Source organism: Plodia interpunctella, chromosome 1 (genome assembly GCF_027563975.2).
Source record: "Plodia interpunctella isolate USDA-ARS_2022_Savannah chromosome 1, ilPloInte3.2, whole genome shotgun sequence".
NCBI classification, from domain to species: Eukaryota; Metazoa; Arthropoda; class Insecta; order Lepidoptera; family Pyralidae; genus Plodia; species Plodia interpunctella.
The window spans coordinates 2,764,463-2,892,365 of record NC_071294.1 but is presented as its reverse complement, the minus strand read 5'-3'; the positions used below and the strand labels follow the sequence as shown (position 1 = coordinate 2,892,365).

General features: G+C 34.4%; 2 protein-coding genes across 3 annotated transcripts; both read left to right on the top strand.

Annotated features, from left to right (window-relative positions):
* The first annotated feature begins 34,587 nt into the window (after window positions 1-34,587).
* On the top strand, window positions 34,588-40,053 carry LOC128669560 (homeobox protein aristaless-like). Its single transcript, XM_053744469.1, has 4 exons — window positions 34,588-34,810; window positions 35,167-35,212; window positions 38,843-39,033; window positions 39,212-40,053. The coding sequence occupies exons 1-4, from the start codon at window positions 34,617-34,619 to the stop codon at window positions 39,558-39,560; spliced, it is 780 nt and encodes a 259-aa protein (XP_053600444.1). The 5' UTR covers window positions 34,588-34,616; the 3' UTR covers window positions 39,561-40,053.
* Window positions 40,054-58,997: 18,944 nt separating this feature from the next.
* LOC128671291 (homeobox protein aristaless-like) lies at window positions 58,998-122,596 on the top strand. Of its 2 annotated transcripts, none has more exons than XM_053747645.2 (5): window positions 58,998-59,531; window positions 110,512-110,788; window positions 112,537-112,582; window positions 119,920-120,116; window positions 120,252-122,596. In XM_053747645.2, exons 1-5 carry the CDS (start codon window positions 59,291-59,293, stop codon window positions 120,574-120,576), a joined length of 1,086 nt encoding a protein of 361 aa, XP_053603620.1. In that variant the 5' UTR covers window positions 58,998-59,290; the 3' UTR covers window positions 120,577-122,596. The 2 variants fall into 2 exon arrangements, with proteins under 2 accessions (XP_053603620.1, XP_053603627.1); XM_053747652.2 differs by lacking the exon at window positions 58,998-59,531 and adding an exon at window positions 104,668-104,773.
* The last annotated feature ends 5,307 nt before the right edge of the window (window positions 122,597-127,903 follow it).

Below are 127,903 nucleotides of genomic sequence, written 5' to 3'. Positions count from 1 at the left end.
AAGCGCCACGCCTAGCTATAAGCCTATTATGTGTAACTTTCTACTAAAGGAAACTAATTTGAATAGTCTAAATGATGAACTCTCCAAATTTTGGGAGCTTGAGAGCTTCCCTAAATCCAATTCTCTCACTATAGAAGAGAAACTATGCGAAAAACATTTTGTTTCTAATACGACTCGCACTAGTGAGGGTCGTTTCTGCGTCGCATTACCCCTTCGTGACAGCCCTAGCTTATTAGGCGATTCACGCAGTCTAGCTCTAAAAAGATTCTTCAATCTGGAAGCTCGCTTTAGGAAGCAACCAGCTTTGAAGGCTCTCTATGTCGAATTTATAAATGAGTATAAAAATCTCAATCATCTATCTGAATATTCAGAGCCTAATTCTAAAAATGTTTATTATCTGCCACACCATCCTGTTTTTCGAGAGCAGAGCGAGTCAACAAAACTTCGCGTTGTATTTGATGCTTCCGCACGCTCTTCTTCTGGTGTGTCCGTCAACGACCTACAAATGGTAGGCCCAACAGTCCAAAATCCTCTTTTCAATATTCTAGTTCGTTTCCGACAACATAAGTATGTTCTAACTGGAGACATCGAAAAAATGTTTCGACAGGTTCTAGTCAACGAGTCAGACCGCGATTTGCAACTCATTTTGTGGCGGGATGACGAAAGTAAGCCCATAAGAACATTGAGATTGGACACAGTCACTTATGGCTTTGCAAGCGCTAGTTTTTTGACAACACGTTGTCTCTGGCAGATCGGTGAAGAATGTAGCGATTCTATTGTAAAAACAATCATTCAAAATGATTTGTACTGTGATGATATTCTTACAGGAGCTGATACTCCAGATCAGCTACGTTATATTCGGAACTCGATCTCCAGTGAATTTGCAAAAGGTTGTTTTCGCTTGCGCAAGTATAGGTCTAACTTGCCCGAGTTGTTGTCAGACTCTCTCAGTCAAGAAGAAGGAGAACTTACCATTAGCAATGCCACAAGTACATTAGGTATTGGTTGGCTTCCTTCTACCGATGAGTTTAACTTTCCACACGTACTAGAGCCCGAGGATAATATTACTAAGCGAAAAATATTGTCTTCGACCTTTAAGGTGTTTGACCCTCTTGGGTTACTTTCACATTGGACTATAAAGGCCAAAATTCTACTTCAAGAGTTGTGGAGTCATAAAATTGACTGGGATGAACGTGTACCCCCTGAAATCGAGTCTGCATGGTTAATTTTTGCACAGGGTTCGTCTAAGCTTTCATCTTTATATATCCCCAGGTACGTTTTATTAGATAATCCTACAACTGTTGAAGTGCATTGTTTTTGTGATGCCTCACAGCGCGCCTATGGTTGTTGTATCTATTTGAGATCTTCTAATGCCGAGGGTAAAGTCGTTACAAATCTATTATGCGCTAAATCGCGTGTAGCTCCATTTAAATCCACGACAATACCACGTTTAGAGCTATCCGCCGCAGTACTGGGTTCAGAACTCACCGCTACAATTACTGAGGCTCTACGGTGCTCTATAACCCGTCATGTATATTGGACGGATTCAACCATTGTGTTAGGGTGGTTAAATTGTAAATCTAAACTGAAAACTTTTGTAGCTAATAGAATAGCTACAATTCAAGAACTAACAGATCCCAAATCGTGGCGTTATGTGCCCACCAATCAAAATCCAGCTGATCTTGTGTCTCGTGGAGTAGACTCCGATCGAGTCAATGACCCTATATGGTGGAAGGGTCCATGTTTCCTTAGAGAACTTGAGACAGCCTGGCCTACTTTCGATGATAATGTAGAGACTAATTTGCCTGAGTTAAAGACTCACCCTGTCTTTGTGGGGGAGGCTGCGTCTTCCTCGCAAGATAGCGATATAATTCCATTTAGTAATTTTTCAAGTTTTTTCAAGCTTCAAAGAATCGTAGGGTTCATGCTAAGGTTTATAAATAATTGTAAAACACTTATGCCTAAACTTTCAGGTCCACTTCAAGTTGATGAGTTAAAAAATGCTCACAATTGTCTAATAAAATTAGCACAGAAAGATTCTTTCTCCAAAGAGCTGAACTTAATTAAGAACGGCAAGTCTTTAAAGCCTACTTTTTTGATTTCTCTTGATCCATTCTTGGATGAAGACGGCATCATACGTGTAGGAGGTCGACTTAGCTCATCTATGTATTCCTTTGACAAGAAACACCCCATCGTGTTAAAAGGAGATCACGAGTTAACAAAATTATTATTTCGTCAGGAACACTATCGCCTACTACACGCTGGTCCTCAACTCCTTCTCGCCTCCATGAGAGAGCGTTATTGGCCGATTGGAGGGCGAAATGTTGCCAGACGCACGTCGCGTGAGTGCGTGGTTTGTCGCCGTATAAAAGGCACGACATTAACTAATATTATGGGTAACTTGCCTGTGGAACGAGTACATCCAAATTATCCATTTTGCACCACTGGTACTGACTTTGCCGGTCCGTTCTATATAGCAGACCGTAAGGGCCGGGGAGCAAAAATTGTAAAATGTTATTTATGTATTTTCGTTTGTTTTTGTTTCAAGTGTGTCCATCTTGAGGCAGTAAGTGACCTTACTATGGATGCATTTATATTAACATTGAAGCGATTTATAGCTCGTAGGGGAAAACCTAATATTATTTTTTGCGATAACGGTAGAAATTTTGTCGCAGCATCTAAAGAAATAAATATGTTTTTGAAATCCAAGTCTAATGCTACAGGTCTAGTTGATTTTGCAGCTCGCGAGGGCATCGAATTCCGCATGTCCCCGGCATACGCCCCTAATTTTGGAGGCCTTTTTGAAGCAGGTGTCAAATTGGCCAAATTCCATTTAAATCGTGTCTTAAAAAATACACATCTAACCTTCGAAGAACTATTGTCCCTATTCGCTCAGGTGGAAGCCATCCTAAATTCCAGACCTTTGTGTCCATTGAGCCCCTCACCTAACGATTTCTGTACTCTGACCCCAGGGCACTTTTTAATAGGCAGGCCGCTCACTTCTTTCCCATCGCCATGTCTGGAAGACCGTACTACAAACCTTGATAGATACCAAAGGATAGAGCAGGCTAGACAACATTTTTGGAGACGATGGACTACGGAGTATGTCGGAGAGCTACAACAGCGCACTAAATGGAAAGTGCGTTGCAAGGATCTGTGCCTGAATGACCTCGTCGTAATTAAAGATGACGTTGCGCCACCGCTCTGTTGGAGACTAGGGCGCATTGCCAAGTTATACCCTGGGCCAGATGGAGTTCCAAGAGTCGCTGACATCGCCACCAGCCGGGGCACCGTGAAGAGAGCAATAAACAAGATATGTGTGTTATCCAACTCAGACAACACATAGAACTATGAAGGCAAGCTTCAGCCGGGGAGGATGTCTACGCCAGTACACCACAACACTAGGCACATCCCGCCCGCGACCCCTCGCGCGGCAGCCAATGGCTATCGAACACGACAATTTAAATTTTATTCCTGCGCGCGCACTACAAATCTAGTTTTTTCTATTGTTTTCTTTTCTGTCATTCGATTCGATTTCTGTTTTTCATTATATCAATTTGTAAGAACAAAGAAAAATATAATTATCTAATTCTTAGCTCCAAGTATTTTATTTTAACTACTTATTAGTTCCGTAACGAACACACACAAAGAAAAGGGGTAAAATAATATGAAAGTACTTACATAAAATTATTTAAATATAAATGCCAACCTATTAAGTTACCCAGAAACATTTCAACCTAACCTATGGTTTCCGAGTTAATTACAGGAACATGCAAACCGACAATGAAGCACGAACCGAAACTTAATAAGGACAAATTCAATTTGCATGTATTGCAGCGCCATTACTTGGACTCTCATAATTTTATTCAAAAACACAGATAGTATTGCTAACTTTAAAACAAATAGGTAAGTAGTGTCGTTTTTGACACAAGCTTTTATATTGTCAGAGAGATCTTATCGCATTCAATTCAATGAGTGTAAATAAAATCATGCCGTGAAATAAACCATGGAGGAGTTCCCACATCTGGGGCCGTTCCTGGAGCCACCATCCGGTCATGTTTATCATAATAACTCATTGTCATCACAACTAAATGTGTGTACAAGATTTCAGCTCATTCGGTTGAAGATATTTGTTTCAAAATTGAGTTGCAAGATTCCACAACCTAACGGAGCACAACGTACCTAGTTACAACGTCCTGCCTGTGTCGTCGCAACGCAGCACGACTGAGCAATGGGACATGGGCCTTAGGGTGGGTTGCACCGTCAACTGTGACGTTAACTTTAACGTGCGCAGAAAAACGCAAAGTACGCCATTTTGTATACGTAGCCGCGTATATGTGTATATGTAGCCGCGCTCCGGTCAAAATCAATGTCAAATTTGACGGTGCAACTCACCATAACAGATAGCAGAAATAGAGGAAAACAGAAATAGAGAAAAAGAAACGAGGAGAGAGGGTAAATGGATTGCATCAAGGCTAAATGGAGGGATGTGATTAGAAACAGCCAATTTACATTATCGCTATTTATCCATAAGGAAGGCCAGTGTCCCAGCAGGAGACATATAAAAATTATAATAATAATTTGTAAGTAAACACCAAACAAGCTACTTAACTTAGACTATTTACTTTGTAAGGAGCGCGTAGCATCGCGTGTGGAAAGTTAACTAATAGTTCTCTAACTAAACCTTAACTAATACTCCGCTAACTCAACAAACACGAAACACAATTAGCGATAACGTTTCTTTGTTTCGATTTATAATGGAAACGGAGGTAGTTTGCTATTTGGTCGCCATTTTAGCCAATGAGTACCTATATGAAAAAATATACAGTGCGACAGCTAGGTAGGTATGATTTAACTAATTGAAATGAAGGATTATATGATAATAACATATAAAAACTATAGGCAGACAAACTTATTAAAATTCCGACAGACCTAGTCTCTATCAATGCGAATAGATTTTTGTCAGTCTGTAATGACAAATTATAAACATTGAGCTCACCCACACACTAACACCGATCTGACCGATGAATAGGTATTTCTAGACGATACAGTGGATACCAAGAATTAAACAAAAAGAGATCCAATATGCTTTATTAGACAGATCGAATGGATCCTGTAAATTTCGTTCAGAAATTTTGTTCTTGAACAAAATCTTACTAGAACATTTAATTTTGATATTTATCAAACTAGTACAGAACCTAGAGCTAATCTTGTACATAGATAAGGTAGCATTCAACGTGAACTATCGGAAAGCAATAGTATCGGTTAGCGAAGGTAAATGAGACATCAATAGCAAACGGTCTGAGCTGAGGGTAGGTTTAATGGCGGGCGACACGCAACCGAGCCGCCACAGACGTAAGGTTGCCACCAAAAAGATGATAAAATGCCGTGTTTCCGCCGACTAGTTTTCAAGATATCTTATTTATTTTAGGGCCTCTTATCACAAAAGGAACAACATTGAAAGAAAAAATAGAGGATGGAAACAGAGGATTTATTCGATAAAACACGAATATCTAAACATAAAACTTCAAACAAACTATCTTAAGTAATGTTACAAATGCGAAAGTAAACAAGTGTGTTTGTTACCTCTTCAAGCTATATCTACTCAACCAATCTTCTTAAAATTATGAATACACGAAGCTTGAGAACAATATTAAAGGAACTTAACCTAATTGTGAGAAAAGTAACCACATCATTAAGAGGTGGAACCCAAGGACATAAGGTACCTCACGTAAAAATTACTGGCCTCGTTGAAAATCTATGCGGACGAAAACTAGTATAGTATAAAACAAAGTAACTTCCCGCTGTCTCTCGCTATATATATGCGATAAAGGGCTAAAAGTAAGCAAGTCAAGTAGATAACCAAAATATTTAAATTATTATAAAAATCATGCAGACATCAGGCAGGAACAAATGGGACATCAGAAAATGGAAGAAAGCATCAGTCAGCCCTATTCGCTTAAATACTATATTAGGTACTGGCAGGTAACATAGCTGTTACCGATACAGATACAGTTCCACAAACATAAGTCTAGGTAGATTCGCGTCTATTGCAGTTATCTAGGATATGTCTTAATCGGTAATGTCTGTATGAAAAGAAATAACTGATCGTGTGTTTATAAGTTTATAAGTAATATCTGACCGAATGACGATGTTAGCTGTTTCGTTAGGAATGGAAAATAACTTAAGAACATTCTAAGAATAATTCAAGCAATCTAAATGTTGTTCTGTTGGGAGGGAAAAATAGTTTCAATTGTGGTGGTGTGGTGGTTCAATAGGTGGTCGACTTAGGGTCAGAGTAGAAATCGAAATCAATAAATCTAAGATTTTCAGATATAAGTATCTCACATTCTCGTCTGAAACCGGTTTAATTTTCGATTGTGATAGCAGCCAAAATGTCAAGGCCGTGTCAAAAAAAATCGGCAGTGATTTTATATCGTCGGCCTGCAAAAAGTATTTTAAAACTAAGTCTTACTTACCGCCGACCTCCGAAACGAGATGAAGAAGAAGCGGCATTACAAACTTCAACACAGCCTTTTCTTCAAAGTCGTCTCTCCTAATTAAATATAGTACTCATCTGAGTTGAGCCTTGGGCCCGCTAGGATTTGACATGACTTTAACATGACTTAAGTATGATAATATAACCACATTTAAGTCAACTAATTATCTTTTCAGACAACAGCGTAGCCTTTCTACCCGACTGCAATGAAAAGGTGTTACATAGACCGGTGGCGCCCAATAATAATTAGAAACAGTATTTTTTAACATTTCCCAGGTAACAACTTATGACTAGTTCGACTTGAAAGTTGAAAATTGAAGCCTATTAACACAACTTTCATGCTTTTTTTACCCCAATAATTCTTAAGTTTTTTATTTTCCCATTCAATACATTGCGGCTCGCAAATCATGCTTCCTGCAAACACCATCACTTACTGGGTTATGTAGTAACTACCCATATTCCTTAGAACCATAAATAACAAGCATAAGTACAGTCTACATACACCAATCTACGCAAAATCATCGCAAAATCATCCTTATTATACTGTTATACAGCCCCATGCATAACATAAACTATGTTGTAGACCGTACAGAGAAAAATACCAACAATTATAATTGTTTCAGATTGCAACCGGATCGTTTAGCCCACTTGGTGGCGGATTTAACACTACAATGCCCTGAGCAACATTTCTTACGTGTCTCTTTTCCATCCGGAGACCTTGTTATTGTGACCTAAAAATATTGATCAAAAATTTGTCATTGGTCAATAGTTTGTAAAAATTGTCAAGATTTGACCCACATCAACAAATTAACACATGTAAAAGTGCATTTATATCAAACTAACATAAGAGCATGAGCACTCTTTGAGCATTCTCATTCTTACTTCTTCGTCAAAGCAGCGTTTACACGAAACAAACAAATAGCATTCTTAGAATATTTTTTACAAAAGATGAGTTAGTTGCGATAGAGAAATAATCATTTAATGGCTATATTACTTCAATATCTTTAAACAGTGCGCCAAACCTGGCGGTTTTGGTATACATTGCTTCTTTTTCCTTGTGGTAAATAAAACTCTCATATAAACTATGCAATGTTATTCCAGTATTGTCCTTTTCGCAAAACTGAACGTGCGCCCTTTTGTATTCAGCGCCCTGGGCTCTCGCCCAGCCTCGCCCACGTCTTCCACCGCTGTAGCCGACTTCGCAAAAGCATTATTAAGGCGTGCACTGGCTACTATGACATGTGGCATTTCACGAACCATGTCTTGTCCCGCTACAATTTTTTTATCACAATTGAAAAGGTCGACGTGTCCACTTGAGCAGTAAAAGAAATACATTTTCCCACAAACATTACAACAAACTGCAAAACATTCAACAATCCGTCTTATACTTTAAGCAATAAAGTGTATACGTACAATTTCTGACCGCAAATTTAGCTTTGCCGACAAGTTTACACAGTGCAAAAGATCTTATAATTGCATTAACTTAATTAACACTTACGATTCGTTTGACTGTATCGGCAGATAATTGTTTAGAAAAAGCTCTAGATAAGCTTCTGTATAAATAAGCTCAAGGGTGGTTTGGCCCGATCAACCGTCTCGCGTTGATGAAGTGATAAAGTTTTATAAATAAATTGATAAATCATTTTATCAATGTATATACTTTTTGAAACTTGAAGCTATCTAGATGATATGTAATACTAAACTAATACTAAACTAAACTAATATGAGCTAATACATTTATATCTCGTGGAAATCTTACAAGGCGAGCAAGGGATAAAATCCTGGCTGCAACAGCATATTCATAAACGTTAGGTTGAAGCCGTCATAAAACCAAAGCCGATTCTTCAAAACTTTACCTACAGTTTACTTTTGACGAGTCAGTAACTCATTTAAACAGTTTTGTAATAGGTACTCGAATATTATAATTTGGATTAGTAAAAAAGAAAATCACTAAAAGAATAAAACAAACTTTCTTTATTATTTTGATGCAATATTCACTGTTATTTAGACAATTTATCACCGATGGTTTATAATAAGTGATCAAGTACGAAACAGGGTTTGGGTCGGCTAGTGTCTACACTAGCCGACCCAAACCCTGCTTCTGAATTTTTTCTAAAAAATTCAGCTTCTTTCTCATCGATTGTTATTGATACAGATTTAATTCTAGTCGCCTAAAGGCATTGGACATGACTTTTACGACTACCTACCACCATGTGCAGGTTTGCTCACGATGTTTTCCTTCACCGGAAACAAGTGGGCTATGAAAACTACATACATGAGTTAGGTTGGTGTACAAACTCATATATCAGAAGTGGGATTCAAACCTGGGACCTTTCCATCACAGACGGACGGTCTTAAGCACTAGGCCACCACAGCTCCATTATATTTATCATCATTCAGTTTACCAGTTATAACAAAGTCTAATGTATGAGCTCCTACATGAAAGGTGTACTCCGCCCTTAAGTATATAATTAAGGAATGCTGTTAATAATCAATTATGTCAATTTGTTCTCCTTTTTAGGCTCATTGACATTACTAGCGAAACAAAAAATACGGTCTGGGAATATTAATAACTATGTAATTTTATGATGAATGTAGGGAAAAACTTCGCGTTTCAATTAACGCATTCCATATTTGGTTAACTATTTTGCATGTAACTTGGTCAGTTACATTTTCTTGAGGTAGTTATTACTATTATACTTATGTGTTCAGGAGTGATGAAAATAAATAATACAAGTTTATTTGTTAGACAAATAAAAAAAAACTTTTAATATTCATTTCGCTACAACTTTTGAACGGCTGACCGATTTTCATGAAACATGTAGAGAACACTCGGTATAAAATTATCCGTGACAGAAAAAAACTAAACGAAAATCGGTTAATCCGCTACGATGTCACAGACAGATACACGGACAGACACGTTAAACACTCCTCTTTATGCGTCGGGGGTTAAAAATAAATTAACGGCTCACACTTAGCTTGAGAAATAACTTTGACAACAAACATAATTAGGATCGAACCCAAAACCTCCAGATATTTCCGATGGATGTGACCACTACTCCTCGAAGGTATAATCGAAAGTGTCAATAAAATTAATAAAATAAATGTTAGATAATGCTTTTAGCATTAAGTCCGCCTATTGTATTACGAATTGTATTTATTTTTAATTCAAAATCTTTATTCAATATAGGATGACGTATGATGATTGACGTCAAACCTCGAACAGACGTTTGAATGAAGCGTAAATAAATAAATAAAAACATAAATACTATAAAACTAAGAATAAGATATTTTTATCAAAAAAAAAAATTACAGTCCTGCAATTGCAACATTTATTCTAAGCAATTCAGAAAGTTTTATGTGTAAGGCTGTTAATTTTTAATTGGCGGTGTTTATGAAGGTAAAGGTCGTGGTTATTAGTAAACAACGGGGTAAAAGTTGTTTGTTTTCTTGTCACTGTCAGTGATAAGATAGACTGGCATAAACAAACTCTTACGTCATCCTGATCAGGTCAATTTTGACCTGCGCGCCGCCCGCCGACGTTTAGAAGACTTGGAAAAATATACTTGGCGTTTTCCTGCGCAGGTCAAAGTTTACATCAAAGTTTTTTGTTGTAACGCACCATATGTATTTTATGTAAACTTTTCATATATGCACTCGTATCTTCTTCGATAAATTTGAACTGTATTATCCATGAATCATATGTTAAATAAACAAGGTAATGTCGAGTTAAATAAAACATGGCTGCGTTAACTGTGTCGCCGGTCAATTCGAAAAAACAACGTCGTAATCAGTTTAGTAGGGCTGTGAAAAAAAAAATTAAAAAGAAATAATATTTTTTAATTAATGTGGCGAGTTCATATAAAATAGACATGCAACTGTACTTACTATTGCATAATACTAATTACGAACTAAATATTTATTCGTAATTAGGTTAGTTAGGTTATCATCATCATTATTCTCAACACTATAGGCAATAGCCATCTAATTCTATTCACAATAATACGACCCTTTATGTTGATACGACTTGAAATCATGTTCTGTCGGAGTGACAAACGAAAAAAACGAAAAAAAAAGTAATTTTTATATAACTTTTTCTTTCTGCTTCACTATCATCATAATCTGCGGCCCTCCATGGCCCACGCCATCTTTGTTCATCCATATTCAAGTAACAAGTGTTACTAGCAATTTTCTTTACATCGTCAAAATACATTACTTTTAAGTGTTATGACCAGCCCTGGAAACTCAGTTTGATCGCACAATGGATCGCTAGGTGTGAATCGTAGCTAACGAACAATCCACAGGAACCACGCTCACTTTACGACGCATTACCGACCTCACATCGAGCTCATGACAAATTGATTTCTGTGACGAAATCGTATACGAGTATTAGATAACCATATTGATATATTTGAATGTAATTTATCTGAGAATAAGTATAAATCAATTGGTACGAGAAATTCAGCACAGTCGAATTCAAATCGTCAATTTTCTGCCACTTGGGTGTGAAATATTATGTTGCCATAAGAGATCAAGAATATAATAAAATGATTCCATCTTGTGAGTATAAATTAACTTCTACTTTTCATTGTTTCACAAAACATTTGTTAAGTTTGTCGGACTGGTAGAACTAAAGGCAAAGAAAATATGGACAGAGTGACCGCCTTATTTTACCGAATCTCTATTCGGTAAAATAAGGCGGTGTTTACGCAACCCCAGATCTGTCTACTATAATGTTTAACACCTAAACGCCAATGTGACGATAAAAAAATTAAAAACTTAAATTCCAAAATGTTTCTGTCACAAATAAAATTTCAATTAAAATTTAATGGTATAATAATAATTTGAACCCGTGGTTAGAACGGATGTCACGTATGGCCCGGTCGTTAGGAGCATTAGGATGTAACCCCACTTATTGACGTATTCCAATAAGAGCACCTGAGCGAATATACTTATTTACATTCTTATCGATATCTATTATAATAATAAGAAATCCTCCACTAGGCTTCTGAATCATAAGATTTCTTCGTGAAACAAAATGCAAAAATTAATTTTAGATGGACTAACTAGGTGCTATTCTGCCAGGTGCTCTAAGTGGAATACGTAACACTTATTGACCACGACGATTGTTCAGCGAAGGGTGATAGAATATTGATTGGGTTTTTATCGGTGATCTTTTTATTTATACTTATTTATACACACTTATTTTGTACATTGTATACTTATTTTACCAAGTTGAAACTATTCCGTGAATGTTATTAGATATTGTAATATTTGAATTTCGCATCCCATCAAACTCTTAGGTAAATAAATAATCGAAGCGGTGATATGGTTTAATTGTACAGACGCCCGTCTGTGAACCGAAAGGTCCTAGGTTCGAGTCAAGTGCATTTGTATACCTAACTGATTTAAATAGTATTAATCGACGAAAGAAAACAAAGACGTGAGGAAACCTACACTTTGATTGATAATTTATGACCTATGTGAAATGGAGAAGGTAATGGCAAATTACTTCATTAATATTGCCAAAAGTCGTTGTGTTTCATTCCACTTCTTCTGCGTGTCGATTGCATTTGAAAACGACAACAAGTACAATAATGTCTCACATGAGTAATACGACGAAAAGAGGTAAGAAACAGAGCCGAAATTTTAGTATAAATATACAGAGATTTTATTCAGATGTTATAAAAAGGTTACTTATTATTCATCATGCATCGGGTTCCATTTTGTTTGTACGTCGTGCCTTTGTTTCTTTTAAAGTACCCCCCATACTTTACTCAACCACATTAGAATTTCTAAAGTAGGACAGCATGAGCTTCAGAATATCACCTGGTGTGTAGTGCTTAGTCCTTCAACTCTGGATACGCAGCTCCATAAGGTCCATTTACTTATCAGGCGTGAGTCACATTCATATATGACGTGCCTCATAGACTCTGGTCAGTCAAACACTTATTTATTTCAGTTGTTATATTATATCTCCTTCAGTGAGTAAGCGTTTTACATTAACGTGTAATCAGACGCTCATTCGACGTCAATTAACTTATGATAATCTAAAAAGTAAATTAGTGAACATATTATCAAACAAAAACAAAAAGGCGGTTTCAAAAACTAAACTAATATTCGAAATGAAATTGAATTTTCGTGAAGGAATAAGTGCTGGCTGTCTCGAATTATTTTTTATTACGTACAGCCGCCATTTTATGTCATTTACTTAACCTGTTATCGTCATGAAGCCGCGTCGATCCCAACGAAGTATAAAAACAATCAATACAACTATGAAAATACTTATAACAAAACGTAAGCATCTCTAGTGAAGGGACATAAAGAATATAATCGAGCGATATCGATTTCGACCAAAAAATCGAGATGTGGTTTCCGTTTCACATATCGTAATGCTATTGTAATAACTAATAATCAGGACTATTCGATTCGTTTATCTCATTTTCGTAATGTGTATTTGACTCAAATAATTGCGGGTCTAAACTCATGGTAAATTGCTTTGGTAGTCTCGGTTTAATGTCGTTTTGTGTGCACCATTAACTCATGTCATGACTGGATTATAATCGATAGTTTAGTGAAACTTAGTTTAACTACAAAAAATATAATAACAATGAGGAATAATGATGAATATTTCGTCATATTTTTTAGCTTAATCTGAATTTCAATAGATATATAATTTTGTATCTATCAAATCCAAATTGAACACTTCTAGCAAGACCAAAGATATCAATATCTGCAATTTAAATTGAAAACGAAAATTGCAATACGTACCTGTAATGACAACTCTACGTGCGGCTGTTTAGCGCCAAACGGCGCGAGCGCGAATTGGAAATCAAAACAAGCATTGATGTACAATCAAATCGAATCGAAACTTTAACGTCGTGATCGATAGCATACCATCCGATTATCGAAATCACGATCATTTTGTGTTCTTTGAAAATATAAACTGAGGCGTCAACCATACGCCCATCACTGTAGAGTTCTGTTTCGAAGTCATTCTATTTTCAAATTTGAATCGTGTTCCATGACTTTGAAATTCAGGCGTAACTGTATTTTTGTTCTCTTGTGATTTTGAATATTATTTATGTAGTTTTAAGGTTCACTTTTGATGTTGTATGGTTGTTCGGAAACATTTTGAATGCAGCTATTTCTTTGGATTATATTAAATTATAGCTAGCCGTGAAAATCGTCTCGTAATGTGTTGGTGAGATTGTCCGTGGGACTGAGGAACGGAACGTATCATTTGGCTCGATTCGCTCGATATCTAAGTGCGTGTAATGAGGCGTAATCTTTGAATTAGCCATATCGTGGCCATAACATTGATTTTTATGTATTTTCAACGACATTGTATTTGTTGAATTAAATTATGTGTATAATTTTATGAGGGTATATAGTAAGATTAAGTAATGTTTATTTTATATACTTTATTTCTATTAATTACAATAAAAATTTTGGAGACAGCAAAAGTAAATGATGGCCACTTACTGTACTTATAATTTGCAATACGTATAATTTGCAAGCTTTTTTATTATGTAGGGAACAAATGTCTGGCTATGCCACTTACTGGTCCTGCCAGAAATAAAGCTAAGAAGTGCTGGCTTGATGCCGACAAGGGTTTGAATGCCAATTATCTAACTAAAGATATAAAAGACCATGCGAAATGGACGAGAAAAAGTAGAAGAGAGCTGGGTAGCTAAGGAAAAAAACGGAAAAACGCTTAGATGGGAAAATGAATTAGGAAGATCTGATTATTTCTCAAAATCAAAATCAAAATCAAATCATTTATTCAGAAATTAGGCCTTCACAGGCATTTTTTCACGTCATATTCTAAATTAAATGATGTTTACCAAAGCTACAAACTACTAGCATTTCGGAACGACCACTGCTGAGAAGAAATGCCGAAAGAAACTCATTCAAACAGTGTTGGTCCCTATTATGCCAGAAGGGCTTACCATTTCTTCTTATTGAAGTGTCTCTTCATTATTGAAAATTGGTTGTCAGCGTCGCAAACTCTTCTTTGTCCATCACTAAACGATCCTAAACTCTGTTGCTTCATGTCCACTTTATGTTCCTTAGAAATTATATTTTACGTCTACCTTTATTTGTTGCCTTCCATTTTTTATTTTAACACTCGAAGACAGATAGAGGTGAGGTCGTCAAGGATGATATGCGTGCCAATGGTCTGACAACTAGGGATGCCGACGACCGTGCGAAGTGGAGACGAAAAAGTAGGAAAGAACAACCTGGGCTCCATTGCTCAACGGCTGAGGAAGTTACAAGGAAAACAATCAGATCCGAGAGATAGGAAACCAAACAAAGCCTTAAAAAGTAATAGGCGACAATTTATCTGTGTACAGTTATTGAAACAACCGCCATGTTGAGACACACTCTGTCTCCGCGGAGGGCTGTGATGTGACATTAACATCTGTTAAAACCACATTACTGTGACACGCTCACTTGCGCATGCGATTACGGTCGTTTCAGAGTTATGGATCGAGGGAAAGTTCCGTATGGTTTTGAAGTTCAGTCTGAGGTCCATTTTGTCAACTTTAAAATAAGTTACAATATTCTGTTAAAATACTGCGCCAAGATCATATAGAGTACCTAATTGTAAAGAATTGTTGTTCTATAATTTGTATTTGGTAGAAAATTCTAATGAAGAATTCTGACCACGCTTGTTACGAACGTTAGACAAAAATATTTGCTTTCACTTCAAGTTTATGAGTGAAATGAATTGAACTTGAGATTAGGACCGAAAAAGTTTTTTTATAGATAAAACAGTAATTTTCGAATCAATTGGCCCTGCAGTATATAAATCTAAGGAACCCTAAAAAGCGATTGCAACAGTGTTTATTTATATAGCTAATTAAAAGTCGATTTGGTGCTCTCGATGTGACACCTGATGTAATTAACTAGGTGTGTCCATGATGATAGATGATGCTTTGTGTAATTATAATTAGTTGTATTCTAGGGTGCTCAAATATCCAGGAAAATTAAAAAAAGGTCATTCAGGCCCTTTGTCAAATCTGACACCACAATGTTACTGGCCAGTAATAAATGATGGAAATAAAAAAGAATGTAAACAAAATTCGAATTCAGATTTACTTTAACTTACCCATCGACCTCGATCCCTCTCGAGTCTGTGATTGGTAACAAAATTTGGTCAGAATTAGTTCATTGGAGTTACTAAAAAAATTGTCAAAGTTCACCTAGTTGAATTTAAAACACATCTTAAGTCATACACTAGCGATGGATTGGTATTGTATTGTTAGTAATCAATGTGAATATCGGTAAATAATCATTTGAATAAACAACACTCGTCTTTAATTATGAAACTGCTCCATTTTTATTTGAGCATTAAATTCTGAATTTCCACAGTAATAAGAAAAAAATACATCGTGACTTCATACAGTATACAGTTCACAAACGCACCGTCAAAGGCGCTCATTGGCCTGTGATGTGATGGAGCTGTAAATGTTACTTTATTTTTATTGGTCAATGATCATTGCGACCATAACTTCACATGACCATTATATGTAACTTCATTATAAACTTTGTAGCGCGATTAATTCACAACTCTTTGCTTCTGTAGTATTTTTAGGAAACGAATACTGATATATGTTTTCTATACTTATATTTTACATAGATTTGTATACTTTTTCAGGATTCTCTATCCTAAAGGATACATTTTTTTGTCCATGTATTTATGAGATTATAATAGGACAAACAAATTTTAACCACAAGATATGAACGATCCTTGTGTTGTAATGTAGCTCAAAACTTCTCAAAATTCTATTGTTTATTCTCAACCCGACGTCTTCTTGCGACCCATTTACTCCAGTTAAACCATAATAAAAAAAGCCTATTTTACTCCGGAGGGTTTTGTCTGTCTCTGTGCCAAATTTTATCAAAATAATCCAGTCGTTTTTGAGTTTATTAATTACAAAACCTACTTTATAATATTAGTTTAAAGTATGAATGTAAGCCCGCTTTCTGACAATAAAATTATACAATTTAGTCGTAAAGTACAATATTTATGATTACAACAAAGTAACTTACTTTGACGTAATCTTGATAAGTTTATTTTTTCCACCCGCAACAGGCGTTTGCGACGAACATAGTTGTGGCATTTAGCGTTTTAAAATTCTCATTACGTGTGTCAAGATAAAGTTTGCAACATGTAGTAGTGTGGTCAGTTGCATTGTTATCCTGACAGGTTCTGTGTCCCGATAAAATGGATAAAAATGGTGTTTTGTCCTTTACATGCGGTCTGATATATAATCATTTCATTGTTATTAGAGAATTGAATTAGTTTTACAAAAAATGGCATTTATAAGCACTGAGACTCCATATCCTCCCGTAGATGTCGCACGAAGCAACAAAGGGACACACAGCCTAGGCAGCTGATAGACAACAATAGCATTCCCATGGAGGGTTGACGTCGGGCAGGCGGCTGGTTGTAAAATCGCAGTTGAATGAAATGAAAAAATGAACATCCAAAAATTTATGACACAAGTTTTGATTGTTGTCAGAGAAATCCAGTTGTGATAAAAAATGTGCAATAATCCGTTGAAGTTTGCCCATTTCAACTCTGTTCGTCGAAAGTAGATTTTATTTTGATTTGCAATATTTTAATTTTAAATGGACACGCAAAATTGTTAAATTGTTAATTGTTAAGACATTTTGACGTAACGTAAATAGAAATTAATATAGCACATCATCTTTATTGAAACACTTACTGGTATTAAATTTGGAATAATAAAAAAAATGAGGTGCCGCTTTAAAAAGAGACAAAGTATCTTACCACCAACAAAGTTTTTGACTGACCGAACCCGTGGTATGACCTTATTTCCCACTTGCTTAACTCCCAAAGGCCCGACGTCCTGTCCGGGCAAAAAACTCACGGACGTGCTCTGCAGTGGTAATTTGAAAATGTTGAAAAATAACCTTTTTGGTGCAATGGCGCGACCAATTGATTCCGTTACCGGCGCAACTCAGTTTGTTTAGCTCAGAACCAAAAACGACGAATCGTGGATTGAATCCCTGTACTTCGAATTTCGTAAATTTCAAGACAAATGCTACATCTAAACTTCCACTGATGTTTTAGAAGGAGAAGTCGATGCGTTTTAAAGGTAAAACAGGCAATGTATATTGTTATACGCGAGAAAATTGTTATTTTGAGTATTTTCTGACGGCAAGAGGAGGACCTGAAAAACAGCGTCATCACGAGCAGGCCCGGGAGAAATGGCCGTGGTAATGGTGTTTGTTCGTCCATTTTCTCTGTTTTGCCCTGTAACTCGATTTGCTTTTTGTTGGACATGACAAAAGCAGCTAAATTTTGTTAGTATAGTCGTGGAGGACGACGTCGTGATGGTAGTCCGCCTGCACGACTCGACCGTGCTCAATCAATTATTTGTCATTAAAACAAATATTACGTTAGGATTGGACCTTATTTTTTTGAAGATGCTATTTTCCTTCTTTCTTGTACTTACTTAATTTTAAAGTTGTCACAAAGACAATTCTGAAATTTATCAGTTTATCAAATCAACAACTGTCGTTCCCTCATCGATGACTGATTTCGAGTTTAATTAGGTTTGAGGTTAACAAAGGAAATGGAAATCTTTTTCACTTGAATAATTTTCAATTTCGTTCGAAATGGAAAATTCAATCGACAATAAAGCAAACAGTTTAGTTTCTATTCCATTGACAATACTTTTTACGATTCCTAAAACATTGCGGGAAAGTGCTTGATAGTGACAGTTATTTCTATATTAAATGCCGACAATCAATACAAACCTGCTGGCGTAACTGCGCAATTGTTTAACTTTTTAACACGTGTCCAATCGCATTTCCTTTGACCGCTAATTCTGTAAAAGTCACTGACTCCGTTTCGAATTAACTACGTTTGTTTAAACAAAGAAAACAGTCATTCGTACGTACAAGAAACAGAGTGAACGCACTAAGCAATTTATTTTAAATTAAGTCTCGAAGAAAAGAAAAAAAACGGAAATGGCTGTAGACAAGAAACGACTCGGTTGTCACATCCGGAGATGTGACCGAGGTGACTTCGGTGTAAAATTATACACCTATTGATTCCGGCGACCGCAAATTGACAAGATCTATGAATTATATGAACCTTTATTATGACTGTGTAAGATTGAAAATTGAGTCGGAACGGAGGTGACTAATTTCGCAATATATCTTCATTACTTGTGTAGTCTTTAATATCGGCACATTAAAAGGCAATGAATGTTCGTCACTCTCATAGCCAACGGCTAATTATCGCTATCGCAGTGCGCAAAAGTCCATCGACGGATGTGCGTAATTTTTCTAACGCGTCCGTTTCCTGTCATAACACAAAAAATGTTATTGAATTTGAAAAAAAATTGTATCCCCTAACTGAATTTACGCGAGCCGAGCCACTAACGACAGCAAAATAACAATTATGGTGACACAGATCTTATCTGTGTAATTTCGTTCGTTCAAATTTCGTGCGGCCGACGCTTAATAGCGGCCGGCAGTTTTATTGTGTTATTTACACAAATAAAAACGTTTATTTTTACATTTTCCCAAAATTAAATATGGGCCAATTTGTGAGCGGGAATTACGTTGTTAGCCGTAATTTGTGTGATTTGAAAAACTCTCGAGCAAGGACGATGGGTTATCTGCGCTTGTTTGTATTCACATGTGATTACATGTGTAATTCTGTAATTCGTGTCGTTCTTGTAATTACTGAGAGGAAGTCCTTGTTTCGTAATCAGTACTTAATGCGCAAGTTTCCATGCATGTGTTTGTCTAACATCATTACTGTCATTGTGATTCATTATAAAGCGTTTATTATTTGAATAAACTCACGACACAAAAAGAACATGGACACCAAATTGCATTGAATTAGTGCAATTTAAAACAAATTAAGTAGGCCGGATATGAAAACTTGTTATGAAAACCATGAAAGTTTTATGCGGCCAGGAATATGAAATTTCTAATTCAAGTACCTCCCTTTCATGTAGAATATCCGTCCTATATGATATAGGTATAGGATTTGTATCGAAGGAAAATTGGGTCTAAAAACGAATGCAAAAATTTCAATTCGCAAATCAAAGCTTATTATAATAAATACTCTACTTCGGCATAACAGATTTTTATAATGAAAATGTTCAATAATTACATTAGATTTTTTTTTTATTAAAAATTAGGGTGCGTTTGATCTTAATCTAGTCTGATGGAACGCAAGGATGAGGTTGAATAGAGGATGTTAGACGCAAGTTCAAAAAATTACTTTTCACTCTTGCTTACCTTGAAGATCCCTATATTGTAGGAGTCAGTTTTTGTATGCAATATTGCAAGTTAGTGTAATATGTTTATGCTTTCTAATCATAGCAACAGTTTCAGCGGAATCACATTAACATTATTGTCAAAATAACAATCCGTAAAGCTATTTACTGTTATTACACGCGTCTCGGTCGGCCATGTTGAGATTGCGCGCCAAATGTCATTTTAATAGTTTTAATTACATTGCCAAGTTGGCTAATTACGTTCGCGATGACTGCTATTAAGCCAGACAAAATGGATGTCTCATTTATGTTGTAACTTTGTATTTATGGGTATGGGAAAGTAGTTCGGGTAATAATGGTGAAAAACCTAGGTTCTGTTAGTGGTTCAGTGTATTTGGGTATACAGTTTTATTTACTAAATTAGGTTATAACATAGATTAAATTAAATATTAATAATATTAAGATTAAATTAAATATTAACAATATTACTTTAAAATATATACTTAAATTAACTAAGTCCTACAATCAAATAAATCTATTTTTTTCACTAGCAATATTCCTGTACAATATAGAAGTACCTACTTATTTTAAATCAGTGAAGGTTCAAATTTACCAGTTCTCAGTAAAAAGTTTGACTGACTAAAAAAAGACTGACGTTACTAACGCTTTGTATTAATAACAAAGCGGGATGTAAGTACTAGAACCAATTTTTTGATAAAACATAATCTCAACAAAAACGATACCATACGCGTACTAAAATCACAATCCAGTAATAAAGAACTATAAGTATATAATCCATTAGGATCCATTCGACATAGACACAATGAGAGTAAATCATTAGCCTTAGCTAGGCGGCAGTCTATAAAGACCTTAGCCAACTAATTGGACGCCTAATATGGTTGTATAGCAAGAAGGTGAAATTTATTGCAATAAGCGTTTCTACTCTCTAAATGTTTATGTGGCTCTAATGTTCATAGCGTATCTATAAAATTTCTATATTGATAGTCACAATAAGGTTTGTATACTGCATTTATATAGTACCGCAGAATATACATATACACACGCATTTAGTTAATGTAAAATGCAATGTGCACATCGTTTGAATGGGAGATATAAATAAAGACATCTCATTAGAAACTTATGACATACAATAGTTATTTTTGGAAATTGACCAAATTAAATTGTCAATTTTGTAACTTTAAAGTGTAAAATTATGTTTATGTACAGTTATTTCCTAATGTTTCTCTTCAAAGTTAAAAACAATCTCCACCCATTACTCGTGGAGTTTTATTAAAAATATAATGTAAGTGCTTAAAAGGATAACGTTTGACGTAAGACAATATCTCCTTAGCCCAAATCACCCATTAACCCGTGGCATACTTAATTATGCCGACCACAGTTAGGCTTTTGACGCGTCAGACATACTCATATATCGTTGCTTCGTCCGGCATGTCGGTCTGTTGATAAAGTCAATTAGTGATATCGAAGTAGGGACCCGTATCAAGTGATTGTGGCCCACCCTCGTCCGCATCAGCGGTGTTCCAGCGCTATCATTGGCCGGGCGTGCCCAAGGGGAGTGGCCTAGGCCCGCTATGTTTTTTGTTATGCTTTTTCGAGCGTTGCGTGGGCGAGCGTGCTCTGTCCGTTTATTCCTCAACAGTTGTCGGAAGGCGTTGGTGTGTCACAGTTTATTACTTTGTTGTCGTGTACGTCACGGGTTTTGTTGAGTGTTGTTAGGCGACGACAGTTTGGCGTTACGATTTTATCGTGCGTGGAGGACTTCAGTTGTATAAAGTTTGTCATTTTGGTAAGTGTTTTTTTTTCTCTTAGTTTACCTTTCTGTATTAGGCCATAATAGTTTTGATTTCATTAATTAGGCATGTATTTATGTACGTTTAGTGTATCATCATTTCCATTATTTCCATCTTTTGAGTAAGATAGATGCAAAATTTCATTGGGTAACAATTTTTGACCGTATAAAGGTTATTGCCCAAATATGTAATGTAATGTAAATATGACAATATAATTTTTATTTTACCAACATGAAAAAAAACAGATGATATTTTAAAAATTATAACGATTTTTATTCTTTTTTACATAACAATAAACATTATATAATTTTTCCAGCGACTTCGTTTAAAATATTTTTGTATATTATAATTAATGATCTTCTTATTATTATAATTTTTATATTATTATTTATTATTGTATTTTCAATAGATCTAATACAATAAATTTATAATTTGTGAGAATAATTAATAACACTACCGACATTGTTAATATCAATAGTTGAAATTATAATATTAACAACTTAATAAAACTAGTTAGCTGTTACATTTTCATGAGCTACCTGCACCTCCCGTCGTTCGGCTAATTATATACAACAATTAACATTAAAATAACGATATTATTTTGATAACCTGTATGCCAACTTCATTAATCAAAGCCTACAACCTCATTTGACGGCCCCATCATATTTTTTCCGGTCAAAAAAGGCATAATGCTTGATATTTCAAAGGCATTTGCATAATTAGGTGAATTTTATTGCTTTATTGAATTAGGGCCGATGTCAGGTTCAAAATTGAAACCAGCGGGGGTCCATGTGTTGTTAATTTTGTTTATAGCTTGTATTATGGTCAGTCTTAAATGTTATTTCCATATCTTGAGCTCTATAAAAGTTGTTAGACGCGGTAACGATGGATAACAATAGCGTATTTATGTTATTGATCTGGATTTTATGAGCCTCTTAGAACGGATCGTATTTTATATCTGCTCCATTCTCTAATTTATTTATGGTTTCAATATTCTATTGCATTGTTGCGTCCTCTATAAAGTTAATTGTATCAATTCCCTAATGTAATATTTAAACAAAAATGGTATGTGCAAATATGTTGTATGATTTTATTTCATAGTTATATCCTAAATTACTGTAGTGTTTTATTCATTGTTAGAATCCATATATGACTAATGTTAAACCATTAAGTATAAAGGAAGCAGAAACTAAACCATGTCTACATTTGTATCGTGCTATGAATAATGGATGGAAATGATTAAAACTCACCGACGGCAAACAACAGCCAATCCTTTTGTGAATTATCTCATAATTAGTTTGATGATTTATCGCTGCAATATTTAACGAAAATTAATTAATATATACTCGAATAAGAAGTAGACCTATCAAAAAAAATAACATGTCTTCAAAACAATTTAAATTTTCTCAATTAGTTTTAACAGTCCTAATTAAAATTTTACGACCAGTGAAAGGTATTGAAAAAGATGAATTGATTTCGGAAGCAGTTTTAATAAGTAGTCTAACATATAATATGTTTTATGTTACATAGATCTATACATAAATATTTCCTTCAAGTTTATAAGAACAATTTGTTTCCCGGTCATTATCTAACATTTCCGTCTCTAGAGTGTTTTATAATTACACGAACGTATATATCTTTATTACGCTTTCAGATGATCTCACGTCTATATAACTACAATGTTCACTAAATTAACTTCTCACATCACAATGGGTTCGGAAAAGAGTGAGTTTTAAACTTTTAACCGATTTTTTACTAAAGGGTTTACCGATCTCAATTCGATTAATGCTACCATTTGGAAGAGCTCCTTTGATTATTGCCTCACTTTTAAAATTGGTTTTGTAGGAGCTATGACAGAGAAGGTCAGGGGTCTCTTTAAGTTGGCCGTATTTGAACCCTCGCGATGACTTGCGGATGTTGTGACCATCATTGTTGATTGTATTAGAGTTAATTAGATCTTAATTAACATTCTAGTTTCTCATTACACGCTCCTCGGAGCTACCAGCGGCGATTACAGCTACAATAGAAAAGTTGATCTACATCCATACGACTCTTATCTTGATGACTTTTTGTATGCTGACATTAAATCGATATTTTTTGCTCCTTTTTATTATAGTTATGAAATTGGATTATGTTATAGAGATTTATAATTTTGTAGCTATTTCCAATATACTAGTAATATCATTATTATTGGCGAAGCTTTATTTGTAGGCTTTGGTAACATATGGTCTTGTAAATTAAAGCGGTTGATTAAATGTAAAAACATCAATATTAGAAAAAAGGTAGATTCAAAGAAATTGTAAGAATTTAAACTGACTGTAATTTAAATTAAGTTAAGTGCATAAAATAACAATTAACCGAAGCTCGGTGAGTAATGCTAATCTGGCTAGAACAAAAGAGTAATTAGTCAGACTATCTAGATGCCAACTGGTGTTTTTTTGTCATTTAACTATTAATCTTATTACCATATACTTAAGTTTCAATGTTGGGTACAAGCCAAACAGGCACATTTACATTTGTAATCATGAGATATTTGTCCGATTATCTTAGGGGTATAAACAATTTTAATTTTGCACGTGTTAGTAAAGTCATCCTCTGTAGAATCTTCCAGAGTTATGTATTAATAACTTTAGTTGATATCTTCAGATCAGATCAAAAGACTGCAAAACTCAACAATCCAGTTTTTTGTATGTTATGTTTAAGGCAGGACTATACTTGTGAACCATGATCGTGATCTATCGACGTAAATTGCTTCGTTTTATTATTAGCTTTGGATGAAACAAGAAAAAACTAAGCGATGTTTGTATGATTGCCTACGATCACAGTAGATGTGTTGAGAAGACATTGGAATGGACTGGGTGTTCAATAGTATCTATTGTTGCGCTTTCGTATTGAAGTTTAACACGAACATTACCTACCTGCATCATCTAATTTTATCCTGTCCATCCGAGGGAGCATGGAAATGAAGCCCCGGGGCGTATTTTGTCAGTTCATTAATAAATTATAATTGGTCTCTCAAACATAAAACATACAATTTGTGATTATTACTTTTTAATTTTGAATATGTGTTGAATTTGATCTTTTGATTTCGAGACGCTTTTTAGATTTCGTAAATTACTTCAAAAAGTTTTTTGATTTATCCTTATCTTTCCATATTATAAAACAAAGTCCTCTGCCGCGTCTGTCTGTCTATTCGCGATAAACTCAGAAACGACTGCACGGATTTTTATTCGGTTTTTTACCAATAGATAGTGTGATTCTTAAAGAATGTTTAGGTATATAATATATTATGTGTTTGCCCGAGCGAAGCCAGGACGGGCGGCTATAAACGACGGTGTTTGATATAAACCTCATAATACAGATTGAAGGTCGGTGACGGAGTCGCTACTGTCTTATAAATTTAACAAGAAAATTATACATACTTCTTTCAAATTGTTATTTGAAAGTTTTCGATTTTAATCTCCGAGCCTCTGATCACCGATCCTTGTCGGTAAATGAACATTTGCACATTGACAAAACTATCAAAATAGTATCTAAATAATTACGCATATTAATATAACATTATCAGACTAATTCCAAATCCAAATTCAGAAGATGACGATTCTGGCACTAGAGAATGTCAAGTATGTCAAAAGACTGACCGTATCAGTCAAAGAAAGGATGAGCGGAACACTTACAGCCTTATCTGGGATCCGAAGCCTAATCCGAAACGCCATTAACACTTAACTCCGCATCTAATGGACAAAAACCTTTAATCCCCCAATTCTTAGAGATGCCGATAAAATTCTGTGCGAAATGAAGAATCCCCACGTATTATCCCTAATAATATTTTAATGAGTAAGCGGGTAGACTTATGTGAAATTTAGAACTAATCTAGTTATGTTCTCATTTCAGGCTACTGAATTGTGATTTTAAGTTAGATGCTACATTTTGTTGTGAAAACAAATGTCTTTATAACAAAATAACAAAGTATATAAAATATGGATTTACAGTAACGTAACCCATCTCTGGATTGAAAACTTAGGATATTACACGATATTCTTCTAATTCTAAATGTATATCCATACTAATATTATAAAGAGGAAAGATTTGTATTCTAGTTTTTTGTTTCTAATGAATAAACTCAAAACTACTGGGCCAATTTTGATGAAATTTGGTACAGAGATAGGCGAAACCTTTAGGCGTGAAATAGGCTACTTTTTACTCTGGTTTTACCCGAGCGAAGCCGGGACGGGAGACGCTCGTATATTATATTTTGTTCCTTGGCTCAAGTCGCGAATACAGTCGACCGCATGTCAAGATACCCTCTCTCTCTCATCTCCACAACGGCATACCTGTCGTTAACCCTCCTTGGGAATGCTATTGTTACTTATGATGATTTCTTAGCTTAGTCGCCTCTTACGACATCCGAAGTAGGCTATAGTGGTCCTATTCTAGGCCGGAAACATGTCACATGTTCAAGGATATTAATGACACAATAATAGGAGCGAATTGTAATGAATTTGGTAAGTTTGATGCACTGTTGACTGTACGACTCAATATAGATAGTAATTACCATATTAAAGTAGATTATAAGTCAATATTTTTTGTCGAACAAAGAAACTTTATCATCGTCGTTGTGCAGATTAGTAATAAGGCGTTGATAAATGATGCAATCATTGTATAAATCATGTATGAGTATGATCAATGTGTTTGTTCTATCAATCGCTACTGGCAGTAATTACTACTGTTTTATATAATTTACTATCTACATAAACGAATAAACATTTGAATGATTTCCAATATTGAAATCCGTTGAAATTTTTTGCCCGTTTATCTTTATCGATTACTTTATCCGAGAATTTATTATGAATGTGAAGATCTTGTAAAAATATCCTCGTTTTTATTCCATACAATTACATGCTTAATATTATAAATAGAAAAGATTTGTATTGACATGAAATTTGTCACAGATGTAGACGAAGCGTTCAGGAGTAACAAAGGCTACATTTTTATGGATCGCTGGTTATACATAATTTACTTACACTATAGTCATATTCCATTGCTTATTTATTCATCATCACAATAATTACCAATTTCAATATCAAATAAAATCATAATTTAGGGCCGTGATATATTTCCAACATTAAAACCTAGGATGACAATATTGATAAAATTAATAGAATATTTAGACTGAGTAGGTATTGTCCTAAGCTAATAAATTAAGCAAACTAAAAGGAAAAGTAAAATTTAAAACAGACGATTATAAGTAGCCTAAAAAAACAGATTATGCTCGCGCAGGCGCCATTGCTATCGAGGTTTTAAATCCTATTACAATATTTAATTCCTCCGCCATGCGCGTGAGTCGATAACCGATTCGTGTTATCTAGTCAAAGGAGATTATTATATTATTTCTGGTAAATGCGACAATAACCGGTTTAAATGATTCGTAAATATTGTTATTTATAAAACATACATTTGCATTAATTTTAATCAAATCAAGAATTCTAGTTAACCATTTGTGCTAATGAGGATTGACAAAAAATAAATAAATACACCAGCAAAAGACAAATTACTAAGTATTATATAAAAGCGTGGAACAAACAAAATGTTAAACCACCAATGTACTGCTATTAAAAATTCTAAAATGTGTTTGTTTACTTGTGGTAAAAATAAAGACAGTACAGACCGGGTTCAACCTTTTCTTAAATGTAAAAAATATGCTCAAATTAATACCTTTTAATACCTGTGCATGAGAATAATACCTGAGGCTGACTGTAAAAAGATAGATACGGACGATAAAAAAAGCAAAATTCCTTCTAACATGACAAAAGGGTACTTTTGTATACCGAAATTCAAATGGGAGCGAAGCCCCGGTGCGCGAATTATAAATGCGAAAGTCTGACTGTCTCGCTTTCACGGATAAAATGTTGGACACATTTTGATGAAATCTTGATATAGTTAAAGACCATCATTTAAATATAGAGTTCTGGTTTTTTTAAAATCAACTCCCAAAAAATGATGGGGTACCACCCAAAATGAAATGGGAGGTGAAAATTTGCATGAAACTCATGTCTATTCCGCTTTCGCAGATAAATTCACGCGGGCGAAACCGCGAGCAAAAGCTAGTAGTAAATTAATCGTATAATTTCTGGAAAAATCCGATTTGAAATGTGATTCTTCTGTGCCTTGTTTTTGTACTACATCTTCTTACTGCTCATGGCAGTTCAATAACTTACGCACTAACTTATTGCGATCTTTGTGTTAATTTATCGCTTGGGAATTAATTTAAAAACAGGGCAGTATTCTCCGTAAGAACTAGGGGCTCATTGTGAAAAAATGATTCACTGAATTACGTGGTAAAGTGCTTGCCTCTGAACCGAGAGGTCCCGGGTTCGATCCCCGGTCGGGTCATGATAGGAAATGATCGTTTGGCCCGTGTCTTGGATGTTTATCTATATATGTATATGTTATAAAATATAGTATCGTTGAGTTAGTATCCCATAACACAAGTCTAGAACTTACTTAGGGGCTAGCTGAATCTGTGTGATTTGTCCAAATATATTTATTTATTTATTTAATCACAAACGGGTAGTAGGTTCTCAAAATGCCTACATTGCCACTGAATCAAATACCTATTCCTTACATTAATCTATAAACCGATTAGAATATATCCTAGAGAATATTTATGTACCTACTATTTTTTTTTATTTTCAATTATAATCATAAATATATATTAGTTAAGAAGTTGATAATCTTGTAACAGGGCCCGACAACTGAAGTGATTTATTATTGATGAGCCCAAATAGTTCCCAAGTCCTACCCTATCGCGAAGCGCATGTCTCTTGTCGTAATTGAATAATTAGTTATTCGCTATTGTCTACTGCATTCGCATATTTTTTCAGTTTCTCCGACTTTCTACTTAAAGGTATGTTAATTGTATTGTTCTTGTGTTTCTATCTCATTATGTTTTTTATTGGAACAATACGGTAAATGTAGTACTAATTAGAAGTCTGATTGAATTTGAAATTACCAAACGAATGTTATATTGGTTCTAATGAATGGACAAGGATTTTAGATAAATTTGACACTAATATTACAAAATTTTACGAATTTTAATGTCAAATTTATTTTTATAAGCAGCGACGCCTTCAACATAAGTTTTTACAAATGCGAAACCAACCTAAAAATTTATTTAAAAAGACAATAGACTGACACCAACCTCAATGCACACACGCAGCTAATAAGCTTATTAGCTTATTGAGGTTGGTATCAGTTCAGTTACCTATATAGAAAGCCCATAAACAGTAATGTATTCAAACGGAATCATAATCGATGCAAATAAATACGATTTAAATTAAAGTCTGATAGAATCATGGGTTATGCAAAACGTAGGCAAAGAATCTAACTTTGAGACAAGCGTACTCGATCCCGCTAACTCGACAAAAACTTCGTTTAACAATGTATCGATTACCCGCTCGACAGAACCAATCAATGGCTAATATTCGAATATTCACAGTAAGAGCGCTGATGCGTAAAGCCACTTCTAGTTTTCTTTATTTAATTTGCTCCTTTTTTTGCAATTTGCATAAAGGAAATGGTTTTACGCAGTTTCTAATTTTAAAGCAGTTCAGTTTTTACAAGGTTTTCTCCTATTTCGTTCATTATTGTGCGTTTCACAAATACTTTGACGTAAACATCTCTAGACGATCTCAATAAAATTATAGTCAAGTCTAATATTGCAAAATGACTGCGTTGAAGAAAATTTATAACCAATGTGTTTTGTTTGAACATGACATGGATATAACGTGTTCAAATATATTGATCTCCTTTTAGAATTCAATTAAGTACTGAATATACAAAGGAATTCTTACATTGATAATTAGCAATGCCCATTACTATGCTAATTTTGTTTGTCTAACAGAAAAACGTTCGATTAAACATTATTACATAATAATGGTGTCGTGTTGTGTATTTAAACTATGTGCTAATCAATTAACACGTATATGTTTGGTTTGAATATATAATATATGTTAAATACATATAAGTTAGTAACTAACAATGTATAAAAATACAGTGTTGAGATTATATACGAAATATGTAATTATAATAACAATAGACGATTCTAGAAAGGCGACAAACTTTTAAAGTCTGAATAAATACTTATATATACATAAATGAGAGCCATTATCATACTGCAACCAGGATGACACCGCATCATCAAAACCTATTTAAACGTCCGCGCTGATGCAGCACAGGACTTTTGATACCAATTGAGGAACGGAACGTCAGAAACTCGCATTCAGCCCTTTACAAAACCAGAACTTTTTTTTTCTTATTGTAATGGAGCATAAACTTTTTCATGAGGAGGTTAGGTAGGTTTAATATCTAAACCTACCTAACTCGTACTTCGTAATTCATTAGCTCTTGATTCAGCCAGTCTTATTCAGGTAGCGACCAACTAACGACCAATCGCGCTAATAATTTTCAATCGCAATCCAACCTCTATTTTTTTTTACCGTTCTGGTAGGTACGGCAAAAATGGTTTAACAGCATCTTGGATCAAAACCGACGTTGTCGTTGTCAAAACGAAAACTTGTAACTGAAACGTTAAAAAGACATCAAATTGTAAGCTATATAGTTAATAGTTAAATTCTGGGGCTACAATTGCAAAATATTTCTTGTGGGTTTTTAGCAATTGCCAACTGTAAAAAATATATTTATTTAAGTAGTTCGACAGACTAGTAATTACACCAACAATAAGACATAAACACCTCCTTGTAGTGTAAAGTTACACGTTTTGTGCACTTTACGCCTCAGAATTGGCCTGTCGAATGGGCCATTGAGAGGTAATTAGTAGAAAGTGCGTCCAGCGCGGTTTGCGCAGCAGATGCGCGTGCGCAGGTGTCGTTACGCATGATAGGTGCCTACCGAACATGACGCTCTGCAGCTGAACTTCGGAAATTGTGAATTACTCAATGTAATGTAATTGAGAAGAGTAGAAACTATATATTTGGAGGCATTTGTCTCAATTAAAAATATAAATGAATTATCAGGTTCTGCAGGTCAAAATTTCCAGAACGAAAACGTTGGAAACAAAAACGCACTGGTGGCGGCAGACATATCATTAACCCTTCGAGCCGTTTTCGCAGCACTGGTGCCACGGTGGAACTTGTACTCGTAAATAACGCGATATTTCAAGTTTTCCATTTTGTAAACTGAGTGACGCAAACAGAAAAATCAGAAGAAAACAAATGAATTACGGTTAACGAAACACTAATACATTTATAAATAGCTATATAAATTTGAATTCGGAATTCCTAACCAAAGAGGAGAAATTTGTGATTAAACCACAAAACGCCAATTTCATATGTAAGGACCTAATATTTAAAAATTTTAGAATTTATTGTATCTTATTATTACAGACTTTAAGATAAGCAAATAATATATCTTCCTATATCTTTTTTAATATGAAAAACACCTTGAAAAAACCTAGCCTAAAAAAACAATAGTTGACTTTTTAGTTCACTAGTATACCGCTGCTAGATGGCGGTAGTCGTCTAAGAAATGTCAGACAACTTTTGACAACTTGAATGAAATTGTACACCAGTTTAACCACAGATATAAATCTGTGAGTGTAACCTCGCAAAAAAAGAATGATTTCTCATGTAAAATATAAATGGGTGACACAAAAGGTGGCTTTTGATTTTCTAAAATGTAAGACAAAAAAATGTGTCATATTTATGACCCTCAGGATACAAAAAGTAATTATCTTCATTTGCAACATCCGCTAAACGAACTATTAACATTAAATACATCCACAATAGTTTTATTATGAATAAAACTAATAATAACATTCGTTATTTGTGTCATAAAGAGAAATTAAAGGATTAAAATTTGCGTTAATTACAGTCGTTAAGTCAAAGATAATTTACAATATGCCTTTTGAATTAATCATATAACCGCACAAGTCGTAGCCGCTTGGCGGGCTTTTGTGAATCTATTTATAGTACTTCCGTGGGAATTGTGGGAAAAATACGAGATATATGTCTGATTTTACCAGCAGGGGACTTCTTTTAGATTTCGGGCCTGTAACACAACTTACTGATAAAATCTCAAATTGTAATCTGACAGATAAACTCAATTGTAGACAAATCTGTCTGATGTGATTGGCCAGTCAGCTCTATGCAACACTTGTGAAACTACATTATTGACGCTGTTTGTATGATATTGTATGATTTGTTACACTATTACTAATGCTTTATCAGCGACTAGTGATACAGACTGTTACACTTATAAGACATTTTTATACAAATATGTTTCTTACAAAGCTAGTAAAATTTTAAAGCAGTTGAAATTGATTTTATATGAAAGAATACGGGTCACTCACGTGTGATTATCGACGGAAAAATCGACTATAGTTTCAGTTTTATAGAAAGCCTTTTCCAAAGCGAATGCGAGTCAACCTAAAGAAGAATATATAGCCTATAATTCTGTTGTCTACAGCGATAGAATTTAATGGGATGCATTTCAATGAGCAGTACCTTTTACCAGAAAATTAAGAAAAGCCTGACTTTATAATCTAGTTTTACAGTATAGTTGTGTGACAAAAAAGGACATATGATTTTCGCGGCCAATATTATTAAGAAATATCTTTATTCTTGCGTTCAATAATAATAAAAGCACATTTCGCATTTTTGTTGCAAAACGGTTAATTTTCAAAAAGTTCTCACACTATTGCAAAAGGAACATGCATTTCCTACTTTTATGGCATAAATTAGTACCGTTCGTTTATGACTTTTATAGCACCGGTAGACGGAAGAAAAATCTTAAAATGGTCTTAGAATTAGCATTAAGCTGAATTACATTTATAAAAAAGTTTTATCTATTGCCTCCCGTGGTTTCATTCCCATAGGCAATTAAATTTAACTTTTTCATTAAGTTTAATTATTTCGCTTACATTTCATACGGGATATTAATATCTAATAAAGGAATGAGAATTAAAGTCGTCGTAAAAATAGTGATTTATATATCTTCGCTAAATAATGTTTTAATCGTGAAAGTAGCTCAAAGTATTCAAGATTTTAATTGAAACTAAACTTATCGGTACTTTCATTCGAAAAGTGTGTAAAGTTTTCATTGAATGAAAAGCTTACATGATTTTCCAGTACTTTATACCTATATATAAAGAAAATAAAAACTTCTTAAAATATGCGTGCCGTTTAGCGCACTAACTCGAATGGCATCAATTTGAATTGGTGCGCTAAACGGCATGCCTCGGTCAAAGATTTCTCCGTCTTATGTCTATTTGGCACAGTATTGAGATTTATATCCATATAAAATTTGAAAAAACTTCAAAAAGGAGTATTATGTATGTACTTACCGATTTAATTTTGATGATTGATGATGTTTTTTGTAAGTTGTATACTAGGATATACATAGATCTAAAAAATAAAAATAAACAATATACGCATAAGATCAATATGCTCGTAAGTAAGACGAGTAAAAATATAATTATTCTAACTATAACGAATTTACCCTTTACCTTAGGGCATTTCCCGACTTTATACAATTAGTATACAATGTTAATTATACACGTATAGTATTAGATAAACGTAATGTTTGTTTTCAAACTTAGATTACCTTCAAAGAATTCTACACATTTTTTGCAAGGCAGGTGTAAATAGCTTAGCACCATAACCTTGCATAGCGCATCAATAAAATTACACTAGTTATATTATTCCCGGTGCAGTGTAGTAATTACAATGTAATTTAGATGGACAGCAGTGAAACGATATGGTAAATGCACACATCACTTTTATTGGAAGCAACTGCTGCGGGCAACAGCTAGTGAAGAATATTTTATAAATTATCTAAATGTCAAATTATTAACTCAAATCTGGCCCAGCTGGATAACCGTGAAAGTGCGACAGGAAGACACAAAGACAAACAGACAAACAGACAAACAGACTTTGCATTTATAATATTACTTTGTAGTGAGGAAGCGTTAGATTTTCCGTGCAACGAGTGAGATTATAGTATTTTTTATATATCAAATACATGTATGTGATTTTCGTCATCGAAAAGTCGGGAATCGAATGACAAAACTCCTTTTGTAAAACTAAACCTGATTCTGCAGTAAAACCAAAATATGGTTTTGCGGAACTTATTTTGCTTTAGTTTGCTTATATTGTGTATAATGACACAAATAAATAAATAAACTCGCACTAAAGCTAGAGAGGTCTTTAGTTTAGTTTGTAATTCGATCTGGAATAGCTAAATTGAAAACTTCCAAGTTACTAAGTATAACGTTTAGTACGTAATATATATATATATATATATATATATATATGTATACATTATATATATATATATATATATATATATATATATATATATATATATATATATATATATATATATATATATATATATATATATATATATATATATATATAATGTTTATTAAAGATATGAATAAAAAAATGTTAACGGTTACAAACGGATGATTGGCAAGGGCGTTTCGCAACGTCAATTTTTATTATTTAAACATGTTATTTACTGTTTTATGAGATAGAAAATATTTATAACGATCACTTTATATTCTTTTAGCAACAGTTCATAGTAGTAACGTTTATGATATTTTTAAACATGAAAAAGGTTTGGTTGTTATTTAGAAAAATAAATAATCATTATAAAAACAATGTTATGTATTTATCACTGTATCGAATATTCATATTAATTATTGTAACTTGTAACTTAACTTATTTACGTTATTATGTAACTTTTATATGAGTAACTTAGTTATATTTCGCGGACATTTCAACAGGGCTTACACCGCGGTCACCACATGTTTTGTACAGTTTCTGCGTGTTTGTTACATTATTGACATTGACAAAATTTGTATGGAAACTGAACAGCGTCTGTATTAATTTACCATATTATAAAATTTAACATTGCGTTGACGGTACGATTGCGTTTTCACAAATCAAATTTTCGTTTTAGTCACACTGTTGGAAAAACAAATTATATTTATTTTCCCATTGCTAGACAATGGGAGTTTCGGAGCCTGGTTCGTCTTCCACCCCTGACCTTCCACCCATGGATCCGGAGCATCCCAGCAGTTTAGACGAGGAAGATCTTCCTCGCAGGAAGCAGAGAAGATACCGCACAACCTTCACCAGCTACCAGCTTGATGAACTGGAGAAGTCTTTCGGCAGGACGCATTATCCTGACGTTTTCACCAGGTGCGTAAAAAATATTTTTACAAGCTTTTTTATTTAGTTTCACCTGTCCCGATGTAATCAAATCTTGCAAGTTAAAACTCACCTACTTGTCCTGCTGCGTTGAAATTTTCCATGTAGCTTCAGTTTCTATGACAATGCATTATTATTATCAGCATCTGCAACGAATCAATCTGGTCACGATTAGCATGACCAGATGGTGCGCCCAGGCTCCCAACTAGGGTATTCCACAACGTTTTTCTGGACAGACGAGATTTTTTTAAAATTATTAATATTATATAGTTGCTCTATATATTTTTGTACCTAGAAAATAATAATAAAGAAAATATGCTTGATTTATATATTTTTTTTTGTTACAGAGAAGAATTGGCACTCAAAATTGGATTAACAGAAGCTAGAATACAAGTAAGAGACAATATTTTATACATCATTTATTTGTAACATTTAGCGGTCTGTATCCCATACTTGCTTCTGCTCTTGCGCTGGTTTTGGTACAACCATTATTTTACATTTTTTTAATATTACAAAATAAAGTCCTCTGTCATGTCTGTCTGTTGCAATATTATGCGATTTATAGTACAATTTATTATGTTTTACCCGAGCGAAGCCGGTACGCGCCGCTAGTGTTTTATATATCTGGCTTGATCAATAATGTGAAAAATCAGTAAATTTTATTTCATATCAAATATATCAACAAACTAGCTAATTACAGTGGTCGTATATTAGTATAAGGGAAAATAAAATTTAAAAAAATAAGGCCTAACATACACGCGGTAACAGCGACGTGTCGCGCCAGAGCTAAGGCCCCCCGCAGACGCGCGCTATGACGTCACATCTCACCGCGAACTGCGCTGTGGGTGAAATCGCCCTATTAACACATTCCAACACATCGCTACGGTATATTGATGTTGTTGATGTTGGTATGATCACACTTTTTAATTACGATTCCCAAGGGTATCACGAGCTTAATTTTCTAGTATTAAAATTATGTAGTTGTGACGTACGAATGCAGTAGGTATCGATTTGTGTGTGAAATATTCGAGTATGCGCGGTATCGGTGGACTATATCTCGGAAATTCCATTCTTTTTTCAGACATGTTTCGATGAGAATATATAAAGGACATTTTTGACTATTTTCAAAGGAAGAAATTGATTATCAGAATTTCTCAGTGGCACATCACTAATTACACTTTCAAGTCTAAAGCAGTTAGCCATTTAATGATACGGATATCATTGAATGGCTAACTGCTTTAATAGAGTACTAGAGAAAACAGACTCCAAAACAAAAAAATATATATACAAGTAGACATATCAGACTTATTAGGTACAAGGTTAAAATTTTTTCGATCCAAATTTATAAACTGATGGTTTTGATTTTTTTTTGTACGGAACCCTCAACAAACATCTTTAGCTTAGTCATACATTTTAAAACCACAGTAAATTGCTAATTCAAAAAACAAGTTTACGTTTTAATTTCATTATTAATCTGTCATACCTGCTAAGATTAAAACGATTAGTTTCTGTCACCGCACGTCAAATTATGGTCACCCTAGTAAAGTGAGGGTCCATACGCGAGTACCCGTATTGGTTTAACTACTTTAATGAATACTTCATCATTGTCGGGCTAGTAAGTGGATGGTTTCATTTATGTCCCAGCAAAATTGCATTTAAGGCTCGCGGAAATTACAATAAAATTTTAGCATTTATTGCAATGCAATAAAGCTTATTTAATAGTGAAATATTTTTCATTATGGGTGGCTTCATGTACGTAATATAGGTTTAGTGTTAAACATTTTTGTGTTTATCATCAATAATTACACATTAAAATACTCAATTCAGAATAATAATTAAGGATTAAAATGTGACGTGGCATCTTATATCTTATATTCATCAATATCTTAATGAATTTTTTTTAGTTTAATTAAACACGTTCACAGTTTTATGTATCAAGTCGTTAAATTTGAAACTTAACTGTATGTCTATATATTTTTGTGCTTTTAACTAAAATACGGACACGTGTAAGATACAAGAACTCGTAAAAATGAATTACGATTAACTTTATGATGCGTGCAGTTAAAATTTTAATACTTATAATATGCTGTAACCGTCTTCTCACTAGTCAAGTAGAGTAGGTACACTGCGCAGCAAATAAAACTTTAAAATAAACTTTATCCCTTTGCAATAAGGCAAATAAATGTCGATATGACATAATCAGGCGTTCATGTATCTAGTTATGTTAATTTTCTTCATATTTAATCAAAAATATGTACAACAATAGGCATATTTTTCACGTCTACAATATTTCATCTAGACTGGGCTAAAAGTTAAAAAGAAATCATGTGAATTAGGTTCGATTGCAGACAATTTTAACGTTAACAATAACCTACGCAGAAAAAAATACAATAATAAAAGTAAAGTACCCCATTTTATCTAAATGACGGCTGCGCGCAGGTTAAAATTAACATCAAAGTAGACTGGTACAATCCACCCTTAGTGTATTCACTTAAATAACTAAATTCCAATATTTTATATTAAATCACAGGTTATATTAATTTCTAAGTCTCAGCTATTATTTTATGCGTTTATTATTTCGTTTTATGTCGTAGAATAAAAGTGTTTTTTTTAATATATATTTTTTCATACTTTACCAAATATTACGAAGTCACCATTCGTTCATAGCCTTCCACTTTTCCCATATGTATCATACACTAAATGCGTCATTATAGGCTTATTTTTTAGTACGATAACGTAGAGTAAAAAAATATATAAAGACTAGTAGCAGTCTTAAACTCACACTGCATTAAATTTATCAATGCACGTCAATTAAACCAGATATGGTCGTTATTAGTGATAGATCACGCGATATAGGTTTATTGAGTAAAATGTCAAGATGAATAATTCATTTTCTACCATTACTGTGGCAGTAGGATTACGTTATTAATTAGATAGCACATTAAAAAATCTATATTAGGATGTTATTAATTAATTGCAATGATTTACTCGTAAAGTTCATGTTTAGAATGATTTAATACATCAATGAATTGTAAGTAGATGACAATGATAAAAGCATTCACCACAGACAGTGAGTTGAACCATCGAGTTTAACGTTGATTTTAAGAGGCGCGCCGCTTACGTTTAGACAAAATGGCGTGCTTTGCGTTTATCTGCGCACGTTAAAGTTAACGGTGCAACCTACCCTAAGTTAACCTATAGCAGATTTATTTTTCTATGTAACTTGGTTTAGCTGTTGTAATTTCCGGCATACACAGACACGCGTATGAATTTGGCTTAGGTTATTTAATGAAGCGGATAAAGTTAATTCTGAATCATGAGTGTACAACCAGCAGCCATCTCAGATCATAATTAGACCTTTATAAATCTTTATTATCATGAATGTAATCTCAGTTCTTATTGAGTCGACAATGGCATTCAAATTTGTGAGGACCAATACCTCATCACTGCCATTGCACAAGCATTGCCCGTGGCGTTGTAGTGGTCTGTGATTGTGCAGTTGGAGGGGCACGCAGGGCAACACATAAGATGGTACACAGTCTCTGAACCGGCACACGACCAATACATAAATAAATTGCCAGCGGTCGGCGGTGGTGGTTTAATGATTAAGATCGCGTGTGGATCGAAATTTCCCAGGTTCGAGTCATACTCATGCCAAATAAGTTTGTATACCAATCTGTCTCATGTATAGTAGTTTTCATAAACAACCACCTGCTTCCGGTGAAGGAAAACATCGTGAGGAAACCTGCACTACCTACCTGATAATTGACATGTGTGAAATGGAGAAGGCAAACCACTCAATTAATAGTGGCAACAAAGTTTTCATGTGTGTTTCAATCCACGTAATGAAGGCGACCCTCAGCCATGAGGGCCATCATCATCTGTACAAATTTTTGCCGCGCTGGGAATCGAACTCGTGGTGAACACTATGCCTCCGTGGCATCAAACTGTGTCAACAAATCTAATCACATCTCACTAATTTAAATTCTTATATTCTTAAAAAAGTATTTCTATTGTCAAAAGGTATGGTTCCAAAACCGTCGTGCGAAATGGCGTAAACAAGAAAAGGTGGGGCCCCACGCGCATCCTTACAGCGGGTACCTCGGCGGCGGGCAGCCGCTGCCGACCTCCGCCACGCTGCCCGCGCCGCACCCGCTCTCGCAACTCGGCTTCGGCTTGAGGAAGCCTTTTGACAACGCTTTAGCCTCTTTCCGGTGAGTTTTGTTCTTCATCTTCTTCTTTGCCTGGAAAATTTACAAAAACTTTATTGGATTCTAAATATTTTCTTGCCAGATTAACTATTGTGTACTGTAACTTTAAGTAATCGAATTTGTAAAGAAAATTATTTTTATCGATTCCATTATGCATATTTATGATACATTTTGTTCACAGGTACGCCAACGCACCGCTATTTGGCGCACAGTACCTACCTCCGCTCCCGCGTCCTCCACTATTTGGCGCACCGCTATACGCCACGTCGCCCGCTCACTTCCACTCGCTGTTCGCCAACCTGACCGCACCCGAACCCCCCAGGCTGTCCCCTGAACACCCTCGCCTCTCCCCGGAAACCTCCCGGTCCCCTGCTCCATCCATTTCACCCCCTATCTCCCCTGGCAGTGAGACTTTACCCCCTCAAGACGATGTGAGATCATCAAGCATTGCAGCATTAAGAATGGCTGCGAGAGAACACGAATTAAGGCTCGAGTTATTAAGACAACGAGCAGATTTAATTTGTCAATAGTAATGATTATAATATAATTTAGCAGTTCAATAGTGATTTCATAATGGTTCCTACACAGTATTGGCAAACTCAGACAGATGTCTTCACAATTGCGTAGTTTGTATGAGAACTTTTTACTACCGCAATGAAAAACCAGTAATGTAACCCGAAAAACGCCGAGTTCGGTGAACTGTACGCCGATAGTGTGTAGCCGGCATTAAAATAGTTTTATCCATAACTTATATTTAGCATAGTTTTTTTATCCTTTCAATTTTGTTATTTCAACTATTTTTTGTGAGTAATCTTCTGGTTCTAATACAAATATTTAATGGTGTAAATATTATCTAAGAGATATTTAGTTAATTCTAAATATCTCTCTAGTAGAATAAGCGAATGGTGAAAATTATCAATTATTTTATTATTTATAAAAGAAGATTAAGTAGCAAAGAAAAACAATATATTGAACCTTGAAATACATACCGTCCAGTATATTATAGTATTAAGTTATTTTCCAAATAAGAATATAAATAAAGTTATTTTTCATTTAAATAGCATTTGATTTTATCAATCTCCACCGAAATTGGTCCAAATACAACTTGAAACAAGAGAAATAGATTTACTTAACTACTTTTAAACTTTCGCGTTGCGTAATTACATATGAAACGACAGGTATGTGCGTGTAATATATGTCGTTTAATATTTAATGAGAAACGGATTTGACCTACAAACAGAACAAAACAAACTACTACTCAACACAGAGTTGCACAGTTAAATTTGAGATTGATTTTAATAAATTGGCGTACTTTGCGTTTTTCTGCGCACGTTTAAGTTAACGTCAAAGTTGACGGTTGACCCACCCATGAAATGAAAATCAAAACGGATCAATGGATAATTTCGTGTTTGACACTTGATCATCTCCTTGTAGACTCATAGTACAGTCAACACATCAAGCTATCTTGAACCTCTATGGTGCGGTAATAGCGGCGAGTTTGCAATGAATTTTGGTAGGTTGATGTGCTGTTTACTGTACAACACGTTTACTGGTTGATGTGGACAATAACAATAAAGAAAATAATTAAACAGATTGAATTAGCCTCAAAGTAAATTACTATACATACATTTAAGTAAACAGAAATCTCGTGACTTGTGTTAAGGAACGATACTATAGGTACGATAATAATAATAATTAATATTATGACATAATTATTTATTTATTTTAATTTACAGACAATTATAACATGTTTAAAGTTCTATATCCAAGATCTAGGTCAATTTGAAAATGATCATTTTGCATCCCGACCTGACCGGGTATCGAACCCGGGACCTCCAGTGTAGCTGTCCGGCGTGATGACCATTAGGTTAGAGAGGTCATCGGTGCAATATTATAGCGTCAATTATATTTATATTTAATAAATATTCGTCTCCACACCCGACGAAACCCGATGACTCACGACAATCACACATAATCAACGGCAATTTGCTCACCAAGGCTTAGTGAAGGGATGGCTCTGTTTATGTGTACGTGCCTAATTACGTGTGACCTCAGGCCGAATCTGCGGTCGGGCGCCCTGGATTTGTGTCTAAATTAGCTGTTGCCCGCGACTCCGCCCGCGGCGATAAGTGGCCTATGTCACTCTCGACTTTTCCAATTATATTCACATCCACAAAAAAAAATCACTTACTTAATTCATAGCTCCGTTTTGACGTGAGTTGAAGTAGGACAAACAAGAACATTTTTCATATTTATAATAATATAATGGTACACTACCAATTGCCCGCGGCTCCACACCAAAAATCACCTCGAACCAACGCTATATTTTTACGTCAAACCTAAAACGTTTGATTTATTATATTTATTTAAACTGTATTGCATAAAATACAATTTATAAAAAGTACAAAAGGTTAGGTAGGACTTATGCTAAAAAAATTATCGATTTAATTATCAACCATTGGGTCATACAGAGAATGCTATGTGGATACAAAAAACAAAATAATAAGTCTCAAAATAAATACACATATATATATATATAAAACTTTGATACATATAATATTAGTATGATTTGGAAGTATGAATGTATGTATGTATGTAATTCACTAATTATGAGTTTTGATGCGAACGGTGTCGTTGATGTCTTTTGCTCTTGTAGTTTGTAGTTTGTGAGAAAATTTGACGTGAAAAAGTGCCTGTAATAAATGACAGTCGACAATAAAGACGCGAAACTGCATCCAAAGTAAACAAATTGCTTTGGATACAGATACAATTTCGCGTCTTCATCCCATACGAGGTAGACAGAGCCACGAGGTAAGAGTTGCGTAACTTGACCAGCTTTATGGCGGGTGTCCTGGAATAATTGAAATCAAGTTGTTACAGTTTTAGTAGCGATAGGTTAGGTTAGCTGGCAGTTTCTCAAAAGAATTTTTTGTAAATAATAGGCATAAACATATATTTCTATATATATATACATAAAAGCATTAAAATCTAAAAGATATGTGGATCCGTGGTCGATAACGCGGCGTCCTAGCTGACCTCACAAACACACAGCACAATGCAGCGCGACCCCACTATTTCAAACATACATATATATTTTCATATGGTCTGTGTTGTCCACGTATGATGTGTAAGATTCACATTTGTTCACATTCACAGTTGATTCACATTGACGTTATTGGAGAGAAGGCTGCGGTGAAGTTTGTTGCGCCGCTTCTTCTTGGTTTTAAACATTTTTTTGAGGTCATTAAGATGATGTAAACCCTAAGTTAAATAAATAATTTTAATTTTGTCACCTTGTAATTCCTCACTTCGTGCACGGACGCCGCGCTGGGTAAATGACGTTTGTCAATCTTGTATGACCTGACAGAATATTGTCAACATCATGTTAAAATTACAAGCCGAACAGACGGGACCTCCTCGTATCTAGGGTGTGCAATTTTTAAATTACCACATCGACCTTCTTTAAACATTTTCACGACAAAAATATGTATGTATCCATAACATTCACCACCCACGAATTTTTATAATTAACAAGAGAAATACATTCCCAAGAGTTTAAAAAGCTGAATAGCATTTAAAAAGCTGAATAGCTGCTATTTGAGATACCGCATTGGAATACTTAATTCCTAATTACGTGACTGTCAAACAAATCATACAATTTGAAATTACGTATCGCGCGTCCTTTACTAATGAAAAATACGATAAAAAAATCACTAAAAATACTATTACAACAATCAAGAAAGCATAAATGCGAGGTCCGTTTTCGAAGTTGTATTTAATAAACATGAAAATTTTATTAGTATTTATTTGACAAACAATTACACGCATCCTTTGTGATGATAATGGCGCTTATCATAAGGTTTTACGAGCTCTGCGGAGGAGGATCGAGAGAAGTGGTTATCCATTGAAGAATTCATCGATATCGATAATATTATTAAAGTTTACTAAGAACTACTGTAGTGTACAACATTCATTATCCAATTTTCAGTTATTTAGGGTGAATTGTATAATACAATTTGACGTTGATTTTAACCGGCGCGCAGCTAACGTTTAGACAAAATGGCGTACTTTGCGTTTATCTGCGCACGTTAAAGTTAATGTCAATCTATTTATTATTCAAATATAGATTATTATTGTCGCATATACATTATGTGAAATTAAGAGAATAAAGGTAATTTAATAACGGTAGAATAATTAACGTTCGGTGCATCAAAGCATTAATAATGTTATTAATAGTACATTATACACGAATACATAATAAATTTTAATTAAACACACTATTTTACTAGACACGATTATAAAAGTAACTTTTATTTTTCCTATTATACAATACGATAAAATTTAATTAACAATATTTCATCGATATTTTCCGACTAAAGCCGATCACACCCCATCCCTAGCAGTATATTCCGTTTTAGTATAACACGATCCCAATGCTTGGCGCAGGCGCTTTCTGGCTAACTCTTATTCCATCTTTAGGTACGGGGTTTATGGCATATCGTAAATTAAACGAACGAATAAAGACGTTTTGTGAAAGATTTCAATGTCGGGACGTTTTCCATTTAAATTATTTTAATACTCGCGTAGTATTTACGCTTTATAATAAGCTTTGTTGAATCAATTCTACTTTAATAAAGAGATTGGCAGTATATGCCAGTACGTGTTTTATCGTGGGCATAAAATTTATTGATATTAAGTATTTGTATTTTATGAGTTTTGTATCTGGGAATATCTACCACAAATGAGTTAATTGTCGCCCACGAAGTCAGTAATTTAAATATCGGCCTTGTTTACTGGTACTTGTTTATATTAGATTAAGCATTTAGCTTACGTTTACTATGAATTATAATTACTATGTCCCATTGCATGAACTGGCGGGCGTGGTTTCAATTCCCGCTCGATTCCAGAAATTTTCATCTCATTATTATTCTCAAAATCAAGCGAATTTATTCGTGAATTTAAAATTTCTTTTAAAAAACGCCAGTCTCGGAAACTTTCTCACTTTTCTTACATTATTTAATAATTAGATATTGTTTATAATATAGCATAAGTACTTATTAATCGACCCGGACACTACACGTATATATATGAGGGGCGTGGCGGAGGCGCGAAGCGACATCGCTAACTGCTTCGTCGTCGTCGACGTCTTTGGCGACTCTCGCAATTTTAACAGTCATATTGTCTCAAATAAAAAAATAAAACATATATTTTGTAATAAAAATACTTTCACGTCTTTGGCTAACTTTCCTGCACCAGTGAAATTGCAATAGTGTAACATTTTATTTTTAAAACGTATGCAAAACATATTTCTGATGAATAAAAACAAAAAATCGAGAAGTGTATATTTGGAAAAATTCTCTATTAAGAAATGCACGTTTTACGAAGTCGTTCGTTTTAATATTAATGCTCATTTTGCGCTATGTACATTTTGTGTCAGACCCGTCGAAATACGGGACAGGATGGTCAAAAACAATTCTGTTCGATTGTGATAAATCTGGCATGCATCCTCACAATCGATTAGCACTCCTCACAGTTTTTGCCTCTTTTACTCCTGAAAACCTAGTCTATTTCCGAGCTAAATGTCATAAAATTCGGTCCACTGGTTGTTAAGTTCAATCGTTACAAACGAAATTATTTTTGTTTTTCTTTTTAATATTAAGTATGTAAATCTAAATTTGAAATAGACATAAATTATATTAAATTGCTAATTGATAATTAATTCTCATACGTATATGGAACTTCAAAAAACATAATATCCAATTAACTAGAAAACTAATAATTTAACATACGTATATTGGTCCAATTACTCAAAAAATTATTTACAACACAAAGACATAAATTTTTATAGCGCAATACATTGATTAGGCTAACGAGCACGCGGACTGTTTGACGAGCGAATTAACATTTCGAGAAATTAATCGATTCAGTATCGATTATGGTATTCGATGAATCGAGCAGTAAATGTCTCGTTATCTCTAATGGTAACATATGGGCGGAGGGATGGGAATAGTAACGACTGATTTCCTGTTTATTTTTAATTAGCTCCAGTTAATATTCTAAAATGTGTTCTGTTATGTTTTTGGGATTTTTTAAAATGCTTATGAGATGTTGTTATTTTAATTTATGACAATTAGCAGCAAAAATGAGTAGGTAGGCGTTGAAATATCATTTCTTACATAACAGGTTGTTTTTTGACCAATCATATTGCCATGAACTAAATTTAAAATTTAAGAAACGAAGTTGCTCCTTCGAAGCTTCTTCATCTGCTCGAATAGGGCTAATGGTTTCCCAACGGCTGAACACACATTTTACAAAAATGACTAAGAATTAAAAACGATTAAATTCTCGTCCAAATGAAAAAACCTAGATCAAAATCGGTTCAGCCGTTTGGTTGCTTCGATACCACGGACAGACATACAGAGACACAGACACCTTAAACCTATAACTTCCTTCTGTATTCGGAAGTTAAAATAGAACAATATCGACAAATCAACTGATAGGCCTCGTGGAAAGAATTCACATTCAAATCATTTATTCAGAAATTAGACCTTCACAGGCACTTTTTCTCGTCAATTTTTATATTTCTCACAAGTTACAAACTACTAAGACAAAAATTTATGTTATTTTTTCAATATAAATTTTCTCTGACAGAATTCCAATACTGATCATATTGTCATATATTGTTATTAATTTAAAAAATGTGATTCTTTCTAGCAAATATTTTTGTTGAGAGACCATTCCTCACAATGCAAACATTTTCATGCGTTTCTAAATTATAAGTTTTAAATTTTACATTTGAAAAACTGAGAGAAACTTTAATTAGTAGATCAAATTATTTCATAAACTCGAAATGACTTAAAATAACTAAACTTGCAATTATCCTAACATGATTGAAAATATACTCGCTTCATCAAATAAATAATTTCATTTATCGTACGTTAATTAGCTAACTTGATTATTGAATAACGAAACTACAGCACAAAATTTCAGATTACTAAAACCAGTTAAATAATAGCATATAATGCTGTTGGTATATAATTTATGTTCGGAATACAATTAAAACATAAATAGCAGTCGGTTTATAATAAAGGCGGCCTCTTTGATCAGTGAGGGGAATTTTCGCGCGTACATATTAAACTTTCTAGATATTTCTTTATTAGTTTCGTCTGGATGGACGGTTGTGTGCGTGGTCAGTTAAGCAACTGGCTATTGATTGGTCGCCGCTGCTACTATACATACTAAGAAATCTATTTTTGCGAGTCGTATTTGGCATAATTTGCTCACATATATTTTCATAGAAAGACATGAGTTATTCGATGTGTCCAAACGTGCGTCAGACTAGTTCTCAACCACTTATTAAATCGAGTGAGTTATTACTAATACTGGTGTCAGATTTTATTCAAGTCGCCTAAAGGCATCTGACATGACTTTTCCGACTACCTACCCCGCCATCAAGTAGCAGTTACTCGGGTACACTCTAGTGAACTAAACTGTCCAAGTCTATCAGTGAGCAGGTTTCCTCACAATGTTTTCCTTCACCTTGAAGTGCTGGTCTATGAAAACTACTATACAAGGTCGGATTGGCATACAAGCTCATGTGGCGAGAGTAGGATTCGAACCTGGGACCTTTCGATCACAGGCAGAAGATCTTAACCACTGGGCCACCACCGCTTCATAATGATCAACCCACTAAATAAAGCATTATCTGTGACGGAGTTCAAGTTTGTAGATGGACGTTACATGTGATGAATTCTGGAGAGCATATGACTCTTTTCTCGCATTATAGTCTGCATTCCTACGTTTTCTTCTCCTTGCTCATTTCCCCAATTTGTCACTTCTACACTTTAAGACTTACGACTTTTGACACACTATTGAATGGCACGCATGTGTTCCTTGACGACATCAAGCCGGCACTTTTTTGGTTTCCCCGATTCGCACCAGAGTCTCTTTTGCTAGTGTTAGTATTAACTTATCTGTGGTTTTCCAGTTGATACCATAAGAAAGCTATAAAAAAATATAGTTAGTATTTAGCTAAACTTTATTAAGACAACAACATGGCATGTTTAATTTATTTTAAAATACACGTTAACATTGCAATTTGCAGAATGTTCCTCATAATTAACATATTTTATGTTTGAAACTGATAAAAATCTCTATAAGTATTGGCTCGGTCTAGTCAGGCGTCACCTGGTGTGTTCGCTAGTGAAGGCATTATCTAGGAATTGGCTGGTTTTACCCACACAAACGTAAACTTTAACGATTCGCCGTGGGTAATTTTATTACCAATAAGTAATCATGAAACATACATTGTTAGATTCTATCAGAATATGAAGTAATGAACTAACGCATTGGCTATGATGGGAAACTATCCTATCATCATTAAATTGTACTCTTTCTTTGTAATTGAATAAATAAATAACTAGCCGCGACCTGGACCTGTTTTTTTGAGAAAATCGACATCGTCAATTGAAAATGTCAGGAACTTTGAATTATGTGTAGAACTGCCAAAATATTGTTCTACCTAAAGTCAGTTAATTTTACGTCTATATCCAAGCCTACGTATAATTTTAACAAACCTTATTTATTCAATGAATATATAATCTCATTTAATTGAAGTAATTTGTAACTTATGATGGACTAGGAATTAGAAAAACGAACCGTCAGTCGTATATATCCGTGCTCTAAACGACACCGCCCAAATTAAAACTAATTTATGTTGATTGAATTCATAATAGAAAACAATCATTACACAATCTAGTCGACCAGTAAACATTAATATCTACTGAACCGATGTCCAACATTCGATTGTGATTAATCAATAAGCACTTTAAACTCGCTCACAACACGCAAATAATGTTTTAATTCGAAACACTCTGGAAATTCGATAAAAGGTTTAAAAGAAACATCGGAACACCAAGCAAATAATGCTGGCTGATAACGTTAGCACGAATATCGGCCGAAACATCAAATCTAATAATAAAATATAACGCAAAACCAACTTTAAAGCCCAGGCATAAATTTTAAAATCACGTACAGGGAGCATTCGTGCCAGTGTTCAATTTTTTTGAAAAAGGAATCATTCGGTAAGGCTTTCCATTAGTGGGCACGCGCCGAAGTCGACAAACAAATGACATTTAAACAGAACTCGATTTGAATTTGTTTGAAATTGGAACGTCTCGGCGGCGGCCAATATAAATGATGTCTAGACTTTTGGTCGATAACGCGAGGATATACGATTTTGTGTAAAAAGGCATGTGACAGATATCGATAAAATAGAACCGAAGTGGAATTTATAAAAGGCGTATGAGGAAAGCATAGAAAAATAATCCAATCACTGAAATTGAAGAAGCTACTATCCTTAAAAATTAAAGCGAATTAAGTAACAGTGCACTTCATTTTTAGACTAAATAACTATAATCTTGAAGAGCTTTGCTAATAACGTGTTTTTGTTTATGAATTTTGGTACTCGAAAGATCGATCCGAGCTTTCATAAAAGTACCAAATCATATCACTAGTAAGAAGACAGGATGCCGATCATATTTGCCGGTCGATTTAATCTGTAAATCGGTCGCCCGTCGCGCGGAAGTCGCGTGCGATCGCGACCGCGATTAGTCGCAATTGGAGCGACCACTCGTTACCAGAGGCCAGGAGTTAGGAGTTAAGAATAAAATCAGAAATGTTTATTTTTTTGACATCGATCTTGGTCGCCTCGTACGAAATTCATTCAAAAAAGGACAAGAAATGGTCTTTTCACCCCTCATTTTTGTGGGTAGGTAGCCTATGTTTGAACTCTTTTGAGTGATCTAGTTGTGAAAGCGTAACATACATACAGATGGTATTGCTTTTCTTATATATCATTCTCTTCTTATTTTCAGTGTTTTCTAACACTCGTAAAGTCTCACACTTTATTTCGCGCCTTTAAGTCGCCTAAAAGTATCTGACATGACGACTCTCTACTGCGTCTGGTGACAAGTAATCGCATACACACTAGTGAACTTAAACTGTCAACTAGTGTGCAGGATTCCTCACGTTGTTTCCTTAGCAAGCGGTTATCTATGACAAGTTACTACTTATATACCTACATTAGTCAGATTGGCCAGTTTTCTTGTGTAATATAGTAATTATTGAAGTATGGATAAAACTTGTCCAAAAATATTATCTTTAACTTTACAACTATAATATTCAAAGCTCTCAAAGCGATTCAGTCAGAAAACCGCAATCGAATCTATCGGCCATCGATCCAAAACAATTACAGCATCTATCTCAGTTCAGTCAGATTCAACAACAAACACACTTACAGATCGATTCTGACCGCAACGAGTATTATATAATAACTAATTTTGTTTGTATTTCAACTTTATTTGTAGAAAATCTCTCTCTCCTTCATCTCCACTTCACACGGCGTTGTAGAAATAAATATTACATTACATTTTATTTAGTTTCCTGTCCGGATGTTTGTATGTCTGTAATAAAATCTTACAGGCTAAATTTCACTTCTCCTTCAGAGTTGAAATTTTTCACATCGCTTCGGTTTCCATGGTTATTATGGCATTATTATGATAAGCATAACCTCATACTGCACCCAAGATCTACTCCCAACGAGGGAACTCCTTAACAGTTTACAACGCGGACACCGTTCTTTGTCACGCGTTGAATGCAGAAAGATCTGACTTTGAAGACAATAAAAACTCGAGGCTACGAGTATAAATACGCTAATAGAACATTTTTGAAAAAAAAAACTGTTTTTGAATCGTGTACTGGCTGCGTCTTCTTTTTTTTATGTATGGCCAGTACTAAGTTCAATGTAACTAGTCAATCAAAACATTTATTTGTCAAACAAATACAGAGTACGCGCACGCTTACGTACTCGTATGCTTCATTACATTACTAATGCCAAGAAAGTTGTTATGTGTGTTTAATTCCACGTAATGACCACGACCCTCAGCCATGAGGAGCATGACTATGAAGAAGATATCAAATGAAAGAGAAAACATATACTCGAACTTATATCCTCCTCTTTTTGGGAAGTCGGTTGAAATTTAAATAAATTTTAGTGAATCATCTTATAAGACCTTGGTTTTAAACTATATCGTGAATTTTTCACAAAATCGTGCAGTTTTCGCAACGAACCTCACCCTAAAGTCTCTAGTTACGCTAATGAGGTAATTGCAGTCCACGCTTTGTGGTTAAAGCGCTGGTTATTACCCTAACTGTGGTTTTGATAATCACGGTGATTTGGATCCCGTGACGACTCTGTCGAGGAATTATTGGAGAAAAATTGCAGTGTAAGCGATAAGATAAATAAAAAATATGATAATACACATAAGAAAAACGTATTCGAAATTTTACAGTGAACAGCTAAGGGTGTGTTTCACTAGTCACCTTTAACGTTAACTTTAACCTGTGCGCCGCTGTCGTGTTTAAATAAAATCGTGTGTACTTTAAGTTTTTCTGCGCCTGTTAATTACAGTGAAGTTTGGCTGCCCTATAATCTATACACAAGTAACAAAAAACATAAAAGCCCGAGAATCCTAATCCTAACCTAATCCTAACTTACATTATAAATGCGAAAGTAAGTTTATTTGTTTGTTACTTTTTCACGCTCTATCTACTCAACAATTTTCCATAGATGTAGTTTGTAGTATGGAGAAGGACATATGATACTTTTTATCCCAAAATAACTAGAAATTTTATGCGGGCGAAGCCGCGAGCAACAGCTAGTAGTTATGCCTTTATGAAACGAACTTTCTATTTCTTAAAATACAATTATTTTGGTGGTCATGTCATAAAATCTACCTATCAAATTCCTGAATCATTTATGTTATATAATTTTAACCACTCAGGCTGATTCTAAATTTACACAAAGTCATTGAACGAGTTCAAAATTGGAATCTCAATGTTATTAAAGAAATTCAATTAATGCCTATCAGTGCGGGCAAGTTACTTGTAACCCGATCAAAAATACCGTTACTACGGATAATTAATTCATATTTAATTTGTAAATGCAATACCTGATTCAATATGTGACAAATATTTAGACCGCAGATAAGTCGTTGACGAGTTATCTGGTTGAAAACCAGTCCTACGTTGGCCATTAAAAACAGGGCGACTTTTTATACACGCAAGTTTTAATAATGAAATGAATGAATGAACGAATGAAAGAAGATATCAAAATATATGCTTAAAGATCCAGTCAGTACCAAATTTTAAATGAGGAGAGATTGAATGGGCACTACTGAGTAGGTAGATGAGTTACATGACCCTAACATAACAGTTAACAGGTTTCTAGCTTGCAAACATTTGAATTGTTCTCCCTGTCAAATTCCGTCGAATCGCAAAGAAGTTGGTAAAGCTGATTTAAAACATAGTAAAGAATTTATAAATTTTGACCCTCAACATTCAATTGTAAGAAGAAAAACTCACCTGCTTAGGTCACATTTCGTGCTACCGCCATTTTGTGTCGACGATCAACAGGGCAAAGCCCGAACGGGATGACTAGCAGTTTCGACACAACCCTTCTTTGTCCGCTAAAAACCAATGAAGATTGAGAAGATAACTCAATTTGGGATTAATGAAGTTAACGGGAACCGCTGGACCAGACGATTTATTGTATAAAATCATAAAAATTAAATGTTTTTCTCTTTTTATTGTGGAAATTGTTGTATTTATGTTGTTCAGCTTGTCCATTTTTACAAGCTTGTGTTGTATATTATTCAAGTAACCTAAAGGCACTTGCAAGACGAAAATATTTTTTTTCTGCAGTACCTAACGAATTTCAGAATTAACTTCAGACTTATATGTACATAGAATGTGGCTCAGTTAGCTTCTAGTTTTTTTCAAAATGTTATACTCAATAACCACAGCAGTCAAAAGTTATAGATACTCTATCAGCAAGTAACTTGTACAGCCAGAGTTCAATGTATTCTACCTAATTATATTCAACTCAGTGCACGTGTCAATCTATCTAGAATTCTACAAGTCACTGTCATCTTAAATTTCAAAGTATGAAAATATTTCGTGTATGGCCTTTGGCTCTGTCTACATAAGGACGAGATTCTCTAGTCTATTTAACTTTTTAAAATTAATTAAACTACAATGTACAATCAACCTTGTGTTAAGTTACTTAGCATGGATCTTTATGTCCCGGTAATAGGAGCGAATTTACCATAAATTTACGTAGGCTAATATGCTGTTGATTGTATCGTCCCATTACATTTTAGTTAAAATAGTTATTTGATTAATAAACAGAAGGTAATCTGCGGCTACCGACGGAAACAGGGCGGGTTGAGCCGCACAAGTAATTACAGAATTTAATATGACTACTCAACCTTCTCGTTTCGCAAATCATTGTAACTCATTAATTCGGACATGGTACTAGCGAGTACTGAAGTGTTTTAGAGGACGAGGTAAAATAAAAGCAGAGTCCCAAACTCCACTCCAGATACCTAAAAAATACGAGTATCTTCGCTAATATTTCAGACATCATCGATAATATTTGCTTTTGTATTTAAGTTTTTAGTCATAACAGCTACTGCAAAATTATCCTTCCAATTTCTAGGGAATTAAACTGCTTCAGAAAGTTCCTCTAAAAACCTTTTATATTGACAATCATTCTACAAACTTTAATTTCGAATGACTAGTCAAAGAATTCAATAAAATATGTACAGGCAAAATAACACAAAGAGGGATTTTAGTCTTGAAAATTTTCAACTCGAATATCCCCGCATACAGTGCGATGTAAATTGAATTAGTGGGCGTGCACACGTCGCCGTGCGTTATTGTTGCTGACTGTACACATTTTTGCTCGACGCCAGACGTTAATCACGGTTTAAATCCTGATTAATTATAACATAACTTGTCTTTGTCACGCCCATTGTTTGGAATTTCCATATATTTTCAGAAATTCACAAAAAATTGATACGGTCTATTATTGTTATTTAGGGCCATGATCAAGAAAAGGAGTGATAATAGTGGGAGTTGATGCTCTTTTTTTATAATATCAAGCATGCAAGTTTTATTATTTGACTTTAAAATAATTAATCTGTACTGTAGTAATGTCAATATTGATCGATTTTGGAAATGATTCCTTCCTCAAAAAAAATTGACGGATAGTAATGACAGCGCGGCCGCAGCGGTCGAAACGCTCTGAGAGCCAAATTATCACAAAAGTGTAACTGTGTACTTTGTGGCATAGGGCTATGGATTTCATGTCTTTTCACTGACACTGTTACTTACGTATGCATAATTTGAGCTTTCTCAAATTTGAACCCGATATCTTGAAATATTTTTAATAGTCGCTTTTTAAAATATTTTTTTGGCATTTCTTCTCAACCGTTGGTCATTATTTAATCACCATATTGGTATTTAAAAATTGAATAACAGTGACTGCAAAGACTATAATTTATAAATAATTGCTCAAATAAAAATAAAAATAAAAGTATTTTAAATAAATCAACAGGCTGAACTCTGAAAACTTTAAAATAATTTCACCAAGTTTTTCCTTTGTCAGCCGATGATGCGGTGCCGCGTTTGAAACAAAGAGATGATTGCGCGCCAGTGACTTGCAACTTGCCCATGCGCAGGTCGCCCATAAATCAGGGAGACTATTATGTCAGGGGTTCCGTGGAAAGCAGTTGGCTTATAAACTAAATTAACAAGATACGATTTAATGATCTTAAGGCTTACAGTTGGTGCAGTGGTTTCTCACTCTCTCTCTCTCTCATTCGCCTCTTCCTCAGCCGTTGAGCATCAGAGTCCAGAGTTTGCTTTTCTACTTTTTCGTATCCATTTCACACGGTCGTCAGCATCCCAAGTTTTCAGACCATTGGCAATCCTCCTGGTAGACATCAAGCCAGCTTGATTCCCAAGGAGGGATACCATCTGGTAGCTGGTTGTAAAATCGCAGTGCCACAGTTGCGAATGCAACCGGAAACATGCATAGATCTTTTATCTCTGAGCTCAAGCCAGCACTTTTTGGGTTTGCTCCTTCTACCAGTGAAGCGAAGAAGTAAGGAATATGGGCTATGACCGCGGGCCTATTGCGAATTGCCTAGTTTAACTAAGCCCGCAGCACGAAGGGCTCAAGATAATATATTTTTGGTAACCCATTCAAGGACCGCGACCATTGTGAGAGTGATCAGCACAAGCCGAGCGCGCTAACCACTGCGCCGATGACTACTCACAGATTTTGGAATTAATATAAAATTTCTAATAAGTATGATTTAATTTTTAACACTGACTTATTTAAATTACATTACCAGTCAATCAATTTCTACATCATAGGCTATGTTTTAATCAGCCATGTATGTGCAAGCGCGCGCCGCAACTTCGCGTACACGAATATAGTTTCCAATTTTAATTAAATAACTCCATTACAGATTAAACGTAGTGTCATTAATTTTGGTTTCCTTTTTGAAAATGTTACTAGCTGTGCATGAATAAATGAAAGCGTGAGATAATGGACTTCGTAACAAAGTTATGTGATTTGTTTGAAGTATTTCATCATATTAATTTGTGTTCCAAAGTCGGTATGCGTAGGTAAGTTATACTTATCGGGAATAATTAAATCTGCCACCAATGTTTGCAATAACACACTCGATAACAAAGAAGATCTTATCAGCAATAACTTACCTATTGTGTTTATTAACTTGACTTTTGGTACTAAAGATGTCGTAATGTACGACGTATATGTCGTACGAGGTGACTAAAGAATAAAAGCCTTGACAATATAGATGCAGTGACAACACCATTTGGAAATGTTTCGAGGCATCACAGGTGCGAATGAAATCGCCAATAAGTTCAAAAGTGAATTATCATTATTCAAAAGTATCATATATATATGATACTTTTCTTCGAGCAACTTAAAAACCAACAAGTTCAACTAAATACGAATTAGAAGAGATTTTATGCTTTATGCTTTACTAGCCCACCGACCCCCGAATACTTTTCCAATCTCAGTCGGCATATCTCTTACAAGGTGCTACAACTGATAATCTATTTACGGATTCAATTCGACGACGACACGGCCCAAACAAACAACAGTAGTACACGCAATCATTGTGGTGCGCCGACGTCGGTTTAAATAGACGATGACTGGCGATTCTGGACCCACGCCCACTAAATTTGGGGCACAGTAGTCGCCAGTGATACATATCGGATGTAATTACTAATATCATGTAGAAAAGTTATGGCGGAATAGTTTGTCCGATCGTCCCCGATTGGTATAGATGAGTTTGGAATTTGTATTTTCACTAATACAGGAACGACCATATATTTTCAATGTGGTTAGGTCGTTCCGTGTTTCAGATCAGCGTTTTCCTGGTTTCTTCCTTACCTATAGAGCAGCGGAGCCCATGATCCACTTTTTTTCGTCATTATCGGTATTCATAGTTTTCAGACCATTAATGCATGCATATCAACATCGACGACAGGCCTCCATCATTGCGGAAGAAATGGACAATTCTATATATAGGGTCATAGTAGTAGATACGATTTACACAATATTATTTAATCACAGGTATGTATGAAGTCGGTGAAAGAGATTGTAGCGGCCCATAAAATAGGAACGTCAAAATGATGAACGAATGATGGAACAAGTTGTAATGAGATCATAATATGTGCAAGGATTTTAAGTCTAAGAGAAACAATCTAAGAATTCACAGATACATCAAAAAGTCAGTACGAACACCGAAGATCCATTAAATACAATTGGATACCACAGATGACAAAAAACGTCAAAGACATCCCGTGAAGAAGTTTAACAATTAACCCTTTCGGTTCATAAATTTGTGGAGATTTGATACCACGCCCTTTTTGTCTTAGTGAGTGTATTACCATACAAATAGAATCAGTTTTGGGCCGGTATTGACTGTGGTATAATTGAGCGCGGCGCCCCGCTGACTCGTTCGCTTTGACCGCGCCGGCGCTAAAGCTGAGCTCGCACCGTGCGAGAAAAGCATGCTAGTAAACTGCACCTGCTTGCTGTTTTCCTAATAGTTTTATTCTGAAGATCTTGTTCGATCCCCGGTGGTGATCCTACCCTTATCCCACTTATGTGTGGTCGGTACAGCACGTCAGCATCCTCCACTTCTCCCTGTCTGATATTTACCGAATTGAGACTTTCATTTCATTTAGCCATGTACTGTCGAACGTACTCCTATCTCTGTACGGTTCTAAAGAGAGACATGAGATAAATTTACCGTTGTACATCTATCTTTCTGGTATTAATTACTTTTTCCGTACAATAAAGTTAATATAAACAAAGGAAGAAAACTGTTGAAAATAAATATTTTATAGTATCCGTGTGAGTTGACCCTACGTCCCCACTGCAATTTATATGTGAATGTTGGTTGATTGCTCCACAAATATTGGCCCGTGGTGATTAAAAGCCGCCATATTGATTTTATATTTGATTGTCGGACATTACAAACGTATTAATTGCAGTCTGGATGTTAATAGAGTTAGTAGAAGCAAAGTGATTTCAGCGGAAAGGATGATAATATCAGTAGCCATTAAATAATATTGCTGGACATAATATTGCATTGGGTACGATTTGTTTCGTCGCCAGATACTTGGTTATACAGGGTTTAGTGGGTCCAGTGGCCCTTCATAATTCAAGCTTGTTATTATGCCTATTCGTACCATTTCTTCCAAAAACCTAGCATCAGCGTCATTATCTAAAAAGTTTCAAATCTTAAAGATCCAAGAAGGCACATTTGGCTGATTCCAATATAGAGATCCGAAAATTAGGTCAAATTATTTTAGCTTTTGGAGCAAATGGTAGATTCATTTTGATTTTTCACGATTTTCAGATCTCTTAAATGCTTTTTTATATCCATACCACAATATTACAAAAAGAAAACATCTGTTTCTTTGTTTGTAATGAATAAACTTTAGAAATAAAATTACATAGCTACCATTTAAATTTATTGATACTTTACAAAATGTTAAAAGCACTTTGGTCCTCTCCTCATTTCAATTAAGTTTAATTTAACCTTTTTTTTCAACAAATATACACTGAAATATTTAGTAACAAAAATATTATAAGTACAAATAAGTATTAAAAAAATAATAACCATAAATATCTCGATAAATAAATTTATATTGGAAATGAATTCTAATCGTCGTTATAAATTAATATGTAACATAGACATAATATACTAGACTAATCTAACACCGAAGGCATCACCTAACGAGCTAACATATAATCACTGTTATCTGAATATATTGAATATTAAAGTATAGACAAATAAATAAAAATCATAAATTAGTGAGACCCGCGGGCGAGCGAAATTCGTTATAGTAACTAACTAGAATTTATCACTCGAAAAGCTACTAAAAGGAGCACTGAAACCCTTCGATTTAGCTCAGGGCTGCCAACAGATTTTCTTTACTAGTTGGTTGGTATCTATACATAATACATATAATAAAACTACAAGTGAACTATGTCTGTACATAGAAGGTATTACAGAAAAATAATTACGGGGGTCTTTGTGGGACTAAGAGAAGCCAAAACATTTAGAATTTTTGTCTGTCTGTCTGTCTGTTTCTTTGCGCATCATGCTAATATTATTTAATGAAATTTTATGCGGCTTTCACAGTTAAATTTTATAGCAGACGGTCTAATTTAAAATCTGGTTAAATTAAATTAAAATTATATTATAGGTTTTATCGCGACACTTTGCTTGGTATCTTTAATTTACTGATTTGCTGACACAAACTGTTCTTTGTTTGAAATTATTAAACTCTAACTACAGGATCGATTTTGATGAAATGTGGCACAGAGACAGACGATACTGTCAGGAGCAACATAGGCTACATTTTTTATTAGGGTTTTATACCCGAGCGAAGCCGAGATGAAACTCTAGTCATTTATATTTTAAGTATGTGTACAACAGTATATAATAATACTTAGAAACTAAAATTGGCAACCTTAAATCAACTAGTGCAGATACAATCAGTACCAATTTAATAAATAGTAGGACTTGAAGTTATCTCAATTTATAGTACTGAGACTGCGAGGAAATAATTAGTACTGCAGATTGAATGCACTAAAGAAAATCTATTCGAAGCTAAAATTATTTATTCATTCGGTAAGTTTAGTTTTACGAATTTTCTCATGACGCATGTCAACTCGCCTTAGCGATAATAGATTCGGAGAAATATTGGGAATACAGCAAGAATATTTTAAAGAATGATACGATAGAGAATACTGTTGTCAGGTTTTGCAGGTTTTGTTCGCTTTTTCTCCTCTTCTCTTTTGGAACCGTGAACTGGAAAATATTTTAAATTTGATGTTAGCGTTACGTGGTATATAGTCTGCATTTATCATCAACTTACTCATAAAAAATATAGTTATTTTGCGAAATGAAATTTAAACGTAAGATAAATTTGTTAAAGGCGATCATAATCACCTATAGATGATTAGATTGCATCAAATTATGCAAAACAAATGAGTGGTGTGATAAAAATATATTGCCATATGCGTCGTTTTTTGAAATATCCATTATCTCAAAAACATTTTATGATTCATTTGAGGTTTAGATAACACGCAATAATAAATAAAACCGCATCTTAGATAGGCATTAAAAATAAGCTTATTTATTTTTGTTAAAAACATGCAAATAAATTACCATCGTTGCACCAAGGTGTGCAATTTATTTAAAAACAGAAAGCACTGTAAATTAAAGTCCAGATCGCACACATTATTAGTAGTCATTACAACACAACAAGCTTCGAAAGCTCAGGCTAACAGTGCCTATCATATCAATGAGCAATTACGGCTCATTAAACCAAATCGATTGGCGGGAAAAAAGTCGCCAGTCTGCGGTAATTGTCGACTAAAAAGTCGCGAGATTCCAGCAATTAGTCGGCCGGAAAGTGGGCGGGTCACTCCGCCTCAGAGGCGTAGGGAGGGCCGCGCGATTCCGCGGCCGCGGGAGGAAAGAGGACCAGTCGCAATCCTCATCGCGGTCTTGGCGCGTGTCTACCGGACCACGCGAATCGCCAACCCGTCGGCGAAATCCGTATTTAAATCACATTTATCACTATGACAATTTCGTCTCTTATTGGACTATATGCTAAATTTGATTACACGAAAATGTGCAATTTTTTTTGCTCAAACTAAATTCCTGGCGACTGACATTTTAGGAAGTTAAAAAAAATGAATTCTAATTTTAATTTATTTGCCAAACTCTCTGTGAAATGATGTCAGTGAAAAGGATTCTAAGTTCAAAATTTAGTGCTGGCAACTTTAGTGAAAATGGACTTGACTACTCGGCGGGGAGACGGAGAGGGGATCCCGCAGGATTCGGTACACATAAACGGAACGGAGCAGATGTGCCGTGAACTAGTGAACGGAACGGAAAGCGGTAATGACGTCACGAGCGTCACCGCGGAAGTGCCCCCGGTGCGGAAAGCCAACTCGTTCAGCATTCGGAATTTGGTTGGCGCCGAAGATTCTGACCGACCGAGTTCCGACGGGAACGTGAATGTCAGCGATGGTAAGTTTTAAAAATAAAAAAAGGGTTGCACTCCAGGAGTGCCGGCAGAAGTGAAAACTTGAAATGTTATGCCTTTTTGACGTCTTACAAATTTTTCGAGGTCACGTGTCCTGACGCGAGTTTAAAATTTTTATCCATCACAAAAATACGGACCAATCACACAGATTGACTTAGCCCCATAGTTAGTTGAGACTTGCATTGCATACCATTGGATGTTTTAAAAATAATACAATTACTATCTATATGATATACGAAACAGATATTTCTTCGAAAGTACTATATTTTACAACTTAGTATAATAAGAATAATTTAACATTTGTTTCATTGATTTACATTCACATAATAATGTATACGGTATTGTTTTTATTTGCGAAAACAACAATATTAAAAAAGACTAACTTCATTCGGCGTACAACTGCTACACTAAATAAATAAATATCATTGGAAAGAGAAATCAAATTAGAAGCAATCAAACTTTACATAAATATCTACGTATTCAGAAAACTATATACATATTATGTATTTTTGAGCAAATAAAAAAAACATTTTTGTATCTCTATAAGAGTGACAGATTCCATATTTACTCGACAATGTGATAGATAGATAATATAGATAAAACCGTTTTTTGCATGGCATATGGCATATTTATTTGACAATGGCATGGTAACTGTGAATTTAAAAAAAATTACTATATAGGGTACTGGTATCTAACGCATAACCTTCTAAAGGCGCATAAGGTACGTAGAGACAAACATCTTTTGTTCTACGACTTTTGTCTAAACGTAATAAAAACAAAAAATCCTTTTTTTATTAGTTTTAATGTCGTTTGTATAAAACGTTAACTCTATGTTCGATTCCGCTACATAATGCTACTGTATTGTTTCGTGTTGCTTGGCATAGTGTTAAGATGTGTAGAATCGCAAATATTTGATTGTATTTTTTTATATGAAAAAAAAATTGATGTACCCAAGTAGTCTTTAGGAGATTTTGCGTTTGATACCAGTAACCCTGTATATATATTTTTGACTCGTGCAGTCAGAGAGTGAATAAACCGAATATTTACCTATAATATCGTATAATACTCATGTATTAAATGCATTCACATAATGAAACACGATAATCAAATGTCACTTCTATTGATCAATTTTGATTTATAGTAACATTCAGCTGGCAACTATCCTATTGTGCAAAAAATTAGATATAGTTGAAATTAATAATAGTTTTATTATTTATTAGTTAATAAATAATAAAACTATAATAATAGAATAAACATGGGTTAATTAGTTATTTAGTAAGTAAGTAGATGTCTGAATATTATCAGAAAACAAAATAGAAGCATATGTGTTATTATATGATTTTTTAAATTACAAAAATACCTAAATTTCGTTTTTTTAATTATATCATCGTTTCATGACAACACTAATTATTTATCATAGCCATTTATCATTTATTTATGTTTTTTTAATTATAGGTATATACCTACTAGCAAGAAATGATATAAAATTATTATAATTTATTATTTAATTAATATTCTTCAGTTTTATAATTATCTATCTATCACGCGATTGTGTACAAAAACGCTTTATATTATTTAATTTATGTTTATCAAGAAGTATTTCCTATGGGAATATCGGGAAATCTGGGAATCTGGGTACATGATAAATGGACGGAAGTGTGTTCAATTGATCAATGAGTGCACGTGGTGGTATACTATGATCCGAATGTATACTTAAAAACATAATAATACTGTTGCTTGCAGCTTCAGAGATTATGATAGTCTCGCCTATGTTAATCTCGAGTATCTCCTATAGTAATCTCGAGTTCTGAACTATATCTATTCAAAATTTCATAAATATCGGCCGAGCGGTTTAGCCATAAAACGTGACAGACAGAAAGACATACTTTCGCATTTAGAATATGAGTATGTATATGTTAGTATAAAACGATATTTATTGGTAAGGATTTCGTAATACCACTAGAAATTAAAAATACTTACAAATCAGCGATGATCTGCCGATTAATTTTTATAGTTAAATCTATAGCACTGTTTGAAATCGTAACTATTATTAAATATTTGTTAAAACTTTGTAAAAAATTTGTTTGTAACTATTATTAAATAATTTTTGTTTGTCGTATCGTTAAATATTTGTTATCTTAAATGTCTCAAAGACCATTTCGGCTACTGTATTTTCAGATTTCTATGTTTCACGCAGCGGCTCTCAAACTTTTTGAAGATTATATATTAAAACTTATATTATATAATAACTGACATTGACAGTAGGTATAATTAAACTTGCAATAATGCTCACATGATGATTGAGGTTCAACTGTCATCCAACTGAAGTTCGTTCGCGCTAATAACTTGAGCTGGAACAGCCTGGAAACAGCAATAACAAACTTATTGACCCCTCAGATCACGCACGGCCCGCTCTGACTGCGATCCTATTGTTGTTCAATTGTCATTATTATCTTCTGGCTCGAAGGGTATATACTTACTTCTCGCTTCGTATACTTCTATGTGAATAAATAAATCTATGTGAATAAATAAATTCCATCAAAAACATGCTGTAAAAAACCCAAGTCTCGCAGCTCAGTTTTTATACCGTAAAAAGTTGTGAGATCCATGTTACCAAGTCGATTAATTTATTTAGTCTACTTAAGGGACTCTCTCTCCCTACTTAAGGGACCTTCTGTCTTATGTTATTACGCAAGTTATTATCATATCAATATTAAAAATCTCTTAGGTTTTAAATAAATAGATCGACTTGGCCATCGCATGATTAGATTGTTTAGATATATACGGGCATCAACCTGTTTTCTCACCAAAGTCCTTCCAATGTGGGATGATTTAGGTGAGTATCTATAAGAAATTAATGGTCCTGAAATTTAAATGGCGAACAAGAGTATTAGTGAATTGGTTGCAGTAGATCCCGTCTCCACTTCTCGGTTTATTGACAAGTTTAAATGCCCCCAGAGCCATGTTGGAATTCATTATGTCATATGTTTTGGAAACGAGAGTTTCGATCGCGTGGGGCGCCATAGACTAAACATAATATGTATTGTAAGATACATTGTGTTTTCATGCGATGGCCAAGTCTATCTATATACGATACTATATAAATTTGAAGCTTCTATGTCTGCTAGAAGTGCCTTAGACTTTTGATGATCGGTCTTAGTCTAAGTTTCAAATCAAGAAACTTGAGCAAGTTAAAATTCTTTTACCACTGGTTCAAATTGAATGAAATTTGAAATTTACAGTGTTTTACCTGCTTAATTACTGAAAATGCAGTCTTCCTGTTTTATCCACAATGAAGTTATTGGGAAAGAATAAATTAGCCTGAATTGCTTCGAGAAAAGGATAATACGGTTGTGCCTTTTCGACTTGCGGGGGCGCTGCCGTGCCCCCAGATGATAGTGAAAAACAAAATATTTACAATGATACTGGCAACAATTTAAAATAGATAACAACAATTCATTAAATCTAGCTAAATAGTGAATCGTGCGCAGTATTATTCCAACTTTGATTTTATTGTGGTTTTATTGCCAACACATGAATACGAATTACAATGTTGCCAGCAATTAAAATAATTTGCTTGACAGTATTTTCACGACGCTCGTAAAGTTTTATATGTATTTAACGATACTTCGAATGCAATTAGTGTTACAACTTATTCTACTAAATGTACTAGGGTGTTGTTAATACCTTATTTTTTTTACTTTGTTGCACATGCACTTGTTTGTGTAGATAAAATCATGTTCAGTGTTGCCGGTGTAGGTATTTTAAACAGGCATGCGATTATACAAGAACAAAATTGAATAAAATTGTTCTATATTTCTCAACACATTTTTGAGGATTACATTTAAGGAAAAAAATAAACTTATGTTAGAAATGCTTGGTCTTCTACAATTTTTGTAATTAATAACAATATTGTCAACAAAAACAATTAACAAATGCAAGTGTTTATGCAAACAACATCAAGTAACCGAGCCCAGAATAGCCCTGTGAGTTTTGGTTGCAACATACAAAATGGCCGAATCTATCTTAGTTATATGTATGTATATAAACCTAGGTAAACTTTCACGGATGCATTACTGCTTTAGTAGCAATTTTTAAGAGTTTAATATGTAATTGAGTGTATGTGAAAGTATAGAATTTGAGTATTATTATTTGAGTATTGTTCCTTTAGCTTAGTGAAAATAAGAAAAGCGTATGTATAACATTGGGTTTCATCAATGAGCGATGATATAATCAGATACTATGTTACATGTACCATCATATATAATTAAAATGCGCAACCAACTTACACCATATTTCGTACACAATTAATCTTTCATAAAAAAGGTCATTGCACCGACTAATCTTATTTTTTTTAATCATCGTACCCTCACCGTGCCAGCCGATGACGTCACGCACCCCTAACCAGGCGCTTCCGGGACTAAATTGGAGTTTGACGCAGTTTGAGAACCAGTAATTCAATACAAGGGTTGAGTATTATCAAGCAGTACAGGTGTATTGTGTCGGTCAATTAACTTTATGCTGTACCGTTTGATTGGGTAAGATTTTACTGAGCGTTATTCAAATCTAATTAAGTACCTACTTTCATATTATCATCATCATTTAAGATTAAAAAACGAGTTTCTTATCTATGGAATTCTGTTTCCTGACATAGATTTTACCTCCCTATACCACACGACTTTTGTCTTTTATCTTTTACCATGTCCTCAATAGTTTTGGATGTCTTGATTGACAAAATACAGCTGGTGACCAAAAATAAATCTCTATCGATTTTTTAATACTATAGTTTTTTGCTGTGTCATCGAAATTGACAATCGTAAAAATTATAACTTGAATTTTCCATTTTAAAATACATCGCGTATTTATAATGTGGGATCACCAACTGGCTTGCTAGCAACAAAGTATTGTAACAAAAACTGGCCTCACCATTTAGCATTATCAGCTAATATAAGACGTGTACAACTATGAAACTTTATTATCTTCTCGTCCGGACGATCGTAAAAAGGAGTAATGAATATTAATATTTTTTTAACACTAACGTCGCTATGATATGGGATGTGACCTGAACACTAAGTTTTTAGCGTGTTTTGAAACTCCATTCGACCATTCGACAAGTTAATTGCCCAGTTAATAACTTTTTTAAGTACATTAGCAACACTAGATATTTTATATTTATAAGCCCTATATAATTACGTAGGGTACGTTGAAAAAGGTATGCCGCGCACCAATTCCATTAGCACACAACGGTTTAGGAACGGTCTATTCTTATTGGTGCGCAGTACGGAAAACTTCGTTGAAATTTGCGGTAATTTTTATGTAGGTACAATTTTCAAATAAAGAATTTTATGGTTTATTTTTTTTTCTGTTCGGAAAATTGGAGTTTTCCGGCCTGTGACACTATTCATTTTTTTGTATAATAATTGTCTAAAAACTGATACAAAAACATTCATACTTTTAATATTATAAATGCGAAAGTCTATCTATCTGTCTGTTTTGCTTTCACAGCTAAACCGATTTTGATGACATTTAGTAGGCATATAGCTAAAGTACCCGTACAAACATAGGCTACATAAAAAAAACACTCAAATGACTATCTTGGGGGAGTGAAATTTTGTATAGAAATCATGTTTGTTTCGCTTTCGCAGAAAAATTATACATACGTATCATACGGGCGATACCGCGGGCAAAATCTCGTAGTAAATAAATAAAATCTCTGTAAGGACAAGTCGGTTATTTCTATTACTTAATGCATGCACGGATGCATGTTAGTAGTTTTTACATATAATATAATTAAACTAATATCATACATGATTACTTTGCGTGATATGCCAAATATGAATTCAACGGAAATTAAATAAATAATATAGTTATTAAAACCGCCAAGTTATATAGGCCAACTAATACCGACAAGCGTGTTAATAAAGTCCCCTATGCCTCAGTAATAGGTGCTAAATTCTTTGTTGATTTCCTCACATTCTTTCTTTATATAATTTTGGTGTCGTGATAAATGCTTATCTGAACCTTACTTTAAGTTTAAGTACGTATGATTGCGGAAACGGAATAGAGAATATGCTATGCTTTTTTGTACACAAACATCAGTAATAATTAATTACAAAATATACCTACTTAGCCCTTGGTGCAGCAGGTGGTGAAAATTGTATCTATCCTCCTGCAGTTCATTTAAATGAAACAAAGTCTCCAAAAATACAATTTTTATAGTATTTTAAAAAAAAATATATTTTTTAATAACCGCCGTTTCGTAACTGCGGCCATTATGGATTTACATTGATACCTACAAAAATTGAATCAATCTGTTTTTTAGTATTTGTAATTATATCGGCAATATAGGGCGGGGACCCTATATTGCCGATATAATATAATTACAAATTTACGGAACGCAAAAAATAACAAGTTATTCAAAATAATGACAATTGAATGAACAAATAGTTAACATGCATATAACCCGCATCACGTGGCATCTGCAATAATTCACTCGTTTCAGTGCAACTGCATAATTGCACACAAAAATGCGTTGTCTCCTATTAATCATTAGGAACAGGTGAAGTGGTCGACATCGTGACGCACTCGCAACACCCTGATACGGTGTCTTAGGTGAGCAACGAAAGCGGCTAGGCATCATGACGCGATGCAATCAAACGTATGTGACAAAAGTCGCCGTAGTTTTAGGTCAATCAATCAATCAATAATTCTTTTTTTCCCTGCAATCTAGGTTAAACAACGTGAGTAGCCACACATTCTTGTGTCGCGATTACAACAAGGTTTTTCATCCTAACAGTTGTTTCTAATGCGTTAATGTAACAAAAATATGAAGTAAAACTAAGTAATATACGTGGTGAATCCAATTTCCTAACTTATATAAGTTACATACACTTAAATCATTTGTTATCTATAATCCAATCTTATTTCTCTACCTGTAGAGGAATACTAATTAAAACATTTATTGATTAGACTAATGCAATTCAATTTCTCGGCAATTACAATTTAAAGATAAGAAAAATTTTTTTACTTCTTAATTTTCCGGAAAGAAAGGTATCTACCGTCCTTGTCTATACTTCATACTACATAATGTACCTATGCAAAATTTCAAGAAGATTTAGTAGATTAGTAATGCGTGTAGAGGTAACAAACAATCAAACTTACTTTCGCATTTATATTATTAGTTAGGATATTATGTGTAACAGTTAAATTCCTTTTTAGATGTACTATCGACATATACACTTACAAATTAATTTTAATAATAATGAGAAAATGTTCAGGGATAATAAAACCATTTTCAATTGACCCCCCGCGCAAAGATGGCGTCATTTATCGTAGCTCGTGATTCAGAAATAAAGGGGTCTACCGCGACTGGTATTGTAAATCGCACGTGAAAAAAGGGCCAGGTTGCTTTTGATAAATTTCCTGTTTTATAGTTAATAACGAAGCACAGTTTATTGGCATGGAGAGGCGTAAACATAAATGTTATAATGAGCATATTATGCAAATAGGGCCTCGTAATTACAGCTAGCATGGATGTATTAACTATGGAGCTATGTAGAATTTCTCTATGAAATTACCTCATTTCATAGAGAAATTCTACGTGTAGTTTTGTTACCTGTGGACTTGCAAATGTTACGATATATTAAGATATTAAAAGAAATTAAAAATGTTTGTATGACAGAGTTTATTTTTGAAGTGTCTTAGTATTCTTTTTCATTATTCAAAAGCTATACAACACTAAAAAGTTTTATAACATATTTCCCCTTTAATGAAAAAGAATCAAAACGTACAGAAAAAATCTGAAAAATGATACAAAATAACCGATATAGCTATAAGAATATAAAGAAATATAAATAGAAATTAAAATCTATTTATAAAACCCATATCCTTTATACACCTGACATGTGCTATTCGCCTCAAAGGCTTAGTCAGAATGTCGGCACTCATTTTATCCGAAGCTAGAAATTTTACATCTATTATTCCTTCAGAAATCTTTTCACGGATAAAATGATACTTTGTATCGATATGTTTTGTCCTGCTATGATGGACGGGATTGTGCACAATCTTTTGAGCGCTCTGACTATCGTTGTACAGTGTCAATGTATCAAACCTACCAGTTATGTCACATACTAACCTGCGTAAGAATACGCCTTCCTTTGCAGCACTACATAAAGCCATGTACTCTGCCTCTGTCGAAGAGAGAGCAACCGTTGGTTGTTTTTTGCATTCCCAACTAATTGGACCCCCTGCAAGTACAAAATAGTATCCAGTGTATGACTTCCGGTCACTTATGCAATTTGCCCAATCTGCATCCGTTAAACCTACCAAATATTTGCCAGTTTTTCTGTAAACAATACAGAAATCCGATGTACCTCTCAAGTACTGTAAAACCCTTTTAGCTGCCAACCAGTGCGATTTATCAAAACAGTTGTTGAACTGGCTAAGATAACTAATTGCATACGCAATATCAGGTCTAGTATTAACCGCGAGGTACATTAAACAACCAATTAAGTTTTGGTAAGGATAAGAAGAATCGCTATTACCTTTACTCTTCTCTAATTTGTTGTTATTCAAAGGTGTTGAAACTGCTTTGCATTGCGTCATGTTAAATCGACTCAACACATTTTCAATATACGTTTTCTGATTTAAAAATATTTCCCCTTGAATGGATTTATTTATATTTAAACCTAAACAATAAGATAATGGGCCTAAGTCTTTCAATGAAAAATACTTCATTAAGTCACTTTTGACTTTGTCTAATGATATATTTTCTTTATAAAAAATAATTATGTCATCAACGTAGACCGCAATAATTATGGTTTCATTACCAACCTTTTTCAAATAAATACAAGGTTCCGAAGAAGTTTGTGTAAAACCTACAGAAGATAAAGTTTGGTGCAATTTTATGTTCCAAGCACGAGCCGCCTGCTTCAATCCGTAAATCGATTTTCTGAGCAGACATACTTTCCCTTCTGCCCCTTGTTCAGAAAATCCCTCAGGCTGCTGCATGTATACTTCTTCTTCCAAATCGCCATTTAGAAATGCAGTATCTACATCTAAATGATGCATCTTCAAATCCATTTCTGCCGCCAATGCTATCAGCGTACGGAGAGATGAATTGCGTACTACTGGCGAAAAAGTTTCATTGTAGTCAATACCACAAACTTGACTGAAACCTTTTGCAACTAGTCTTGCTTTATATTTGACAATTGCTCCATCCAAATCTCTTTTGATCTTGAACACCCACTTGCAAGGCACAACCCTTTTATTTGGTCTTTCTACTAATGTCCAGGTTTTGTTTTTAATCAGTGAGTTGTACTCAGTCTCCATTGCTGATCGCCACTGAAAATTATCTCCAGACTCTATAGCCTCCTTGAAACTCTGGGGTTCATCAATGTCACCTGTATGGCTGACAATATGAGCATCATCACGTCTAGCCAAACGATTTCTGAGTGGATATCGTTCTTCAGGAGAAATTACTGTCTGATTTCCTGAATCATCTTCATCAGAAATATCATCAGCAGTAAAAAATTCTGAAGTATTTGGATCATTTACTTGATGAAGATCCACTTCAGGCTCCTGTCGCGAAGATATAACACCCACAGAATTTTCTTCTGATGAAATTCGACTTCTTGTGTGACTACTCGGCGTATCTAAAAAAAATACATCAACTGATGTTGAAGGATGGGATTCTGTCTCTTGAACTTCCAAGTCTGAGAACACATTTTCAAAGAAAACGATGTCTCTAGCTTTTATTAACTTTCTAGGACAACTTGGTTTCCGAAATAATAACTTCGTGGATCTTCTGAATATCCAACAAAAATGCATTCCTGCGCCTTAGGATCCAATTTCTTTCTATGAAAATCTGGAACCTTCACCATTGCTCGGCAACCGAATACCTTCAAATGAGATAAATTAGGACTATTACCATACCAAGCCTCAAAAGGCGTTTTGCCGTCCAGCTTTGCATGCGGACAACGATTTTTCAAATAAACCGCAGCCTGTACAGCATCTTGCCAATAACTTTTAGGCAAAGAACTATCTGAAAGCATACAACGTGCCTTTTCTACTATACTTCTATTTGTTCTTTCAGAAACACCGTTTTGTTGTGGGCTGAATACAACCGTAGTTTGGTGTCTAATTCCCTCCTTTTCTAAATAGTCTGATAACTCTTTATTAACGTACTCAGTACCGTTATCAGTCCGTAAAGTTTTGACTTTCATCCCTGTCTCACGTTCTATCATGGCCTTAAAAGCGCAAAATTTATTTTTCACCTCACTTTTCGAAGAAATAAAATAAATAAAAACCATACGTGTAAAATCGTCAATAAAAGTTAGAGTATATTTATTACCCTGAAATGACTCTACCTGGAAAGGTCCCATGAGGTCGGAAAAAATTAATTCTAACTTAGATGTTGCTTTGCGGTATTTTATGGGTTTAAAAGGTTTCCTAGCCTGTTTACCTTGTATACACGCTATGCAGGGCTCTTTATCAACGTTTTTATACTCTACGCCAACATTACTATCTTTTAATGTATGTAATCCTATTCGGCATAAGTGACCAAGTCGTTTGTGCCATAAACGAAAATTTGATACATCACACTGTACTTCGAACGCTGATAACTGTTTGGGAAGACTTACAGTACAATCTAAGGAGTACAATCCACCATTACAGGACCCATGCAACATAGCATCACCTGTGTAAGAAAAAGTAAGAGCATCAAAAAATGTACAACCTTTTTGATTAAAAAGAACAGTAAATCCGTTTTCGACTGCTTTCTTAACGGAAATTAAATTAGTAGCTAAGTTAGGAACTAATACTACATTAGAAATGTTCTTTACTTCTTTAATACCACGTCTTGAGTTAGAATTAGTGGTAATAGGAACATTACCTACTCCGGCACTCAATAAAGTCTCTCCATTTGCAATGGTTATTTCAGTTATTGGAAAATCTCTAATATTTTCCATCCAATCTGACCGACCGGACATATGCGCACTCGCTCCAGAATCTACATACCATTTATCTTTGTTGATTTCCCCTACTGTATGTCCATTGAAAGCACAAAGTAAATTCGAAGATCTGACTTTTTCTTCTCCTTCCCGTTTCTTTTTCAAAATTGGACAGTCTGGTTTCTTATGACCTGGCTTCTTGCAGTTAAAGCAAATTATCTCCTTTTTCTTATTGCGCTTCTTACATTGAACACTCATAGCAGTATCAGGTTCTATCATTTCAGTTACAGATGTCCTTGAAAATTCTGTTAACAATTTCCCTCTGACATATTCGCTCGTAATCTGAATCGTAGTATTCTCGAGTGCCATTACTAGAGGGTCATATCTGGCTGTCAAACCTCCTAGTAGTATCGCTGCTAAAGATGTATCCTCAATCTCTTTGCCTATATCTGCTAAATCCTGACAAGTAGACATCACGGCATTTATGTACATTTCCATACAATCAAAATCACTTAAAATGTACCTGTACAACTTCCGCTCCAATGCTAACCTACGTCCCAAGGATTTATCCTCGTAAGCCGCTGCTAAAGCTCTCCATGCTTCTTGAGCACTTTTACATTTCCTGACGTTTGTGATGGCTGGGCCATCCAAAGTCAAGCATATCTTGGCCAAAGTGATCTCATCATCTCTTTCTTTCACATTTATTGGAGTACTGTCACCTTCTGGATAACCCCTTATACAATTCCACAGATTTTCATGTTTTAAATACATGCTCATGCGGAATTTCCAAATCGCATATCCATCTCGCCCTTTTAGTGAAGTGATCCCCGCGAGAGAACGTAGACTTGATCCATTTAACTGATCTCCAGATGACATCTTCGAGTCCTTTTTGTTTAGTCTCGAACTCCGAGTTTATTCGAAAGAAAACCACAAAATCTTTATAAAATACACAGCGATAGTGACAACAAAAATATATCTGCTTAAATTCCTTTAAATTCTAGAGCTCCTCGTGCTGATAACGAATATTAAGATATTAAAAGAAATTAAAAATGTTTGTATGACAGAGTTTATTTTTGAAGTGTCTTAGTATTCTTTTTCATTATTCAAAAGCTATACAACACTAAAAAGTTTTATAACACGATATAACTTGTAATATAATTAAACAAATTTTGATTCTTGTAATGCCATATAATGTATGTAATAATAAATTGGTTATTTGATTGTTTTTTTTTAATAACCTATTTAAGTGTCCCACTACTGAAAGAGGAGGCCTTTGCTCAGCAGTGGGACATTTAAAAAATAAAATAATATAGGTTTTTTAAATAATCTAAATACTAGAATGACATATGATTTTAATGGATCAGTTTTAATAATTATTCTAATTTATTATTTTTATTTTAGTTACAGTATATTACGAATGCTTTTTGACTCCACAGTTTGTGGAAGATAACAAGCGCCATACAAATTTTTGTTATTGATATGAGAAAAAGTATCTGATTTGAGTAGTAAAATAGTCAATTTTAAATAAAAAACAAAAAATAATAGTTAATAGTTCATTTTGCAAATTACATCGGTTTTTTTTTTTGTAAATAACATAAAATCCTGCCAGTGTTCTATTCGAAGAATTCAGAACATCCCAACCATCCAAACAAACGTAAAGAATCGAAAACAAACCTTTACAAATGTTACCACTAAATAAAGTGCTGATAACTTTACAAATGACTTACCATTCTGGAATTTAAAAGTACAAATTTTGGCCAAGTGACCTTCGCCTGTATCCTCTGATCTTTAGGGTTGACAATCAATTGAAAAGAAAAAGGTATTTTTACAGGGTGACATGAAATAAAAGGATTTAAAAGTGAGAGTTATCACGGCGACCCATTAGGACGCACGCGCGGCCCCACGGATGGAAATAAGAAAAAAAAAAAAGAAAAACAAAGCACTGAAGCGTTTTGTATGCATATCGTAAAATGATGGCCGAGTTATAGGGCTACTCGTGTCCTACTTACGTGATAAGGGAAGTTGTATTTTACGATTTTCTGGAATGCGTCCTCTTAAATGAAGGTGCATGAGTCATCGTTATCGCTGGCTCCTTGTCATGTTTTATAGTGGATGTGTCGCCATTTCAATATTTTTAGTTCAATTTCTTTAGTTCAGTTCATCTAGCTTCTTTACTTTTCTATCAATTGAATGTCTAGGAAATAATAAATGAAAAGCCATCGCTAAAGTAGCAGCCAAGTCCGATAAAACCGATCTATATTACGACTTACTCCGTTAAGAATGAACAACTAAGAAGCTTCTATAATTGGACAGTTCTGAAGGTTTACACAAGATAGGTACTTATGTTTACCTGCTTAGTGGAAAACCATATTAGATCTAGAATAGTGAAGGCCTCTCTTTGCCCAGCAGTGAGACCTAGGTTAAAAAAAACTTTTTACGTCATATAATGTAGTAAACCGCACGACCTCACGATTTTGTGACTGTTATAGGTTGGATATTTAGTGGGAATTTTCACTTAAATTATTGCTTGCCTCTTTCTATTACCAACTTACATTACGTACGAGACAAGCTTAATTTGTTCCAATTAAAAACAATTCTGCGTAAAGAAATAATGTCGACTTCATACAAATGCATTAATTTCTGCGCCAACGAGCTCGTGTGTAAATGGTATAAATCAACCGAAGCCACTAATAAATTTCATTACCCGTTAATCAATATAGAAATGTGTGAGCGAAATTGTTTTTGTTTCTGCGTGAGAAATTCCAACTGGAAAACAATCAACACAACGAACTGTCACTGAAACAAAAGTTTTATTAGTGAATAAAAAATATATTAGCGATTAAATATAAAGGCAATCAGTGAGCCAGAAAAATTATTAACTTTCATAATATATTTTTTAATTCGTTTGAATAACGAACATCTCACCTTGTTTAGCCTTGGTTTGTAGATGGCCAGCTTCGTTTGCAGAATTTTGAAATAAATAATTATACAGTATGACTTTAAATGTAAAGAGCATGTAGATTGGCTGAAAATTAATCCGCTTTTGCATATTTCCTCTCCGAAGTGTTTTCCAGCAATTTTCAATATAAGTAAGTGTGCCGTTAGTATATTTTAACACGAACAAAACGAAAAATGTGCACAGCATAATTAACATAAGTACATTATATTTATAATTGAACTTGTATATCGCTATTGTTGATTCAGTCCCTGTTCACATATAAAGATTTTGATTTACTATGAATTCTTTCACATTTTCATGAGAGCAGAAACAATCGCTTAAAAACTGGGACACCTTGATGTCTTCGCTAATGATACATTCATTAATAACATCATTAATTGTCAAGAAAAAAATCCTAGACAAGATATCCATCAGTTCAGGTGACAATCGAGCAGTCTTCATGCCAAATCGTATTTTAATTAGCGAGATAAGGCAAGTCATTAGCTGGCAAATTACCCATGTTCTGTTTGTTTTTATTTTATTTTTTTCTTATCTACTAATGTTGCATCTTGTTCGGGAAATGGCCGGAACCCGCTAATCGTCTGACGAGGTTTGCCTGCGTCTGTGCTGGCTGATAACTGTGTGGAAATTATGGAAATCTTTATGCTTAATGATGTGTTGCTATTTGAGTTTCTTTGTGGTAATTAGAAGCGAGTAGTAGCACTTGAGGCGATTTGTGCAATAAACGCCGATGAATATCTTATATCGTGCAAAATTTTAATGGAAAAAATTAAAATGGCCGATGTTGATTTTGAATTTTAATAAAGATTTGAACAATATTGTTCAACAAAGCAAGAGTTGGGCACACCTATCCAGCAAAAAAGAAAAAATCTGTACCCTGAGTACATCAGAAACTTTCAGATACTCAAAATTTACTAGCTGTGCCTCGGAAATCCGCTTCTTTAATAATATAGACTTTCGCATTAATAGTATTATCAGGATTGGTGGATTTCTTAGTCTGGCAAGAATTGATTCTATTCAGCAAATTCAGCAAAATAAGTATATTAAAATGCTGCATCATCACCATCTGCTACCTGTCCAGCAAACAAGGAGCGTGGTAAATTACGCAACTAAATGAATTCGGAAACATAATTCAAAGATGATTACCAAAAAATTAGGACAACCCTTTCTGACGCGCGTGAAGCGACGGGTCCAATGAAACCAGTAATCAAAATCAATTAGTTCACACATGTTGCCAGGTCACCCATGTGCTTCGACTGGCATAAAATAGTATTTGATGACATTTACAAACTCTATAGTTATAGGTGTAATTGTGTCTCTTCTTCCCCTCCTTCTCTCAACTTTTCCTGTTCCCGGTGACATTCATAAAAAATTATGTAACTATTTATTCTCAACTACGTTGAAAGCCTCTTGGGTTTCGCCATTATTGGCTCTGTCAATTCCAATAAAGATAAAGACTTGGTGATTTATAAAAAAGAGTGAGCTGAAATATACGAACGTAATATCACAAATTTATACTTACATGCAAATATTGTTCCTCTTGTATAGGATATGCATCGAGTGCTAAGTGGTTTGAACTCCGACACTCCACGGCTGAAGAACGAACTGAAAAAACGCTCAGATGACAGAGAGATACATCAATTACTAGTTCCAACTGCACTTGATTGAAAGCGTAAAGGCGGAAGAAACAGAGTAATACACATCTTAAAGTCATCTTCATTTAAGTGAAAACAGTCGTAGGCATTTTTCAATTTCAAGATCTTCTCTTGAGTCACGTTCCAAATTTGACATAAAGTTATTCTCAGTCATTAATATTCAAAGCGCTTCCAAAACATCCATCGCATCCGATCCGAATACATCAACGTCTGCAAAATGCCACGTTATTTTTTAATATTTAACCCTTGAAAAGGCGATGTCAATAATTAGTTTAACATTAAGCCCACACAGTGTGCGGGCAAATGTTTTTTTTGTGTCCCAAATTGCTTTGCGGGACAACCCGCCCGTATTAAAACGTCATTAGTTGGTTCAGTAACCGACGATTAAACTCCGGCTTCTGGTCTAGTTGGCTGCTGAATTTTGGTAATCAACTCACCTTGTTGAGTTAATGCTTCAAATTGATCTTACGTTTCTTTCAAAATGGCTGAGCTAACTACTGCAGTGTTCATTGATAACAATTCAAATGTTGATTGCTGAAATTGCCGTGAGGAGTTCAGTGAGGACATGTTTAATGACAAGTTTAGAGAGAAACGTAGAAAATACTACACTGATATGAACTTAGTATACACACACACACTAATTATCAAATCAAATCATTAATTCTCTATTGCTCTGCAATGTGCTCAATAATCACTGTTTTAAAAAGTTGCGAAAGTTTAAATATGTAGTACCTAGGTCTGATGTTTAAAGTCTATTCTGGCACTCAATGCATAGACAAGTAAACATATCCTTGATCTTTGTATCTGCTTTGTCAGTCATATCACATCCCTTAGCAGTGGCGACATTAAAATAGCTAGTGAGGATGAAAATATACATAATACTTATCTAAATTTACATGCCTGAGAAGCATCTAAAATATGCCTATCTTTGAGCAATGCAATTAAAATCCAATTGAAGATTAACATGACCAATCTACGATCGACGTAACCACAAACTTGTCTGTAGGATTGTTATTAGATTAATGTTGTCCAAATTGTTCGACGGCGCTCGTTAGAAGTTATTTCCAGTAATAACTAGATCAAACTCGATTCAGTAATTGACGACTGTAACGGCAATAAAGCTGAAATGTTTGGTGATTGGTAATCACATAATGTAGTATACATTAGTAATGATGCTTACAAACCTAATAACAAATGATGTATTGGTAATAAAGTACGATAACGTAATAATATTAGGATTGCGTTTTATTGAGGAGAAATTGTTAGTAATGATATGATTTTTATAAATAACAATAATCACTTATGTATACCATGTTTTATATAATAGTTACTGCTTAAAGGACAACAGATGACCTAATGTTACAGTAGCTTGTCTAAATAGCTTAAAAATAAAAGTTGTGCATCAAAATAAAAAGAGCAACTTTATTTCATTTTTCAACCTTTCAATTTACGCACTTAATTTACGGGCTTAACATTCCAAAGTGATTAAAATTTAAATGCACATGAACGCAAAACCTGTCTCATCATAACACATGCCCCAGTTGAATAAACGGAACAGTTTACAAACAACGCTAGCTAAATAAGCTGTTACATGATAATCGTGAGTAATTTTTCTTCACGAAATAACCCAATTTCGTCGCTGTGGGGGCCCCAAATGACCCATTACTCAAGCTCCTGACTCCTGATTATGTTGTGACCACATTAACTTTCTACGAAACAAAAGTGGAGCATTAATGTTAATTAAAATGTCACTGGACCGAGTAAGGAGCCTTGAGGGGAACCTAGGCGTTTTAGAATGTTTGTAGGTTTAATAAAAATGTCATGTTGTGTGTAGAGACGATAATTGTGCATAAATATTGCATTGCAATATTTTTGAAAAGTGAATTGCCTATTTTATCAATTGGAAAAAAAATTACACATCGACAATGTACGTTGTTTAGCATATTAGTAACCTACCATTGTGTTCTGCGCAACCTTATAAAGAAATGAATAAAAAGTACAAAGATAAAGATCAGAAATAATGATAGAAAATAAAGTGTAGGTAACTTGATAGGACGCAGTTCCGCTAAATACAGCGTAAATGTTTCTTTGATCCTAGTAAAAAACGTATTCGTTTGGAATTAACTCACCAACTATCAATATATTTTTCATTTCTTTCACAACAATTATTTCTTTTTCTAATGTTATCGTAAAATATTAATTGCTATTTGTGATCACTTCATAAATACCTTTTTCGCATTTAATTTCACGCATGCTCTGAAATACATGGGTATAGCGTATTTTAATTACATTCTTTCATTTGATGGACTGACATTGCTTTCCTTTGTTTTATTGGTTAATGATGGATTTTCTTTGATTATACCATTTATACCGACATCAATGTCAGTCATAAGGCCTTTGCTTCACTTCGCTTCGTTCACTACATGATAAAAACTGTAATGTAGTTTAAAAAATAACGTTTGTTCAAAAGTATCGTTAGCATACCTTTTGTTCACTCGACTCTTGACCTAATCTACTGTTAGCATTTTTTTTTGCACTTTTATATTTTTCCATTCCATTTTTGTCCACCTTCTTTTGGCCGTTTAAATTCCATCTTCAAAACTTATTCAAATCATGCAATTAAAAACACTTAAATAAAACCTGAAAATATAACTTTTAACTATAACTCATATGACACCATACAATAAATAAATTATTATCTGGTATAAAGGATTTCATCCAACTGGGCAATGCTGCAGAGGTTGTTGGGCCCTTGTAATCAGACATGAGACGGGACTGTGTATTAAACTAATATTTGCTTTTACAAAAAAATTATTATATTTCTTAATGTTTTATTAAGTGTATTTATGTTTATTGAATAACGAAATACACATTTTAGTACATAAAAAAATTACACATATGAATTAAGCTGCCTTCTTTGCATCGCTTCAGCATCACAATGGATTAAAAAACAATATTGCTCATATATTTAAGACAATTACACATGATCATAGCGAAAATAATTTCTCACGTCTCTCTTCGAGTCTTCAGTACTGGGTGCTAATGTTGATACAAATATAATGGCTACCGGGATTATAAAGTTATTTACTGCAAGCAATTAACTTGAAATTATATAGACATTACCGTTCATGAGACATCATCGAGTATATGATGCGTTTAAGGAAAGTAAGATTGCACATTTAGATAATTTTTTGCTCTATTTCTATAAAGTAAAGTAAGAAGGCTTTTCTTAGCTGTAATATAAAAAAAAATATTTTGTATAAAAAACACCTAAGTATATGATTAAGCCTGATTATATAAAATTACGAGCTTAGTTCAAATATCTCTACTTATTTAAATAATAACTCATCCATTAAGTCCAAAAACTATGATTCGGTATATTTTCTATTTTGCTGTTATAGCTGACTACGTTTGACAGTCACAAATGAAGCCATCGAAGTGACAAAGTATTAGATTATATAATTTTTTATGATTTAGTATTTTCTCATTGCCAGCTGCCGTCAACACGTGAAGAAAATGAAGAAACAGATACCCGCCATTTTACCCATTCGTAAGGAAGACAGTGTCTTACAAACGGTGAAATTCGAATAGCTTACAAGGACATCACAAACAAAATATTTGTACAGCAATAAGTATCTACATCAGACCACTTTCATTTAGATAATTTTCTCAAAGATATGTCCCTACGAGTATACTATAATAACCCTGTTCTTTCTATTTTTTGTACTCGTGAATGTTTCCAAATAATTGGTCAAGTATTTACCTGCTTTATCAACCGCTGCTAAGATTTCTTGCTTTACAAATAATATAATGTCAATGAGTTTTAAGCCTACCAATAGCCACTGTCATTGTCATGCACAAAGAATTGCATTAGTACTTCTCAATGCAATTTGGCAACAAAAGTGAGATTATGTCCATTGAAAATGCGGTTTGGGTATTGAAGTAGATCTCTTATTCTTTGTAATATTTATAAAGCCGCTTACCATGAACCTGTTTATTTAAAACTCCAATAATCGCTAAACCCCAACAATTTGAAGTAGTAAAATATCCCACATGCAAATTTTTCTTAGGTATTGAAATATCGGGGATAGATATATATATAGCTTGGCATAGGTAACCATTTTGGATTTTAATAATTAATTTCATTTCAGATAAATTAATTTCAACTGGAAAACAGTTCTTATTGCCCTAATCACAAACTGTTGCTAAACTGCCTAACTTACTTCAGGATGCTTGCAATTTTTTTGCTATTTCCCGAGAAGAACGAAACCCAATCACATTTACAAAGATAGCAAATAATGACGTGATAGAAAAGCCATTGAATCAATAAGACGGACAAACAGACACTCTAATAGACATGAAGATGCGGCGCAAACCGCATCCGGCGCGCGCGCACAAAAACCACCAACTTGAGGTACCGAGAGAGGAGGAAACCTCAAATGGAATTATTTCTTTATCGATTTCTCTTGATGGCCAGTTGTCGCTCTAATGTGAAATGTATTTGTATTTCCAAATGATTGCGCAGGAGATGATAACATTTCTTGAACTCGAATTGTCTTGTACTCATTCAATAGAGTTTTTTATGTAGGTATGTAAAACGTAAATTGTGTAGTTTTTTTTTTATAAATTTAAAATTTAAAATCATCCACACTTTAATCGAATCATAAAATTAAATTTATCACAAAATGTTGTGACAAATTTAATTTCTTAATGCAAAAAATTATAAGTATTTATTGGGCGAATTTAATGATATACATCAATAAATATTTTAGAATTAAAATTAAGGTAAATCTATTTTGTAGACATGTTTATGATAAAATTATTTATTAATAAATGCAATAGATTTGCTGATTTATGATTTTTACATTAGCATTGGGGTCAAATCGCAGTTCAAGTAAAGAATGAAGAAAATCGTCCATTATAACATGATAAATATATATTTCGATAATATTAGTGTTCACTCAATTCCTCTCAATAAGTATTCCTTCTAATCGAACAGAGATTTTCAAAGTGAAAAGTGTAATAAGTACCTACTTAGTATGGGTTTTGGTAAAGAGAAAATCAACTAATTAACCTTCCTAATTTAGTATAGGTACTTTTCTAGTATCTGCCTAATGTCATAATATGTGTATAAATAAATCCCTAATTGATTCAAATGTAACAATATTTTTAATTTTCTATCTACAAATTATATCGAGCCCGAATGTTGTCAACGACTGCCTGCAGCCGCGGCTCGTGTCCGCGGGACTCCTGCGCGCTCCATTTCCATTACTCAATGACCATTGAAATTGACGCTCACTATAGCCTAACCACCATCTTGCTTTTTATCCACGCTGTCTTTCCGTCCTTTCAGTAATCGTTTAAACTTGAGTACAATGAACTCTCGATTCTAATTTCCAGGTAATTAACCTTCCAAAAGAACATTGAATCATTTTCGCCTGCCTTAAAAAAACTTTAATAAACACATTTCGCTATGCCCTAACTGACTTATATTATACAACGAAAATTAATTTTTTTCAACAAATTCACCAGAACTTATCTACCGTTAACATTAAAAGGATTCGACTACGCCAATTTTGTAGACAAAGATGTTCAACAGAAACAAAGCAGAACAAATTCGGACATAATGAATTTGTGAGTTAACAAATTTTCTTAGCTAAATCCTGAGAGCGCAGCGGAAACAATAATATTGATCGACTATATAATTTCATAGTCGATACGCTAACAATATCTCGAAGGTCGATAAAAAAGTAATTTAGTATTATTAGGCGGCGAGATGCGAAGATGCGATCGAGCCGAATCGATTTGGCGCTGCATGAAGTTTGTTTAGCGGAACGGTAGCGGGCGGCAGGCGGCGCGGGGCGCGGCTACGCGAGCGTGCGCCCGCGCACCTAGACTACCTTCTCTATCAAACCGGCTTCATTTAGTGACGCTTAAAGTAAATAGAACTTTTTTCCTTCAACAACAAAAAGAGTTAGCCGCTCGTAACTCGGTAACGGTCAATTTTATTTGTTCATGTCGTTACCCAAACCCAGTCAGGATATGGCTGACGTTACAGAGATACCAATCTGAAATGTAATTTGGAAAATGAAATTATCATGTTCGGCAAGTGCGAGCCGCGTTGGGGTTAGCTCGACGGTAATAAAACGAGGCGTTCATGTAACTAAATTTACGGAGCTAACGACAATAAAAATAACAATTATGAACGCAAGATGTTTATCTGTGTAATCGTTTCGGACTAATTTCGTGGCGTGCCACAATCGTCTACTGTTTATTGTCTATTTACACGTATAAGTTTTATCGCATAACGTGATTCAAATAATGAGAAATTATGTTTTATTGTGCCCAATTTTAGGGAAACATTAATGTGCTTGATGCAACATCAAACAGAAATACAGTTTTAAATTGACTACCAAAATAAATTACGAACAATTTTCTAAACTTAACACAAATTCAAGTTTGATAGTTTTACATTATGCTATAGAAATTACGGTTGTGAAATCATTCTGGTTGTCATCTAATAGAGATCAAATGACCGGACAACGAAATGAAAATGTTTCCAAAACACCTCATGATGACAATCTTGACTTCCGGACCACACCGTGGGATGAATCCACTCTGTTATTAAGTGCCGAATCCACGACCACTGTCCGACACGTGTCGTCAACATTGTGACCACAATAAAGACGAACCCAATCTTGGACTCACATCAAAAGTTAATGCCATCCTTAAAACTATTATTGGAAGAGTGAATATCGCTACAAAGCTTCCGATCAAAGATTAGGTTCCTCTGGTTCTGCTTGTAATTCACGCCACAGACAAAATAAAAAACGACCAAAGCTACCCATGGCGCCTTGTCATTAGCAACTTCCGAAAGGGAGCCAATTTTTTGCACCGTCTAGCGGTGGGCCCAAAGGGACAACAAACTGACAAATTGTACCAACAAACAATGTAACCGAAAAAATGCAGCTTTGAAAGGAATTACTATTGACAATAATGAAAGGCTTTACGCAAGAAAATAATTGGCAACTGGAACTCTTTTGTGCAGCTAAAGATGATAATTTAGTATAATATAAGTTCATGATAATATAAGTTCGTAGGCATAATCCGTTTTTATTCCTGGTGCTTCATATTCTTACCAAATAAACTTTAAAACTATACAAAACTTAATAGGACGAAAATCCTTTTACAATCAAAATCACTTTATCAGGCAGACCAAATCAGACGTCACTTCAAAATCTCCGAAATAAATTAGTTAATGTGCATAAAGTGGGCAAGCTCGTGACTGGCCGTAGCTGACCCGACGCGACGCCAAAATAAACATCCCATTTTTATCTGCACGTCAAATTACTTACACGTGAAATATTGCCAGTGATAAAGCAATAATGCTTAGAATTTCCGCTTATACCTTTGTAGGCTTCATCATTAGGATGGTAATTTGTGCCAAATTCAGTGATTTGCCAAACTAATATAGGATTAAAATAAATCTGCTACTGTACTCCGCTACGACCACTTTTTGTTGGTAGCCGTAAGAACTGGAATTGATTATCCGCTTCCAAGAACACTGGGGCGTTGAAACCGGCCGACATTTTCCAAGAAAATCTATTTATCAATTAGGTTATTTTTAAATTTATATTGTCGTAGCCTAAAGATGTAAGCAGTCGTGATCATGGAAATCACGAAGCTATTAATTGAGTATCACGGGCCATCAATCGGCGCCCACGAGCAATTTAGACTTGGCTTTCGATAGCTACGACCACGCTTCGGATAATAACATTGGCGTGTATTAATTTATTTGTTAAATTGAATAGGGTTAATTTAGTCTAGGAAAGGTGGGGAAATAAGTTTATAGCAGGCGGAGTTGTTGACTGTGCCGGTTTTTGATGCCATTGGCCGGTGTCCCACAGGGGCGGGGTCTGGGCCCCATGTTTTATTTGAATTATGGATGAGGCATGCGGCGGTCGCTGGTACAAACCAGTTGTGAGAGCAGCAGCCTCGCGCCCGCTCGCCTCTCCTCTTCTAATTAATTGATGTTTTCATTTAATAGCTTGTTTTGTAATTAGCCGGTAATTTCTTCTGGAATTGAGTGTTTATACTTTGTAAGATTTAGTGATAGTTCTTGACTTTACAGCTTGCACGTCATTTGTTACTGGTAAGTTGTGTGTCAATATTCAAAATTTATTAAGCCTGTAGTTTTTTAAAGGCAACTAAGTTTTATGTCTAGATGACAAATGTTTATGTTTGTTTCTCAATGAAATGAATAATATTAGTAAATAAAATAAGCTTTGTAGGATTTCGTTTTTTATTTCCGCTGTAACTTTTTTTTTTATTTATAACTAACAAATAAGTCACAAAATGCACTCCAGTAACCTTAATTAATCATTATATAGCTAACTATATATACATAGGTATACCTATATATATAAGTATATATATATATATATATATTTGTGTGTGTTTGTGTACTAAGTCAAAATGTAAAGAGACTTTCTGTTTTCTAGTTACATTCTACGCTTATTTTAGCTAGAAGTCTTCCTTAACTAAATAAATATTTATCTTCAAGATAAGTTTATGAACATGTTTCAGCCGGCATGCATAACCTGTCAGGTGGAGACAAGAAAGCAAATTATGCAACTGCATTAAAAAGATTTATTATTGTCTATTATCGCCGCACTACGAAAAGTTATGGCGTCTTAAAATTATTTATTATGACAATAGCCGTCTCGCTAATGGAACTGATCCTGAATGGGACATTAAATTACTAGGTTATATAAAATAAATTTCCTGAGGGAAATGTAGTTTACACCTGGAAACTTTATGAAGTTATACGTTGGTTAAGATTAAACACTGATTATGTCAATTTTACTATTAAATTTATTTATTAGAATTCATTTAGTATGGCCATAAAGTACAATCAACTGCATATCAAACTTGACATGCGATCGATTAAATATTGCAAAGGCATACGGTAAACGGTCTATAGGATAGAAGGAAACCGTTAATATACATATATATTTACCCCACATGGACGTTTATGCTGCGGTGTGGTGATTTTGCAATGAATCTAGATTTAAGCGCTGTTGATTCTACTACTCTAACTAGGCTCTTTTCTCGCGTCTTTATAATTACATTTATATTACATTTTATTAATTTAATTTTTACATCAATGTATTGATCGTCATCATACATCGTTGTACATAACGTGACAGCTGAATTTAGGTAAGTACAGTCAACAGCACATCAAATCCACACTATCCAAATTCATTGCAAAGTCGCCGCTATTACCGCGCCATATGTTCATGCAGGGTAACTTGATGTGCTGCTGACTGTACTACGGCTCCAGGCTCTATTGAATTGTATATTATATAAGAACCTTATATATAAGCCAAGAAAGACTTCTTTGCCGGCAAGATGAATGATCTTTTCTGATACTGATTTTATTGTAAGCTTGTATGACAACAATTCGAGCTTGTCATCTAAAAAATACAGTTCGATTAAATTGGTTCGCGAAACATGAGTCTCAAAAACTGAGCTTGCGTGGGGCCTGTACTGCGAATTCTTTTAATTCCGGTTAATCATTAAATTATGCCAATACCCTTCAGTATCCATTCCCACGCATTTCACATTTATTGGCATTTCTTTATATGCCCTTAAAGGGCGCCTGGTAATGGCTAATACAATCTTGACATTGGTCAAATTCCGATGTCAAAATGCTCCGTATTTAAGCGATTAATATGTTATAATTGTGTTCGCCCTTTTTTGATGTGTGCCTGTCATTTAGTGCCATCGTATCTCAACGAAGGATTTATTTTAATTTATTATTTATTTATAAGATGATAAGTTGATGATTGAGATGCATTTGTGAAGATTCGTCAATCTTATTATTATATTTATTTTTATGATGTTTGTATTTATCAAAACTTTTCCAATGTCTTTCCCCGGTTCTTTTCTCCTTCTTAAATTTATCGCATAAAGAAAACTAACAATTTTAAACCTCCACAATCCGCAGAACGGGCACTTTCAACAGACACAAAAACAAAAAGTATACCAGACAAAAATATGTGACAGAGGCACGCAGCCTACCGAGATAACCCTAAAATGAGGACGTAACAAAAACCACACGAAATTAAAAGCAGCGACGAACAAGCAACTAACACAAGCTAACGTTTTATGATAAGCTGGCTTTTGTGACCGAACGACGACCCGTTGACTATTAAATGCATACTTGCTAGACAGTATCATTAAACTAATATTTATTAAATTTAAATTTTATACGTTCGATAATTAAAAATCTCAAACCAACACATTTTTTACATCATTTCAAGGTCATAAATAGGTATACTAAATATAAATCATCAATAAAAACCAGTTTTCTTAAAATTTGCATTAGTATAATCTGGATGGATTGACCAGGATAGAGATGGTTGGCGGAGACGGAAGGAGGCCTACACCCAGCAGTGGGTCACGGAGGGCTGCAGATGATGATGATGATGAACCTTTGTTATTCCATATTAAAAATCGGCAACACCAACTTTCATCGGGAAGCTAGTGTCAATGGATATTGCAGTATTTGCTTACCATCAGGCGACTCGCATACTTGTTTGCCTTACTATGGTAAAAAATAAGTGAACCGACCAAACCAATTGTGTGGGAATGGAAAGGAGGCGGTTAAGATTTGTTAGAATCGCGGCAAGTGAAAACCTCTAGTTTCTGCCTACCCCCATTTGAAACAGGTATGATAATTATGTGTATATGTGTAAATCTTACACATATACCACAGCAAAGGTATCTTACGGATGCCTTTTTTATATTTGTATTTTTGTTTTTGACCTGAATAGTTTTTGAGTAGAAGAAACAGAAATATTCGTAACTAAAAGTCAATAATAGGTAAAGGTTTTACCTATCGAACGTCACATCAAGTAGTATGTAAAATGAAATAAACCCATATCGATAATCCCCTGCCATAATCAAAGACATATTCAGTCCAGCGTTTAAAGGTCTTCAGGCTGACGTAATTTGTCGTAGGCGCCGCTGATAGGCAGCAATTTGGAGGCTCCTCTCTGGATCGTCGCGAGCCAGCGCGTCACGCAACGCGAGTGGTTTTGTTTAGTGGTTCTAACAAGGTGATTATAATATTATAGAGACCTATACTACTCTCTTCTCATTTAGCCAGCTCCTACTAGGCATAACGAGAGTTTTGTTATCTAGTTACACCTGTCTTGTTTCTAGTCATTCGAGATGTAGTCCTAATATGTTTATAAACGACGACTTCGGTGGCGCAATGGTAAAGTTCTTGCCAGTGAACCGAGAGGTCCCGGGTTCGATCCCCGGTCGGGTCATGATGGAAAATGATCTTTTTCTGATTGGCCCGGGTCTTGGATGTTTATCTATATATGTATAAGTTATAAAATATAGTATCGTTGAGTTAGTATCCCATAACACAAGTCTCGAACTTACTTTGGGGCTAGTTCAATCTGTGTGATTTGTCCTAATATATTTATATATTTATTATATTTATAAAATAATATAATAATAAATAATTATTTGTCAGACTTTAGCTTCTTTCAGCATTGCTAAACTAAGATATGCTCAAGATACACTGGAAGGAAAGGACCGTCTACGTGAGGCTCTTCTGATCTTAGACTCGTGTCCCATAACTAATTATAGACTTATCACCACGGCCCACTTCGATCGGCTTTTAGGCTCTTTTGTCCATGGAGACTATACATCAGAGATTGTGTGTCTGTCTGACGCCAGTCCGTCGCAACCAAGATTATAGAAAGCAAAATTTTAGACCGTACAATAAATTGAAAGTAGCTGAGATGGATTATATTAAAACCCAAATTAATTTAAAATTTTACCACACAAACATATTTTTTAAGGAATCTGTTTTAACTGGGGTCTCAAAAAGCATAAAAATTTACATAATATTACACAATCGAAATTTAAAAAGGAATCGAATACAGATAATTAATTCTCAAGTCCAAGGTCCTAATGACGCGTGCTAACCGCAGTCTAATTTGTAAGCACAGATAAAATATATACAAATTCATTTAAAGTCATATGTTAGAACAGTCGATTAAACGTTCCATTGCTGTATGGGCCCTATGCGGCGGTAATAGATGCGATTTTGCAATGTTAGGTTGTTGTGATGTTGAACGGACCACTTATGGTCCAAATGGAGATAGAATATTGACCTTCCGAGAAGTAACTCGCGGAACTTGAGAGCGTGCCATGAATAATTTTAAAATCTCGTATTTTTGATAAATATGTTATCAATCGGTGAATTATATAGGAATGTTTGAACGAAATTTGTATGATTTATTTTGAAGTTACCACCTATGGGTGAACGTGGTATAAACGTCTGTCATGCGGCTCGAGCGCCTGAGGAAGTCGCGCATTCGCAGCAGTCTTCATGTCGATGACATAGAAGACAAACTCAAGGAACGCTTGAGCTGGTCTCTCTTGCGTAAGCCGGCAAATTACGTAAGGAACAAATGTCTGGCTATGCCGCTCCCGCCCGGCCCTGGCAGAAGGGGCCAATCCAACAAATGCTGGCTTAAAGCCGTCAAGGATGATATGCGTGCCAATGGTCTAACAACTAGTGATGCCGACTCCCGAATTAATTCCATTGTATCTCTGATACCAATATTTCAGAAAATATGTTCCTTTATAGTTGTATTCCTCATGGCTGAGGGTCGTGGTCATTACGTGGATTGAAACACACAACAACTTTTTGACATTATCGATGGAGTGGTTTGCTATTGCCTTCTCCATTTCACACACAAGTTATCAATGTGCAGGTTTCCTCACGATGTTTTCCTTCACCGTGGTGGTCGATGAAAATTATTATACATGAGTCAGATTAGTATACAAACTCATGTGGCACGAGTAGGATTCGAACCTGGACCTTTCGATCCACAGGTCTTAACCATTACACCACCACCGCAAAAAATATGTTACAATCGTTTTTAAATTAAATTCCTAATATTGTTATTATAAATTGTTATTATAAATTGTTATTATAAATTGTTATTATAAATTGTTATTATAAATTGTTATTATAAATTGTTATTATAAATTGTTATTATAAATTGTTATTATAAATTGTTATTATAAATTGTTATTATAAATTAATTGAATTCCTATACTGATAGGTAGGTATTTAAAATTAAATGGATGAGCCAGGAACAATAATCGAGATGAAAACAGAACAACTGCTCTTTATTACTTGGTTAAATGAATGCCAAACTACGCATTATACTTTTTTTAATTTAATTACTAAATCTGTAAAAAAAAATATGGCACTTAACCCATTATCCTGGAATTGACTCATCAGATCATCCTCAAAAAACTATGTACAGTGAACTAAATGTATGTTATCTTTCATTGACTCCTATGCTAAGGTAATACGGGCTAATTTGTAACGAATTAGGTTTCGTCGATATGTTGTTGAGTTTACATTCCAGATTAATCCCCGATTGATTAATTCTACCTAAATATTTAATTAAACAATCGACTTCTTTAGAAGTCCCACAAGAAATGAAAATTGGGAGGCCATTATAGGAATCATTTCGACATAAAACATCCAGAGTACATAATAAAATTTGTTACTTTTATTAAGTTAGCTTTATATCTCATAACTAGTGATTTGCCACAGCAATTTCTATTCTGGAATATTTCGTTACCTGGCTATGGTAATCAATGCGTTTTCAAATTCGAGAACCACATCACACCTTTATTTGTTGATTTTAATTTGATTTTATTTTCTTCCTTTACAAATAATTAGTTAAGTAATTCCCCTATCTCAGCCTATCTAGTTTGATTGTGAAATATAAAATTATTCTGTAACACAGATAAAATTATTTACAAGCTTACATAAATATTTTAGGAAAGCGTAAACGCAAACTATGATTTCCATCACTTCTACTCTAAGCTCTAGCTATAACTCTTATCTCTCAGTGGCATGTACAAAGCACAATGATACCTAATTCATTAGTTATCATATAAGTATATTTCTATACCTTCATGTTTTGCAACATGAAAAAGAAATTATTAAATTAGTTTTATTGGAAATAAAAACCGGCTGTGAGACGACAAAAGGATCGCTGGCATTGTTCACAGATTTTTAAAATCATCCATAATTAAATGGAATCTCTTTTTGCGTCCCAAACGTTTCGACTTCATAAAATTCTTGAATTTGGAGCCATTCAAAAAAGGAACAAGATATTTTTATTGTTTTATTAATATTTTCTGATTACTCTTGGCATTTGGTTGTTCAGAAATCGCCAAATTCCCGGATGAAGATATATGTACGGTAGTTTTAGATAATTCAAATGCAATAAAATTCTGTTCGCAAGTATTTACTTATTTTTAATTTAGATTTTTTTGTATTTCATCTATGCATTTAAAATTTGTAAATGTTATCTATAGTTGTAATACATACATATTTCTATTTTTAACTCATCAGGTATCCTTTACAATCGCCATCAGCAAATACTATAATACAAATCTAATCGCAAACGTCATTACAAAAGCGCAAAAACTAAAATATGTCGTACAGAGGAAAGTATAATCACCAGATAGAAACATCAAAACAGCGGGCGATACGACATGATATGATCTGCAATTGAGCGTGATGGTGTAAAAACTGTTGGTTATTCGAACGAAGCCTGGACGCAGCGTGTGTCTTATTATGCCATGGGATGGTCGGGGACATTTTTTGCATGCTCCCATTCTTCATTATAAACCATTGCGTTCCAATGCAGAATTGAGTTTTTAGGGTTCGATAACATAAAATTGCATTTTTGTCACTCATCGCCGGGAGGGCAGCGTAAACGTTTTTGCTTCTTGATTACCACTGGCTTCTCCGCTCCAGCTCACAGGGGAAGGAAAGCGAGGATTGTTAGAGGAATTTCGACCTTGAGTCCAAGGCGTCGGTCTTAATTTGCTAAATTACATTTGATAGGCCGACGAGTTTATTATGCGTTTGCGGGCATATTTTAATAAGCGCGTAAGTGATATGATGATACAGGCGATTATAAACAGTGTTACAAGAACTGAAGTTACGTTTTTCTGTGAAGTTCACATTTGCCGTTTCTCCTCATCGGAATCTATATGTTCTCGACCGGGGTACGCTCATGTTTATTCCGTTGTCTTCATTAGCTGATCATTTCGTTTCTTGCTCGGTAATAAGAGGACACAATGGAGATTCAATGTGATTATGTTAATACATATCTTGCTGTAGTTCCCAATGTCTTTATGTTTATCAGGTTACTTTATGGCGGTTTTATGGGATATGTATGAATAATTTAAAACTTATCCATTATGAAATGTTTTACTGCAATCGACAAAAAGTATTATCATACCAGAGCCTGGTACAAGCCGTTGCATACATATGTATTTACTTAACTATGTGTATTTTTTATTAAAATTGAAACGTGAACTGTCAACGCTCACTTTAAATAAACATATAAAAATACAATATGACTTTTAACCACAGTCGGGTTTACTCATGTTTTTTAAATGTTTCTAGTTAGCTAGATACAAAAGATATATTTATCTGTTTATTACTATTTGACACAAATGCCAATAACTAATGTCATAAATGAGAAACTTTGTGAAGACGTGTGTATGTACGTAAAGTATGTTTGGTACTCTTTCACGCATATAACCTGGAATAACACATAGGGTATTTTTATCCTGAAATTCCTACGGGAGCGAAGCCCTAGGACGCAGCTATTAAAAATATAATGAAAATTAACTTCTAATACCCAGCACCCTGATTTTTTCATATTTTATACTAGGCATCCTGATGTATTATATGTTGTAAAGCGAAAAAATAAATATGAATTATGAACTCTATGCTAAGGCAATGTCGGTGAATTTGAAATGTATTTTTATAGCTTGATTTGCCGTTGACTGTACATGCCTAATCATTCTTACTTTATGTACATGCGACTACGTAATTCGATTGAAAAAGGAATAATATATGTATGGCATTTTAATGCCTTACGTATATTCTCTGTGGCGTAGCTATGTATTCATAGGTCTTGGCGCAAAACGATCTAGGGCCCTATAAGCTCTATTCCACGAAACAAATTCAAACAAATAACGGATTATCCTAACTACTATTATAAATGCGAAAGTAAATTTCTTTGTTCGATACGTCTTCACGCTTTATCAACCCAACCAATCTTCTCAAAAATTTTCATACATATAGTTTGAAGTACGGGGTAGGACATAGAGTACTTTTCATCCTAGAAAAATAATGTTCCCATTGGAAATTTATTTTCATATTTTGTTTTACTCTGATACATTTTTACAAATTTTTTATTTAGTTTGACATGTCTCTCATTTGTGTCAATGTAAGTAAGCTAAATTTTACCTTCTTCCGCTGGCCCTATAGAGGTGAAATTTTCCAGATCCTATCACAACTAAGCTATTTATTTTTTAACACATCATGTTATTATAATCCTGTGTAATACGTGAAAAAGGTGTGTGGTTTCTGTGGGCGAACTGTGCGTGCACCCGGGTGCACGGCACTGTCTAGCCGTTAGCCACGCCACCACGTACTCTGGTATCGGTGTGGAAAAACACATATTTAGCCTGTCTGTTGTAGTACACGGCTGAGGCACGTTGATTGCTGCCCTAGCTTAATTAAATAAACCACTTCTTAGTATAACCGCATATTCCGCTTTTAGCCGAGATAGGTTTACACGGTTAGAGTATTTTAAACTGCAGTGTTAACTAGCATAGAACTTCATACTCTTACTTTTTTGCTGCACCCAGTCATTGATTAATTTTCATTAACGTTTCAAGCGAACACCAATTTCGAGGCTTCACCGCTGTAGAAGATTCCGCTGTAGAAGAAGCCCAATGTGTGTTTGTATTTTACTTCTCACTATCGAATCGATTCGAAGTGAGACGCAGCGAACCAATCACACCGCGGTGAGGTTATCGTTGTGTCAGAAAGGCGTGCTGTGATTGGTTAGCTACGACTCATTGCGAATCGACTCGATGGTGAGATGTTAATAGCAATTTCGCACTACGCACGCAGGAGTTCGACAGTCGATATCAATTGACAAAGTCGCAATACGTCTCGCTGGCTCGTTTACCACCCTATACCATACAAGTTTATTTGTTAGACCCCCCGACTTTCAATATAATTTTCGTTACAACTTTTGAACGCCTGAACAGATTAAATTATCTATGACACAAAAAAAAACTAAACGAAAATCGGTTCATCCGTTTGGGAGCTACGATGCCACAGACAGATACACAGACAGACCTGTTAAAATTATAACACCCCTCTTTTTGCGTCGGGGGTAAAAAGAAACAAATGCACTCGTGTAAACGAAGCTTAGGTGACTACGTTATAAGCGTTTCTGTAATTGTGCCGTTTCTATAATTGTAACTCATTTGGTTGCATAATGTAGTGGCAGGTGCTTTCGTAAACATTTTATTTTCGATGTTCGCCACAATTTGAGTTCGATTCTTTAAAAGGTCTTCAAAATTAAAGTGAATTCTAGGAATAGATGAAGAACAAAAAAGAGTTGGATAGACACGCGAAGAATTTATTCAGAATTTAGACGTTCACAGCACTTTTTCACGTCATATTTTAAATGGCAAATGACAGAGCAAAATGGAGGAACATTACATACTGTATCGACCATGGATTTAGTAAGTACTTGTACGGAGTACTTACTAATTCCATGGTATCGACTCTGCATAAGTGGAAGAAGCTAGAAAAGAAAGGAGAATTTTAGTTCGATCGGAAAAGGTCAAGAATAAGATGAAGAAAAAAAACTTAATTGGAATTCAATTTATCTTTTTGTTCTCTCTTCTTCGAGTATTACCGGTTGCATTCGTGGTAGTAAACGAAGCCCGGAAAATTTACACTTGTAATGTTATTAGTAACTTAACCTACTTGTTAGTATATATATATATATAAGTCGATCACAAGCTAAATATGTTTCACCTAAAAAAAAACAATCTATCATATCATGTGCATGTGCAGTCTACGGGTAAATTTTATCAACAAGTTAATTAAAAAACGAATATTTTATTCTGATCACGTAAACTCATGCAAATGTCCCAAGTCGCTTAGCAGTCATTAAAATTCCCTATATCGGCCTTTATCTACCGTCAAAGCGACTGATTGAGAGATCATTCTATTTATATGTACTTCGAGTTAAGGTGTTGTTAGATGCAGACATACATACATGCAGGCGAGTTAGCATCGTGATAGTACACGCTAGTCGCGTGCTGGGTGAAACGGATACAATTTATAGGCTGTAGCGATCAAGAACTTTATAATAGTTTGTAGCTTTGAGAAATATTATTCAATTTCGAATAATGCGCGAAATCTTTAAAAACACTCAAGAGTTAAATACATAAATATATATACATACAAGCTTTAAATGTGTAATCAATACAAGCAAATCAATCAATCAACAATATTTTGATGTTATAAAGTTTTAAATAAATATATAAATCGCCACCGCTTATGACTTGAGGCAAGCCAATCTCAGCACTAGAACGGACTCGGAAACAGGCAATTTCTTATTCATTATAATTGATTGGAGTAATTGCCGTGGATTCTTACGAAGCGACTCACCGCAAACATGTGGTTGCAGGATCATTAACAATTTTAGTAGCCGCTTGCTAATTGTTCAGTTTACAAAGACAAAGAGCATTTATTTGCAAAAACATGAGTAATTACATAATTTACAATGTGGTGTTAAAAGAAAACTTAATCCTACGTGTTTCGCCGGCTGTGGATATGCAAATTTAAATGGAGAGCTTGCTATCATCCCACTATTTAACAAATAAAAATAACACTATTGCATCGATACTATTTATATTATTGTCATTACTAAGGATAAAGTTTGGTACAGTTTTAGTTAAGCATATTACTGTCATATAAGTTATACGTGGAACATCACATATTACCCTACAAACTAAGGGCAAAAGTAGGATTCGAACCTGAGACCTTTATACTATCTAGACGAGCGTCTTGGCCTTTTACAAAGACCATATATATGCATTTATATTATCACCACTTCCCAGCATAATAATGTAGAATATACTTACCTATCGTCGGCCGAGATCGCGCACATTTTTAGATTTCCTTGCGTTGCTACAAAGTTCACGATAAAAGACAGCAGTGTACTTGGCTTTCGTCTGAGTTGGCAGAATATGTGTAACAGCCATGAGGTTATTGACATTCGCACACATCCAGTCTAATTCACCATATAATCCGCTTACCTGGCCACAAAAGGCATTATTCAAACGCGATCAAAACAAACAAGGCAATATGAAGCTTTGATACGCTGCCTGACAAATCCCTTCATCAAGATACACGCGACAATAAATCCGGAAAATAAACCTTATTGCCTTGGGGATAAATCTGAAATTTGGTAAACAGATATGGCTGTTGGCCCCCCAAGTATAATCCATTTAGGACTGAAACGCGCTGTCATGAGATCGCTTATAAATGCACGCAACACAAGTGTGGTCAATATTGCAAACATTGATGTTTGTGAAAATTTTTGGAACTCAATGTTTTTAAAAATAAGGTACAAGCGCCGATAGCCCACTGAATATTTAAAGCCATAATTTATTGTACTAATTATTTATTTATTAGGGGAATATTCTGGTTTCTCATTTTTTATTTATTGATATGATAAAATTAATTATATAGAAATTATCTAGAAAGGATCTCCGATTCAGTCTACCCCGTAAAGTATTAAGATGAAAGAGATACTCGTATATATATATATCTGAAATTCAAATTCAAAATTCTTTACTAAACTAAGGATGACTGACATTACTTATTGACGTCAAAATATATAGGTACCTACTTAAACCGAAGTCTATCATTCATCAAAACAAATGTGGGTCATAGAATCCATACTTCGTACAAGTTCAAACGTGTAATGGTTAAGACGCCAGCCTGTGGATCGAAAGGGCCCAGGTTCAAATCCTACTCGAGCCACATGAGTTTATATACCAATCTGACTCATGTATAATAGTTTTCATCGACCACCACCTGCTTCGAATCGAATCAAAACACCGTGAGGAGACCTGCACACTGGTTGATTATTAATTTGTGTGTGAAATAGAGATGGCAATGTCAAACCACTCCAGTAATAGTGTCAAGAAAGTTGTTGTGTACGTGTGTTTCATTTCACGTAATAACCGGGGTTATTAGTCCCTCAGCCATAAGGAAATACGGCTAAGAAGATGAATTACAATAGTGAAATCATGAAAACCCGTTAGCAACAACTGGTTTACTCGTCACCATAAATATTGCTCAAGTGTAATTACAATAAAAAGTGTTGGCGTCGACACTAACTGCAAATTATCGATGATTGGATTTACATTCGTAATTATAAGTCATTATTCAATAAACCATGAGTATTGTATTGATTGTATTACACATAAATTAAGGTGACACCTATAATAACTTCTTTAAATAAAATATCGATCTAAATACTTGAAACAATGCATTTAGATCGATAAATTTAAATAGAGTTATTCATAAAAAAGTTGAAGCCTATTTTTTTTAATTAATCTATAAGGTACAAAAAGGCCTCTTGAATATTGGCTTTGGCCCCATGAATGCCTCAAAGGACCGGGTCCCAATGGGCCCGTGGCTGAAAATGCGTACCAACATAATAATAATAATATGTCTATTTTAAGTAACTATGTTTTGTCACGTTCTGTCAACATACTTTAGCTTAAAGTATATTTTATCTTTTATATAAATAACATTAAATACCTTACAAACGTTGTTCTATATTGTTTCAGAATTTGTTCATAGTGATGTGGTATTTTGATATAAAAAGAATAATAATGTACCTACTATATCCGAGAAGAGAAACACTTGTATCATACATACAATAATACATATAATAGAACTGTAAGTGGGTTTGTCTGTACATAAGAGATATTTAAAAAAAAATTAAGTCTTTAAAGGCCTAAAAGGCCAAAACATTTATTTTCTTTAATATTTGTCTGTCCATACAACCTATAAGTAGGTTACAGTTAACGTCAAAGGTCAAAGTTGAATGGTGCAACCCACTCTTATTGTCATCATAAATTTCCTACTTACAACAAAGTTCATTCGATTCAATTAAAGTCTCGTTGTTATAACTACTAAACAAATAGTGATTAAATTTCATAGATAAACAGTAGATAACTACATTCCCATTCATCTATGTCTACTTACAATGTTCAGACCAGCTGGTCTCAATCTGCTAGTACAAGCATCATTATAAATTAACCCAACAATGATCTTTATGCGCTGGCAATAAAGGTGAATTTGCAATGTATTGGGAAAGGTCGATATGCAGTTCACTGTACACACGCATGTAAATGCAGCTTGTTACTATTGACACCCCGCGTAAGCAAGATTAAGCACAGATACTCACGCTACTCATAAACTACAAAACGCATTATACATATACAGAAACCATATAGAAGAATGTTATCTTTGTTTCAATTAGGGTGGATTGTACCGTTAACTTTAACGTGCGTGGAAAAATACAAAGTACGCCATTTTGTCTAAACGTCAAAATCAACATCAAATTTGACGGTGCAACTACACCCTTAACTTGACTTGTCAGTTTTTAATAGCTGAAAAATAAAAACATCGAGAATACTTTTTCCTTATGGTGTACTAAACAAATCGAGTAAGAATACGGGATCCCATTTTTTCGCATAAGTTTTTTATTCTAAATTAATTTAGCATAACGAATTAGCCGTATATTTTTTGACATAATAATATTTTGACATACTTGATTTTTGGCATACTTTTTAATAAGCATAATTATAGTTTAGGCTAACGTATTTTACCATAGTAGGTTAGGGTGCGCCAATATGTTTATTTTATTTAGGAATAGTATTTCATTACAGTTTAAAAATTGTTATGCTTATACTAGGTATGCGTAAAAAAATTGTGCCTAAAATATTATGCCAAATTAATTACGTAACTATTATTATTATATGTAAAAGTATGCCATGTTAAATTATGACATAAAATTGTATGCATAAAAATAGGGAACCTTTAGTTAGAGATTTGATTTATAATGGTTTTGCACGAGCGAAGCCGGGACGGGCCGCTAATATTATTTATAATAATACTGTCTGTTTTCGTGTCACACGTGTCTAATAAGTATTTACTTTTCTTGACCAATGCGAATAAAATTTACTATCACTATAAAGTCCTAGATTCTGATGTTAACATACATGTGTTACCTGTGTCATACAATGTGTCATAGGTGACGTAAGATTAGATTAGTAAGAACCAGTGAGTGACCGATATTGATACAGTTGTTGGTTTTATTAAATCATTTTCCCGGATCACTATATCGTAGTTTCAATTTGGTAACATATTTATCCTTGTTTATAAATTGATTTTTTTTTTCTAGAAATTCCTTAGAGTTTTTAGATTCTTTCATATAAATATTTCTACAATAATGGAGATTTTTAATGAATTAAATTTTGTTACTATTACGATATCAAATAGAGGGTTTGTGATTGGTTGAAAAACAACCAGTGATGCCACAATGTCATAATTTCTTTTCTACTTAATTAAGACAGACTGAAATATGGAAGTAGTAGTTATTTCTCACGAAATGGCGCGCAGGGACACCGACTAGCTAGTAATTATTGTGTCGATTTTTTTAAAAGCAATAAGTAATTTTGAAAGAAAAATGTTATCAGTGCATGTGAAATTGCACTGACCTTTCGTTTCCTGTGGCGACTTTAATTTGACACTTTACCACAGAGTAAATAGCATAGAGTTGACAAGTTGCTTAATTTATATTATTTATTTATAGTACTGATAAACACCAAGTAACCGTGTCACGGTTACTTATACAGCTTATACAGCGGTGATAGAAGCGAATTTGCAATTTATTTGTATATTTTTATATATATTTGACTGTACGTTACAGTTAGAGCCTAAGGCACTTGTAGTTACATGTTATAAGACCGAGTTCACATCTAATGTTCTCTTAAAGGTGCACTTACATCGCACATAATTACGGGTGTAGCAGTGCGCAGGCGCGAAGGGAGATATTTGTTTGCAATTAGTTCCCGCACGGGAAGCTTGTGTCCGTAGTAATTTATGGTTACTCGAAAGTAGGTACCGAAGATAGGGTGTGCAAAAAAGGAAATTTGAGATTGAGTCATTATATTATATCCTTATTTTATAGCAAATCTAGACAGAAATATTCAATGACGACAGTTTTAAACATAACATTTATTATAATTAACTATCGTCTCTGTAAATGACAGAGAAAGTTAACTAACGACTAAAAAGTAACATTTAATATTAGCTAGGTACAAACTCATTAAAAGTAGACGTTAAAAATTATAGGGCTCTTTTTCATATTAGTTACTCTTTCAAATATTTCTCTCGTTAATTTTAACCTTACAAACCTGTAGGATCGACTTCAAACTTTTTGATACTTATGAAAAGTCAGAAATGTCAAAAAGTTTAATGTGTCAACCCTGCAGGCCGCAGCTGTCATGGCGTCCACTGACATTTCCTCGTGTAGGGTTAAACTGCCCCGAGCTTAAAGTTTCTTGATGGAAAGATACTCGAAAGTTTTTATAAAAGAAAGTTATGCAGAAGCTTTTATACATTTGTTATCTAGTATCAATATCTTGACTACCAGCTAGTTATAAATATATAACCGCCTGCAATGAGCACATGGAGAAGAGCAAACCGAAAATATGAATTAAAAAAACATCCCAATTACCCCAAGAAGTCCAACAATGGCTTAAAACATAAAAAGTTATCATTTTCTTCGATATTTAAAAAGGTAATTGATGCTAAATTAATATAATTTTACTTTATGCAGCTTAGTTTGGACATTTCCACATTTTTATGCATAGTAAAAGCCGCAATGGGAAGCAGATGAGTTACATAAGTATTTTTTCAGTATAGTCGAAATATTTACCATATTATACTATTATATCACACGAGATAGATTTCAAGTGTGTTGAAGAACGACGTACGCCACGCGCCTGCATTGATCATTACAAGCTCGGCTTTATCACCGCGCTCCCCTTTGCGTTGCGCGAAAATCCTGCCTTAATGTATGTGTATATGTATATTTGCTCTAAGATTTGCGCGTTTACACAAACAACTCGTCAACTATAGAAAGTATTCTTAACGGAAAATTCAACTAAATGAACCTAATAATTTGACATAATATAATGTATTGATAGACAGCTTATTGCTCATTACTATATGCCTAGTAAAATAGATCTCCCCGCATTATAAAACTCATAAATAAATAATGACGTTCTTATAATCGTCATAATAAGAAGCCTATATCTGTGGCGCTGTTTAAAATTGCTAATGTTGTCTTTGTCGAGTCGGGACAGCCTTGTTGCCAATAAAAATTATCGCTCTGTATAATTGGTTACCATCACGAAAGCTTAGCGCGATCGGATATGTATGCGCTTGCGCAAACATGTGAATATCGTAAGCCAAATAGAACTGGCAGACAGTGCATTAGGTTCTGATGCTCCTTGGGTCACTCATAAAATAATAATTGATTTTTTTTCAATTACATGATGCTATATATATATATGCTCCTTGCTCATATATCATCAGAGCATCAGAACCTATATATATCTATGTGTAATAGCCCTGGAAGAGTACCACTCCCATTCTCCCGTGAAAATCGTACGTGGCGACTAAGTGACAGCTGATAAGGTTGATTAGGCAACAACAGCATTCCTAAGGAGCATTGACTTGGCCGGCCGGTTGTATAGACTTTAACTGGCCATCTGCCTGACGTCTATAGTCTCCCTAAAACACCTCAAACGCCATTTCTGTTTAACTCATTACTCTAAATTCTGTGTCTGTAAATAAGTAATTGACTTATAAAATGTCAATGCAATCAAGATTAATTAAGTTGTTACATCAAAATACACGTTTCTCTTTAACTCGATAAGTATACTAAGTACACAGTTATTAAGTATGTTATATAATTTCCACATTTCTCAATTAAATACCTATCTCCGTATATACTTATCAGTTGTAAGAAACATTGCCAATTCATGCGTTGCATTTTTTTTTTCACTTCCTTTCTTTCATATAGAGTTATGTTATTTCTAACACTAATGTTAAACGTTATTACAGTCAAGGCGAATATTTAAATGCCATAACGGGTATATACATACACATTTAGTAACAAGAATTCGCATAAACACTAGTGAACTAAATAAGTAAACATTCAACCAGTGTGCAGGTTTCCACATAATGATTCTTCACGGAAAGCAAGTAGTGATCTATGAAACATACTCTTTATTAATGAGTTAGATTGTTAGCTTAATGTCGTCAAGGATGATATGCGTGCCAATGGTCTGACAACTAGGGATGCCGCCGACCGTGTGAAGTGGAGACGAATAACTAAAGTGGACCCTGGGCTCCGACGCTCAACGGCAGAAGAAACCGGTAAGAGGCTCAGATGAGAGAAACGGCTCATCACTTTTCGCTATGTTTCATTCTCTTGAGAATGAGTGATTTTGAAGATCTTGATGTAATTTCGAGGGAATGAAAAAAAAGTATCTTGGGCCTCGTCGTCTCCGTGTAATGACAATTTCAACAAGTAAATTTTTCACTTTGACAATTAAAAAGGCGGCATTTTTTTATATTGACACTGACAGTTCTATCGTTAATCCATTAAAAATATTACAATCATTTTTTTAATCTTTATACGACTTTCTATTTAGATTTACAATCGATGCCTGTAATTAAGTTCTAAATAGCTAGTTTCATTGGCTATTTTCAATCGATTTCAATGCATCGATTCTATCGCGTACAAATGGCGGCAAACAAAAACTCCGTATTGCCTTCGCAACTACCCCGCTATTAGTGGTCGTTGTTTTTTTTTAATTAATATGACAGTGACGTTATTTAATTTTTTTCTTCTTCATAGTCGTATTCCACAAATAAATTATATATAATAAAAAAAGTTATGCTAACATTTAAATTATTTTACAAACAATGGCTCACATATGATAGATTGTTATTCGTCATTTAAGATAAATGATGATTTAATCCTTGAGGATAAAGTACATGATCTCTTGTTTAACATTGTAAAGCCTATATTATATATAACTACTTATTTATTTTATTTGATACTAGCTTTTGTCTGCGACTTTTCCCGCGTTTATCTCGTGTTCCGTCTCCACTGATAACTTATTCAAATCTCGTTCAATTATATCCATATTTCCGGGTATAAACAACGTATCGCGATGAAATCTATACCAGACTTTAGGTTAGATTATCTGCTATACGACTATGAAAACTACGTCAAATTCTATTCAATAGTTTTTGCGTGATACGCGAACAAAGACATACAAAAATAAAAAGAAAAGTTCTGGCTTCTATTAGTCCCATAAAGAATCCCCAGGCCACATACACTTTTATTATATGTATATAATAGACTTTCTAGTTTAAAATAAGGTGTTTTAAATAAATATAATACCATACATGTAAGCGCGATAACGAAGCCATGAGCGGAGACTTGTTTTATTAGTTTTTTTTTTTTTTTTTGACAGTAACTGGGCAAAAACATTTTATTTTAATCGTGGTTAAAAGTGGCCAGAGTATTTTTCTCAGAGAAAAAAAAAATTAACTGACTCATAACCGCATATATAGATTGTCGATGAAGTAGTTTTTGTTAACATAATAAGCAATAATGATTCATGCTATTAAATATATTTTATTCCACCCAAAGGCAGTAATATAAGTGTAATCTGCTGTCCATCACATGAAAATAAGGTCATTCATTAAAAAACAAGTGTGCTTTCGTAAAAAGTAAAACTTAATTGAAAAGTCAATTATGGAAGATTTTTATAAATGTATATTAAATAAATATACGGTTTCATTGATATTAATATACTTACGTGATTTGAACATTGTTGTTCAAGAACAACCAAATACCTTTACGTATTTGGTTTTACAGAAATCATACTGGTTATATAGACCGGTTACAGTTTTATTATTACACTTACTGATAGATACAAATACATGGATAGATTATATAAAACACATACCATATTCATAAAAAGTTAAGGATAAAGTATGTTTTGCCTCTTTCTGACAATGTCAAATATTATAAAGTGATAAAACATATTTTAGTTAAGTTTTCACTTTTTTTTTAATACTGGGTTTAGCATAGGCGGTCTACTGGCCCCTCAATTTAGACATCAACGAGTTTATGATTTATTGAAATTGTGAATCAATAATTAAATTATGATAATATGGATATCATGTGCATTAGAGAATGTTACACTGAATATCATAGACAAAAACTACTGATTAATGATACTCTATAGAGCGCTTATCTGTGGAATCAATATTTTTTCATATGCACACGAAAATAGGAGGCGATATTGTCACCAATAAAAAAGTAATAAATTACGTGTTCCAATATTACACGATAAATTATTATAGACACGATTCAATTACTTGACGAACGCAAAAACATAATTACGACGGCACGCAAAAAAATTACAACGAAACCGATTCGCGCGAACAAAAACCCATAAAAAGATTACGTTATTTGATTAGGCCTAATTACATTTCTGACCGTAATTAACTCTATATCATTCCCTTTGTTTTATTACAAGAAACACAGATTTGTCTTGCGCTCGAATCGGGAATGTTCAACCCTATTATTTAGGTGTTAAGACAGAGTATTCTTTTTTGTATCAGCAAATGTGATGTTGTAGTTCGTAGATGTCTTACATTCAGATAAGCTGCCGTGTTATTACAGAATAATTTACGATGTAAATGATGTAGATTTGTTAATTTATCCATTGGCACGGCCGAGGCAAGTGCGGACTGGTTCCAAGTTGATTCTGTTGCAAACCGTCCGTGAAACTAACTTTGGAAACATCTGAAATGAGCTCAAATTGACTGAGAACAATAGACACAATACATTTTTTGAATAAATTTTCATATTTTGTTACTGCCATTTTGAATTATTAGAATTGATTTTATTGTTATTTTTCATATACTGACGAAAGATTTAAAATATATAATTTTACTCTGTCATGCAATGCACGCTTTAATTATAAAACAAATTTAAAAAAAAACTTTTTTTTTAAATATCCTCCTAACTTTTTATAACAATCTTTTGCAATTATACCGTAACAAAAGACTAATTGAAACGCATATTCATTAGCTTATACGCAATTAATACAAAAACAGATATGCAGAAGAAACCGCAAACAGCAATTATCAATGTAAACAAAACTTAATTTAACCCTACGGGTATTGATTAATGCAGCTTAATGCTAACGTTAGTCTACGATAAAGTACAGTCAACAGCGCATAAAACACAAAATCACCGCTATCACCACCGCATAAAGATTAATTTAAAATTTGTGTAAGTACAGTTGACTGTACAGCATTCTAAATAACAACTCTATCGCCATCGGGCTTCAATTATCGCACATTTTCCTGGAAACATGGACTAGTCTCATAAATGTCTAAAGGTGAGTGAAAAAGTGGAACAACACTAGCTCATTCCTATATACTTAACTCATTAAAGCAACTAAGTACATTCGACTGCACATCAACCTGCCCGAATTTATCATTCGCCCTTATGAATGAATTTATTTATTTATTTCAGGCAATAGTCCTTGCAAGTATTTATAAGAACTATGTTAGTGAAATCTAAATTAAATAAGCTATAATATGAAAATAATTTATATGATGTAGGTACTATGAAGATTTTGGTGGCCACCGTTTTCAGTTTAGTAGACTGTGTAATGGGACTGTGTAATGGAAAACTATACTCGTAATAATTTGCAATAAATTATTTTAACTAGTGTAGAATAATTTGGAATGAGGATTATTTAGTTTTCGTAAAATGTGACGGTGACGTTGAAGTGCAGTTATTATATAAGTGTTACCTGAACATTACCACATTAAACATGTGCAGAATTTTTTTCGTAAAATAGAAACAAATATACAAGCTTGATCACATACTTTACGATACAAAACAAATTGCATTTTATAACGAATTATCTAAATGACTACGCACCTTTACTTGGACTATAATTAAATATTGTGCGATAAACACAAGTGCAGTGTTTTCTGAGAAACGCTACAGTGAATGTAAAGACATGGTTAAAACCATAAAAATATACAGGGTCAGGACCTAGTGATTGAATAATTATGTGCCATTGTTGTGTATTAGACTGATAAATGCATTTAATGTAATATAATATTGATGTAATATAATATTGATGCGAAAGTTTATGATAATGATGTATGTTACTCTTTCACGCAAAATCTACTAGAGCGATTGTTACGAAATTTAGCACATTAATTAATTTGATGTCAATTCCACCCATATACTCATAAAATTGAATTGTTTTATAAGACAATAATTGATGAATCAATTAATTACACTCAACTTGAATATAATCTATTACTAATCGAATTCCGCAAAGTATCGCAGGAAATCCTTCTTATCGATCAATGTGTGATTGATCCATTCATTTGTTCCATTCATTCTTGCACGGCTGTGAGTACGAGACGTGACGTAGTGTATACGATTGTACAAACACATCAGTAATATTATAGTGGATTTTGTTTGTCGTGATGGGTGTTCTATGTGAGTAGAGTTTTGTGTTTAAATGATCCATGTCAGGCCATAGATACAGAAATGTTTCGCTTGCTCCAAATAAATTAATAAATAGGTTTATTTATTAATCTAGATATATTTGGAGTTCTTCTAGTTGATTGCTTTATTAATAATAACAACAGAATAATAAAACAACTGCCACAAATATCGACAAATATCGATTGATGTCCGATCGCAAAGTTGTACATCTGTGTTTATCTGTGTGTGTGGTTCGTTAAAATAGCGTTTTACTATATGTACATTAACATTTCAATAGACATAAACTGTTTAAAAATTATCTGTTTTATCAAAGAAGTCTTGATAAAACGCCAGTAACTTACACACCTCTTCATTGCCGAGCCTCCTAATCCGGGGAGTTTCCACAAATCATATCTCTATTTTCTATAATACACGAACTACTTTGTGTCCGCGACTTCGCATACCTACATATTTTGATTTTCAATGCGCGAAGTTAAGTTATAGGAAATGATATTTTTCGAGACACAATAACACTTTAACAATTAGTGAGGATAAATAAATATTTTTGATAATTGAAAAAATAAGAAATATATATGTATGTATATAACAATTCTATGAACCCGATGGGTTTGCGTCTGGTCGTAAATTTGGGCGTAAAAGTTTTTGCCCGAGCATAAACCATCATAATATCACAATTACCTCATAAATATATAATTCAATTCACGCTTCAGAATCCATTTTATACAAAGATCAACAAAAAAATATTAAGTCGTAAAAATCTTATGATTTTCGGAAAATAACGGAACAAATAAAAACAATGTAAAAAAATCTAAGACCAGGATTTGTAGCATAATTTGTAAATATCGAAGAATTTATATGGAATTGATATTTTTCCAATTTCAGTTTATTAAACTAGTGGTAGCTCTTGGCTTCGTTTTCCGTGATAACCCTTGTCACTCCTAAAGTTCAAATTTATCTTTGTGACCCATGTCATCAAAATCGGTAACTCTTATTAAATTTATTCATTGCAAACAAAAATACAAAACTTGACTCATTATAATATAGATAGAAATCGATTTATAGAAATAATGATGAAATGACTCAATTTCAGAATAAACTGAGTGAGATACTACATCTAATCAGCTAATTATAAGCTGATTAGATGTAATATCTCACTCAGTTTATTCTGAAAACTACTTGGTCGATATGAGAACATGTAATGACAGGGGTAATGTATGACTAAAATTTACAAATTGACATTTTGATTCACGTGCAGTCGGTAAAGTTCTTTCTCAAAAACTCATTTCGGTGTTGATAATAAATCACACGTGATTATTTTCTTACGAGTGCCAAAAATTTGTGTCCAAGAATTTTTGTGCGTCTCACCGGTTTTTGGTGAGTAATTTCGAAAATAGTCCCCAAATTCGCCCCTGTCACCGCCGCATGACGTCTATGCTGGCTTAGTATACTAAACTTACGATAAACCAAACGTTTATTATACCTAAACCAGAAATTTTATTGTTTTTTCATCATATTTTTGTTATTATTACGATAATGTCTTTATACACTGTTAGGGTATTATTGTAAGGATGTACTTACTGGCAATGGGAATGTTAGATTATTATTTTTTTATAAATGTCGAAGATTCGCTTGTTATTTAATTCATTAACGCTGAAATGAAATCAAATCGTTAATTTACAATATTTGTTAAAATTAATTTTGCTTGCGAAGACAAATTTATTGGCAACTTCAGAAACTATTAGATTTTATGGATAAAGTCATCACATGTCCGCTTTATTAGCTTGGGGTCAAATTATAACGACATTTAGCATAAACATGATAATTTAAAGCCCGCTTTCACAAACATTGCTTAGTTTTAATGTGTGATATCCGCTGACTCGATCGCAAAATTAGTCATTGTACACTTAACAAATTCGTAGTCAACTGTTATCATAACTTCTATAGCATATAATAGTTCAATTAGTCAAGGCGACACAAAGAAGAAACAACCCAAAACATTGCAAATTCATCGATATTACGCGCACAGAAGCGCACTGGCCCAGTGGTTAATACCGACCGCCTGTGATCGAAAGGTCCCAGGTTCGAATACTACTCGTATAACACGACCACCATTTGCTTCCGGTGAAGGTAAACATCGTGGGGAAACCTGCATATTGGTGGACTGTTTAGTTCACTAATGTGAATGCGACTACTTGCCACTAAATGGCAGTAGGTAGTCGTAAAAGTCATGTCAGATGCCTTTAGGCGACTTGTGTAAAATCTGATACCTGTATGTGTGGGATCGACGTCAATAATTCTAAATCTCCATAATTGGTTAAGCAAAAGAAAATCACTTAACTTCTTATCGATTACTTAAATAAGTCATTATCCCCAACCTTGCGGTTTAAATGGCAGTTGAGTCTAGCATTCTTGTCATTTGTTTTTACTGCATAAACTAATTATAGTTTTGCAGTCAGGTACAATATACACAATGTACACAAGATAGCATGGCTGGATTTCCTAAGCGTGTTCGTAACTTCGTACTGCGAGTTTTTATGTCAAAAACCTTTAATTAGAAACTTTCAATATCTATCGATTGGCCACTGTAAATATAAATATGTTTCTATTCCAAGACATTATCTAATTTACTGCGTTGTACACTACTACATTTGGCTAACTCCACGAACCATCCCAAAGAGGTCGCCAGGCAGGCGGCCGGTCGTAAAATTGCAGCTAAATCATCTTTAACGATTTTTACACGCAGACCGCAGAGAACTCATGAATGAGAAAAAGGAAGGAAAGGCATTGATTTTTCAAAATATATTTTTCTTGAATATTTCGTAAGAAAAACATTAATTACAGTTTTTTTTTTTTTAGAATTTTAAACCTTAACCGCGCCATCTGTAGTTCTCTTTAATTTAAAGATGCATTTGAATGTTGCTCAGAAACGGCTTCATCAATGTGCAAAAAAAAAACTCAACATCTCTTGATGTAATGTCATGAATCTTTCAGATGGAGCTACTATTTTCGTATTGCTCCAATCGATTCCGAGAACAAAACGCTAGAATGATCGGTTAATATCCCAGGAATGGTTTGACGAAGATCTGCGCTGAGTACTAAGCGGTACACTCAACTATATATATTTATAAATATTGTGGACCTTTATCGATGTTTCTCTCGCTCATTTGAGCGTGGGTCCGTTGAAAAATAAACTTGCAACATTTTGAGCTTGTCGCCAACCCTCTTTGGGAGTACTGATGTTGCGGCTCATAGTTCTTAAGGCTTCTTATCCCTCAGTCTTCTGGTACGATATTGACGGAAGATATGCAGTAGTCTTCTTCTATATTTACGCGGAATATGGCTTAAAAATAAAATCTTTATCTATATATTTCATAATTTTCGTCACTCGCTTGTACTAATTTTGAAAATAATAATGAGATGATTTTTTTTTAAAGAACGGAAATTGTACCCTTACTCCTGTCTATTCGGGACAATGCTCTTAATCACTGAGCTATCATTACTTAAAATATATGACGTTTTACTATGGCAGGCAGCTGATCGGCAACAATAGCATTCCCAAGGAGGGTCGACGTAGGACAGGCGGCCGGTTGTAAAATCACAACCGAAACTTTTTTACGCTGACCCCGGGATTGGCGGCTTCACAGTCGCAGTGCAGTGCGCAGAGATGAGAGAGACTATAATGCGAAAGTGGTCTAATTTTGCACTATGAAATTTTGCGAAAGTGTCATTTCGTCAAGATCGACCTAGAACTTAGCGTACCTAGCCTTTATTTGCGGCTGACTATACTTTATAGGTGGGTATTATGTCATGATAATTATAGATAATAGTCTGAATCGATTTGTTCTGGTTAATCAGTAACTTGCCATGACTTCAGGAATGATAAGCGGGTTTATTTAATTATCGTCATTAATTGTTTTTTGTAGTTTTATCTTTTTCTATGTAACTCTGATGAAATAAAATTTCAGATTTGCAGCTATTTAGATCATAGCCACTTCATATTACACTGCTAAGCTAAAGCTTGTTTATCTGCTCTTATATATTTTTTTTAATAGCATTGGGTAGTGTCTGCCCAAGATTTGTTTAACTGGCCACCGAGAAACAACAACGTAAATTGTCGTATTCTTTATTCAAATATTTTTCACAATGACATTAAGATACAAATATTCCCGTCGATTGCTTTTGATATTAATTTTTTTCTTTAATCTTTTTTTTTGGGCTTTTGTCTTTAAGACATGTCAGTCCCATCGAATCAAAAGTTTAACGTTACATTACTAGTGATTGTGCCTTCTGGTGGTCGCGTGACTCATTGGAAGGACTCCAATAAGCCATACAAACAAGCACATGGAGGCATCCATAATATATGGCTCCCTCAGAATGGTTTGGATGAAACCTATGTATCCCAGCTTATTATATTAATATATTATCTAGAAATGTTTCCCTTGCACCTAATAAATTTGTTATTTTTATTGTAAAATGCAAAGAAGTCAATATATCATAGTTTTATTTATTGCTGAACAAAGATTTTGGTCAGTGTCTACATAAAAAAACTTCAAATTTTAAAGATTCTACTGTGATTTTTCGACCGCCCGTCTATCAGATGTCTTGGCTTATTATCCCTTGATCTTAAAGTGGTTCTCTTCTAAGGGATCGTAACGTGAGTTGTATTGTAGTGAAGTATAGCTATATAGAGTTAATTCAATTTAGATCTGAACATTTCAGTTAATTTGAGAGCAAAGTTCAGCGCGGTGGTGTCGTGATTCACAACGATTACTATAGTAATCCTGACCTCAGTAATCAATTGTAATTTGATAGATTAATGTCATTAGTGTAATTATGCTCTGATTATGGTGTTATGTTTTAATTGGTTCGTTGGAAACTCGGCGGGGAACGCACCTCGACTCGCAACTAGTTATTTGTGTAATTTTTTCTCCCGGAAATTGTTTTTTTCCAGTGAAATTATATGATACAGATTAATCTTCATGGCCGCTTGTTAATGGATTTGAACGGTTATAGTGGGTTAGTCTATGTATATATATATATGACACGATAAATATGAAGGAATAAAACTGTTGATTTCGATTATCAAATCGATAAAGGTACATCTAATATCTACATAAAATAAAACTGTAAGTGGACTATATCCATAAGAGATATTTAAGAAAAATAATGATGGAGATCTTTATGGGACTAATAGAAGCCAAAACATTTTTTTTTTTAATTTTCCGTCTGTCTGCCTACCTGTCTATATGTTACGAAAATCTACGGAATTGAATGCAGTTTTCACAGGTATATAGCGAGTGGACTAACTTAAAATCTGGTATTGGTGTCATCTCGATACGTTGCTTAGAAGTTAGGAGCGGACACACGAAACAGCTAATAGTTTTTGAATGTAAATGTTATCTAATAATCAAAATTCTAAATAGACAAAATAAATGCTGAGTGCAAAGTGCGGTTTGACATTTCACTTCTTAGTATCAAATCGATTCGAAGTGAGACGCAGCGAACCAATCACATTGCAGTGTGGTTGTCGGCGCGTCACAATAGCGCACTGTGACTGTGACCTGCGAACCGATTCGATGGTGAGACATAAATGGCAAAGTCGCACTACACATACTGGCATTTTTATGTTTCGTCAATTTTCTAAATTGTCAATTTTTTCTGTTAGCATTTTAATATCTTAACATTCGTCATAATTCTTTTAAGCCTAACTTCTAAATTCCTCTTTACAGATTACTACCCCCACGAGCAAGCCTACAAATATAACGCGATGGGGGTGTCCGAGCCCCCTAAAGACGACTCCCCGCGCACGACTCCAGAATTATCCACGTCCAGGTCCGACCATTCTCCGGGCGAACGCCCCCCTCCCGGCTCAGCTGATAGCGACGACGCCGACGACTTCGCGCCCAAGAGAAAGCAGAGGCGTTACAGGACTACCTTCACAAGCTTCCAGCTTGAGGAGCTGGAGAAAGCATTCTCCAGGACACATTATCCTGATGTTTTTACGAGGTAAGTCTTTATGACTTTTTAATATTCTTATATTTTCGGTCCTGTAACTTGCATGTCAGTCAATTTAGTTTCATTGTGTGGTTCTCTAGAATACCATTCCGTATCCTTTCGTTTATGTCTTAGGCGACTATAGATAATCGACAGTAGCATTCCCAAGGATGGTTGACGTCATTCTGGCGGCTGGTAGTAAAATCACTGCCGAATCTTCAACATTTTAGGGCCTAAAAAATAAACCTTTAAGACTTATCCGCACACAACAGTGCCGGCACAGTGCAGACACGTGCCGATCAGTAATGTATCAGTGTAAGTTAAAAAATGATATTGTACCCATGGATTTAGTAAGTACGTTGTACGGAGTAACTACTAATTCCATGATTGTGCCATACCTTTTTTACGACGCTATCTGTACTCGTCAGTGACAATGACGTTCGACGCAGCACTGACATCACTGAACGTCACTGTCACTATCGACTGTATGCGGCTCATGGATTTAATTTCGTACAACGGAGTACCTACTAATTCCATAGTGCGGGTACGCCTTACCTATAGGTTTATTTTATACGCTGACGCCGTTTTACCAGGAAAATGTGAAGATGAGTAAGAGAGTCAGTCCAATTAACCTATCTATATCTAGGCCACTATGTAATAGTGGCGATTGTGTAATAACATTGTATGGGTTGATGTGCCGTCGACTGTACGTACAATTGAACAATTATCCATACTTCCATACTAATATTATAAAGAGAAAGATTTGTATTTTTGTTGACATGGAACGGCTGAACCGATTTGATTGATTTAATTTCACTTCGTAGTTAGTACGTACCTAGTTATGAAATAGAACTGAATCGATAGTGTTCTTAAAAATGTTAGGAAATGATGAGATAAGATGATGCCAGCAATTTGGGGGTTCCTCAAAATTTTTATTCAGTTTTTATTCATAAGACAAGTATAACAAGACTTTTTTCGCCTATTGAAAATTATTTTCTTTAAACAAATAAAACGATAACAATTTTCCTTACTCCTATTTTTTCCTTCTAGAATTACAAGAAAATCTTGAAGATATTTTAATCAGTTGCTTAATCCCTAATAAATAGATAAGTGGATATCTAATTAATATCTTCCATTTGTCCATAAATAAATTGTTCAGATATTGCGTTTGTGGATATAAAGTTATTTATATTCTGATAAGGGTTAATTAAATTAATGTAAACAATATTATAGAGATAGCGCTTTCCGGCTCAAGATAGCCTGCGATAGTGTCGTATCAGACAAAAGGGTTACCAGGACATTTTTAGTTTATTATGAATCATACATTGTAACATGAGTAGGCAGGAAAAGTCTATAGGCAAATTAGTATTTAAGTTGACAGAGGTCAGTCAAGAAGAGAGTGGATTGCACCAGTCAACTTCGACGATAACTCTAACCTGCGCAGAAAAACGCAAAGCCATTAGCATAGAACTTACGGGCGGGTTAAAATGATCGTCAATGTTGACTGGTGCAACTCACCCTAATTCTTTGTCGACCTCTATGGTGTAGTGGTGACCACGCTCGTTCGCTATCTGGAGGTCCTGGGTTCGATTCTCAGTGCTTGCAAATATTCGTACATGTGATCATTGATATTTGTCTGCGGTTCTGGATGTGAATGACACGTTGCCACAAGGCAGTGAAAATCTACCTAACCACGATATGTGTTTTTGTGAGGTGCTTTCATTTAATATATTTTAATGGTTTCTTTTTTATTGTTACAGAGAAGAACTTGCAATGAAAATTGGGTTAACGGAGGCAAGAATACAGGTAAATAACATACAACTATCACGCCTTATTCGTATGTACTGTAGAATTTATTATATCCTCATATAATATTCTTTCAATTAGAAATACGCATTTACTTAATGTCATTAATACGACAACAAACTAACCCAGAGAGCTGCAAATTGCAGTGCGCGCATGGAATGACACCCACGGCCCACGGCGCAGCTAGCTAATGCCCGCGCTCCGAGGACATGTCGGGACAACCTCTAATCAGCTGCGCCGAACCGTACTTGCGATTACTATAATAAACTGCTTTTACATCGAGCGAGGAGCTGTTGGAGGTGGCAATGTGACTTAAAAGCGGAAATTTAATAATTTTTTATAGTAAATTTTATACTTGGTCATTTTGAGAAATTAGTGTTTTAAACCTTCTTTCCAGTTCTTTCTTACTTGAGTCCTTCCTTCTTCATGCTATTGGTTTTATAGTCGTTTCCTGGAATCGGCTTCTAGGACAGGGCTGGAAATATAACCAAAAATTATATTAAAGTACCAATAATGTTCTACATCCTTTACCAGAGGTAGATCTTGGTACATAAGTTGTCTGCATGTTAATTAGTGTTAGTATTGTATTGCTATATTCTTCCTTTCTTAAAATCAATACATCTTGGCAAATTTTATCTATTACGGCTCAATAAGAATACATAGAAATAATCTCCATATTATTAATAAGATTTTAAACAAATAATTGGTCAATAGTTTCCATTGTGTATTGCACCATGCATGAATTTATATCAGCCATTTTTGTCAATGTTTAGATAATGTCCTGAAGAATATCTGATAATTCAAACTTTTTGAACTAAATATGATGATCGGTATAAGAATCTTTGCTATCTATCTTTATCTGTTAAATCGGATATAGATAGGCAGATAGCCTATCAATGACACCCTTAATCGAACAAAATTCGCATTTAATACAAACACTACTAAATGTGGTGAAACTTTTGGTACTTATACGTATTTTATACATTATAAATATTTAAGATTAATATTCTTCTCGGTGGAGTTATTTCCATCTCTCTCTATCTTCTCCATGTGCGAAAAATTCAATGTTATTAAGAACTATAAACTCATAAAATGACATTTTTGCCGCAAGTTTTTATTGTCGTCATATAGATCTATGCCATTTAACGCCTGACAAAAAACCCATGTCCGTGCCGTAAACCGCTTAGTAGTTACCTCATTGGGAGCCGATCCTGGGTGCACCAGGTCATGCTAAAGCGACGTAAGAAATTTCAACTCTGCGGGACAAATGAAAGTAGGAGACATCTAGGACAACTAAGCAAGATTTTATTACAGCCAGACAAGCAAACATCGGGACAGGTGAAACTAAATAAAATATTGTAAAAAATAAAAACCCGCTTAACTAGATTACAATGCTATCAGATTTTATTATCATTGTTCTTGTAATAGATTCCATGGCGTTTCATATTATAAGCAATACATATTCTATGAAAGCCCATGAAACAATGAAGATTTCTCATAATTTATACTGTCAGCTCCTACATCAATTGAAGTGTAGGCTATAGTTGAGTTTTTGTGTCACTTACTCGAGATATTGTTTGTGACAGCTATTGTTGTCATTTTCCGGATCACTTGAACTTAATTGGAATTGATCAATTATATTATTAAGTGACCTTATCATATTAAATTATAGCATTGGTGTACAGTTTAGTTCACTAGTGTGTATCCGACTACATGCCAATCTATGGCGGGGTAGGTAGTCGTAAAAGTCATGTCAGATGCCTTAAGACGAATAAAATCTGACATCAGTGTTAGTAATAACACACTCGATATGACGATCTAAGCGTTTACCGGTTCCTTTCTGCGTCGGAGCCCAGCGTCCATTTTCCTAATTTTTCTTCTCAACTTCGCATGGTTTTAGCGTTCTTATTAGTCGAGACAATTGGCACGCATATTATCCTTTGCAACAGCAAGCCTTATCGTTTTGGCTTTTTGGGTATGCCCCTTCTGCCACGCCCGGGCAGACTGTGTTGCCAGGTTTTTTTTTTTCTATGTAACTTGGCGGTTTACACAAGACGTAGGTGGCACGTGTTGTGTGTCACAACCTGAAACCATTTCTATCCGTACAATCCATACTATTATAAAGAGAAGTCCTTATGTTATTGTTGTTATTTGTATTTAATAAACTCAAAAAGTACCGATAAAAATATTTATAAAGATTGGTACAGAGATAGACGAAACGTTCTGGAGTAACATAAGCATTTTTTATGGTTTTGCGGGACAGCTCGCTAGTTTATTATATGCCAGCTCCACTGCTAACAAGGAGTACATCCTTGACAATCTTAATAAGAGTTGCTGCGCCATATCATTGGAATCGCAGGGGTTTATTTAGCTCAATCGATTTGTACTCGTACGACTGTTCGAATACAAATTAAAACGACTGCATTGAGGTCGGTGTTCACGTAAAATGTCGTTGTTTTTTAATTAATTCGGTACATCAGGTCCCATAGGTGGATGTTGTCTTCTACCACTTTTTATCTGTTGTGTCTATGCTCCATCCATTTTAATAAGAGAACAAGACGTAAATCTTTCAAAAGTAGTTTATAGAATACTTTCTATAATGATCTAAGAAAATATTTACTAAAAATACAGGTTGTTAAACGAATAGGAGATAGTACTCAAATTGTGCACTTCCTATATTTATATAAGTATTAGAGGCTTTGCCATGATTATCATACAAACATTTTTGAAAAAAATGTTATGCCTTTGTTTGAATGGGGGTCTTTAACTACATGCATACCATATTTCATCAAAATCGGTCACGCGGTTTAGCCGTGAAAGCGCCGGAAAAGACACAGACATATACAGACTTTCGCATTAACGCTATAAAATTATAATAATACCTATAGATATAATATAATATAAAATATAATATAATAATAATAATTAGTACGGATAGATAAAGGTATCGAAGATAATAATCCTTGTTTGAATTGTAATATGATTGAAAATAAAATAATATATAATCAAATCTTTATCATATTAATATTAATTAATATGATAATGATTTGAAGTTTTGTCGGACATGCATGGTTTATGCTATTTATTTCAAAAGGAATGATGTAAAAACAATAAGCAATGTATCTTATTGATAATTACATCAAATTAACCAGAAAAGACGATTATCTAAGATTATATTTCGCACGGTAAATATCATTCGTGGTTATTCACAACTAACAATACCTAATTATTCCAAAGTTGCGAGTCTTTTTGTGAATAAACTGGGAAAATACATGTCGTAAATCCATATCTAGAGATGAAAGAAAGTAGTAGACAACAAGTTATTTAGTCTACTAAATAGGCAGTCATTAACTTCTTCTGGAGGTATACCTCCACATGTTTTCAATGAGGTAATATGAACATCGCCATTTTAAATCACCGTGTATTTAAAATTTTCCACATAGCGCATGGGGAATAGTATTAGGAAGAAAGAAGTATTATGATTACATTTTAAGAATGAAAGGAAAAACAAGGCCTGAAAATAGACAGGCTGATGTCACGACAAGATGGTCAAATCGGATGACTTTAAAGGATTTGTTCTCAACAAACCAAAGACTGGTGGAGTTAGGAAATGCTTTTGCCTTATATCCTGTAATGCAAATTCAACGCTATTACCGTTTCATAGCGTTCTATTTTATATAACTTGAGTTGCGGTTGACGGCATATGCTGTATATCCTTACTTCCATAGTTAATATTACAAATGCGAAAATACGCCAAAACCGCTGGGCCGATTTTAATGTAATTTGGAATAGATATAGTCAATGGTCCGAAGTGAAACACAGGCTACCGCGGCCGGAGATACAAACTACTATCCCCGAGCTAAGTATAGATAGGAATTCTAGTGAAACTACGACCAAAAGCTAGTAATCATTGGACTAGTAGATATGTTTGAAGCCAGTGATTATTAAATGATGCCATTAGCTGAGTTCTTGTATCTCAAGTGAAGTATTCGATCAAATGGGCCGTAAGATTACGCTCATTTCATACCTACTTAGTTGTTTTGATATTTGCAATTCAGTTTTTATTACGAAATATTTTATACTAGCTGTTATCTGCAGCTCTGTCTGCATGTGCGACCTCGGATTGTTAACTATATCTAATCAGAGTTTCATCAAAATCGGCTTTGCGGTTTAGCCGTGAAAGCGTGAAAGACAGAATTTCGCATTTGTAATATTAGTACATATTCACTCGAAGAAATTGTGTTACTGTTTGGTACAGTCGACAACATAATGATACATCAACCTTTTCAATACAAATACCCCGCCAATAACGCGTTATCGATGTGCAGGGTAACCTAACGACCGAGCGACCGCTCACTTTTCCTGTCGAAATTTTTCAAAAATAACTATGTATTTAATAATTTGAAAGCTATTTGCTATGAGCGCGATCTTGGGCACCCTGTGAAGAAGCAACCGGCCATTACCTTAACGTTCTCTGTCCAGCCAGCTATTAAACCCAGCACCTGAGCTTCTGAGCTTTTTGCGCGCACCATACCTCGCATTCCTCCGCCTTGTCCACCTTCAATTACAACATTTTAAATTCGTACCCATATGAAGTCATATTTTATAACCATAATCAACCTTAATCACAACATACAACTATCAACTCTATGATATACATAATAAGTTTTAAAATTATTTAACAGCTCATTATGCGCGCGCGCAGCACCCACTAAAACATTTTCAGAATCCATTTAGTTTTTTACGCGTCCGCATTTATCATAAGTGAATTAATTTAAATTGCCATAAAATACCAGTTAGCATAATGATGCACTAGTGTAATGCTGTTTTTCGGTCATATCGCTGGATATCATAAATATTACATGCGATATTGGTAATATAAATCAGCGTTTGAGCTGCATTCTTACGAATTTCGTTTTTTTCCGCGGACACAAAATATGGAAAACACAGATTTTTGAAGCAGGGAAAAATCCTCCATTACTATATATTATCACTAGCAGCCCGTCCCGGCTTCGCTCGGGTAAAAACACGGGTAAAATTATAATAAAACTTTTTCAGAAATCACCCTATACCTATAGATAATCATATTCCATCTAGATATAATGCACTAATGTTAGTAATATAGTCCAATATCAATTTCATTTCGTCCTTACATATATAGTTTCTATCCTATTGTATTTAATAGAAAACAAAATATCTAGCTGTATTGTATTAGCAATATCTCGAATTTCACTATTACAATTTCAACTAAGATTCTTGGGAGCACAGCGACCGCTTTTCTACTTATTACAGGATCGAAACAAACTGTAATTTCAACTAAAGGATCTAACATCATTTTCTTTTACGTTATATGTACTGAATCATCGTACGTTATGTAATACGTTATGTGGTAATGCTTATACATATTATAAGAGAAGTTCCCCTGTCACGTCTGTCTGTATGAAAGCGATAAACTCAAAAACTACCGGACAGATTTTTGTACGGTTACCAAGTGATAGTGAGGAAGGTTTAAGTGTACCTATAATTTAGCTATTATTTATTATATAGCCATTATTTTATATAATACACTTTATTGGTGCTCGCAACAGACAAGAAAAAACTCATTTCAGCGGCTAGAGAAATATACAAAATGGACGAAACGGACAGCGAAATAGAAGACGACGAAACCGTCACCAACACACACATCGAAGTCAGCGAGGAAAACGAAACGCACCAACGCTCTCCTCCATCGAATAACCCGTCCTCCTAAATTCCAATATTGGCTACAGGCTGCATAGTCGGTTGATTGTGGTCGACCGGTTAAGGCTAGTCGACCGTCCTCTCCCATCCCAGAGCGTGTCACTCCTTATAAAACCGTGCTCCCTGGTGTGCGACGCCACCGCTTCCACCCGGCAAGGTAGCGGTCGCTGGGAGGCCAGCTAAGGAACGTCCTCTGATACCTCGTATTGATAGCACAAGTAAGCGAGCTCGACGCTGTTTTGTTGGCAAGGTGAAACATGTAGATGAAGGACGTATATTCCAGCAAACGTGACTTTGATGGATGGAAGCAACGTCGCATAGGTACGGCCTACGGCCTGTATTCGGCTCGTCCGTTTCAGCCTCCGAGCTGGCTGGGTGTGGTGCATATGTTCATGTTCATGTTCATGTAATACACTTTATTGGTGTAGTTCATTAGAAAACAAATTGCAACATCTATGATTTTCATAATTCTTGTCAGCGCTCTGGAAATTGATCATAAGACTTTTTTAGATTAATGAAGTGAATTCAAATTATTTTAAAGATAAATTAGTTCTTTACTCGGCATTCTTCAAAGCCATATACGTATTTATATCGATTATATTTAAAAACGTAATATTACGAATTATGATAATTACATGACTTTATTATTATCCATTGACTTACAGTTCACTTGCAATAATGACGTCATTTATTAGCACTAAGTAGAGATAATTACAAATTGTAAATGCAAATTACAAAAATGCAACTGAATAAAAATAAATAAAAACGTTAAAGGTTAGCAATGAGGTAATTTAGTGGTTACTGATTACTTCATGTTTTTTTTTATTTTATTTTTTTTACTTTATTATAATAAAAGGGGATTGATAAGCCGGCTGTATTTTTTTTTCAACTGAATATATCGTTGAAGAATAAGACGTATTTTTATAATAAACGAGGCGTCCCGGTCCGGCTTCGCTCGATAGATTTCGAATATAATAAATTATACACCTAAATTCGCTCGATATATATCGAATATATTAAATTATACACCTAAATCTACCTCAGGAATCACACTATCTAATGTTGAAAACCGCATGAAAATCCGTGCCGTAGTTTTTGAGTTTATCGCGCACAGAGGGACAGACGCGGCTGGGGACTTTGTTTTAATCCTAATCGAACCAACAGGAAAAAGTTCATGTTATCCGATTGGTCAGACAAAGAAAGTCATGTGACCAGAGCGCGTTTTATTTTGTGTAGCCATTCTTCCCCTTGAAAAATGTTTTCTTTCACTAAAATATCTACTTTCAAAAGAAAGTGTCTAAAAAGTATAATATGTTTAATAGAGTTAGATTGAGAGGTTCCGACTCTTTGGTGTAAACTAGGGATTACTCATCATCTCCATGGGATTTTTATTATCTTAGAAGCGACTTATAAGTGACTCCCAAAGGATGGGCTAGCATCTATCTCAATTTCAGGATCTCAATTCCACCAATAGCTCGCTACCTTGCTAAACGTAGCCGGCGTCTCTTGACACTGTCTACCCCGCAAAGCATACAGACGTATATATGTAAGGAAATAATACGAAATTCACAACATCTCACAATTATCCTTCTTTCCAGGTGTGGTTCCAAAACCGACGCGCGAAGTGGAGGAAGCAGGAGAAGGTGGGCCCTCAAGCTCACCCCTACAACCCTTACCTGGCGGCCGGGGGCGGAGCACCCCCGCCGTCCGTCGTAGCCTCCATGCCCAACCCTTTCACACAACTAGGGTTTGGCTTTAGGAAACCCTTCGACACCAACGCTTTGGCCTCCTTCAGGTGAGAAGAAATCAGAAATTAAATTTAAAATTTATATCGGAAATGAAAGCGTTCCAAATTGGCAGCAGTCATCCATACATGTCTTTATTGAAAAAGAGTCTGTAACTAACTAATAATTTTCTCTCATTCCCACAGATACGCCGGAGCGCCAGTCCTTGGCACACAGTACCTCGGAGCGCCACTACCTAGGCCACCTCTCTTCAGCACGCCTCTTTACACCACGTCCCCCCCCTTCCATTCAATCCTAGCAGGCCTCGCCGCTCCTCCTCGACAGTCCCCCGACCCTCCCCCTGTCTCACCCCCGATATCGCCCGGCAGTGAATCCCCCCCAGCCCAAAATGCCGCGCCAGAAGTAGAAAGAAGAAGCTCCAGTATAGCAGCTTTAAGGATGGCAGCGAGGGAACACGAGTTGAGACTGGAGATCTTAAGGCAGCGGCATCAAACAGATTTGATTAGTTGAGCTTCGTAAACCAGTGCTTGGACTTAGTAGAATTGATCGTAACCGCTCGGCTGCGACTACGTGCGTTGGCAACGCTTACAATGCCCGTACAATATAATGTACTCGTGAAAGTACATAATAGGCAATATATCACAAAATGCGGTTCTCACCGCTCTAGGTCGTGGCCCTAAATGGTATTACGGTATGGAACTTTGTAAGATAGTTAGGATATTCGAGATTTTAATAAACTTCCAATAGATTGAACAGAGACTGCAAAAATGTGTATGTACTATAGGAAGTACATAATAATAATATAGGTGCACATAATAAACAAAAACGCGACTCTTGATATTTATTTACTTTACGTGTCAATTAACTTTTAATAGCATTTAATGTAACAAAAAGCTAAAGTATTTATGTTAAATAAAATTCACTTATCGTATTTCTTAGAAATTCAATTATCTATCAAATAAACAATAAAACGCTGGAAACTACTCGTATGAAGCGATTGTAAATATTGATGAATCCTATAGAGATAATGTACTTATTTAATTAACTTATTGTAACGTCTTCAGCAGTAAAGGTGGAAGGAATCCGACTCATGGAAATAAATAATAATCATGCAAATAAATGCAATAATTCTGAGCTCTGGACTTTTTACGTCGAGCGATAAACTTTTTCATATAATGTAATTAACGACCTGGACGAGGATGTATTATAATAAGTCACTAATCGCCAAACACTAAAAAGTATTTATTGTACAAAATTTCCTTAAATACAATAGAAAATGTATCTAGTTTGATTTGACGGTACATGGCATTTTCCATCAAATCAAACTAGATACATTTTACTGTTTTCAAATACATTTTATATGAAACTTGGGTGAATGACGTCACGATTTTCCATCAAAATGGTAATCCTTTTAATAGTCAATATGATTTTCAAAAGACATTCTTATTTACTTACAAAATATTTACTTTGTGTTATACGTATGTATACCGGACATGCGCATGAGTTTTGGTTCAGCTCTCTAGACATTATAATGTAACAAACATACAAACCACATTCTTTAAAAGATTTTGATACAAACCGTTTTTCCATCGCATACGCATGTCTCTGTTCAAATGATCTTAACCGATTCCCAAATAAAAGGAGGTTATATAAGGTATATATAGTTTAGGTACTTACATCCGTCCAATATAGCCCTTATTGTTATTTATTGTAACCTAAGTACGTACTTAATTGTATAAATAAGTTATGATTTACCGAAGTGATAATTCTAAAAAAATATTCGGTGCCCACAGCGTGCCTTTCCTATATAAAATTATACATAATTGTAATGATTCAATTAAATATGGATATTAGAAAAAAATACTACTGTTTAGACAAAAAAATATATTATTGTGTGATTTAAAATAATATAGCAGCTCTTTAAATATCAGGCTATTATACCGGTATTTATTATATACCGGTAACTTGTATTTGTATCTAAGATTTAAGTACAAAATATTTGTCTAAAGAATTACAATACTATACTAAAATCCTGAATCCTTATTTTGTGCCTATAAAAATTGAAGTTCCTATCCGATGAAGTGTATGACACAGTTAAATAAACTTGTAAAAATGTTTATATTTGGTTCGATAAAAGTAATAACATAGTAAAACCTCAATTTAAATAACACCAAAGAACCTTAATATATATTGACATATCTCAATTAATATTGCTTACCTAAATTATTAATACTTATCAGTTATTTGATAAAACTAAGGCTAATATATATTAATAATATTGGTAATTGTATCCTATACTGTGTGCCTTCACTGAGAAAAAAATACGAAATAAAAATTTAAGCCACCCCTGACACCGAAGTTATTGGCATTCTCTCATCTGTTAGAAAAGAGATCGACGAAGAAGAAGAATCGAAAACTAAAGTAGCAAATATTTAGAGAGCTGCAAAACAAAGTCTAAGCTAATACAAAATTCTTTCTTGAAATTTTTATTTTCATGAATATTGTATAAAATAAACAAAACATGAATTCATTTAACTAGTTTCATTTACTTTGTTGTTAACCCCTACTAATAAATGACGATGAACCTACTACGAGCTATGAAAGAAATCTTGCGGAACCATTAACAGATTGTTGTCAGCGACTGTAGCGCCGCGTTAGCGGGACCTCTTTCGTCAATTTGACCAAATACAACAACCAACAACGAATATAATATGATGAATGATAAAAAGAACATTTTTGAGAGTGGTAAAGCAACGACGAGATTAACTTTAACCTGCGCAGACAAACGTCAAAGTTGACTAGTGCAATTAAATCTAAACCTGCACAAGAGTCATAGAAACGTCGTACTTATTCATGCGATGTTCCACGAGAGAAGTTACCTTTTGGAGGGGAGTCGCATAAGCGCTTAACCCTTTGCAGGACACTACGTCTAGACGTTATAACTTCTTTTGTATCTCGTTTAGAGTCCGTGAAAGGGTTAAGAAGTTTCGGTTGCTCATTAAGCTATGCCCTCCTTAAGGTAGCTTCTAGTGGAGCGTCGCTTAAGGTTCCTAAACACTATGTGCAGATGAACAAACATAATGCCGGCTATTACAGGTAGCTACCGACGTCAATGAACAATATTGCGTAGTTTGTATGAAAGCTTTTATTTACCGCTAGATAAGATAAAAACTAGTAATGTATCTATAATGTCAAAGCCGCCAAAGCTCGCCGAACTGTTCAATGACAGTGTGGAGATATAAGGTACGCTCAATCCCATCGCATGATGATGGGATGCAACTGAATAGATGTCGATCTGTTAGAATACATTGCGTATTTTGTATGTGAGCTCTTAGCTAATCATTATACAGTACCTAAACTGAATACATAATTAAAAGTCTTCTAAAATAGCAATACTAGAAATAAAACGCATAAACTTCATTCCAATTTACTTGTATTAGTTGAACAAACGTTTTCACAAGCGTCAATAAAGTATCTATAGCTTGAATGGTTTTGGGACAACAATTGTTTATCAGGCGACGCTAGCCATTCGTCCGATCCATCGCAACAGTCACAGATGCCGTCATTGACTTTGCTGGACGATATATTACCCATGGCTACACACTGAAACACTCCATCAGGACAAGCGCTTGTTTTGGTTTCATCTGAAGCGTCTTCGCAGTCACAATAATCGTCATTCACCTGATCTGATGGAATCACCTTACTGGAATCCGCACATTTGAATTCTCCATTTGACTTGTTCATTACATTACCAAGATCTATGCTCTGGAATTCAGGCGAGGATATATTCACTACTCGACGTGTTTGTATAGACAATAGTAACGTTATGTGTACCAGATAAACTGTCAAACATGAGATTATACACATAATCATCATTTTCTTATTTTTCGTTTTTGCAATTGCAGTCATGAGTGTTGTTGACATGGCGTTTACGTCTTATCAATATTTATTTATGTAATATCTTAAATGAAAATTATTCTGGGTTTTAGCAACTTACCTATCCTAACCTTTTGACAAATGACATATTACTATGACACTAAACATTATTACCTTGACAATACCTGAAAAGCGGCCAGGATCATTTACAAAAAGAAATATTCAGAATAAAAAGCTTTGATACTAGATCGAGATAATTTTAAGACATCTTTATAAGAAATCGTCATATAGAAAGCTAAACAAGATCATTTGCTAAATTAGCTAAGTAAGTAGTTGACATTTAAAAAAATACGAGCTGTTGCTTGCGATTCCGCACATGGTAATCATTAATTTTGACCCCGGATCATGAACTACTCGTATCTACGTTGTGTGTTTGCATAATTATGTACTCAACAACGGGTAATAGACGCGCACATATTTTTTTTTCCCATATTTATTTATTTTATTACTCGTATCTATGCCAAATTTCAATTTTAGTTTTACCAAGTACGGAATGACTTTACATTAGCGAGTATGTGAGTGATAAAAATAAATGCAAATTTTATATTTATTTTACTTAGTATTATGTGTTTATTTATTGTTAATTTTATTGAAATCGGTTTGGTCGTGAAAGCGTGACAGGCCTTCATTCGTATTAATAATATTAGTATGAGTTCTATACCCAACAGTGGCTCACAAAGACCTGCAAATTATGATGATGGATTGCCAGAATAAACAAATATGGAATATTACTAATTGCAATATACACCAGATTTTAGCATATAAATAAGCATGTCTTTACATCTCTCTGCTACTTAATACCATGATTAATCACCTGCCGATCACAAGCCTCTCAGAGACAGTCAATTAAGTTTCAATGCAAGCAGCCGCTAAACGAAAACACTAAACGATGAGTTATTAAAAAAAAATTAAAGAAAAGTAATCCAATTTCGGCTTTCAACGGTCGCAAGTCATCAATCTTTTACTTATTACATGTCATAAGTTGAAATATATGGCAGCTAACTGCTTGACCGTCGTGCCATCCATCAAGAAACAATACTCGCCTCTCATTAATTACATAATCGAAGCTAATTATAATGTAATTCAATAAGAAATTCAATTATATGGAATATCGTGGGAGTGCGTGGGCAGATCGCATGGACTCCGTCAGCAATTAATCTCAAATTCAATTATAAGCAGATGTAACGATTAAAAGGATTATTAAAAAATGCGTGACTCACGATCGGTAGTCTCGATCTGGATGTATTGATTTGTAATTTATTTTTATTAGACGATAATCAAATGTTAACTTTCTGATATTGTTTCCTGTTTTATTTATGTAAGAAGGAACAAGAAAGATTTTTTACAATTCCCAAAAAAATCCTGGTACCTATATATATATATATATATAACCTATATATATATATATATAATACTTTTGAGTAAAGTTTACTTTTACATCCGCCATCCATCAAGGATTTCCCAGCACGGGCAAATATTTCCCCTTATTTTCACAGATATTTGTCTGCAGTGATAAACACATATAATGGGGTTCATGTTCTATGGCCACAGAACACGATACATACGTCCTTGGTGTATTCAAAAAAATTATAATTTCTCTAAATCAATTTTTGCAAACGAAACTTTACACGATCAAAATTGATTTTAACAAATTTACTGGTTATTGCTTTTTATTTATCAACTATTTAGTTTATCAACCTCGAATTAATTGCAAAACGCGAATGAAGTTAATAAAAAAAAATTAGGTACAGCATTAATATTCTCCAACAAATAACCCATTCATGCACATGTATCATTCGTTAATGAACACAAAACATTAATTAGTGGGATATCTATTAATGCAAGATAAATAGGGCCATACTAATTTAATTGTAATCGAATTTTTATCCTGCGCAGCTCATCTGCCCGCCTCCCGACAGCCTCTCATTATCAACGATGTGAGTCACAAGCAGAAGCGATTTTATATCACATCCAGCCGGCTTCGCTCGGGTAAAAATATAATAAATTATACACCCTTATCCTTAGAAATCACACTATCTAATGGTGAAAACCGCATAAAAATCCGTGCTGTCGTTTCAGAGTTTATTGCGAACTGATAGACAGCCATGGCAGACGCGGCAGAAGACTTTGTTCAGAGATTTTCCACAGTCACAAAAATATAAATAAATATGTAAATATTTATCATAAAAAAATTTACGCAGATAATGTACTTATGTTAAAATATTTTTAATTACAATAATTAATCTTTACTGTGACAGTGTAAACTTTCTTAATGATTGATTTTGGAATTGATTCCTTCCTCAAGAAAATGGACGGGTCGTAATGACAGCGCGCCGCAGCGGAAACGCTCTGAGAACCAACCATAAAAAAATGAAGCAAGTTTCAGTTACAGGCAACAACCAACTTGTACCACACAACCAGTCATTGGATGGGGTGGATCTTCGCCAAATCTAATTATGATTCCGAACAAAAACAGAGAGATACCAAATGTTTTTGTATGTTTTGTATGCCTTCTAGATTTCGTGTGAAACGCATTTCGTCTGTTATGACGCGGGATTAAATTATCTGCTTGGAATTTGGGACCGTTTTTTAGTTCATTTTATAGTTTTAAGAGCTTAATTTGACCAACTGTTACACTTCCCTTTCATAATACAACAATAAACTTACTAATTAATAAATTAATGACAAATAAGTAATTGTTCTTTACTCTTTTGCACCAAAAATTACTGGATAGTTTTAGATGAAATTAAGCTGGAAATATGCACATATCGTAGGTACTGAAGAAGGGTCAAATTTGTACATTGTATATTAGTGGAATAGACTTATCTAACGATATATAGAAGGTCAATATAAGGTCCGAAACGTCTGGGAAATAGAAAACGTATGTGCGCGTTTAATACCAGTTATTTAGTATATAATTATACAACGCGAAAGTTTAAAAGTAGTTATACAGATTACAAATCAATATTTAGATTTTTTTTGTCTTTCTGAAATGCGCATCACGCGAAATATACCAGACCGATTTACTTGAAATTTGGTATGTAGTTGCCTTGTATACGGTTTAACATCTTACATATATTTTATACCGAAAATTTTTGAGATTCCCGTAGGAAAGTCAAATAATGAAGTAATGGCTGGTCAGCTGGACCAATGCTTCCAAAAATAAGTTCAAACACCGTTTTTGCTTTCTTCAATTGATGAAATTGGTTAGGGAGTTCGTGTAAAATAAAATGTTACGTATACGAACTGCGAACGCAAACGAAGTTGCGGGCACAGCTTGTATTATACAAAATTACTTTTCTTGTATTTTTTTTTAAACTCCTGTTATTTCCTACAGCAGTACCAGGGCATCAGAACTGCGAAGGCGTATTGAAGTAATTAAACAAACACGAAACGGCCGGTCTCGTTAGCCGCGCCACGCCCTCTGCTAATCAATTCCAATAATCGAATAATTAATCGATGCCCGCTCGCACAACCTACCAATCGATTAATGAGAATCGAGTCTCTTCCGACAGTAATTGACATCGTTTGAATGCTAAAGTTTGAACTTTTGAAGGGCGAAAGCGTTACAGAGATGATTAATGATGTACCTAATACAAAAAGGGCAAAGTTATGTTGGCTTTTGAGCTTATTTTGATAAACATCAAACTGTCGCTTAAGTAATTAAGTCGTAGAATCTCCATTTACAACCATTTAGTTGATTTCACTCATAGAATAATAATAAAAAATACCAGATTTCACCAAAAATCAAATCAAGTTCAGTCAACAGCACATCAAGTTACCCTGCATCAACCTCTATGGCGCGGTAATAGCGGCTAGTTTGCAATGAATTTGGGTAGGCTGATGTGCTTTTGACTGTACGTATTTTCAGTCAGAAACAAGAATTTATATGGAACATCCA

What these genes read in the sequence shown, in the direction of transcription:
- LOC128669560 (XM_053744469.1), top strand. Translation starts at nt 34,617, where the DNA reads ATGGGAGTTTCGGAGCCTGGTTCGTCTTCCACCCCTGACCTTCCACCC. An exon ending in TAACAGAAGCTAGAATACAA is followed by an intron (nt 35,213 to 38,842) that starts GTAAGAGACAAT and finishes TATTGTCAAAAG; the next exon opens with GTATGGTTCCAAAACCGTCG. An exon ending in AACGCTTTAGCCTCTTTCCG is followed by an intron (nt 39,034 to 39,211) that starts GTGAGTTTTGTT and finishes TTTTGTTCACAG; the next exon opens with GTACGCCAACGCACCGCTAT.
- LOC128671291 (XM_053747645.2), top strand. Translation starts at nt 59,291, where the DNA reads ATGGACTTGACTACTCGGCGGGGAGACGGAGAGGGGATCCCGCAGGAT. An exon ending in GAACGTGAATGTCAGCGATG is followed by an intron (nt 59,532 to 110,511) that starts GTAAGTTTTAAA and finishes TCCTCTTTACAG; the next exon opens with ATTACTACCCCCACGAGCAA. An exon ending in AACGCTTTGGCCTCCTTCAG is followed by an intron (nt 120,117 to 120,251) that starts GTGAGAAGAAAT and finishes TCATTCCCACAG; the next exon opens with ATACGCCGGAGCGCCAGTCC.